This window comes from Macaca mulatta, chromosome 17, assembly GCF_049350105.2.
Source record: "Macaca mulatta isolate MMU2019108-1 chromosome 17, T2T-MMU8v2.0, whole genome shotgun sequence".
Lineage (NCBI taxonomy): Eukaryota > Metazoa > Chordata > Mammalia > Primates > Cercopithecidae > Macaca > Macaca mulatta.
Genome location: NC_133422.1, coordinates 76466113 through 76610291, shown reverse-complemented (window position 1 = coordinate 76610291; position 144179 = coordinate 76466113).

The window sequence follows — 144179 nt, the reverse complement described above, 5'->3', positions numbered from 1 at the left end:
TAAACATGGAATATCCTTCCATTTTTGTGTGTTGTCTTCAGTTTCTTGCATCAATGTTTTATACTTCTTACTGTAGAGATCTTTCACTTCTTTAGTTAATTTCTAGAAATTGTATTGTATTGTAGCTATTGTAAATAGGGTTATTTTCTTGATTTCCTTTTCAGATTGTTTGCTGTTGGCATATAGAAATCCTACTTATTTTTGTACATTGAATGGTATCCTGCAACTTTACTGAATTTATTTATTAGTTTTAATTGTTTGTTTTGGTAGAGTCTTGAGGTTTTTTTCAAGCATAAGATTATATCATCTGCAAACAAAGGTAATCTGACTTCTTCCTTTCCAATTTGGATGCCCTTTATTTCTTTCTTTAGCCTATTTGCTCTAGCTAAGACTTCCAGTCCTATGTTGAATAACAGGGGTGCAAGTGGGCATTCTCGTAATGTTTCTGACCTTAAAGACTTTCACTTTTTCTCCATTCAGAATAATACTAGCTATGAGCCTAATAAAAGCCAGGTGTGGTTTTCATTATGTTAAGATATGTTCCTTCTACTCCCACTTTTTTGAAGGCTTTTATCATGAAAGGATGTTGCATTTTATCAGCTGCTTTGAAGCATCAATTGACATCATATGGTTTTGTCCTTATTTCTGTTGATATGATGTGCCACATTAATTGATTTGCATATGTTGAATAATCCTTGCATCCCTGGGATTAATCACACTTGGCCATAATGAATAATCTTTTCATTGTCTTTTTGAATTTGGTTTGCTAGTGTTTTGCTAACAATTTTTTGCATCAATATTCATCAGGGATATTGGCCTGTAGCTTTATTTTTAAATTATTTTTGAGGTATTCTTTGTTTGGTTCTGGTATCAGAGTAATACTAGTCTTGCAGAATGCATTTGGAAGCATTCCCTCCTCTTCTATATTTTGAAATAGTTTGAGTAGAATTGGTATTAGTTCTTCTTTAAACATTTGGTAGAATTCAGCAATGAAGCCATCAAGTCCTGGGCTTTTCTTTGCTGAGAAACTTGTTATTATAGCTTTGATATAGTTACTTGATATTGGTCTCTTTAGGTTTTGAATGTCTTCATCACTTAATCTCGGTAGGTTCTAAGTGTCAAGGAATTCATCCATTTCCTCTAGAATTCCCCAGTATATTATCTTATAGTTGCTCATATTTGCCACTAAAGAGTCTTTGGATTTCAGTTGCTATTTCCCCTTTTGCATCTCTGAATTTATTATTTGGATCTTCTGTCTTTTTCTCTTAGTCTCACTAAAAGTTTGTTAATTTTCTTTACCTTTTCAAAAAAAACCTTTCTGTTTCATTTATCTTTTGTATTGTTTTCTTCATTTCAAATTCATTTATTTCTGCTCTGATCTTTATTATTTCTTTTCTTCTACTAATTTAGTGTTTGGTTTGCTCTTGCTTTTCTAATTTTTTATGATGCAGTTAGGTTGTTTATTTGATGGTTTTCCTGTTTTTTGATGTAGGCCCTTACAGCTATTAACTTCCTTCCTAGTATTGCTTTTGCTGTATCTCATAGGTTTTCCAAATTTCTGAGATTCTTGTCTAACCCCCGAGCAGGGAAACCCCATCAACTAGCCACAAAATGACTAATATTAAATTTCTCAAGAGAACAAACATTTTCAATTATATTTTATTTAATTATATTTGTCATATTTATTTAATTTTAGTAAGTAAAAAGCAGAAAAAGTATTTTATATCTGAGTTTGTTAGGTAATATTAACGTTAATGTGCCTTGACAATAGGATGCTGGGTTTTTTTGCCTCTCTCATCAGTGTTCCCTGAATTTTGCATTCATGTCTCCACCAATAATTCATAAAGATGTGCTTTGTCATAATCACATGAATAACATATAAATTTGAAGTATGCAATACATCATTAAATTATTTTAGATTTTATTTTTTAAATATGTTTAATTTATGTAATGTATCATAATGTACTCAAACCTTTTTCTGAGTGATCATAAATTTTTTTGTCTTTTCTGGGGAGAAGGCTGGCTTCTTACTCCCTGTTTCTTCCTCATTATTTATTACATCAACCCATGTTGACAAGCAACAATCTCTATTGTAATCTCCATGTTCATGTAAGTATTTGCAAATGTATATGTGCACATATTTATATGCATGCCCAGAGAGTTATTTTTATTAAAATGTAACCATACCTCCACCTTTCTGCATTTGTTTTACATTTTTTCACTCAACAATAGCCTCTGCAAATGTTTCTGGTAAATTTTAAATTTATAATTTTTAACTGAGTCATTTTTATTGATTGGTATGTAAAATCATTTCATAAATTGTATTGACAGCCATTCACTTTGTTTCGCAAGTTTTTGAAACTGTAAATCATACTACAATAAATATTTTGTGCAAGCTAAAATATCTTAGATTTTTTTACATTCCTGTGATTTCATTTCTATTAAAAAAATTCCAACAATGAGATTGTTAGATTAAAAGGGTATCCCTAATGTTACCCTAAAAATATTGTTGAATTATATTTTGTAATTCATATGTATATATTTAGATTTACACTTAAACTGTTCTTATTAGCTTACAAATAACTAATTTAATTATTATAATTGCCACAGCTATAGGTTAGAGTTGCTTGTGAAACAGATCTGTTAATTGCATAATAACTTCAGCATTAAATTGAATATATAGAAGCCCTTTCTTTTTTTTTTTTTTTTTTTTTTTGAGTCAGAGTCTCGCTCTGTCGCCCAGGCTGGAGTGCAGTGGCTGGATCTCAGCTCACTGCAAGCTCCGCCTCCTGGGTCTACGCCATTCTCCTGCCTCAGCCTCCCGAGTAGCTGGGACTACAGGCGCCCGCCACCTCGCCCGGCTAGCTTTTTGTATTTTTTTTGGTAGAGACGGGGTTTCACCGTGTTAGCCAGGCTGGTCTCGATCTCCTGACCTCGTGATCCGCCCGTCTCGGCCTCCCAAAGTGCTGGGATTACAGGCTTGAGCCACCGCGCCCGGCCTAGAAGCCCTTTCTAAACTATCAATTTTTGATTTCCCTTAACGTTTTTATTTTTAAAGGTAGCATTATGTATTACCTGTCCAAAATCGGTATTATGTTAAATATTCAAAGAAAAAAAGACTTTTAGAGACTCATTTTATTAGTGACTATTCTAAACGCTGAAATGGTTTCATTCAGTGAAATGTAAACCTTTCTTGCCATAATTAAATACAGCTTCCTTGGCTCTTGCTTCAAAAAAGGATTCATTTTTAAAAATATAATGACCATTCTCATACAGAATACAAGTTATTAAGTCTCCTGCCAGCAATCTTCTCTCAAGCTACCTAGTCATCTTCCCTTTAAGCTTTTCATATCTTCTAATTCCAAGATTTGGATCATTAATTTTTCTCCCTTATGCATACATTGCATATTTTTGTACATCTTTTGGCCTTTAGACTTTCTACAAAAGTTAGATGATCTAGCCAAGTATTGCACAAGGCATTTTTACGTTTCCAAATGTTCTGATTCCAGTACTCAAAATAAAAATTTCTCTATCAACTGGAAGTAAGCTAATCATTTTTAAGAAGTGCATAATATATTTTCATGAATCGTTACTATATTCAATGAAATAAATAGAAAAAAGATCTCTTCCAACAAACCAAAGCTACTGAGTCTAGAAACTTCTGTGTAAATACTTGAAGAAGCACACATTAAAAATGGAATAGCAACTCCCTTCTTTCCCTTCTTTCCCTCTTTCAGTATTGCGGTTCTCCAAAAGGTAGCTCATGGCTGTCCTCTCTCTGAACACTGTCCCTGGGTGTGCTTATTTTTCATTGATGTGATTACTATGGTTATGCTCATGACTTCTTGATGGTTATCTTTTCATGCTTTAGAAAAGTCTTAACTATAATGAATATTTGAAAAAGTGTATGAAAAATTGTAGAGTCCAAGAATCATGTGATCTTTTCTCAAGGAATTTTAACTAAATCACCAAACAGATAATTAGATTAGGGGCAATGTACCTCAATTTTCCCTCGTAGGCTTCCCAAAGCAGGAGATTTCAGTGATGAGCCACTTCACCCAGCAGCCTCAATCCAACAGCATTTATCTGATCTGTTTCCTGTTTTTTTTTTTCTGAACTCTATGCATTAGGCCATCAGAGATTCAATTTAGAGTATGAAATGTTTACTTTCTTAAGAGCCTCTGAATTACAATTTTTTGTCTCCTCAGAACCACTAGCATTTGGTATTTTCAGTTTTTAAAAATATTTTATATTGATAGATCACTGTTGTTTCAATTTGAAGTTCTGTGAAAACATAATAATGAGCAAATTTATGGTACAAATATGCTTATTGTCTATGTGTATACCTTTTTGGTGACATGTTTTTCTGATCATTTGTATATTGTTAATTGGTGTGTTTTCTTATTTTTGAGTTTTAATACTTATCTTTATATTTTTAATTACCGTAATAGGATCGTTGGCAGATTTAAAGTTTTAATTTTAATCAAATCCAACTAATCAATTTTTTCATGGATCATGCTTTTGGTATTTTATCTACAAACTCATTGTCAAACTCACAATCTCTTGTCTTCTAAGTTTTGTATTTCTATCATTCACATTTAAAGTAATTATTGATATAGTTGATTTTATATCTACCATATTTATAATAGTTTTCTATTTGTTGACCTTATTCTTTTTTTTAAAAAAAAAAATGTAATCTTATCTATTTTTGACCTTTTATTTTTTGCCTTCTCTGGTTTTAATTGAGAATTTTATATGATTCAATTTTCTCTACTCTCTTAGCTTATCAATTTTACTTCTTTGTGTAGCTTTTAATTGATTGCTCTAGACTTGAATTTAAACTAACCGAATCCCACTGTTAAATAACACTATTAACCCTTCACAAGTACTGCAATTAGCTTATAATATACTATTTCCAGTTCTTTCCTTCCATCCCTTATAATATTGCTGTAATTCACTTCACTTAAGTATATACTATCATCACCCAATTCATTGTTACTATTATTAACAATGTATTGTTACTTGTTTATTATATGCAATGACTGTTATTATCTGTAAAGTTATACTATACAAATTACTATTTGTATGATCAAATCAAATTATCTTGGTTAAACTGTGTTCTCTGGATGTGAACTTAAGTTTTCTTGCTTTTCCTCCCTGAGGTGAGAAAGGAAGTCTACTCAGAGCCAAAGCTGTCTAACTTATCTTCCTTTGCTGACCATACATTTGTCGCTGAACACTTTGGGAGTATTTCACAATGGCTGCTCTTCCCCTCACCCTGCCAGAAGTGGGAGGGTTTTTCTTACATCTTTACCGTCAAAGCCTCAGGGGTAATAGGAGGTAAATTCCATAAAAGTATAGGGCTTTGTAAGACTGTGGCCCCAAGAAATTCTTATTCTTACAAGATTATACACCATCAGATCCACTAACTTATGCTCGTTGTAAGCTGATTTTGGCTATGGTTCTCTGTATTCTAGATTTTCAGCTGGCGGTTTTCCCTGTGACTTCAATTTTTTGAGTCCATAAAAAATCTTTGATACTTAGTGTTCTCCTTTCTTCCTGTTATAAGAACAGCAGTGATGACTTCCAGGCTCCTTTCATGTCAGAACTGCCTGCAGAAATTTTCCAGACTTACTTTTCTCATTTCAGTATGAGGCACTAATATTTGTCCACAAATATATAGCACACTTTTTAAAAAATGAAATAGAACAAAGTATACAACTTTTTGTAAAAAATTGCCATTTGGAACCTCTGGGTCCAAATTTTCTACATTATTATAGTGATGTTGTGAAAAAAAACAGAGGAAATTAGCTAGTAGACATGCAGGCAAACAGAGTACAAGTAGAAAGTAATAAAAAGTTCTGTGACGCTGAAGTTAGGTATTGGATTAAAAACAAAACAAAACAAAAGCAAACAAAAAAACCCCTGAAAATATTAGTGTGCTACAATAAAATGAGAAAAATAATATAGATAAAAATATTGGATTAAAAAATAATCAAAAAAGTAAATGAGTGTTTTTATTTGGTAGTTTTTGGAATTAAAATACATACATGATAAAAACACAAAATAAATTTAGAACTTCTGTCAAATGGTTCTTCAAATAGAACCCCAAGGTAACAAAATGTAATGACAAGAGCAATTTAAACAGTATACCTTCTATATTTTTTATTTTTTAAAAATCTATCTCTTTTACATGATGACTCATCATTGATTTAAAAATGAAAAACTAACTAAAAATGCAAACAATTATTTTTCTGTTAAATTCAATACATATTTATTTTAGTTTTTGAATGTATGGTCACCATTATTTGTTAATAATTAAGCAGAAACATTCTAACACACTTTCTCTTACCTGTACTCATAAGTTCTCACTCGATTGAAGACTAACCAGTGATGTTGGTTAAAGCAATTAAAAATATCTCTCTTATCACAGGATTGATATTTATATTTAAACATATATAAGAGTATTTTGGGATCATTAATTTAATCCAGGATTTAACAAGCAGTGCATGAAAAGTAGATAATGGTGAGAAATTAAGTAAGATAAAACACTCTTAAGCTATCAAAAAATGGCTTTTACTACTCAGCTTCAGATAATGGCTACTGTAATTGCTTTTAAATAAATGACAAAAAGTGGATATATTTGGTTTATAAATAAAACAATCTTTTTAACACTATATGGGCAAAGTAAGTTCTCTCTATTGGCTGCATTTGGATCAAAGCTGAACATTTTGAACATCAGAATACTAACTGGTATTAGTATTAATAAAATCATATTTATTAATTTATAAAATTATATAAACATAAATAAATATACCTGTTAAATAGATAATTTGAGATTCACAAGTAATTTCCAACCCAAGACAAAAAACGTCCAGAATTTATGAAGCAATCTTTTCCAACTGTGGTAGGCATTACTGGTATTTATTGACATCTGTCTCTCAATTTTCTTTGAATAGACACAAAATCTAATTTCCCAGATACTTATATTTTTCATAGGAGTAGTCCTTGTAACTAAAACATGGTTGACAGGTATGTGTATTATACATGACTTGAGACTGAGACAGTTCACAGATGAGTCACCGGTCTCTTTCCCTTACCATGGATAATGTAAAATGTCCATGTTTAGATAGTAGAGTAGCAAGATTTAAACAGCTTGGGGGCTGACCCGGGGCACTTACCAAAAACTGCAGAAGACTCTGGGTGAGCAAGAAAATAACACGTGTTCTGAAAAGTTGTTGATATTTTAAGCTTGTTTATTATTGCGGTGTAAGATACCATAGTTGGGAAAATATAGCAACAAATAAAATGATATTTGTAAGACAACTGTTTTGACCAATTCACCCAGTCCACATTTTCTAGCATACCATGTTACAGGAATAAGGAAGTTCTCTTACATAGGAGGAAATATCAGGTTTGTTCATTTGCAAGTAAAACCATTATGTGCATCAATGGAAAGTCAAATGAAAATTAGAAAATGTTTTGAAATGAACAGCAATGAAATTAGAGCATGTCACATTCTATAGCCTTCCACTCAAGCAGTGTCTAAGGTGTCTATAGATAAATTTAAATAAATTGATAAATTCAAGCAGTGTCTAAAGATAAATTGAAATGAGAAAGGCTAACATTCGTAAACTTAAGGTTCTATATTAAAAAGAAATCAGGAAAATATAAAAACGAACTTAGCAAAAGTAGAAGAAAATAAACATAAAACAATCTATTCTATGGATGTAAATCAATTGAACAAGGAGAATCAAAAGGACGAATGCTGCTTTCTAAGACAAAGAATACAATTGGTCTATCCATAGCTAGTCTGATGAAAGAAAGAAGAGGGAGGGAAAGAGGAGAAGAGGAAGAGAAGGAGTGGGAGGGTGTTTCAGAAGGAAAAGAGTGAGAGGTGAGGGAGGAATGGGAGAGGCAAGGAAAAATTACCAGTATTACGAATGAAAGTAAAGAATCTCTACAGATCCTCCAGACCTTAAAAAGATGAAAGGATCTTATGAATAGTAAATTAGAAAACCTGGCTAAAATACAACTTATTAATGTTTAAGAAATAGAGACAGATCTGAATAACTTATACAGATTAAATAAATTGAATTATTTGCTGAAATCCAACCTTCAAGAAATTTAAGTATAGGGGTCTTCACTGGTAAATACATCTTTTTAATTTTTAATTTTTATGGGTAGATAGTAGGTATATATATTTATGGGGAACATGAGATTTTTAATACAGGCATACAATGTGTAATAACGCATCAGGGTAAATAGGAATACATTATCTCACCATTTATCATTTCCTTGTGTTATGAACAATCTAATTATATTCTTTTAGTTCTTTTCAAATGTACTATAAATTATTATTGACTGTAGTCACGCTGTTGTGTCATCATTTACTAAATCTTATTCATTCTATCTAACTGTATTTTTGCATCTATTAACCGTCCCCACTTTAGGTCTCCCATCTCCATTGCCCATCTCAGCCTCCAGTAACCATAATACACTTAACAGAGTACTATTCAGCCATTAAAAAATAATAAGATTCAGTCATTTGCAGAACATGGAACTGAGGGTCATTATGTTAAGTGAAATAAGCCTGGGACAGAAAGAAAAATATCACATAAATTTTTTTTTTTTTTTTTTTTTAGACAGAGTCTCCCTCTGTCTCCCAGGCTGGAGTACAGTGGCGCAATCTCGGCTCAATGCAAGCTCCATCTTCCAGGTTCACACCATTCTCCTGCCTCAGCCTCCCGAGTAGCTGGTACTACAGGCCCCCGCCACCACACCCGGCTAATTTTTTTTTTTTGTATTTTTAGTAGAGACGGGGTTTCACCATGTTAGCCAGGATGGTCTCGATCTCCTGACCTCATGATCCACCCGCCTTGGGCTCCCAAAGTGCTGGGATTACAGGCGTGAGCCACCGCGCTTGGCCATAAATTTTTTTGTAAATTTATTTAAGTTCCTTGTAGATTCTGGATATTAGACCTTTGCCAGATAGGTAGATTGCAAAACTTTTCTCCTATTCTGTAGCTTACCCATTCACTCTTATGCTAGTTTCTTTTGCTCTGCAGAAGCTCTTTAATTTAATTAAATTCCATTTGTCAATTTTGGCTTTTGTTGCAATGGTTTTTGGTGTTTTAGTCATAAAATTCTTGCCCATGCCTATGGCCTGAATGGTATTGCCCTAGGTTTTCTTCTAGGGTTTTTACAGTTTTGGATTTTACATTTAGTCTTTAATCCATTTTGAGTTAATTTTTGTATAAGGTGTAAGGAAGGGGTCCAGTTTCAGGTTTCTGCATATGACTGGCCAGTTTTCCCAGTACCATTTATTAAACAGGGAATCCTTTCCCCATTGCTTGTTTTTGTCAGGTTTGTCAAAGATCAGATGGTTGTAGATGTGCTGTGTTATTTCTGAGGTCACTGTTCTGTTCTATTGGTCTATATATGTGTTTTGGTACCAGTACCATGCTGTTTTCGATAGTGAAACATTCACTCCCATCTCCTCAAGATCAAGAAGAAAATTATGATGCTCAGTATTGACACTTCTATTAAATATTGTGCTGTAGGTACTAGTCAGTGCAATATAGCATGTATCAATAAATGTAAAGTATAAGAATTGGAAAGAAAGAAATTAAACTTCCTTATTTACATACAATATTTACATATGATGTAAGGATTTCAAAAGAACATACATATAACACAATCTAAATTAATAAAGTAATTTCATAAGGCATTCATATAAAAGTAATTATTTGCTTATTCTAAGCCAAGATAACAGAAAATTAAATTTAAATTAATATTCACACTAGCAAGAAAAACATCAAATTTATTATAATAAATCTAATTGAAAAATGATAAAAGTCCTCCATACCAAAAATTATAGAACACTTTTGAGAGAAATAAAACAATACCTAAATAAATGAAGGAATATTCTAGCATCATAAATTAAAAGTCTCAATATTCTAAAGTTGTCAATTGTCCACAGATCCAAGTACATATTGCCCCTCAGGTTTTGTGTGTGTATGTATATATATATTAATATATGCATGTGCATGCATGTATGTAATGAAATTGAAAGCTGATTATAAAATTCCTATGAAAATGAAAATCAATTTTTTTTCTGGGATAAATAAGGTAATCTTGAACAAAAATAATTATAGCTAAATATTAATACCATAAGTTAATAAGACCTATTATGAATTAAGATAATTAAGACAGAAAGGCAATGGTGCAAGAATAGAAAACATGAGCAGTAGAATAGAATAGAAAGCCTAGTGGTAGTCTTTCACATAAAAGGTAACTTGTTTCATGACAAATGGAACACAGAAAGAAAGAAGAGTCTTTTCAATAAATAGTGCCATGTACACTGGAATAATCACTTTATGAGACCTAGCCAATCACATGCACAAAAAATCAACATCAGATGGATGGTTAATTTAATTATGAAAGATACAACAAAAGCTTAAGAAAACATTATCACGAAACATCTGCAAGATTTTGGAATAGACAAAGATTGAAGAAACAAGACGCACAGTACCTAAGTGTGTGTGTGTGTGTGTGTGTGTTCGGCACTGTGTTAAAATTATGAACATCTGGTCATCAAAAGATAATATTAGGAAAGTACATAGGCAACACTAAGACTGGAAAAGGTATGTGAAATATTTTCATATTTAACAAAAGACTTAATTCAGAATTATATAAAATTCTTACAAAAATTATTAGGAAGAAGACATAAAAATTCAACAATTTTGGAATGATTACATTATAAAAAGAGAATATCAAAATTGCCAATAAATGTGGGTAAATACTCAGCATCTTTAGTCATCAAGAGAATGCAAATGAAAATGATGATACAATAACATTACACACTCACCAGAATCGCTAAAATGAAAATGATAAAAAATGCCATGTGTTGAAGAAGATGTTGAACAACTGTTTTTTTAATACCTGGATATTTGTAGAGAGTGCAAATTGTTACAATCACTTTAGAATTCTGTTAGGCAATGGTGCATTTTCAAAGACCCAATAGTATTACTCCTGGGTATATACTCTATAGAAATATATAAATATGTTCATCGAAAAGCATACACTATAATGGTTGTATCAACACTACTCACAACACCTTCCAACTGAAAACTATATAAATGTACACCAGTAGTAGAATGGATAAATAAGGCATCCTATATTCCCAGAATTGAATCCTATTCAGCAATGAGAATGAACAATCCACAACTATATACAGCCATATGGATGAATATCATCAACATAATTTCTAGCAGAAGAAGCCAGACTCAAATGAAAATATACTGGTTGTTCCTAATTTATCTGAGTATAAAAATGTAATTGATGCATTTAGAAATGAAGATATATATACATTTAGAAATAAGGAAACTTTTAGAGTGCAAGTGGTAATTGAAAGGAAGTAGCACAAGGATGGTTTGTCAGGTGCTGGTAATACCCTGTTTCTTACTCTGGATACTCGTTACGTGGTGTTTGGAGACAGCTCTCTATGGGCCTTTGAACTGTGCACATCTTGCAGACCGTTTTAAAATTGCAAGACCTGATCACTATTTCACCTGGGACCTTTTTTTAGGATTGTTTATGCAACTGGCAATTCTGAGAGGTGATATCATATCTCTCTCTACACAACTAACATTGTTGCTTACTACTTACGATGAAAGTGACAGAAATTAAGCTCATATTTCTCTTATTATGAGGCAATTAAGTGCCCATGCAGATTACAACTTTGCTGATATTCTGGTTGTTATTTATTCTATGAGTAATACAGTTTTTTGTCTCTGACACAGACACTTGGGTCTTCTGTCGGCATCTAATGACTGTATCAGACAAATTTATTGACTTATGAATAGGGTAAAGTCAATCCTTTACACTTTTTATGAGACAGATGGGATACTGATAGAGATATGACCTTCTGGAATAGAGCCAATTAATGAGATTTAAGGGAAGTTCTTGAGTTTCAGTGGTAGATATATTGAACAAATTATATAGTCTTTTGTCCAACAAATAGCTCTCCACCATGCAGCTTTTTAATAAAGGGGACAAATAGCAGGTAGTAGGCTCCAGAACACCTTTCCTGTAGGCATGTGGACCTCCTCGCCAATTCAGCTGTCAGCCCCATTGTGACAATTAGCAATGAATTTCTTCTGGGGTTGAAGGAAGGTTCTACCAACTTCAGACAATATGACAATATTTACAGAGACATAAACTTACAGTGAACATGAACTGAGAGAAATTCATGACTTCTATAACCACATAATTACAGCATTGGCTAGTTCACCTGAGTAATGCAGGTTTGAGGCATATAATGCTCAACAATAAGAAATGACAGCAAGTGGAAAGCCCTACTGCTCATTTCCTCACATATATATATATACATTTTTTTTTTTTTTTTTGGCCAACCTTTAATCTATTTTGAGATGACAATAAAGCCTCTCCAAGTTTTCAGCAGTGAGTCCTGGCAGCTATAAGGGAGCTATGGTTCATACAAGGAGAGTTTTATAAGACTGAAAACCTCTTGTGGGAAATAATAGATGAATCATTGACTGGCATTTAGGCTCTTACTGTCCCAGGCTTTTTCTCTAATGCTTCTGAAAATGACCTCTCTGTACGCATGTGTGTATGCGTGTTTCCAGATCCTAGTCTGCTTCTTTACCCTGACTTTATTTACTTTAAAGGAAAATATGGATGTAGTCTCCTTGCCTCCAGTGGGGACAAAGCCATACTTGATATGAGTATTGTGGCAACTTTCCAGGGAAGGGGATGGAAGACACACATTTTCATGACTCTACTGGAATGAAGTGCCCAAATTACTATTTTAGCTGGTTCCATAGAAGAAAGGGGCACCACAAATTTTTTTAATAGGCCTTGGAAGGCATCTATAGTAGGAAAAAATGTTAAATTGACTATTGCTTAAGCCCCCATGTTTGATGTCCTATATGTTTGCACTTTCTTAGTCCATATATGGCAGACAGGATCCTCCCACTCAAGAAGAATTGTGTGCAGAGATAGAGAGACATGTAATTCACTCTACAACCTGCCCTCCTATCCTCTCCCAGGTAGCCCAGGAGAAATGATATATGATCACAGGAGGACGAAGATAGTATTTTAGCTTGAAAATTGGCTGCAGTCATGGTACTAGATAAGCTATTTCCCAGAGCAATGGTTTCACCTGTCTGATGTAAACACCAAGTATGCTTCTTTTGAAAAAGCTGAATTCATGGAGGCCTGTGAGTCTCCAGCTTAATGTACGTATCTTGTGATGGATCACCTTAGACTTAATGAAAAACAAGGTGAAATGGGCCCACCAGCCTTGCTTATCAAGAAAAACAAAAATGGTATTTTTAGGAGTTCAGCTGACATGGCTTTAGCAACATCTCAGATTTATACTAAAAAGTAAAAGCTACCTCTTTGGGGGAAAATTTATCTCTCACTTCACTGCCTTAAGTAAAACTGCTGGCTTAATGAGGCTTTACACTCACAGAGGTTTCCCTAAATGCTTGGACTTGGTTCACTGATTGCTTGCCCATGCTGAAATATAATACTGTGCATTGTACTGCTTTGGAAAACCATCTGTCCAAAATCGGCATAAGCTAGATACAACCAAAGCCAATATGGTCTATCTGTTCAGTTGGCAGAGCTCAAGAAAGTACCCATAACCAAGCCAATACTTCTTTTGATGAACTTAGGGACATTTTTATTATCTCAGGCTGTTGCCTACACTCTAGCTGTCTGTACTGCCACTTTGGAGACTAGATAATGGAAAATTAAAGAAACTTCTCTTTGAAGCTGTAAACTGTCAGGGAATAAAATCTTTATTGCCAACCAGAAAGTCTGATTTACGAATGCAGATGCCCACGGTAAGGATCTGCTCTCTGATGCAACCAATTGGAATCAAGTCACCCTTCCCAACTAAAGAAATTTCTAGTGTGAAAATTCTAAACAGCAGTTGAGACAATTACACGTTTATCCTGAGGGCACCATGTGTGTCAACATGATTAAACTTTTTATGTGGAAGCCTGGCAGAAATGTTTCTGCTACTCAAACTGTAATGCATTGTGCATTGTTGAAGTCAAAAGATAATTTCACATTTTTAAGAAATGCTAATTCTGTTCTATTGGTAGCCCTCAGACAACTGCGGAATCTCTCCAGTAGGAGGTGACCCCAAGTTACTTGATGAAGTTCACTAGAGTGATCACTGCCTTACGATTTATGCACAACCTGTAGGAGTTTATTGCTAGGATAGGGATTGTTCAATTAGAAAATGTAGTAGGATTATTTTCCCTGATGTTAGCTTAAAGTATCAATAACACCACCTTGCGCTTGGAAGATGATCAGGTCAGGTTCAAGTCACTGGACGTAGTGGATCTGGTTGATGGAATTGCCCAATACTTTCCCCTTGCAGATGTAGGCAGTCAGTGAAATAAGTGATGAATCCTGAAATAGTTGGATTATTACTTTGGGGCAAATGGAAATTCAAAATAGAGATTTAAGAAGAAAGCCTCCTAGTTTTCTAAGGTAGACTCAATGATGTATGGGATTTTTTTTTTCCCATCTGAATAGGCATGAAATATTGAAGGTATGGTTAAGAAAAACACTATATCTTAGCTTTATCTTCCTGCTTGGAGTCCCGTTGATAAGAACACTAGCTAAATCTTGTATGAAACAAATTGAAAGGATTCGGTTCCAGCCTCTATGTGTCACATTATTTAGAGTAGTTGACAGAATAGCATACTAATATGAAAATGTTCCAGAGGTCAATAAATTGTATGGCCTAAGATGGATTGTTGAGAGGAAGTCCACCATGAAGTTATTGTGCTCATATAGATCTTGCTGTGTAATTGGGATTATTAGACCCTGAATGTTGATCATTTTTTTTCTGCCCTGTTTATGCATTATGGGATTTGGAGAGGAAAAGAAATGCCTCTCTCTGCAAAGAGAGTGGGCTTGTTTCCTGCCTGTGATTACATCAATGTCTTTCTCAGGCTCAGAGTTCCTCTCCTGTGGAATAATCCACCACACAAGCCAGCATCAGTTGGCCCTAGGCAATGCCCTGTGGGATTTAGAGTTGAAGAAACCAGAACAACTATGCTGATATGATTTCTTTGTTTCTGATCCAGGAATCTAGCATTTTCTGTCAACATCCATATAAATGTAGCTGACTCACATATTAGCATTTAAAAAGAGCAAAGTCAATTCCCTGGCACGTAAATGTTTTTTCAGTGCAGTGTTTTAAATATGTTTTAAGGGTTTCAGCCTCCCAGAAATGTAGCAGAGGAAAGCAGTAGATTTGAGATCTTATGACTGATTCTATCTCAGGAATTCACCTTCTATCTGTATTAAATTCTGTACAAATAAAATATATATATATATTTTTTACAAAGTGAAGCCTGAATTTCCCATTAAGCTGGTTGCTTTTATCAAATTTATTAATTTTTCAAGAGAGAAAAAATGTGAAACAAAATGTGGTTTGTAATAATATTTTATTGCCCATGAAATATTTCTTGTCAAAAAAACAAGGGTATATAAACAAATTCTGTATGTACATGTGAACAAGGACTCACAAATTGCACATCAGCTAATTTCACTTAACAATCTTGAAAGTATTTTCTTTTCAACAGATATTTGCTCTACTTTGTTTATTATAACAGCTTCCAGGAAGACGATGTGTATTAATTTGTTACCTCCTAATTTATGGGATTTACTATTACAAAATGAATAAAAATATTTTGGAAAATTATTATTTTAGGCTTCATATTTCACATAAAATCTTTTCTTGAAAATTGAGTAAGTAGTTAAGTTTAAACTAGTATTACAAATCTTGGGAGGGGAATATAATATATTCGTGCTCTAAAATCAGTTTTGAAGGTCTCGCCTTCAAAGTAGAGATAAATTATTTTAATCTATTCAAAATTCTTACCATACCTTAATATGAAGTTTTATAGCACTGAGTTTTGTTTCTACTGGAACAGATTCTCTTTTAAATATTTTATATATTATTGATTTATTTTTTGTCTTTTATATCATTTATTTAGAACTATTAATGAAATATTTAGAATGTCAGAACATACCAGATTACATCTGACTCAGACATTTGTTAATTAGTTTTAATATAACTCACTATAGTACTTATCAAGGTTCAAAATGGAGTTGAAAAAATATGTAGGACAGCAGTGAACAAATGGAAAATGACATTAATAAAAAAATTTCATTTGCAATAGATTAAAAATATTTAGGAATAAATTTAACAAAAGCAGCAAAATTTATATTCTGAAAAGTACAAAAATGTCACGAAATAAATAAAAGATCTAAATAAATAGAAGGCATCCATGCTAATGTAACTTAAGACTTAATATTGTTAATATGGTAGTATTCCCCAAATTAATCTACAAATGCAATGGAATTCTTATCAAAATCTCAGCAGGCTTGTGTGCACAGACTGGCAGTTCTACATTTAATTTAGGAACTCAAAGGACTCAAAATAACCTAAAAAATCATGAAAAAGAACAAAGATGGAGGAACTACTCTTTCTACTTTCAAAAATTGTGACAAAGCAACAGTAAGCCAGGCAGTGTGGCAGCAGCATATGATAGACTTGCAAATCAATAGAATAGAGTTGAGAGTCCAGAGAAAACAAACAAACATGGTTAATTGATTTTGACAAGAGTGCGAAGGCATTCAACAGGGAAAGAACAGTATTTTCAATCAATGGTGCTGAGTCCATTGGATATTCACATGCACAGAAGCAAGATGTACTCATAACTCACATCGCATACAAAAATTAACTCAAAATAGATCAGATACAGAAATGTAAGAAGAAAAAGTATAAATATGTAATGAGAAAACATTGGCACAAATATTTCTAACCACCAACCTGGCAGTGGTTCCTTAGATATGACATCAAAATACAGGTAATAAATGAAAAAATACATACGTTGGACTTAGTCCAAAATACAACTTCTGTTCCTGAAGGGACAATCTCAAGAAACTGAAAAGAAAACCCACAAGATGGGAGAAAATATTTGCAAATCATAAATCTGATGAGACTCACAGCAAGAATATTTAAGAACTCTTACGTGTCATAAAGAGACAACACAAACACACATGTGCACACTCAAATGATAAGAAGGAAAAAACGGACACTGGAGCCTCGTTGAGGGTGGAGGGTTGGCGGAGGGTGAGGATGGAAAAACTACCTATTGAGTACTATGCTTATTACCTGGGTGATGAAATAACTTGTACACCATACCCCTGCAACATGCACTTTACCTATATAGCAATATATAGGTATATATACCTATATACCTGTACCCTTGAACCTAAAAAAAAATTTTGAAGAAAAAAGAAAACGTTGGTATAATTAGAAACTAATTTAACATGAACTCTGTATTTATATGATACCATTGTGCCGAAGTTTAACTTCTTGAATTTGATCACTGTATCAGGACTACATAAAAGAACATCTGTTTTTAGCACATGCATGCTAATGTTTAGAAGAGAGGTCCAGGATGTTTGCAACCTACTCTCAAATTGTTGAGTAAAAGTAAAACGCTACCATTATGTAGAGAGTGGTGAAGTGAATGTGGCAAAATGTTAACAACTGGTGAATCCAGATAAAGGGTATGTGGAAGTTCACTGAGTAATTCCTGCAAGTATTATTTAAGTTTAATTTTTTTTCAAAATACAAATGTAAAAAGAGAGAGCTCTAATCCAAAAGAAGGGAGCCACAGTATGTACAGACACAGAAAGCTACTGTGGGACTCCTGAATTTGCAAAGTCTTAGCTAAGCCTGATTAGTTAATTGCTAGATGGTCTTTCTTTGTCCATAATATGGCACAAGGGTTTGTTTGAATTTTGGGCCCTTAATACACCTCTGACTTTAGGAATGACAGTATACCTTATGTAAACTCAAAAAACAAATCAACTCTTCTCCATATTAACTTTGCTGGTCAAGTATATTCTCAAGTGTCCAACTTCCTCACCTTTCCACTAACAAAGCTAACCAACAAATATTTTTGTAAATGACATGTATTATGGTCAGTTCAGACAATGACAAATGTGCCTTGATATGAAGATTATTGAGAAACAAAATATTAAGCTATATGCTTAGTTGTCTGTATTTTATAAACTTTAAAGAAAGTATCTGATTATCATTTATTTCATCAACAAATAGCAATATCTAAAATACACTTTTATAATTCCAGTGTTTATTTGGTAATGTTCTCCTTGCTTGAATTTTATGTTAAAAACCATGAAAACTTCAATTAGAATTAACAAATGTTCAGAGGGTTAATTTTCACTTTAGAAATATGAAAGCAAGGCCTTTTTGATATAATTACTAATTAAATGGCCAGAGAGCATTTGAAAAACAAACCAAAAAAAGCCTCTTTAATCCTACCATGAAAATATATAACCTCTGTAAGAATTTTGGTGTGTAACCTTCTGGACTTTTTCCTATGCTATGAGAGCTGTTTAGTAAACTACTTTTTAAACTTAAAAAGAAATAAAAAATAAAACACTGGCAACTCCAAATTGCTAGTAAGGATGTGGAGTAACAGGAATTCTCATTCATTGCTGGTGGGAATGAAAATAGTTGCAACCACTGTATAAGACACTTTGGTAGTTTTTAAAAGCTAAACATAGTGTATTTGTATAATCCATCAATTGCAGTTGAAATCATATGTCCTCAATGAAAAAAAAAAAACCTATGAACAAATGTTTACAAGATACTCATAGTTTCCAAAAAATGAAAACAATCAAGATTCTCCTCAATCGGTGAAAGGATAAACAAACTGTGGTAATCCATAAAATGAAATTGGATGGTTTATAAAGACATGAGAAGATGTGGAATAATCTTAAATGCCTATTGCTAAGTGAAAGGAATCAGCCTGAAAAGGCTAAATTCTGTATTATTCTGTCTATCTGACATTCTGGAAAGGAAAAACATACAGAGACAGTAAAAAGGTCAGTGGTGGCCAGGGGATCAGAGGGAGAAAGGGCAGGATGCAATAACAGATCACAGCAAATTTTTAGGGCAATGAAACTATCCTGTATGATACTATAATGCTGGATGTGCGAAGTTATGCATCCTTCAAAATGCATAAAACTGTAAAATACAGGGAGTGAACCCTAATGTAAACCATGCAGTGCATGAATATCGGTTTCTCATGCTTATGCATTGTTGGTGAGAGTGTAAACTAGTTCAGACATTGTGGAAAGCAGTTTGGCAATTTCTTAAAGAACTTAAAACAGAATTGCCATCTGACCCAGCAATCTCACGGTTGGATATATATCAAAGGAATATAAATTGTTGTACCATAAAGACACAGGCACGTGTATGTTCATCACAGCACCACTCACAGTAGCAAAGACATGGAATCAACCTAAATGCCCATCACTGGCAGACTGGATAAGGAAAAGGTTGTACCTACACACCATGGAATATTATGGAGCCACAAAAATGAGTGAGATAATTTCCTTTGCAGCAACATGAATGGAGCTAGAGGCCATTATCTTAAGCAAACTAATGCAGGAACAGAAAACCAAATACTACGCGTTCTCACATGTAAGTGGAAGTTAAACACAGAATACATATGGACACAAAGAAGGGAACAACAGACATCTGGACCTACCTGAGACAAAAGGGTGGAAGGAGTGTGAGGACTGAAACTGCCTATTGGGCACTATGCTTATTACCTGGGTAATAAAGTAATTTGTACACCAAACCCCCGTGACATACAATTTATATATATATAGGAAGCCTGCACATGTACCCATGAATTTAGATTAAAAGTAAAAAAACAAAAATACTGGTTCCTCAATTGTAAGAAATGGATGACATTGATGCAAGATATCAATGGCGAAACCATGTGCAGGAGTGGAGCAAACATATATGAGCTCTCTGTACTTCCCCTCAACTTTTCTGTACACCTACAACTGTTCTTAAAAAAATAGTGTATTATTTTCTAAATGGTAAAAGTTCTTGTTTTGTAATGATTTATTTTAAAATATTTAATTGACAAAGACTAAATATATTCAATGTGTACAACATGACGAGTAGGTATAAATACACATTGTATAATAATTATAATTAAATTAACACATCCATCACCACCTCTGCTATGCATGGGATCCCTAGAACTTTTCGTTGTCTCACTGAAAGTGTGTGCCGTTTGAGCAACATTCTCCTCATTTTCTTTTGCCTCCAGACCCTTGAAACTACCATTCTACTCTCTACTTCTATGAGTTGGACTTTTTTTAGAGTCCACATATAAATGAGGTCAGACAGTATTTGTCTTTCTATGTCTTGCTTATTTCACATAGCATAATATCCTCTATAGGCAAAAGTTCTGATTAGAAGATATATAGATGGCTAATAAGCATGCATAAAGATATTCAACATCATCAGTCAGGAGGAAAAGGCAAATCAAATTTGCAATCATACTATTAGATAACCCACTAGAATGACTAGAATTAAAAAGCCAGGGTGGCTCATGCCTGTAATCCCAGCACTTTGGGAGGCCAAGATGGAGGATTGCCTGAGCCCAGGAGTTCAAGACCAGCCTGGGCTACATGGTGAGGCCCCGTCTCTACAGAAATTTTTAAAAAAATTAGTTGGGTGTGGTGGCACGCACCTTCAGTCCTAGCTATAAGAGAAACTGAGGCAGGAGGGTTTCTGGAGCCCGGGAGGAGGCTGCAGTGAGCCATGTCTGCACCAGGGCACTTCAGTCTGGGTAACAAAGCAAGACTCTGACTCAAACAAGAAAAAAAAAAAAGTAAGACAGTAACTGTTAGAGAGGTGTAGAGTCAGAGAGTGAGAACCCTCATATGCTGCTGACAGAGAAGTAAAATGTTACAACTGCTTTCTAAAACATTCTGGTAGTTCCTTAAACAATCACACATAAAGTTACCATATGTCTCAGCAATTCCACTTCTAGATATATTCCCTAGTAAAATGAAGACATATCTTTATACAAAAAGTTGCACACAAATATGTATAGCAGCATCAGACAAAAAAGCCATATGATGGAAATAAACCAAATGTCCATCAACTGACAAATGGATAAACAAAATGTGTTATATCCACATTTTGAAGTATTATTTGGCCACAAAAAGGATTGAAGGACTGATACATAGTACAATATGATTTAACTATGAAAATATTAGGCTATCTGAAAGACAGTTCCAAAGACCACATATTATATGAGTACATTAAAAGAAAAATTCGTAGAGACAGAAAGTATTTAGTTGTGATTTCTTAGGAGGTATTGAGGAGACAATAACTAAAGGGAAAGAGGGTATTTATTTTTGGAGGGTGATGGAAATTTCAAAGTTGATTGTGTTTGTGGCTGCATAATGCATTGAGTGGTACATTTTAAATGGGTGAATTGTGCTGCATATCGATTATAGCTTAAAGCTGTTACAAAAATATGGAGGATAACAATATGTTACATAAGTTAATTTAGTATAATAACCCAATGTAGTAACATAGCCTTTGTCAATAGCACAGACTAGACTATGGTCTGTGATAATAACTCAGTCTAGCTGCTCACTAACTCTAATCTTTCTCTGTTTCTTATTTGAAAAGTAGATATGATATTAATTATTTTCTCAAGGGGAGTGTGTGTGTGTGTGTTTGTGTGTGTGTATATATATATGTGTGTGTCAGAGAGAGAAAAAGACAAAAGTAATCCATGCAAGGACTTAAGAAAATGTCTGTAATAAATTACAAAAATATTTGCTTTGGTGTTATCATTATTTATTCAATAGAGGAGTTCTGAGTTTCAGAAACTAAGCAACATGTTATGGGACTTCTTTTGAGGGAGAAGGAGGTAATATTAGTAAATATCAAGCAAATTTTTACATTACAAAAGAATAACAAATTATGTTGAGCCGGGGAATTGAAAAATACTGAAGTTTGGATTAAACTTAAAAAAAAATTTACTGTCTCTGTATTCCATCTTTGTTGTAAAGATGTCCAAAAAAGAAAAGTATTCCTCCTGAGTTCTGCTAATTATTTCTGAGAACTAATAATCTTTCTAATGTAGCTTACTAGCTTGAATCTGTTTGAACTTGTCATATGAGAAACTTTGCTTTTTAGGATATCTCTCCTTTAAATCTGCTCTCCTTTGTCAGGAGATACAGAAATATATATAAATAGATACAGCTATAGATATAGATGGATATCATATTGATACAAAAAAAAGAGTGTAAACGTTAATAATAGTAAACCTACTAAAGAAACTGAAAGATATGCAAGTTGATCTCCTGTGTCTGCATCTAATGATATATTAGTAATTATCTCCTTAATTTACCATGCTGTCACCAGATAACAATGAAATCTCAACCTCTTTTTATATCGTATTCAACTTGATAACTCTGAATGTATTTTATTGCTTAGAAAAAAATACATCATATGTAGTAATGCTTTTGAATTGCCAAATTATGATTAAGCCATAAAAGCTACATTCAGACAGTTATAAAGGTCAGACACAAACCTCAAAAGCAGGGTTACTATGAGTGAAGCAAAGATTTTATTCCTCAGTTATTCTTTTATGCCTCTCTGTTGCATCCCATGATATAAACAACAAATCAATATTTGAAGGTCTCTGCCTACAGACAAACCAAAAAACCCTCCATTAAAATTATGCTGGTTAACTCTTCCTACTCACAAAAGACTGATATGATTTAATATATACATATACACACACACATATACATATTTCAGAAAAAGAGTAAGTATTTGGTTTTGGTTTGTCTTTCTTACAAATATGTAAATAATTAGAAATTATTTTATCAATTACAAAAGTGCAATAGTTAAAATGGTAATTCATTTAAAAATATATTTTACATCTCAATAACAAAAATTCGAGGAGAAGCATACAGATTTCTAAAACACTAGTCCTTATTTGATATTGGAAATTGGTAGAAGGGAATTGTAAAAACCTATGACAACCTGATTGAAACTGTGGATTTGTTTATTTAAGAAAATGGTCACATGCATGGACCTCAAACTGTGACATGGAGCAACATCTGCCACCCCAGCAGACGCTGTAGAAATATCAAGTCTATTTCTACTTCTTTGTGTACTGTCTCACACTTCCATGTGTTTCCCTAGTAAAGCTGCCTTCTTGTTTAGTAAACAAAGCACTGAAGACAGAGAAATGGACTTTCTCAAAGAGAGAACGCCTATTCTTTCGTGGAAAGTTTTTAAGCAGAAGCCCTACATATTTCAATAAAAAGTACTGTATTAACTGTGGTTACTTGTAGTAGGTTAAATTGCTACTATCTTATCAAGTATTAAAGTGCTTTAATTTTTAAATCTCATAATATGCATTAGTATTTTTGTGAGTTTGTGTTTTAAAAAATCTGTGTATGAAAAATATGATATGTTCAAAATGTTTGCAACACATAAATAGCTTAAGATAGTATTTTTAAGAGGTAGTACTTTATGAAGAAAACAGATAGGTATGTAAAATCCGAACTTGTTTGAATCATTCTGATCATTCATTACCTAAATAAATGAAGAGCTTCATCTCTAAGATGACACTCCTTTTCTCTAGAATAAATGCCATTTGCCTTTTGTTTTTCCTGTTTGTGAAGGATAGAGATAGAACAATTGCAGATATTGAATCACAAATTTCTAAATCCTGCTTTGTTGCCAAGATTTAACCCTCCTTTTACAAAGACTGCAAGGTAGACATAAGCATAGAGAGGACTTTCTTATTATTTAATTTTCATTATTTTTCCCTCTTTTCTTTAGTTTCTTTTAAACAGACTATTCCAATGGTAAAAAAAAAAAAAAAAATCTTATTCTAGGAAATTTATTCTAGGTCATAGGCCTCTGGGTAGGGCAATTCCTAGGTGAAGATAACTCCAGGCTCTTCTCTTGCAAGCAGCAGGACAAGAAAGAAAGAAAGAAATTCCTCAAAGACACCAAACTCTAATGAGGAATAAAAAGAAGCTGTGCATATATTATGGCCTAAGAAATAACCTTACTATTTGGCTACCTTATTTGTCTATATATTTTTATATGAAATCAATAGAAATGAGTAATTGAGGTCAACCTAGAATTGTCCCTAAAGGCCAAGTAAATTTGTTTTCTCTCATTAATAATTATAAGCTGTTAATAATTAATAGGAGTTAACTGTTCTCTCTGAGGGTTATTGTACTCCTCAGAAAGAAAGAACTACAGAGTTTCAGAAACATCTATCCTGGCCTTTGAATCAATTTGAGAATTATGTTACCAACACTTTAGCCCACTAAAATTTATATGACTCTATTTTCTCTGAAGAATCTTAAATGGGACACAACAGAATATTAATCAACCTCACCTCAAGACTTCACATTCCAGTAGAAAAGTCAGTTGAGTTATTCCTGATCTGAATCTTACATTGCTATAATGTCCAAACAAACTCAAAAGAAAGTTATATAATACCACCATTTAGATTCCGTGGAATTTAATAATATGAAACCTCACTATTAGGTCAACTATTTTATATGGTAAAAATAATACTCCAGAAAATAAACTTCTCAATGTAATTTGCATCCATTTCCTCAATTCTTTCGCTATCCAGCAGCAATGGCAAAAACAAGTGTCATGTGTCTCATTGACATGGCTGAATCACAATTTGTCAATCTCATTTTCAAACAGTAAGCTACTGAGAGAACATCTATCTGCCGCGCTGGATTTTAAAGGAAAATGTATCAGTAGGGCACTTGATGTGAAAGAAAGGAGTGATTGTAAGGAAACCAGTGATGGTGGTATTAGTGGTTGATTTCAAAATCACTCTGTATTTTCTTAGTAAGTGTAAATTGTGCACAATATTTTTTTCCACGATAGAGTTAAGCATAAATAAGAGTTTTAATTAATCTTTTTATCAAATTCACAGACTCTTAAAATTCTAAGTTCACTCCCCAGTTCCCCCTCAACAGTAGAAAAAATCATAAAAAATAACTAAATAAAAATTCCAACAAGCCTTAGGGCCAAGTTATTGTTACTGTTGGTTTGTGTTTGTCATTGTTATTCCCTGTTGATACAATGTATTCCTAAGGAAGATCTGGCTATGAAGCAATTGTCCATCCCTGACCATATTATTCATATCATAACCACTATGCAAGTGGGTGCTGGGGAGCAGGTGGAGGGAAACAGAAAAAAAAAAAAATTAGAAACCACACACCAAGAAAGAGAAATGCTTCCAGCACCAGGGCCCAATAAACTCCTGTCTGACTGAGCTGCACAAACCTTTGTTATTTATGAATAGGACATGAATAGTGGCATGGAACTATGGAGCTTGCAGTTCAATAAGTTAACTAGTCTTCTGTGGAGACCTAGTGTGTTGTTATCAAGTGGGCCTCTGGTTGTCTAATTCTCAGGACTTATGATGATTTTTGAAATCTTCTGCCTTTTACTGCAAAATTCTGTTCATTAACTGTTGAAATTATAACTCTGTACTTCCAAACTAGTTTCAGGCAGGGCCTTATTCTACCTGTGGACATTATTCATGCCGTCTTCTTGGAACGATCACAGCTTCATATATGTCCAACAAGGGATCGTTAGATAAAATGACAAAGTGACAAAATAATTGTGGATAATACTGGGATAAAATGTATTTTGATAAAATATACAACCCCTACCAAACTATACTTGATGTTGTGCAGTAATGACTTCTGTGTCTCTCATAGATACAATTTTAACCTCCAATACGCAACACCTCAAATTCAAACACCTAAGCTAGGTCACTAAAACAAATGGAAAATGTGGAAATTTGGAATATTTATCAATAAAAGGAATAGAACTAATGAAACAAATATAACTCCAAAATCATTCCTCTTGCATTTATCTTGTGTAAAACAATGGATGGCTTGATGATTCTAACTGACATAAAGGCATTTACTTTTCAAATACTTATTATGAATATAAAACACTCTCAAAATCAGTGGGAAAGAGAAAATTGATAGAGTTGCCATCTAGACTGGGATAAAAATTGAAAACAAATTTTGAAAGGAGCATCTATTTCTAACTTGATAGTGTAGTAGTCTAAGTCTCTAAGTCAGTCACCCTACAATGCAAACTCACAGATAACTTGTTTTAACATTATTGAAACAAGAGTAATAAATTCAATGAAAATTCCACTTCAACTTGACATTATACATTAAGAAGTACAAATAATGCATCTCCCTTTTTAACTTCCAAACAACTCTCGCAATATTGGTGCTAAAACAACAAAGAAAAAAAAATTATAGGCCAGTTTTTTGTTTATAAAACCGTAAGGATTAATTCTATAATAGAATGTAGGAAAGTATATTTTTTATATGTTTAAATGCAAATATATGCATAATTTTACATGAATATAAAAGGATCTTAGCCTCCACACTTTGCTGTTTTCCATTACTATTACATCATAGAATAAAATATGCACAAAATCAGAAGAGAATATGCCAAACTGCTTTATTCTTTTTGCAAATAAGAAACAAACTGAAACTCAGTGAAGATTAATAAGTTGTATGATTACTCTAAAGGTGAATTAGACACTAGATTGATGAATAGACTAAAGAACTCTAAAATATGTATTAAAGAAAAAATTGTGTATAAACAAAACTGCAAATGTATGAAATGTATGAAAGATTTAGGCATAGGAAATGTTTTATCACTGAGCTGCAGGAGCAAGATGAGTCAAGAAAAATGATAGGGGCCAGAACTTTTAGAAAGTCAAAGAACCTTAAATAGAAGTAATGGATAGTCACTGGCGTATTGTAAGAGGGAGTAACTTGTTCTGGTGTCAGTTTTAAGAAGACCTCTCCACTGCTGTGTGAATGATAGAACCAAAAAGAGAGAGGCAGATTCACCAGTGTGGGGCTGCCTCAGTTATTCAGACACTTGGTCACCAAAACTGGTTGTTTAACCATTCAATTAGATAAAAAATGACTTCAGCATACACGCTGGAAAATATTTATTTTTGAGTGATATACACGACTACTAGCTTGATCAACATGCATATTCTAAATCAGGTACAACAATGTAAGAAGAATGTAAAATGAATGTATATAACTATAAATATATAGTTATATATCATATATCACATATAATAATTATTAAACTATTCTTAAACCAATCATGAATTGAAAACATCCTAAGTCAAAAATATCTTTAATACATCTAACCTACTGAACATCATGGCCTAGCATGGCATACTTGATTGACTGATTGACTGACTGATTGATGGAGACAGAGTAATGCCATGCCACCGAGGCTGGAGTACAGTGGCGTCATCTCGGCTCACTGAAACCTCTACTTGCTGTGTTCAAGTGATTCTTGTCCCTCAGCCTCCCCAGTAGCTGAAATTACAGGCCAGTGCCACCACACCCAGCTAATTTTTATATTTTTAGTATAGAAGAGGTTTCGCCATCTGGCTAGACTGGTCTCAAACTCCTGGCCTCAAGTGATGTGCACATCTCGGCCTCCTAAAATGCCGGGATTACAGGTGTGAACCACCATGCCCAGCTGTGTAGTCTACTTTAAATGTGCTCAGTACACATATTTTAGTTTACACTTGGGTAGAAATCATCTGGCAACATAGTACATTGTAAGGTATTGGTTGTTTACCCATGTGATCACATGGTTGACTGGGAACTGAGGCTCACTACCACTGCCCAGGATAGCAAAAGATTATCATAAAGTAAATCATATCATTAGTCTTTGAAAAGATCAAAATTCAAAATTCGACATATGGTTTCTACTAAATGCAATTTGGTTTGGCACCATGATACATTTGAAAAATTGTGTTAATAATTGAAACATCATAAGTCAGAGACCATCTGTATGTATAATTATAAACATATTTGTATTTTTGCTTGTTGAATTGTTTAAGTTTCTTATAGGTTCTGGATATTAGACCTTTGTCTGACACAGTTTGCAAATATTTTCTCCCATTCTGTCAGTTGTCTATTTACTCTGTTGATCTTTTCTTTTGCTGTGCAGAAGCTCTTTAATTAAGTCTCACTTGTCAAATTTTGTTTCTGTTGCAATTGTTTTTGAGGGCTTACTCATAAATTATTTGCCAGGGCCAATGTACAGAATGTTTTCCCCTAGGTTTTCTTCTAGTATTCTTATAGTTTGAGGTCTTATATTTAAATCTTTGGTTCATCTTCAGTTAATTTCCACATATGGTGAGACAGGGACCCAGTTTCTTTCTTTTGCATATGGCTAGCCAACTACCCCAGACTGTTTATTGAATAAGGACTTTTTTCCCCAATACTTATTTTTGTAAATTTTGTCAAAGATCAGGTGGCTGGAGCTATGTGGCTTTATTTCTGGGTTCTATATTCTGGTCCATTTGTCTATGTGTCTATTTTGGTGCCAGTACCATGCTGTTTTGGTTACTGTTGCTTTAGAGTATAGTTTGAAGTCAGGTAATAAGATGCCTCCAGTTTTGTTCTCTTTGTTTAGGGTTGCTTTGGCTCTTTATTGATTTATATGTATTTTAGAATCATTTTTGTCTAATTATGTGAAAAATGATGTTTGGATTTTGATTGTAATATAATTGAATCTGTAGATTGCTTTGGGCATTATGGCCATTTTAGTGATATTAATTCTTCCAAACCATGAGAATAGAATGTTCTTTCCATTTGTTTGTGTTATCTATGATTTATTTCAGTGATGTTTTGTAGTTCTCTTCATAAAGATCTTTCACCTCCTGGGTTAGATGTATTCCTAGGTATTACATTTTTTGTGTCTATGGTAAATGGTATTGTGTTATTGATTTAACCCTCATCTTGAATGTTACTGTTGTACAGTAATGCTACTAATTTTTGCACATTGATTTTGTGTACTGAAACTTTACTAAAGTCATCTATCAGTTCTGGGAGACTTTTGGTGGAGTCATCAGTGTTTGGTAGGTATAGAATTTTATCTTTAGTGAAGAGAGATCATTTGACTTTTTCTTTTCCTGTTTGGATGCCTTTTATTTCTTTCTATTGCCTGATTGTTCTGGCTAGGATTGCCAGTACTATGTTGAATAGAAGTTGTGAGAGTGCCCCATTAAAAAGTGAGCAAAATACATGAACAGATACTTCTCTAGAGAAGACAAATAAGTGGCCAAGAAACATATGAAAAAATGCTCAACACCATTAATCATCAGAAAAATGCTAATCAAAACCACAGTTAGATACTATCTCATAATCAGTCTATTATCAAAAAGTCAAAAAAACAACAGTTGCTGGCAAAGGTGCAGAGAAAAGGGAAGGTTTATACACCACTGGTAGGAAGGTAAATTAGTTCAGCCACTGTGGAAAGCAGTTTGGAAGTTTCCCAAAGAATCTACAATAGAACTACCATTCAACCTAGCAATCCCACTACTAGACATATAGCTCAAGGAAAGTAAATTGTTCTACAAAAAAGACATGTGCACTTCTACATTCATTGTTATACTATTCACAATAGCAAAGACATGGAATCAACTTAGGTGCCCATCAGTGCTGGATTGGGTAAAGAAAATGTTGTACATATACATCATGGAATGCTGCAGTCATAAAAAAGGATGAAAGTATGTCCTTCACAGCTACATGGATGCAGCTGGAAGTCATTATCCTACGTGAATTTATGCAGGAACAGAAGGTAACCAAACACTGCAGGTTCTCACTTATAAGTGGGAGCTAAGCAGTGAGTATACGTGGACAAAAGCATGGCAAAAATAGACACTGGGAATTGTTGCAGGTGGGAGAAGAGGAGGAGAGCAAAGGCTGAAAAAGTCCCTACTGTGTACTATGTTCACTACCTGGGTGATGGGATCATTTGTACCCCAAATCTCAGTATCTACAATACACCTATGTAAACAAACCTATACATGTACCCCCTGAATCTAAAATGAAAGTTGAAGATATAAAATAAAAACAATATAAATATATACAATATATTATTACGTCATAATTATTGTGTTATTTTTGAGGATAGTGCTTGTCTTCTCTTTTTAACCTAATGTATATTATGATTTCCTAGAATTAAGACCACGAGATATGTCCTCTCCCTGATGTTTGCTGGTGATTGCATCATTATTTTATTATTTCTTCATAGGAAAGTTTTAAAGTCACATATGCATTTGATGTAGTTGATTTAGTTAAGTTTAATATTTTATAAATCAAACCCAGACATACAGTAATATGACACTTTATACTGAGCCAAAAGATTAAGTGAAGGTTTTAGTGTCTGCTGTACTTTCACCCTTACCTTGCTTCCCTCTGTTCACCTCTTGTATCATCAGTGACATATGCATAGAGGAAAAGTATCAATATCAATTAGAATATTAAATACCAATAAAGACCTGTAGACTGCCTACTATTATTAGACCTTTCAATAATATAGTACATTTCCTTGGGATTGTAGAAATTAATATGATAAGAAGCTAAGTTTACTTGCTGAAGACTTGGGTGGGTGAAGTAAGGAAAAAGAAAAATTCAAGAATAACCTCATTAAGGAAATATCCAATATAATCTAAGGTAATCCTGAAAATAAAGGATATTTGCTGATATTTATCTACTGACTAAAGTTTACAAGAAAATTTTGTAGATATTAGAACTAGAATTTAGTTATCCTACACATTTTAGTTGAATATAGGAGGAATGTAATATTAGCTTTGAATTTTCTGAATCTCTTTGGAATTGTTTGAGATTCACTGAAGCTTTCTTGGCTCTTTTACTGAACTATGATTGTATGGGCTTAAAAAGTCCCTGGTGAGAATCTATCCAGTCTATGATTGGATAGACTAAATTGTGCACCCCCCATCAAATTTATATGTTGAAGTTCTAACCCCCAGTGTGACTGTTTTTCGAGACAGGGCCATTAATGAGGAAATTATGGTTAAATTATTTTCTTTTTTAACCTCTTGTGCCTTATGATTTCCTAGAACTAAGAACAAGAGAAGTGTCATCTCCCTGATGTTTGTGGGTTCCTTCATCATCATTTTAAAAAACCATTTATTCATAGTAATGTTTTAAAGCCACATACCCACGTTATTAGAGTTTACTTAGTTTAAGATTTTTGTAAATTAAGCTCAGATATACAGTAGTGTGACACTATAACTGGTGAAGACCTAATTCAATAGGACTGATGTCATTAAGAGGAGGAGACACTAACGAAAACACCATGTCAGGCACAGCAAGAAGCCACCATCTGTAATCCCAAGAGAGAGGCTTCACCAAAAACCAAATCTGATGACACCTTGATCTTGGACTTCAAGCCTCTAGAAGTATGAAATAAATTCTATTATTATAACCCAGTTTGTGACATTTTTGTTACAGCAACCAGAGTAGATTAATACAATAATATTTAAGTAATAAACACATCTAATTGGTATTCCAGCCACAGCCATATTGGTTTGTGCATTTTAAGGAGCAAATTCAGACATATTCTTATGTATCTGAGTATAATCTATTCCTTAAATCCATTGATGAACCTAGATTACTTGAAGACAATTTTTATTGTTTTTGAGATGTTCTTAAAATCTATAACATCATAATATGATGCAAAACAATGTGCGTCTTATGCATACATGCTTGCTAGTAGTTTGACTTAAACTGTAGTCATTTATGTTATGACACAGTCTTGGAATTTATTTCCATAACCATAAATTTTAAGTAAAATATGGACATTTGATTTAATCTTATCAAGATTAATAGACATGCCTCACTTAACCTTAACAGTTAAAGAATTTGAGAAACTTTTAAAAAACTGTCTCAGCAATAGAATAAAATATTAATATCCAAATGAATATATTATAAATATAGATTTTAGAGAAAATGAGAAAGGAAGATGGCACTTGACATGGTTTCCCTTTGATTCTTAAAAAAAAAAAAATCAATCAACACACAAAAATCCATTAACCTTTAGAAGATCCTGTAAGGCTACTTGGGTCACCAAGTGTAATATGTAATTCCCAGAAGTACTTTACAACATATTTTCTGAGGATTCGATGGAATAAATGAGAAGAAACAACTAACAATATTCTGATAAGCTGTCAATAGGAAAACAAATCCATCTGAAACATTACTGTTAAATGTCAAATTTTAAACGAAAAATAATTATCATGAACAAGATCCACAAAAGTAACATTCATTAAAATAATGTAGATTTTTTTCTTGTGTCATATAAGCTTTAGAGAAAAATATAAATAATAGACTTTTGTTATTTTCAAAATCGTTAACATGTAAGAGACTTGGAGTTCAGAACCTGCATAAGCATTTGCTTATTGGGGAGTGGTGATTGTTTCTTTTCAAAGGTAGATGTTGTAGAATGAGTAGGGGACTTAAGCGACAAAAAAGGATTTAAATATTATTTGAAGTTTCAGTTACACCATAATATGGACCAGGAAATTGTCTAGGATTCAAATAAATATTCTGAATCACAGACTACCATAGGCCAACACATGACATCAGTTACCTAGAAGATGGCCAGGTAGGAACAACAGCTTCACAGTACAGCATTGTCAGTCATGTCTTTCAGCAAGAACCCTGGTGGCAGCAGTTCCTAAAGTAGTCTCGAGGACAGTTTGGGAGCTAGTCTCTCCTCAGCGAACAGTCCAGGTGTGAATAGAGGAGATGCATATTAGGCAGGTGTGGGAGCTGCCCTCACATAACATCCTCTGGATTAAAACCTTTATTTCCCATAGCAGTAAATATCACCTTTAACATTCCTTTGTACAGCACTATTTAGCCTTCCCACTACAAGAGTTATGTCTTGAGAGATACCCAATTCCATAGTGTCCACACTGGGTATTTAAGGTTCATTCATAGTTCCCAGTAGCCTGGATGACATTCTTCTATTAGGAATCATTTCTTTGTTATAAATAAATAGGCTGCCTAAACAATAATTGAATTCCAGTCATCAGATTACCATAGTGACAGAGGTGAACACTTTATCTCCAAACTTCACATTCCCATGCAACAGAGAAAATTATTTTTTAATCTATGTATTTGTATACACCACGTTCCTCATTGAGGACAACAAAAATTGCAAAATACAAATTCTTGAATTATTTTTCTATTTAATATAACACAATTATTTTAATTTTTATCCACAGAAGCAAAAGTATAAAGGTATTTTTCAAAGGAATACTAAAAGGAATGATTTTCCATTCTAGGTCAGAAATGTAAATCTATAAAGTATAAAACTTTTGTAGTATGATACAAAATTTAGAGAACTAAAATAATGCAACAATAAACACTAAAAGGTACGCATATTTAGGACATATGTACGTAAGCTTATATTTTGTGTACATATATGCATGTATACATGTAAATACATATTATACATGTATGTGTCACATACATATATAATAAAATATGTAACTATGTAATATAATACAAATATAATATATATGTTTACATAGTTGTAACAAATCAAAGATGAAGAGCATTATCAATCAATAAATTGAGTGACATTGAAAAATATGTTAAATCACAGATCAATGGCATGTACAGAAGTGAATACACTATGTATTAATTCATTAAATATAAAAATTATGAGCCATTCAAAAGTATTAAAAAAGGACATTTAAATGCTTATTAAACCTCTAGTACAATGGTTTATTGAAAATAATTTTCAAAGAAAATGTGTGGGCTCTTAGTGTTAAATTCCATTTCAACAAATAATAAGTTTCTATCATGTCCCCGAGATTATCTTATATTTTTAAATAAACTTTTAACTTTTGAATGTCAAAAAAAAGCAAAGATGTTTCTGGTTTTTACCTTTATTTTTCCTTAGCTTTTGCTGTTAGACACTTCCGAAGAAAATTTGTGATCTGTCCCTAGATAGTATTTTATATTTCGAGGTATATATTTTCTCTGTGGATCCTATCCTCATTTAATCATTTTTTTATTGTCCATCATGTCAGAGGAAGCAGTTCTTATGTGCCTAGGCTCTGAGTTATTACACATCAGTCTGAAACATTTCTCTGTAATTACCTGTTGTTACAATGGATTTATTACTTAACATCTTTAAGCCTACATTTTCTTCTCATTTAGATAATTCCTAATCCATGAAGTAGTTGTAAACATGAGTGTAAACACTCAGTAAAGGTTAGTTGCCATTATAAACATTTTTCAATGTCTCTTCTTTTATAAAATTATATTACTACAGGTCAGGTGCAGTGGCTCACGCCTGTAATCCCAGCACTTTGGGAGGCTGAGGCAGGCAGATCACGAGGTCAGGAGATTGAGACCATCCTGGCTGACATGGTGAAACTCCATCTCTACTAAAAATACAAAAAATTAGCTGGGTGTGGTGGCAAGCACCTGTAGTCCCAGCTACTCTGGAAGCTGAGACAGGAGAATCACTTGAACCTGGGAGGCGGAGGTTGCATTGAGCCGAGATTGTACCACTGCACTCCAGCCTGGGTGACATAGTGAGACTCTGTCTCAAAAAAAAGATACATACATATATATATAATATACATATTATATATCTTTTATATATACTATATATGCATATTATATATATAATATATATATAAAAAAACTGCATAGTATACTATTTTCCCCTACCTTGAGTTACCTAGAAAATTTTAAGGGTCTTATATGTTTTTCCCTTTTACTTGGGATTCTTTTGTCAGAATTAAAAGATTTATTTTGTATCTGATTGTAAATTTGAATGTTTACAATGATATGAGATAGTAATGTGTAATTTTACATGATGCTCCTTGATCTAAAAAGATGTAAAAAAATGTTTCTGATAATAATACTGGGAAACATTATGCACCAACATCACTCCTAAATTATCCTGAGGTGATATTTTTATAAAAGAGACTTAGTTAAACATGAAAGATATTTGCATTTTCTACGGAAAGTGTTTTTTTTTTTTTTAGACAAAGTCTCACTCTGCCACCCAGGCTAGAGTATAGTAGCATGATCTCGGCTCACTGCAACTTCCTCTTCCCCGGTTCAAACACTTCTTCTGCCTTAAACTCCTGAGTAGCTGGGACCACAGGCACGCAGCACCACGCCCGGTTAATTTTTGTATTTTTAGTAGAGACGGTGTGTCACCACATTAGCCTGGTTCGTCTTGAACACCTGACCTTAGGTGATCCGCCCACCCTCGCCTCCCAAAGTGTTGGGTTTACAGTCTTGAACCACCACACCCAACCCAGAAAGTATTTCTTAATGAAAGTGAAAGTATCACTAGGCTGCCACTTTCACATGTGACTATTGTTTGCCAGTGACCAAGTGCTCACAATTATCCATAACTTACCCACCCATTTGGCTTGTCAAGACTTCTGTCAGACTCCTCTCCACCCCGCAATTTCCTCAACTCTATTTTGTCCCCATATATAAGCAAGTACTAAGATGCAGAGCATTAGTTTTCAGCAATTCACACTAAGAATTGTCAGACCACCTAAATATATGCTGTTAAGCCTCTATGATCCTGCTGTCTGCTCACCTTCAGTGCTCATAAAGTTCATGCTACACATATTTAATGTTTAACCCTTTCTTCGAAAGAAAAGTATTTTTATCTTTGATTTTTGAGATGCCTAGAAATTCAGAGGTCAAAGTGTGTATTAGTTTGTTTTGTGTTGCTAAAACAGAATACCACAGAATAGGTATATACGTGTGTGTGTGTGTGTGTGTGTGTGTGTGTGTATATATATATATTCTCTACAGGCTGAAAAGGCCAAGAACAAGAGACTCACATTTGATGGGGGGGTCTTCTTGCTGAGTCTCCCCATGAAAGAAGACAGAAGAGCGAGAAAGCCTGAGAGAGAGAGCTATAGAGCAAGGGAAGGTTGAACTTATTTTTATAATAAGCTGACTCTTGGCAATAACTAACCAATTTCCATAATGATTACACTCATCCATTCAAGAGGGTAGAGCCCTCATGATGTAATCACTTCTTATCAGGCCCACCTTTAAACACTTTTGAACTGGGGATTACATTTCTAACACATGAACTTTGAGGGATACAAATAAATAGTAAAATGACCTCCCTATTGCAGTAGTCTTTTCAAATAAAGTCTTTCCTTACATAAATCCAGATTTGTTTATATTTGCCATGGACATCATTTCTGGATTATCTGTTAGATTTTGGTGTAGTTATCTAAAGTTTGAAAATTTATAAAATATTGTTTGACAGATGATATGGTTTGGCTGCGCTTCCACCCAAATCTCACCTTGAATTGTAATAATCCCCACATGTCAAGGGCAGGGCCAGGTGGAGATAATTGAATCATGGTAGCAGTTTCCCCCATACCGTTCTCATGGTACTGAATAAGTCTCATGAGATCTGTTGGTTTTATAAATGAGAGTACCCCTACAGAAGCTCTCTTGCCTGCTGTCATGTAAGAGGTAACCTTGCTTCTCATTCTCCTTCTGCCACGATTGTGAGGCCTCCCCAGCCATGTGGAAAAGTGAGTCTACTAAAACTCTTTCCTTTATAAATTACTTAGTCTTGGGTATGTCTTTATTAGCAGTGTGAGAACAGACTAATACAGTAAATTGGTACCAGTCGAGTGGAGTGCTGCTCTAAAGATACCTGAAAATATGAAAGTGACATTGGAACTGGGTAACAGGCAGAGGTTGGAACGGTTTGTGGGGTTCAGAGGAAGACAAGAAAATGTGGGAATGTTTGGATCTTCCTAGACACTTGTTGAATGGCTTTGACCAAAATACTGATAGTGATATGTACAGTAAAGTCCAGGCTGAAGTGGTCTCAGGTGGAGATGAGGAACTTCTTGGGAACTGGGGCAAAGGAGACTCTTGCTCTATTTTAGCAAAGAGACTGGAAGCATTTTGTCCCTGCCCTAGAGATGTGTGGAACTTTGAACTTGCAAGAGATGATTTAGGGCAAGTGGTAGAAGAAATGTCTAAGCTGCAAAGTGTTCAATAGATGACTTTGGTGCTGTCAAAAGCATTCAGTTTTATGTATCTACAAAGATATGATTTGGAATTGGAACTTATGTTTAAAAGGGGAGCAGAACATAAAAGTTTGGAAAGTTTGCAGTCTGATGGTGCAATAGGAAAGAAAAGCCCATTTCCAGAGGAGAAATTCAAATCTGCTGGCTAAATTTGCATAGGTAATGAGGAGCCGAATGTTAATCACCAAAACGATGAAGAAAATGTCTCCAGAGCATGTCAGATGTCTTCAAGACAGCTCCTCCCATCAAAGACCTGGAGGCCAAGAAGGAAAAACAGGCTTCAAGGGTCAGGCCCAGGGCCTTGCTGCTTCGTACAGCCTCAGGAGTTGGTGCCCTGCATCTCAGCCATGGCTAAAGGGGTCAAATTAAAGCTCAAGCACTCACTTCAGAGGATCCAACCCCCAAGTTTTAGCAGCTTTCATGTGGTGTTGAGCCTGCAGGTGTACTGATGTCAAGAATTGAGGTTTCAGAACCTCTTCCTGGATTTCAGAGGATGTATGGAAACACCTGGATGTCCAGGCACAAGTCTGATGCTGGAATGGAGCCCTCCAGAAGAACCTGTATAGGGCAGTGTGGAAGGGAAATATGAGTCTCCACTGTGTCACTACCTAGTGGAGCTGTGAGAAGAGGGCCACCATCTTACAGACCCCAGAATGGTAGATTCAACAGCTTTCACAGTGCACCTGGAAAGGCTCCAGACACTCAAGGCCAGACAGTGAAAGCCGCCAGGAGGGAGCTATACCTTTCAAAGCCACAGGGGCAGAACTGTTCAAGCATCAGTGTGACCAGCCACCTCTAGCATCAGTATGACCTGGATGTGAGACATGGAGTCAAATGAGATCATTTTGGAGCTGTAATATTTGACTGCCTGCTGGAGTTTGAACTTTCATGGAGCCTGTAGCTGCTTCATTTTGGCCAATTTCTTCCATTTGGTACAGGTGTATTTACCTAATGCCTGTACGCCCATTGTATCCAGGAAGTAACTAACTTGCTTTTGATTTTACAGGCTCATAGACAGAAAGGACTTGCCTCATCTCAAATGAGACTTTGGACTGTGGACTTTTCATTTAATGCTGAAATCAGTTAAGACTTTGGGGAATTGTTGGGAAGGCATGATTGGTTTTGAAATGTGAGGACATAAGATTTGGGAGGGGCCAGGGGTGGAATGATATGATTTGGCTGTGTCTCCGTCCAAATCTCACTTTGAACTGTAATAATCCCCACATATCCAGGGCAGGCCCAAATGGAGCTAATTGAATCATGGATGTGGTTTCCGCCATACTATTCTCTCCCATAGTGAATAAGTCTCACCAGGTCTGATACTTTTATAAATGGGAAGTTCCCCTGCACAAGCTCTCTCGTCTGCTGCCATGTAAGACTTTGCTTCTCATTTCCCTTCCACCATGATTGTGAGGCCTACCCAGCTATATGGAACTGTGAGTCAACTAAACCTCTTTCCTTTATAAATTACCCCGTCTTGGGCATGTCTTTATTAGCAGTATCCAAACAGACTAATACAACAGGCTTTTTTTCCCTTTATTTTATATTTTCCTGAAAGATAAATATTGAATTTCAAAGATTTTTAAAAAATTCTTTTTAAGGTTTCTTTTAAATTTTAAAAAGATTTCCTTTTTAGCTTTTTTGTTTTAAAGACTCATTTAAAATGACTTTATAATATCACCGCAGGGACAATAATGCTAAAATAACAGAGCTAGACTCTTCTTCCACTTTGTGAATAATGGAGGGATCAAAGTCATTCATACCCAGATTTCCATTCGTAAGCTATACAACATTACAAACAAATTAACACTGAGATTACTTGTCTTATTTTACTTAAGTAAAAGCTTGTTATTCATTGTGACTAGAATTGTGACAATTAGACTTATTCTCTGAATGTATTAAAATAAATAATTTCTACAATTAAAACAAGTACACTATTTCTATAGCAAATGTGGAAAGTATTCCTCTATCTTCATTTAAATTCATAATAATTTTAGTAACCCCTATTTAAATACATCCAGGTTAACAAATCAAAATACCATTTACTGGGTAGCTTGTAAACAACATAAATTCATTTGTTACAGTTCTAGACACTGAGAAGTTCAAGATCAAAATATTGGCAGATTCAGTGTCTGGCAAGGACTCAGTTTCTTATAGACAGCCCCTTCTCACTGAGTTCTCACATGGTGGAAGAGGCAAAGCAGATCCCTGGGGACACTCTGGGCAACTAATCCCCTTCATGAGGGGTTTACCCAAAAACCTTACTTCTGATCACCTTTCAAAGACTTCACTTTCCCATTACAATGATGCTGGGGATTGGGATTCCTCATATAAATTTAGGGGGGGATATAAACTTTCAAATTATATCAACCCTATCCTTGCTTTTTTACTACCTCAGAAAGCAGTAATATTAAGGCACATTTTCTATAGGTGCAGAATCTCCATTATATCATTTTAACAATCATAACTTGATCATATTATATATATATATACACACACACACACATTTATTTATTCACACTTACTTTTGTCAAAGTTCTTTCAATCATCCATTAATTATCCGCTAAGTATCAGGGTTACTCAACTCTCTAACAAAACTACATACATAAAAAGTCTATACATGATGTACGTAGAGTTGTTAGAGACTCTGAAAACCTCTATTGTACATTTAAATCTCTTTCTTTTTGCTCTGGGACCACAGAAAATTACATGCATTTGCTCTGTAGACTTGATTAATTTCTTCATATTGCTCTAGAACAGCCTGGCTCTTCTCTTTTCATTGGCCTTCTCAATAGAGCTTGGCTTATCTCATGACCCATATGCTTCATTGAGCCTTTTCTCAAGACTTTCATTTGCACTTAAAATCATCTGCATAAAATAGCTTTAGCATCTTTACCTTATATTTCTACTTAACTGCCTCATGTGTGTATTTTTTACTCCTCATCTACGTTGTAATTCCTTTTTGAAAAGATACTTAATTCTCCTTTTAATTTCCCAGCATGTCCTCATGCTGGACATCATAGTGATGGAGTCTGTGAAGGATTTCTTCTTACATATCTGTAAAATACTGTGACCTTCATTTTAAGTTATGCTGAAAAATGTTATTCATCCCTTAAAACTTCCTTATACAACTTCTATTTATACAATACAGTAGGAATTTATCTGTTCTCTTCTTGTAAAATTTTTAAACAGAAAATATATAAAACAATTTTAAAAGTTTTTTGATAAGTAATGGACTACCTGAGATTTTTAGGATACATTGTCACATGGATGTTAATTTTGAGGAACTATAATTAATAGTTATATTAATAGTGAAAAGAAATAGAATACATAATTTTGCTAACAAATTCATAAAATTATAAACGTATGTTTTTGACATAGAAAGCAAATCCTATGAACTAAAAATTATTAATGATGCTAATGCATTCTATTACTATTTTGAAAATTGATTTTGATGTTGACATGTAAGCTTTCAGTTTATATTTAAAAAACAAAGCAATTAAAATACGAATAAAATAATTTACATATTTTACAAATATAAAATTATAAAAAACATTTAAAATTATTTGAATACTCATTGAAACTAATTTTTCATAAAGTTATAATTATAAGCAGCTCTAAGAATTATCTTCTTATTAAACATCTGTAGATACATATTTCACTATAGTAAAGGTAACGAGCTAGCCACAAAATGTGTGATACAACTTAAAATGCAACATTTTTTTAGGAGAATCATACCTAGCAGACATTATTTCCCATTTTCCTGTTTTGTTTTGGCCACAAATTGTTTTACCATAGAAAGTACATTGGTCATTAGTATATTTAGTATTTTGCCTTTGTATTAGTCCATTCTTGTACTGCTATGAAGAAATATCCAAGACTTAGTGCATTACAAAGAAAAACAGCTTTAACGGACTCAGAGTTTCACATGGTTGGGGAGGCCTCACAATCATGGCGGAAGGTGAAGAAGCAGCAAAGGTGTGTCTTACATGGTGGCAGGTAAGAGAGCATGTGCCGAGAACTGCCCTTTCATAAAACCTTCAGTTCTCATGAGACTAATTCACTATCAGGGGAACAGCATGGGAAATACCTGCCACCATGATTCAATTACCTCTCACTGGGTCTCTTCCTTGAAACATGGGGATTATGGGAGGTACAATTCAAGGTAAGATTTGGGTGGGGACACAAGTAAACTGTATCTTTCCACCCTGGTTTCTCCCAGATTTCAGGTCCTCACATTTCAAAACCAATCATGCCTTGCCAATAGTCCCCCAAAATCTTAACTCATTTCAGCATGAGTTAGACTAAAAAGTCCAACTCCAAAGACTCATTTGAGACAAGACAAATGCCTTCCATTGATAAGCCTAGAAAATCAAAGCAAATTAGTTAAGTTCTTAGATACAATGGGGGTACAGACATTGGATAAATACACTCATTCCAAACGGGAGAAATTGGCTAAAATGAAGGGGCTGAGGGCCTATGCAAGTCTGAAATCCAGCAGGGCAGTCAAATCTTAAAGCTTTGAAATGATCTCTTTTGGCTCCATATTTAACACCCAGGTCATGCCGAGGTGGGTTCCTACAGCCTTAGGCAGCTCCCTCCCTGTGACACCTCCTTCTTGCTACTTTTATAGGCTTACCTTGAGTGTCTGTGGCTTTTCCACGTGCATGGTGCAGATGTTCCAAAGTTTCCCACATTTTTGTGTCTTCCTCTGAGCTCTCTGAACTGTTCCAACCTCTGCTTGTTACCCAGATCCAAAGGTGCTTCCACATTTTCGGGTCCTTACATCAGTACCCCACTCTACTGGTACCAATTTACTGTATTAGTGTATTTTCATGCAGCTCTGAAGAAATACCTGAGACTGAATAATTTATAAAGAAAAAGAGCTTTAAAGGACTCACAGTTCTACATGGTTGGGGAGCCCTCACAATAATGGCAGAAGGCAAAGGAAAAGCAAAGGCATGTCTTACATGGTGGCAGGTAAGAGAGCCTGTGCAGGGGAACTACCCTTTTATAAAACCATCAGTTCTGGTGAGACATATTCACTACCATGAGAGAAGCATAGGAAATACGTGGCCCTATGATTCAATTACCTCCCACTGGGTCCCTCTCCTGACACATGAGAATTATGGGAGCTACAATTCAAGATGAGATTTGGGTAGAGACAAAGCCAAACCATATCATGGGGTAAGGAGATGTTAAAATTAGCAAAGAAGAATTTTAAAATAGCTATCATTATTTTTCTCAATAATGTAAAAAAATGCTTTCAATGATAGAGATGATATAAAAGGTCTGCATAAAAATAGAAACCATAAAAAAATGAAAATTTCAGAGCTTAAAATGTAATACATTGGGTAAAAAACAATGACTAAATAGATGTATTTAGAAAAGATATTACAGAACAGATGTAGTTAACTTTAAGATGAATGAACTAAAATCATCTAATTGGAAGAAGAAAAAAAACATTTAAATGAAAAGGAGCAGAGCCTAAGAGATCTTTGAGACATCATCTAAAGAAGGCACATATGCATAATTAAAGTTCTTAACAAGAGGAGAGAAAGAGACAGGAAAGAAATTGAAGAACAGTGGCCAAAAAAATCCAAAATTTCATGAAGAAAATAAATTTTTATAATTGAAAAGCTCAGCAAACCTAAGACAATATGAATACAAAGTAAACTATGGCTTTGCCTAAAAATTAGAGCAAGTTTAAATTAAAACAAATATAAATAGAATATTGTAGAAATAGAGAAAATGCCATAATACACATAAAGGAAGAAAAATTTAGATTGCCAGTAAATATTCATCAAAAACTGCTAAGGCCAGAAGATAGTGGACCAGCCTCTTTAATGCACTGAGAGAAAAATAACCTGCAAACTCAGAAGTCTATATTCAGCAAAAATATCACTGAAACAGTAGATGAAATAAACAGATTCTTAGACAAGCCGAAGCTTAGAGAATTTATTGACAGCAAAGTTTCACCTCAAGATATACTAATGGACATTCTACATTGTAAGAAAATAACATCAGATCTTCATGAAGATCTAAGGTCTAGAGAAATAAATAAAGATAACCAAAAATGAGAAATACCTAGATACACATAAAAATATAATTTTTCTCTTCATTTATTTAAAAGCAGAAAGAATATTTTTAAAAATGTCACAGTTTGTGTGTGTATGGGAGGGGTGGGTTTCTCATATATGTAGACAGGTTCCATACGATAACTATAGCATGAATTACAGATTGGGACTTAGTTAATGGACCCTAGGATTTCAAGGTTGCTGTATTATATGTGATATGATAAAATATTAATGCTAAGTAGATTGTGAAAACTTAAGAATGATTAATATAATCTCTAGATCAATTATACATGCAAAATACCCTTCCAAATAGCTATAACAATACAACCAATCAATAAAATGGAATTTTAAACTTATACAGACCCTTTGGAAAATTATATGGTAATACATCTCAGCTTATTTTAGGATTCTTATTTATTAACCACCTAATGATTGGCACTTAAACACATATAGAGCAAAACTGTGTTTTTACAGAAAATGCTGGATGAAAATACTAACAATGGTTATGAAGTATATAGTTTCATATTTACTCAATTTTGGAATTTTAAAGTTGTATGTATACTATCGTGGGTATTATTACTATTAATACATTATAACTTCCATTGAGGTTGTAAAGACTGTCTTTCAGTTATTCAGTCCTTATCTTTTTTTCTTTCTCTCACAAACATATACAAATACAGAATTCAGGCTTTTGATTTTCTGTCACTGCTTTCTGCAATGTTACTGTATTTCTCTCTCAAATTTCGCTTGATTGCATTAGTCCATTCTCACATCACAATACATAAATACCTGAGACTGGGTCATTTTTAAAGAGATTTAACTGGCTCACAGTTCCACCGGCTATATAGGACATATGACGCTGGCTTCTGTTTGGCTTCTGGGGGAGGCATCAGGAAATTTACAATCATGGCAGAAGGCAAAGGGGGATCCCCCACTTTACGTGGCCAGAGCAGGAACAAAGAGAGACAATGAAGGAAGGGAGGTGCCACACAATTTTAAACCATAAAATCTCATGAGAACTCACTCACTATCATTAGAACAGCAACAAAGGGAAGGTACTAAACCATTCATAAGAAAGCCAGCCCCATGATCCTGTGTCCTCCCACCAATGCTGAGCATTGCATTTCAACATGAGATTTAGGGAAACAAACATTCACACCATATCATCAGTACTACACTCTGTGCTCAAAAGATTGGCTTGAAAAACAGATGATAGCACCGTTAAAGTACTGTTTTATATAATCTGACCTAGGTCATAGAAAAGATAAATTACGGTACTGAGAACAGAATCTTGCTAATGTAAGAGCTTGTTTAAAATCTACTCATTAATGTTACTTTCTAAATTAAGGATTTTGCCTTAAAAAGCGGAGGGATATTGGATACCTAAAGGAGTAACTTGAATTAAAATTTTCATCAGTTCAATTTCGTTTTCTCATATGTTTATAACATTTTTTTTTTCATTTATGAAATAAAATTGATGCTGTGCCATGTTAAGGAATCAGCATTTATCCAGGTGGATGACTGAGAAACAACTGAGGAGTAAAGTAGGTAAAGGCCTTCAACTGTAAGAATACAGAACCTTTGAAAATGTGGTCAAGAAACAATACTCGAAATTCTTTAGCTCTAAAGAGACAATTAAGACAAACTGGTATATTATTCCTTAGAATCTTATTTATTCATCCATTCACTCATTGTCTGTAGCACAATACATTTTAAATCAGGAATCTGGTCCCGAAATGAGACAAAATGAAGAAGGAATTGTTCAAATCATGGAGAATGAGGATAGGTTGTGTTGTAGTCGTTATAACAAATATTCATCATATTCTTTCTCTAAGATGTGGTATCTAGAATGCATCATTCACATTAATCCAGAATAAAGGACAGTCATCTCCAGAGTCTGCCCCAGGGATTTGAGAAGAATGATATATAGCCAAGAAATTTTCAAAAACTTTATATTTAAACATACTAGAATATAATTATCAGTAGGAAACTAATTTCTGGACATTTCTAACATTTTCTAAATACATATATATATATTTTTTTTTTTTCTCTAATACACTGTAATTAGTCTGTGTTGTCTCAAGTATGTGTTTCATGCTTCCTATCACAGAAACCAAGATCTGTAATAACCTTTTTTTTTTTTGAGACAAAATCTTGTTCTGTTGCCCAGGCTGGTGTGCAATGGGGCACAATCTTCGCTCACTGCCACCTCTGCCTCCAGGGCTCAAGCGATTATTTTGCCTCAGCCTCTTGAATAGCTGGGATTACAGGCACCCGCCACCACACACCTGGCTAATTTCTGTATTTTTAGCAGAGAAGGCATTTCACCATGTTAGCGAGGCTGATCTCGATCTCCCGACCTTAAGTAATAGCTTGCCTCAGCCTCTCAAAGTTCTGGAATTACAGACGTGAGCCATTGCGCCCAGCCAAGATCTGTAATTTTTTGCTGTCTGCTTTGTCCAGAGGATAGAAACGTGACCTAGTCAGGGCCAGATAATGTTCCTTCAGAGTTAAGTGAGGCAAGAGGTGCAGGTTTACATTTGTGCAAGCAGTGTTAATTACATCCTGAAGTTAGGGTGATGTTATATTGGCCAGGTTGTTTGTGCTTCATGCTTTTTTATCCCACCATGTTTCCATGGTTTCTGCCCGTTTCACAAGCCTGATAATCTAACTTATTCTGAGTTCCAATAAAGTCTATTTCTGCTTAAGATAGCTATAGAAAACTTTTATGTTTTACAATCAAAAACTTTGACAATACAAAAAGAAACCTCTATTTTACACATAAATATTGAGTTTTGGCTTTTCCACAAAATTTTTGAATTGTGAGTTGGTGCATATGACATTTACTTTTTGAAACACTATTACTGTTTATAAGTCATCTGGACTCAACTTTTTCCAGTGAGTTACTTTTCAATTCCTGTTTTGTGAAACAGAGAAACACATATGTTAGTTCTAAGATCAAAATATATGTAGCCGAGGCCTTTTACCTCAAGACTTGATGTAGCACAGATATAGATGTGGACATTTGTTAATGCCCTTAGTTCCAACTGATACTTTCTGCCAAGACCAAAAGGGTTGAATAGTGAAGACTATATAGAAAGAGAAAACTCTGCAACCATTTCTATACTTCAGAATTTTTTCCAATTTCAATTCAATTCGAACCCTCACATAGCAAGTTGTACTACTACATCTACTTCATGTAGATTACTACATGGGGTTTATTCCTAGAGATTACTTCCTAACCTTATTTCATAATCTGTCTCTTAAAACAATGTCATATTGAACTGTATACTTTAGCTCCAAATTTATCATTTGATTTTCTATCTAGCATCAATAAATCAGACACAGGTCATTCTAAAAAAGAAGAGTATATGAACAATTAAATGATAGTTTGATTAAAATCACTAGAAAATGATGCATGAATATAGGCTATAATACCTATAATCTAATTGCAGGAAGGAGCATGAGAGTATAGCTAAACAAAATACACTGCATCAGTCTATAGTCACAGAATGAAAGAGCTGAGAAGGCAACTCAATTGAATTTGAGACTAGATTCAACACTCATTAGGTTGAAGGCAGTCAACATTTTTACTGCGGATGAAAAAAATCAATGAAATTTTACAAAGAAATTCCTCAAGTAATGCTATACCAGTCAAAGATATGCCTATCTTTGTATTTCCTTATCCAGATTTGTTTACTAGAGAGGAAGCTAAAAGTTGAAGTATGGTGGTTAATACTGAGTGTAAACTTGATTGGATTGAAGGATGTTAAGTATTATTTCTGTGTGTCTGTGAGGGTGTTGCCAAAGGAGATTAACATTTGAGTCAGTGGACAGGGAGAGGCAACCCACCCTCAATCTGAGTGGACATCATCTAATCAATTGCCAGCACAGCTAGAATAAAGCAGGCAGAAGAAGATGGAAGAGCAGACTTGCTGAGTCTTCCAGTCTTCATCTTTCTCCTGTACTGGATGCTTCCTGCCCTTGAACATTAGACTCCAAGTTCTTCAGCTTTTGAACTCTTGGACTTAACCTGTGATTTGCCAGGGGTTCTTGGGCCTTCACCTACAGACTGAAGGCTGCTCTGTTGGCTTCCCTACTTTTGGGAGTTGGACTGGCTTCCTTGCTCCTCAGCTTACAGACGGTCTATTGCAGTAGTTCACCCTGAGATGGCGTGAGTCAATACTCCTTAACAAAATCTCTTTCATATATACATCTATCCTATTAGTTCTGACCCTGTAGAGAATCCTGACATATACACCTAGTGTTACTCTTTGTTAATTGTTTTTCTCTTGAGAATCTCTAATATTTTTCTTTTTTCTGTTGAGCAATTTCTGATCTTGCCCAGGATATTGTGAATATTATATTGTGATTACTCTGAATTCAGCACTATACTTTGAAAATTATAGTTTTTATTATTAAACCAGAAATAAACAGGGATAAAACTGAAAACCCTGTCTCTTGAGTGGCAGCTTAGACCTTTTTACAGACTTTTTATGTTTAGTTGGGTTGACTGAAGAATGTGTGATTCAATGTTCCATCAGGGATTTGCTTGTGATAATCCCTGAAATCTATGCATGGCTTTGAAACCAGGGTGAGGTGAGAACCAGGACAATGAAGTAGATACATAGTCTTGGCAGATGTAGATGACTAAAATATTAGTAATGTTGTGAGTGCTAGGAAAGAGGAATAGAAACCTCAATGGAGACATATAATATATGGGACCTAAAGTGGGAAAGTAATTATACCTTACCTACTGTACATATAAACTTACGATCTATTAAATTGGTACATTGGAAAATATTTATAAATATGTACATTTTTGTCATCCTTTATTATTATGTGTTCTTAATATTTTTATAGAATTGGCATTTATTTAACAATAGTTTGTTTAAATCAAAATTCTCATTTATAAATTTAACATCTTAAGAGGTAGTGCTTCAAGCATTACAAACTTATAATACTCCCAATTGGGGGGTTATGATGACAAATTTTCCATTTCCATTTTCATATTCAGGGATTATTACTTTTTTAAAAAAGGCTAATTCATGATTGATAAAAAAGATAAGACCCCTGTAAATTAGCTACAAACTGTTAAGTGCAGTATATAAATGGGTAAAGTAAGATCGTCCCAAAGCTAAGTTCCAGGACTCAGAAAGCTTTGGTTGAGATCATAGAGACGAAATCTTACAGATTTCACACTGGTAACAGTTAATGGCATATCTTTTCTTGATTGCCTCCCCTACAAATACTAACTATTAAAGTTGGAAAAACCAAAATAGTTTTTCCATAGTACATGAGATAACCCAGAGATCTTTCTGACTTAAAAAAATTCAAAAAATTAAACAACAAATAAAAAGCCCTCAGTGCTGAAACAAGCAAACTGATCACAAAACAGAAAACAACAACAACAACAAAAACCCATACCCTCTATTTTGTGGTGTCTCATAAGTACCCTCTAAGATTTGGTCAGGACTGACCACCAAACCTCTACCACAGCATGGACCTCCTCATCAAATATACCTAACCTGCCCTAGAGTAAGTGTGTCAGGTCCTTCCTGTAAATCTATGACTTTGAAATTGGTTGTTTCTTCCCTTTAAACTGCCTCCAGTGGCTTCTTATTTTAATTATTTTACTTAAATCAATTTATTCATAGTGAAAATAATGAACAGACATTTGCCTGTGACATACCAATAACAGGTCAATATTGTTTACATATTAACACAGTAAAATTTATGTTTTTAATGAAAAATATAAAAATAATCCAAAACCAAAATGTGATTCTATCTCCACAGTTTACCTGTGGCATTTCCTATATGTTGCTGTCAATCATGAAATCCACCTCAAAAACCCCAAATCCTTCATTCTTACTGAAGGAATATGACCTCTCTACAAAGGAAACTATTCTCAGTGTTGTGGTAAGTAGAATTCTAGCAGTTTCCCCATGGTCTTTGTAGAATGTATTGTGCAAAAAATTATTTTCAAATATTGTGGTTCTTGATGGAAAATGGTGAACACAAAGTAGCCTTATTTCCACCAGGCCCTGTGAACCACCTAGCATGAGAAATAGCTTGCCCTTTCACTCTGAAGCTAGAGAAGGAACACAATAAGTACCTGAAATTGTTAAGGCTAACCTACAAAAATGTCATGGCCAGAGTACATTTCAAACAAATAGTCTATAGTTTCTAAAGATTAAAAAAGAAAGCAGTGCTTGCTTTTCCTCCAACTGTGCCAGTGAGTGATATTTTCATTCTAGTTTCCATAACCAAATTTGTAAATAACTTAAATTTCACTGCTTAAAACTCTTTTCTTTGTATATTCAAGACTTTTAAATATAAATATTGTTAGACTATTCGAGCAAAAGTAGTTTTGGGTAGAGTAATTTTCACTTTTCTGATTGCTGACATTCTCTTCTTCCCTAGTTTCATTTCTCCAAATTAATGGAATTTCTTCTAGTTCCAAAAGATTTCCTCCACATGGAAGTGAGCCTTTACTTCTGTAGAGAATTAATGTGGAGCAAATGTTTCATCCTAGTGTTTAATCATTTAGCCCTGCAGCCATAGCCTTTAAATTCAACAATTGTTACTAAAAGTTGTGAACTCAGAAAATCTGAGACAGGTCTCAGTTAATTTAGAAAGTTATTTTGCCAAGATTAAGGATGAGCACCTGTGAGACAGCCTCAGGAGGTTTTCACAACATATGCCCATGGTGGTCAGAGCACAGTTTGGTTTTAAATATTTTAGGGAGACATGAGACATCAATGTATGTGAGATGAACATTGGTTCTTTCTGGAAAGACAGGACAACTCAAAGCAAAGACAGGAAGACTCAAAGTGGGGAGGGGGCTTCCAGGTCATTGGTAGATAAGAGACAAATGGTTGCATTCTTTTGGGTTTCTGATGAGCCCCTCTAAAGGAGGAACTCAGATATGTATGTATCTCAGTGAACAGAGGGGTGACTTTGAATAGAACGGGAGAAAGGTTGGGCCTAAGCAGTTCCCAGGTTGACTTTTCCCTTTAGCTTAGTGATTTGGGGGCCTGAAGATTGATTTTTCTTTCACAAAGGTAAGAATTGCAATTGTCTCTGTGACCCCTCATTGACTCTGATCCTCAACCCTACAGTTTATTTGATGCTTCGAGGTTTGTCAGAATTTCCTTCTAATTCCTGCAATTTCTCACAATGTTCTTGCCATCTGTAAGGTAGACATTAATACTTACTGGTTTCCTTCATTACAAATCCTCTGTCATTTACCTACAGAAATTATTTGAATTTTGAATAATTGCTTTATCTTAATTCACTTGTTTTCACATTGATTAACTACCCCATCCCCCACCCCCATTTTATTGTCATGCTTATTTTACTTTGAATATTTCTGTCAGATCTTGGAGAGGAAATGAGAGAGTTAAAGCTTGCTCTTTCCTATGTTACTATTTTTATGATAACAAATTCATATGTTTAACTATAAATGCTTAAATAAGTGATATGCATCATTGTCAACTCTAGACTATTGAAAATTTACATCTTGAGACTTATTCTTTGAATGATAAAACTTAAGATAGGTTTTGTTTGTTTGTTTGTTTTTAAGAAGATATGAAGCCAACCTTGGGAGAGGATTAGGGGAAAATCATGTTAGTGAGTTGCTGAAGTAAACTTTATTTTTATGAGTAACTAGGATGTATTGCTGTTGTTCATTTGCTTAAATAAATAACATGATTATTATGTTTGCTGGCCATGCCTACCCAGTGTTTGTGTAACCCAGCTGGAGTGGTTTCCAGGAACTCTGCTTCCATCCCTGGGAAGTAGGAGACAGGGTTTTGCTGTAGGAGCCCAGGAAGTTGCAGACCCATTATATAATGAATGTAAAGATTCTCTAGGTAGAATTTTCAGTATGTAGCTGGAAAAAGGGAAACTGACACATTCGTCTGCCTTTTAGCAGGGGTCGCCATATTGCTTGTCTCTCAGAAGGTATTCCTGGCCCAAGAGTGTGGGGACTAGCCCAGCTCAACACTTCTGTGGGACACCAGGGAAGGCCTGGGAGCTGTGTGGTGGGGTTAGTGGGGTTGTTGGAGGCACAGGTCAGTATCTTTGGAGAGAGAGAAAGAGAGAAGGTGTTGAGGCTTGGGTGTGGGGTGGAGAGAAGAGGATTGCTCATGCCCTTCCCTCCCACCCCCCAACCAGGAAAAGATTGAGTCCCAAGATTGATTTCCAAGCACTAGGGGAGGTCAGCAGACAGGGAGATAAATGAGCTGCCCAAGGAGCCGCATCGGGGAGAGAGCACCTCCCCAGGTGGCTGGATCGCAGACCCAGCACAATATGGGTGCTGATCCCCACAGGGGTCTGGATGGGGGAACTGGACTCTTACTCTGGGATGTTATAGGGGAAGGGAGCACAAAGGAAAGATGCCTCCGAAGGTGGGAACTGCAAAGGCATGGGGGTGAAAACAGCCAGGACCTGAGCCACTGTCATGAGAAGTCAGGGGAAAAAAAACAGCAGGAGAAGATGAGGCCAAAGTGGGCAGGAAAGGCCAGCTATGGCACAGGTAAGAGTTTGGTGTTTTGAATCTTCTGGGTTGTGAGCTAGAGAAGAATGGATGCAGTTAGACTAGGACTTGAGGATATGTTTGCGCAAGCCTAGAGAGTTCAGGTGGAAAACTGAGATCAGCAAAGGGCAGAATGGTAGTTTGAGAAGAAAAGGAGCTCTGCTGGTCAGTTCCCAGGAGCTCCAGGCAAAGTAAAAATACATAGGGTAGAGTTAGTAGTGAACCACATAGTCACAGATCAGAGAGAGGGAGTGCAGAATAACTCCAAAACACAGGCTTAAGGATCCCAAAGGCAGCATCCTTCAGGGTACCCAAAAGGCTAAACATTTTTTATGTGTTCCTCTCAGTTTAATAACACTATGATGTGTTGAATATTGTTGAAATTTTATATTTTATACAACACCTTTAACCATGATTGAGTATTGATACTTCAATTTTATTATATTTTATATTTATTTGGCATCCCAGCAATCTTGTTGCTATTTTATAACATAACCTTCTTATCTTTGCAGGCTCTGACATATATGAAATTCAGTTACTGCAGTGTATTTATATAACACCACTTCCTAATAGCAAGGTTGAAATGAAATTTACTTGGGTATATCAACTATGAGTAATTGTATAAACACTGCTGCTAGCTCTTTAGTTCAGACATCACTACAAAAATATCAGATGTATCTCATGATCAGTGACTAAATCACACCACTTCTCTCAGAGACTGTCAGGGATTGGTCACTGTGCATCTGTGATTCAGTTCACATACAAACAGAAAACATGTATTTGTGTTGCTACCTTGTCTCCCAGTGTTAAGCCCAAGTGACATTTTACAAAAATGAGTAATCGAAAGAAGTCATAGGTCAAAGATGAAGGTGTAGCAAAAACAGAAAAGTGGTAACACTGGAAATGAAATTGAATGTGATTAGAAGATAGTGGACATGGAAATGTTGATGCTGCTTTCTTTAGAGACACCAGACATGCAGCCAGAGGAACTTAATGAGGGCCAAGTCACCAGCATAAATGACAAAAGTGGCTGTGATGAGATGTGCAGGAGTAAGTCACTCTTGAAAACAACTATCACGTTAGAGGAACTACTGAAGGATTCTCACATTAGAAGCAAAAGAGATAAAATATTGAAAGCTGACTCAAACCTAGAAGGAAGGACGGCAATTCACTAAGGCATGGAAAAGACCCTTGTTCCATATAAAAGAAGAAGGTAATCAATGTTTGAACTACTCTTCATACTTCCTGCTTTTAAACAATGAAATTGTTTGTCAATGTTTCAAGTATTTTCATTTAGTGTACACTAAATAAATATTGCTTTTACTGTCTCTTCATTCCCCCTGGATGTCTGTTACTGACAATAAAATAATTTCTAATAGTTTGGCAAGTTTTTTTAAAAGATCACAGAACTATCAATTTTTCACTTTGAATTAATAGCAGCTTGGCATTAGCTCATACTCTCAATTTTACAGTCCACAGTGAAGACTGTCCATTGTTATATAACACTGGATAAACTACTTCTCTGCTCAATTAAATTAAATAATTCAGAAATGCAGCAATACAAGAAATATAGAAACAATCAACATCTTACTTGTGTTTACTATTATTTATCATAGTGTTCATTCTTTTGTACAGTCTATCTCCATATTACTTCCCTTTTTCTTTATTAAAAGAGCAGACCCTGACCAGCCTGCCCAACATGGCAAAACCCCGTCTCTACTGAAAATACAAAAAGTGAGTCAGTCTTGGTGGCCAGCACCTGTAATCCCAGATACTCTAGAGGCTGAGGCAGGAGAATCGCTTGAACCTGAGGGGCGGAGATTGCAATGAGCCAAGATCGCACCACTACACTCCAGCCTGGGCAACAAGAGTGAATCTCCGTCTCAAAAAAAAAAAAAACACACACACACACACACACACAAAAATGCGGACCCACTTCTTCCAATTTCTATTCATAATATAGTATATAAAATTATCAAGCAGGCTAAGGAAATACCATATATATTTTTTGTTTGTTTGTTCAATGTCTAGAATATTTTCTTCATCTCCCCAGAATAGCCATAATAACATCACTTTCTCTCTGAGCTTTCTAGACTGGCTTTTCCTCATAATCAAATTATTTGCTACCCAGTTCTGTTTCTATGGCAATGATTTCTTATCTCTATCATAGGATGCTACAGGAAGTCATATGTTAGTCATATTCTGAGCTCCTTAAGCACCTGTTCCTCTTCTCATTCATCTGTGTTCCCCCAGTATGCAGCACAGTGGTAATTTCTAAAAGTAACTCTGTATATTGTTTTTCCTTAATTAGAAAGGTAATTTTCTTTAATTAAAAAGGTAATTTTTGGCTATTTTTATACTCTGCTAAAATTCACACTTTACTTTTGGGGAGCACAATTGAGTCATATGTTTTTTGAAGTGCAACTTCCTGTTGCTGCTGCTTTTATTGGTCATTTATCTTATGAGTGACAGAAAAAGAAGTGGCTTACAAATGTATCTATGCTTTTTGCATTTATAAATGCACTTATAAATGCATTTATGCATTTATCTTATTATGAGTGACAGAAAAAGGAGTGGCTTATAAATGCATCTATGCTTTTAAGGCAAATACCAAGAAAACTGGAATAGAGACTATTGATTAATTTAGAAGAAACATACACTTTAGTAAATTAGTAATTTCATACCTATGTAAAACCTATGAAATCATATAGCTTTAGACTACTTACGGGTATGTTGGTCACCCCATGGCCTATGATTCAAACTTACCCTGTTTTATTGAATACATAGCTTGCACATTTGCATATGAAAAATTAGAAATTATCATTGGGATCATTAGCCACCCTTTACTCATTGAACATTTTTCCCAGAAATGCACTTAATATTTTATAATTTATAGGCTCAAGTAACTTATAGCAAAAATGAAAATGTGCATGGTAGGTATTATATATCATCATGGATTTCTGGAATTTCTGTGAAACAATAACTATATTTAGAAGTTAAACAGAAGTAATTGTTTTTAAAAATCAGTTAAGAGGAAAGCAAGCACTTTACTGACTAAACAACATTCTGCAGTGAACATCTGTTAAAATGTGGAGGATTTAGTTTTGAAAAAAAATATAACAAGCATTGAGCTTAAAATAGAAAAATAATGATTCGATTTTCTAAAGTGACTCTACTCAAGGAAATCTTATTCTATTTTTCTCTGCGAATTTAAGTATGTTCCAGATGTCCCTCATGATGTGCAGACCTGTATTACATATAGACATTTATTGAGAAGACTTATAGAGCATGACACAATACAATACGTCAAAGTAGTTAAGATAATGATTGAATTTTCCCAATCACATATTCAGATTAGTTTCCTATGACTTCCACAATAATTTACTACAACATTAGTGACTTAAATCAACCGAAATTTATTCCCTCACAAAACTCAGGAAGCCAGAGTCTAAAATCAGTCTCACAGGGCCAAAGTCAAGGTGTTATCAGCATGACTGCCCTACTTCGGGAGGCTCTAGAGAATGTTTCTCACCTTCCTCAGTTTCTGATGGCTTCTGGCATTCCTTGGCTAGTGATAGCATCACCACAATCACTGCCTTCATGGTACCATTGCCTTGTCTTCTTCTGTCATCTCCCTCTACCTTTCTCTTATAAGGACACTGTGATTGCATTTCGAGGCCACCAGGATGATAATCCAAGATGAGAGCCCCATTTCGAAATCCTTACTTTGACACACATGAAAAGCTCTTTATTTTTTTAAGTATAAAGTGATATTCAGAGGTTCTAGGGATTAGAACAGACTCTCTTTTAAGGGCCCTTTAATCAGCCTATCACAACACTAAATACTAATTATTACACTAGTCAGTGAATTGCTCCCCTGCTTCACATTAAAACAATGTGAATCAATATTTTTAAAAAATTGCTGTTAACCTGTGAACCAGCAGATGAATCAGACCACTTTTTAAAAATTATAATTGATTATTCATTAATGTCTAGAGATAACCTATGACTTTTGGCATTTTTCATTTTGATTAGAAAACCATCCAAAAATCTTTATCAAACCCTATTATCTCTGTAACCTTCATTGCCATTGAATAAAATGAATTGGCTTTATCATCATTACACAATTCATTACATCTAAAATATAAGTGAGTGTGGAAAGGCAAAGCAGTTATTTTCAAATGTGTGCAGTCACATTTTGAGGAGCATGAACAAATGTACACATTAATTTGATGGTTTTTAAACAGTATTACATTTTTTTCACATACAGAATGAAGTTATGTTTATTCCATTTTTCTTTGCAACAGTGCCAAATACTTTGCATATCAATTTATTTACTAGTCCTTCTTTTGTTATTTTGAGATTGCCATCTACAGTAAAATGTTCAAGTTTTCCACTTTGGAAATTGACACACTGATCCCCAAAACATTGCTTTCATATACACTGTTATCCTCACCATTATTATATTTTTATTCATATCTGGGCTGAGGGTGTTTGTCAAGTTCTACTAAGAGGCAAGAGAGAAGCAGCCCAGATGCCCCGGGGGTTAGACAGTCACAGAATCCCATGGTTTAGCTCCCTGCTGCCTCAACAGTGCCATCTCTATGTGCCTCTGTTGTCTCCAAATCTGAAACATCTCAGGTAAATTTCTTCTGAGAATAACTTTTAATCTCTTACGGAAGTACTGACTTGGCTCTGCTGGATGAAGAAAGAAACCTGGAGACATAAATGCTTTGTGCAACTTTCAATTGGTTTCCTGGAGTTTTGTCCTAAACCTCTTAAAGAATCAAGAGGTCCAAGGGAGAGGTCAATTTTTTCCATCACCATCTTCTAATGTAGTCTATATTTTCTTTCTACTAAACAAGTTACCTTCCACTCCATTTATGCTTTTTCTCTTGAAAAGTTTCTTCAATTCTGTGGGAAAATATGAACTGTTTTCCTATTTTCTTTGTCTTGATTAATTAGACTAGTTCTATTTCATTTCAATTTTGTTAATATCAATAAACTAGTCTTTCTCAGGGAAATGAACATTTCACCACATTTAATCATAAATTTAACTAGTATTTTTGTTTTTCTTATGACAAACATTTAATTTGTCTCCTAACTATATCTCCATATCTTCTTCAGGTATTTGGAGGAAAAAAGTGATTACTGTCAACTCAGGTAAATCAAAGAGGAATTTAGTGTACAGGTCAGATAAATTTCAAGGAATTTATACATTTTAAGTACAGCTGACCTTCAAAGGAACTTTAAGACATTATTTTAATTCAATAGCTTGGAGAGGCTTCAAGCAGACAGGAGAATCACGGATTTTTGGTTTCACTCTTAAGTTTATTCAGTTATGTGAAATAGCTTTATCTGTGTGAGACAGATTGTGTGTTTCGAAGGAAAAAAGGGCTTTCAGACACACCAGAATTTAAACAAGTTGCTTTTTTCATTTTAAAGAAAAACAAAGGACAATATACTACGAATTTCTGAGTACATTTGCCCTCATGAAGTTGCCCTTAATGTATTTGGTCTCAGACTGCTAATGACAAGCAGAATATGTGTCAATTTTAACTTTTTTAATGAATACTTCCTTCATTCACATTGTTTTACAACCGCTTTGTCACTGAAAAAAGCTTCCTTGAAATATTTTTTTAAAAATCAAATATTTAATCAGTCTGATATTTTCTAACATCATCTTACAGCATATTTTAAATATTTCTATTAATAAGAATTTGTAGGACTCCCAAGCAAGATGATAGAATAGGAACAGCTCTGGTCTGCACTCCCAGTGAGACCAATGCAGAAGGCAGGTGATTTCTGCATTTCCAACTGAGATATCTGGCTCATCTCACTGGAACTGGTTAGACAGTGTGTGCAGCCCACAGAGGGCAAGCAGAAGCAGGATGGGGTGCTGCCTCACCCAGGAAGAGCAGTCAAGGAACTCCCTCCTCTAGCCAAGGAAAGCCATGAGGGACCGTGCCATGAGGAATGGTGCACTCCGGCCCAGGTACTACACTTTTCCCACGGTCTTTGCAACCCACAGATCAGGAGGTTCCCTAGGGTGCCTACACCACAAGGGCCCTGAGTTTCAAGCACCAAACTGGGGGGCCGTTTGGGCAGACACTGAGCTAGAAGATTTTTTTTTTTTTTTTTTTGTAACCTAGTGGCACCTGGACCACCAGCAAAACAGAACCATTCACTACCCTGGAAAGGGGGCTGAAGTCAGAGCCAAGTGGTCTAGCTCAGTGGATCACATGCCCATGGAGCCCAGCAAGCTAAGATCTACTGGTTTGAAATTCTTGCTGCCAGCACAGCAGTCTGAAGTCGACCTGGGACACTTGAGCTTGGTGGGAGAAGGGGCATCCACCATTATTGAGGCTTGAGTAGGTGGTTTTCCCCTCACAGTGTAAATAAAGCCACCAGAAAGTTTGGATTGGGTGGAGCCCACCACAGCAGCACAAAGATGCTGTAGCAAGACTGCCTCTCTAGATTCCTCCTCTCTGGGCAGGGCATCTCTGAAGAAAGGCAGCAGCCTCAGTCAAGGGCTTATAGATAAAACTCCCATCTCCCTGGGACAGAGCACCAGGGGGAAGGGGCAGCTGTGGGCACAGCTTCAGCAGACTTAAACGTTCCTGCCTGCCAGCTCTGAAGAGAGCAATGGATCTCCCAGCACAGTGCTGGAGCTCTGCTAAGGGGCAGACTGCCTCCTCAAGTGGGTCCCTGATACCCATGCCTCCTGACAAGGAGACACCTCCCAGCAGGGGTCAACAGACACCTCATACAGGAGAGCTCTGACTGGAATCTGGCAGGTATCCCTCTGGGACGAAGCTTTCAGAGGAAGGAGCAGGCAGCATTCTTTGCTGTTCTGCAGCATCCACTGCAGATACTCATGCAAACAGAGTCTGGAGTGGACCTCCAGCAAACTCCAGCAGATCTTCAGCAGAAGGGCCTGACTGTTAGAAGAAAAACTAATAACAGAAAGGATTAGCATGAAAATCAACAAAAAAGAAGACCACACAAAAACTCCATTTGAAGGTCACCAACAGCAAAGACCAAAAGTAGATAAATCCACAAAGATGAGGAAAAACCAGCACCAAAAGGCTGAAAATTCCAAAAACCAGAATGCCTCTTCTACTCCAAAGAGTCACAACTCCTCACCAGCAAGGGAACAAAAATGGATGGAAAATGAGTTTGATGAACTGACAGAAGTAGGTTTCAGAAGGTGGGTAATAACAAATTCCTCCAAGCTAAAGGAGTATATTCTAATCTAATTCAAGGAAACTAAGAACCTTGAAAAAAGGTTAGAGGAATTGCAAACTAGAATAACCAGTTTAGAGAAGAGCATAAGTGACCTGATGGAGGTGAAATACACAGCACGAGAACTTCGTGAAGCATACACAAGTATCAATAGCTGAATCAATCAAGTGGAAGAAAGGACATCAGAGATTGAAGATCAGCTTAATGAAAAAAAGTGTGAAGACAAGATTAGAGAAAAAAGAATTAAAAGGAATGAGCAAAGCCTCCAAGATATATGGGACTATATGAAAAGACCAAATCTATGTTTGATTGCTATACCTGAAACTGACAGAGAGAATAGAACCATGTTGGAAAACACTCTTCAGAATATTATCCAGAATAACTTCCCCAACATAGCAAGACTGGCCAACATTCAAATTCAGGAAATACAGAATATACCACAAAGATACTCCTGGAGAAGAGCAACCCCAAGACACATAATCGTCAGATTCATCAACGTTGAAATGAAGGAAAAAATGTTAAGGGCAGCCAGAGAGAAAGGTTGGGTTACCTACAAAGGAAAGCCCATCAGGCTAACAGCAAATCTCTCTGCAGAAACCCTACAAGCCAGAAGAGAGTGGGGGCCAATATTCAACATTCTTAAAGTTCTTAAAGGAAATAATTTTCAACCCAGAATTTCATATCCAGCCAAACTAAGCTGCATCAGTGAAGGAGAAATAAACTCCTTAACAGACAAGCAAATGCTGAGGAATTTTGTCACCGCCAGGCCAGCCTTACAAGAGTTCCTGAAGTAAGCACTAAATATGGAAAGGAAAAACTTGTACCAGCCACTACAAAAACAACCCAAAATATAAAGACCATAGACACTATGAAGAAACTGCATCACTAATGAGCAAAATAACCAGCCAGCATCATAACGACGGGATGAAATTCACACATAACAATATTAACCTTAAATGTAAGTGGGTTAAATGGCCCAAATATAAGACACAGACTGGTAAATTGGATAAAGAGTCAAGACCCATAGTTGTGCTGTATTCAGGAGACCCACTTAACGTGCAAAGACACATATAGGCTCAAAATAAAGGAATGGAGGTGGATTTACCAAGCAAATGGAAAGAAAAAAAAAAAAAAAAAAAAAGCAGGGGTTGCAATCCTAGTCTCTGATAAAACAGACTTTAAATCAACAAAAATTAAAAAAGACAAAGAACGGCATTATATAATGCCCTTCAATTACATAAGGGATCAGTGCAACAAGAAGAGCTAACTATCCTAAATATATATGCACCTAATACAGAAGCACCTAGATCCATAAAGCAAGTTCCTAGAGGCTTACAAAGAGACTTAGACACCCACACAATAAAAGTGGGAGATATTAACACCCCATTGTCAATATTAGACAGATCAACGAGACAGAAAATTAACAAGGATATTCAGCTGTTGAACTCAGCTCTGGACTAAGCAAACCTACTAGACATCTACAGAACTCTCCACCACAAATCAAAAGAATATATATTCTTCTCAGCACCACATAGCACTTATTCTAAAATCAACCATATAATTGGAAGTAAAACACTCTTCAGCAAATGTAAAGAATGGAAATCATAACAGTCTCTCACACCACAGTGAAATCAAATTAGAACTCAGGATTAAGAAACTCACTCAAAACTGCACAACTAAATGGAAACTGGACAACCTGCTCTGGAATGACTACTCAGTAAATTACAAAATTAAGGCAGAAATAAGTAAGTTCTCTGAAACCAATGAGGACAAAGACAAAACATACCAAAATCTCTGGGACACAGCTAAAGCAGTGTTTGGAGGAAAATTTATAGCACTAAATGCCCACAGGAGAAAGCGAGAAATATATAAAATTGACATCCTAAAATCACAATGAAAAGAACTAGAGAACCAAGAGCAAATAAATTTAAAAGCTAGCAAAAGACAGGATCCTAAGATCAGAGCAGAACTGAAGGAGATAGAGACACAAAAAAACTCTTCAAAAATCAGTGAATCCAGGAACTGGTTTTTTGGAAAAATTAACAAAATAGATAGACCACTTGCAAGACTAATAAAGAAGAAAAGAGAGAAGAATCAAATAGACACAGTAAAAAAAATGATAAAGGGGAAATCACCCCTGATCCCACAGAAATGCAAACTACCATCAGAGAATACTATAAACATCTCTACTCAAATAAAGCTGAAAATCTAGAAGAAATGGACAAATTCCTGGACACATACACCCTCCCAATAATAAACCAAGAAGAAGTAGAATCCTGAACAGACCAATAACAAATTCTGAAATTGAGGCAATAGTTAATAGCCTATCAAGCAAACAAAGCCCAGGCCCAGATAGATGTACAGCAAAATTCTACCAGAGGTACAAAGAGGAGCTGGTACCATGTCTTCTGAAACTATTCCAAACAACAGAAAAAGAGGGAATGCTCCATAACTCATTTTATGAGGCCAGTACCATCCTGATGACAAAACCTGGTGGAGACACAATAACAATAACAAAAAAAATTCAGGCCAATATCCCTTATGCACATCAATGCAAAAATCTTCAATAAAATACTGGCAAATTGAATCCAACAGCACATTAAAAAGTATTCCACCACGATCATGTAGGCTTCATCCCTGGGATGCAAGCCTGGTTCAACACACAGAAATCAATAAATATAATCTATCACATAAACAGAACCAATGACAAAAACCATGTGATTATCTCAATAGATGCAGAAAAGGCCTTTGATAAAATTCAACACCCCTTCATGCTAAAAACACTCAATAAACTAGGTATTGATGGAACACATCTCAAAATAATGAGTTATTTATGACAAACTCACAGCTAATATCATACTGAATGGGCAAAAGCTGGAAGCATTCCCTTTGAAAACTGGGACAAGACAAAGATGCCCTCTCTCACCACTCCTATTCAACAGAGTATTGGAAATTTGGACCAGGGCAATCAGGCAAGAGAAAGAAATAAATGGTATTCCAATAGGAAGAGAGGAAGTCAAATTATCTCTATTTGCAGATGACATGATTATATATTTAGAAAACTCCATTGTCTCAGCCCCAGATCTCCTTAAGTTGCTAAACAACTTCAACAAAGTCTCAGGATACAAAATCAATGTTCATAAATCACAAGCATTTCTATGCACCAATAAGAGACAAACAGCCAAATTACAAGCGAACTCCCATTCACAATTGCTAAAAGAGAATAAAATACCTAGGAATACAACTTACAAGGGATGTAAAGGACCTCTTCAAGGAGAACTAAAAACCGTTACTCAAGGAAATAAGAAAACACACAAACAAATGGAAAAACATTCCGTGTTCATGGATAGGAAGAATCAGTATCATGAAAATGGCCATGCTGCCCAAAGTAATTTATAGATTCAATGCTATTCCCATCAAGCTACCACTGGCTTTCTTCACAGAATTAGAAAAGAAACTACATTAAATTTCATATGGAACCAAAAAAGAGCCTATACAGCCAAGACAATCCTAAGCAAAAAGAACAAAGCTGGAGTCATCATGCTACCTACCTTCAAGCTATACTACAAGGCTACAGTAACCAAAACAGCATGATACTGGTACCAAAACAGATATTTAGACCAATAGAACAGAACAGAGGCCTCAGAAACAACACCACACATCTACAACCATCTGATCTTTGACAAACCTGACAAAAACAAGCAATGGAGAAAGGATCCCTATTTAATAAATGGTTGGGAAAACTGGCTAACCATACGCAGAAAACTGAAACTGGAATCTCTTCCATACACCTTATACAAGAATTCACTCAAGATGGAGTAAGGATTTAAATGTAATACCTAAAAGCATAAAAACCCTAGAAGAAAACCTAGGCAATGTCATTCAAGACATAGGCATGGGTAAAGACTTCATGAGTAAAACCCCAAAAGCAATGGCAACAAAATCCAAAATAGACAAATGGGATCTAATTAAACTAAAGAGCTTCTGTACAGCAAAAGAAACTACAATCAGAGTAAACAGGCGACCTACATAATGGGAGAAAATTTTTGCAATGTATCCATCTGACAAAGAGCTAATATCCAGAATGTACAAAGAACTTAAACAAATGTACAAGCAAAAAACAAACAATCTTATCAGAAAGTAGGTAAAGAAATGAACATATACTTCACAGAAGAAGACATTTATGCAGCCAACAAACATGAAAAAAGCTCATCATCACTGATCATTAGAGAAATGCAAATCAAAACCACAATGAGATACCATCTCACACCAGTTAAAATAGTGATCATTAAAAAGTCAGGAAACAGCCGATGCTGGAGAGGATGTGGAGACACAGGAATGCTTTTACACTATTGGTGGCAGTGTAAATTAGTTCAACCACAGTGGAAGACAGTGTGGCAATTCTTCAAGGATCTAGAAGTAGAAATACAATTTGACCCAGCAATCTCATTATTGGGTATATAACCAAAGATTATAAATTATTCTACTATAAAGACACATGCACATGTATGTTTATTGCAGCACTATTTACAATAGCATAGAGTTGGAAACAACCCAAATTCCCATCAATATTAGACTGGATAAAGAAAATGTGGCACATATACACCATGTAATACTATGCAGCCATAAAAAAAAGGATGCATTCATTTCCTTTGCAGGAACATGGATGAAGCTGGACACCATTTTCAGTAAACTAACACAGGAACAGAAACCAAACACTGCATGTTCTCATTCATAAGTGGGAGTTGAACAATGAGAACACATGGACACAGGGAGGCCCACCCACCATGGCCTGTTGGGGAATGGTGGGCAAGGGGAGGGATAGCATTAGGAGAAATTCCTAATGTAGATGACGGGTGCAGCAAACCACCATGGCATGTGTAAACCAATGTAACAAACCTGTGCATTCTACACATGTATCTCAAAACTTAAAATATATATATAAAAAATATAACTTGTGTAATCTATATATTAAACACTATTTCTATAATCAATTTTGGACAATGCCTTTTTGATAGATATCAGAATATTTACTGATTTTTAATTATTATCTTTTTTGTTATTTTAATTCATTACTACAAGTGAGTGTGGAGTGTAGAGTATATCACACTTTTTAAAACTTAAGCATATTTCCTCAATTTGTGTTTCAAGGAACACTTCTCTGAGTGGTAATAATTTTAATGAAAAAATTTATAAAAAAATGATTGCATACTCTATCTTTCTTTTGATATCCCAAAACATGTTGAATGCTTTACACTCTGGCAACTTCTGCAAGAAACTTTTGAGAATCCATTCAGTCTTCTGTTTGATTTTTTAGTCCAAGATTATAAAATCACCTTAATTACTTATCTTCTTGTTCTCCTCTCCCTCTCCTCCTCCTCTCTTTTCTCACTGTATTCTTCAACATACATTACCATTGGAAACCCAAGATTTGTAAAGTATCACTGTAACAGACAAATAGATATGAGCTCCTCTTTTTATCAGCGTGTGTTTTGTCTTACAAAACAGCAATTTTGTGCTATTAAAAGATGCCTTTATAAATTTTGTTTTTAACACATTTAGTGTGTTATAGTTTTTTATAGCCTTATCAGTCAAAATGTAGCTGTTTTTTAAAATATGTAATTTAAATCCATATTTATTATAAACAAGTTGAAATAAAATAAGAAACAAACAGAATAATTGGCTTTAAGGGAAAAACATAATCAAAAACAGTAATTGTTTTTTCTTAGGAAATCACTGGGATTTTTGCTGGTTCAGAAAACAAAACCACTCCTACAATGTACTAGAAATGTATTTATCTCCAGGCCCTCAGTGTTAACAAAATGAATCTATTTCTCTTTGTTTTGTGACAGGAAAAATGTAGTCAACATACATGGGCACAAGTTTTGGGGAAAAAAAAACTGATTTGTGGGCTCCTTCAGATTAATAATGAATATGATGTTTTATTCAATTACATCTGAAGTTTATTTGGAAAACAATACAAAAACATCTTCGTGATTGGAATGCAAAGTTGTGTGGTGCTATTTTGATTTATTATAGTCTAGCAATTTGTTTTACAGATACACAGAATACCTAAATGTCATGTTTATGAATTACTACATTGGGAATGGTTTACACAGTAATTTGATTAAGTTGGTGAATCAATAAAACATGTTAACATGAAGTTGCTGTTTCGGATGATTCATTTTAGCCTTAATTATTTCGATTTTACCTATCAGCATAATGCATATTTCCCATCTTCCAAATGATTCAAGAATCACAAATTCAGTGTTTATCAACACATTGCATGTAAATCGTTTTAATTACTTGTTAATGAAGGTATCACTAGAGAAAAGCTGTAGAATGTGGACTAGTGACATTGTCATTAAAGAAACCTGGTTCCTTATATAATACATTTACATTAGAAAGAACTAGTATTTCCAAGGTATATAAAGTCATGTTTATACTATGTGATTACCTGATTATATTTGCTAGTATTTTATATTTAAAATGAACTCTAACTAAAAATAATGCAGTCATATCTCAGTGTTCAAGCTATGAATGATTCTACAATTGCTTATTAATAGCTATATTGTGTGTGAGTATATGTGAAAGAGAAAAGGAGGCAAAGGAGGAGGGGATGGAGAGAGAAAGAGTGAGAGAAGGAAGAAAAGAGAGAGAATAAGATTTTATTACCACTGGATATCACTATGAATGTTTTGATTTTATTGTATGTTAAATCCTGAAAAGCCACACAAACTTCATGAGAGCTGAGGTGCTGAAATCTTTATAAGCTGCCAAGGAACTCTTCAAACTATCAGTATGCCATCTTTCTTCACTTGGTTCATAACAAAGAATCCGCAAAAAAAGGGACATTGTGCAAGAAAGAGTGAAATGCAGTCTAAGATATGTACTCCTATAATTGAAGTGATTATCTATAGTTGCATTTAAGTCATTATTTGTCAGTTTGCAGATGAAGCTGAAATTTGTAGAGAGTACTACTGAAAAAAGAGCTATTCTGAAAATACTGTAGATGAATATTTCAGTTTTTATGAAATAGTAGAAAACATTCAGAGAAATTGGCAATGGGGGTAAAAATAGGTTCTTGTGAGTGGGGGACTTCCTGTGTAATACTGACACCAAATTCTTTCAGTGCCACTTTGCCAGCTGGAAATCTCCACAGCCAGTGGTGCCTCTGCCCGAGATTCATCCAACTCTGGGCTCACTGCTGTGTTCACTTGGCCCCCTCGGTACAGCGGGCTGCACTCAGCTCAAGCTACAAGCCCAGATCCCAAGAGTGCACAGGAACTCTGCCCTGGCTCACTGCTGTGCTCTCCCAATCCACTTGGTATGGCGGGCTGCACTCAGCTCACACTACCAGGCCAGATCCCGAGAATGCACAGGGACTCCTCACTCAGCCCATGGCTGAGCTGGGCATTCCATGACGTGCTTCCACGTGGGTGTCAGTGTCTGGACAAGGGGAAATGCTGCGGTTCCCAGAAACTCAAGAGATGCCAGCAACTGTGGAGCTGACTCTCACCGGGGTAGTCCCTAGGTCTGAGCCTCAAGGACTGTTACAACTCTCTCTCTCTTCCTGCCACCCACAGTACAGCAAATGAGAGGTGGGGCGTGTTACAGCTCATTCATATTACAGCTCATGTTTGTTCCTGTGGTCTGTAATGCAGCAAACGAGGGGCATGTTACAGTCCTTTTGTGTTATACTTTGTTCGTGTTACAGCTCATTCCCACAGCCCGCAGCACAATAAATGGGGGCATGTTGTACCCAGCAGCATTTCTCCCTCATTGCTCGGTGAGCGGGAGGGAGGGTTACAGTTTTACAGCTCCTTTTGTACCCACTGTTCAGCAGGTTCCAGGTTCTTGTCCCACTTCCAAGAGGAATGAGGTATGTGGACACCAGAGAGTGAGCAAAGCAGAGAATGTTATTGAGCTACAGAAGGAAAGCTGTCAGCACAGAGGGTACCCAAGAGTGGGTGTGACAGCAGGCCTCTGTGTGACAGCAGGCCTGAATGCAGATTGTCCAATGTGTGGCTGAGTCCTGTTTTTTTTTTTTTTTTTTTTTTTTAGGCAGAGTCTTGCTCTATTGCCCAGGCTGGAGTGTAGGGGCACAATCATGGCTCACTGCAAGCTCCGCCTCGCAGGTTCAAGCCATTCTCCTGTCTCAGCCTCCCGAGTAGCTGGGACTACAGGCGCCTGCCACCACGCCTGGCTAATTTCTTGTATTTTTAGTGGAGATGGGGTTTTGCCGTGTTAGCCAGGATGGTCTTGATCTCCTGACCTCATGATCCATCTGCCTTGGCCTCCCAAAGTGCTGGGATTACAGGCCTGAGCCACCACCCCCGGCCTGGAAAGCGTACAATTTGACTGACTAAAAGGCATTGAGGAAGTTCTCACTCCAGTCATGAACTCTACCCAGAACTGGCAGCTCAGTTTTCAGGCTTTAAATTGTCTTTGGTTTCTTGGTTGATATTTCACAGGGGATCCATACCTGTCTGCCTAGGAATTTGTCTGTCTCCCTCTGCCATTAATATCATTGTAAATAATTATCACCCAAAAAAGCAAATGTAAGAGTAACACTGAATTGTTTTTCCTTTTAGCCATTGATTTGTCATAAGAAATATAAATTATTAAATTAATTTTAGAAAAATAGAATCAAAGGGAAATGCAAAAGTTTCTGGCCCTTTTGGATTTACTCACAGTGGACTTACTCTAACCGGTAAACAACTACAGACTTGGACATAACATTTGAGCAAATATTTTTAGGCCTAGGAAAACAGGTAGTGCAAAACTTTGACACTTGATAGAAATAAAGTGAGCCTGACCTTCAGTCTGGTTTTCAACATTAATGCACTTTTTAAACTATACTCAGAAGATGTATTTCAGAGAAAGAGAGTATTTTTTCTGAGATGGGGATACGAAGGTTGGAGTTCAGTTTGTAGAAGAAGCTGAAATTTGTACAGAATATTACTAGAAACTAGAAAACTGTCCCAAGTTTGGCCCCAAAAGTTTTCATGAGGGCTTCCTCTTAGTCGTTGAACAAGCATTGGTCTGGTCACGTGAATGATAAGTTTAAAGTCTTGAGGAGTGTAACCACTGTGGAGCTTAAAGCAAATCGGAGATACCAGCGGTTATTCATTCCTTGGACTTCTGTCTAACCAGAATGGAAACGCATCACTGAGGACTTCAAGCATCCAGTTGTGACCCCAGAAATCTTTTGTTTTAACAGTAATAGTCATGTCCTAAAGTAAGAAAATGTCCTAATACTAAGAGAAACCGATCTAAATAGACCAATATATTCTGCTAGGGCCATGAAAAAAGAGAGTAATTTTTCTCATCTTGGTAAGCATACCAATCAACATTATTCAGTTCTATACAGATTATACCTTCTCAATATAAACCATCATGAAAATATTTTGAAAAGAAGACATAGTGCAATCAACAAACACTAAAAATGTGGATACTAACCCATAACCTGTATTTCAACTGAGGACACATTTCTTCTTCCCCTTTTCCAAATATGTGGTGACCCCCCTGGACCCAGCTTTCACTATCTTGTGTGTGTCTATTATTTCTCAACCTGTCGATCAGCCTGGGAACAAAGAGAGAGCCCCATTGCATTGTGGGCTGCTGGCCAGATCCCACAATATCTGGCGCCCAATGTGACCTTCTTTGTTCCTCACCTCAGTGCACTCCGAGTGTGCGTTCGTGAGGACTAGTCTTCAGTCTCGAGGGTAAGGTCTCCAGGTACGCTTTTTCTGACTCTCCTCTCTTTTTGGGTTTGTCGACCAGTTATATTCCAGGGTTATTATGGACAATTGCAGTCTAAACACCAGGCTTATTAACTGTCTTTTATTAAACTGCTTCTTAAACAGGGTGGAATCAAGGCTGATTCCAATAACCTTATTCTCTTATTTCAGACTACTGAAAAATATTGTCCTTGGTTCCCTGACAAAAGTTCTATGGACCTGTCAGACTGGGATAGAGTTGGCCCCACTCTCCACCAACTCATGAGAGACGGTGTTTTACTTCCTATTTCTGTTTGGACTGACTGGGCTCTTATTCATGTTGCTTTACTTCCTTTTCAGTCTGGTGATCCTCTTCAACTGCCAGAAGTTAACGCAGATGGTGAACCGCTCCCTTTACCTCGGGTGGCTGATCCCCCTACTGGCCCTCCTCCTGATGATGAGGGAGAATTCGATCTCTCCTTGTTTTCTCCCCAAGAAGAGGAACCTGTTGATGATCCCCTCCCTCCGCCTCCTATCTTGGAACCTGTATATGTTAACTCTTCTTCTACTAAGTCTTCCCCTCTGCCAGAGGAAGACGTGTGGCATTCATCTGAATGGCCTGTTTCTCATTCTGCTTGTCCTTTTGGACCTCTCCCCTCTTCTAATTCTACTGTTTCTTTCCACGCTCTGGGACCCCTTCTTTCAGAGGCTTGGAATCCTACTTCCCCCTAGTCTGCGTCCCGGTGCCCTCTCTCTCCTTCTCTTCCTCTGCCCCTGCACAATAGATGTGTGAGTCACCTGTTTGGGTACAGTAGTGGCTGCTTTCCAAACACAAGTTGGACCCTTAATTGAAATTGTTAATGATTTACTACAAGCAAACACTATTGAGCCTCCTTGTCTCCATGGAACTTGCCTGTGTTTGTTGTACAAAAAAAAGTCAGGAAAATGGAGGATGGTAACAGACTTAAGAGCTGTTAATGCAGTTATTAAACCTATGGGGGCATTACAACCCAGTATTCCCTCCCCCTCCATGATTCCTAAGGAATGGCCTTTAATTATCATTGACCTTAAAGACTGCTTTTTTCATATTCCTTTAGACAAGTCAGACTGTGAAAAATTTGCTTTCACTATACCTTCCATTAACAATTCAGCTCCTGCAGCTAGATATCAATGGAAAGTTTTACCTCAAGGAATGATTAACAGTCCTACTATTTGTCAGTTGTTTGTCAGTACTGTGTTACAAGCTACCTGACAGACTTTTAAAAATAATTACATTCTTCATTATATGGATGATATACTGATTGCTGCCCCCACTAAAGTTGAATTAATTTAATGTTTTACCTCTTTAAAATTAGCTGTTGCTAATGCAGGACTCCACATTGCTCCTGATAAAATCCAACAAGCCACTCCTTTTCTGTACTTAGGAATGCAGCAAGAAGCTCACTCCATTAAGCCCCAAAAAGTCCAACTTTGTATTGACAATTTAAACACCTTAAATGATTTTCAAAAATTACTAGGTGACATCAATTATCTCAGACCAACCCTAGACATTCCTACTTATGCATTATCTCACCTGTTTGCCACTTTATCAGGAGATACAGATTTAAACAGTCCTCGCTCTCTATCTGAACCAGCAAAACAAGAGTCGTCTTTTGTAGAACGAGTGAGAGAGGCACAAGTCTCTCATATTGACCCAAATTTACCTTTACAATTTTCAGTTTTTCCTTCCATCCACTCTCCTATGGGACTAGAGCACAAAGTGATTCTCTAGTTCAATGGGTATTTCTTCCTAATTCAACCTCTAATACTCTTTCAATATATCTTGATCAAATAGACACTTTGATTGGGTTAGGACGTCAACATATCACTAAAATTTCCGGCTTTGATCCAAACATTATTGTGGTCCCTTTTTAAAAAAATGAAGTTAAAAATGCCTTTTCTACATCTTTGTGCTGGCAGACTAATCTGGTTGACTTCATTGGTACTATTGATAATCCTTTGCCTAAATCAAAATTCTTTCAATTTCTACGAAATACTTCCTGGATTCTACCAAAACTTACTCGTTCATCACCACTAGAGACAGTCGTTACCATTTTTACTGATGGATCCAGTAATGGAACGGCAAGGTATGTAGGACCAAAAGATAAAGTCATTTCTACTCCATACACTTCTGCTCAAATAGCTGAGTTGTTTGCTGTTATCTGTGCATTACAGGATTTTGATCAGCCTCTTAATGTTGTCTCTGACTCAGCTTATGTAGTCCGTGCCACTAACGCAATAGAAACAGCTACCATCAAAAATATTGCTGACACCAATATGTTTTCCTTGTTCTCTTTGGTACAAAAAACTGTCAGAAACCAAAACCATTCTTTTTTCATCACTCACATTCATTCTCATACTAACTTGCCTGGACCTTTATCTAGTGGTAATCATGAAGTTGATACTCTACTTTTTCTAGCCATTACAGATGCAGAACAATTTCATCAACTCACTCATACTAATGCCTCAGGTCTTAAACATAAATATTCTCTCAGTTGGAAATGAGCTAAACAAAGTGTACAATACTGTTCTCAATGTCAGGTTCTTGTCTTACCCACACAATCTCCCGGAGTTAATCCCCGAGGCCTTTCTCCTAATGTCATCTGGTAAATGGATGTTACTCATGTTCCTTCTTTTAGAAAATTAGCTTATGTGCATGTCACAGTTGACATCTTTTCCAATTTCATCTGGGCTACCTGTCAAACCAGAGAAGTCACTTCTCATGTTAAAAAACATATGTTTTCATGTTTTGCAGTTATGGGAATTCCTAGTGAGCTCAAAACAGACAATGGTCCAGCCTATTGCAGTAAAGCTTTTAAAAATTTTCTTGATCAGTGGCATATTAAACGTATTACTGGTATTCCTTATAATCCACAAGGCCAAGCTATTGTAGAAATAAGTAACAAAACTTTAAAATTACAATTACTCAAACAAAAAGAGGGAGATAAGGAGTTGTCTACCCCCACATACAACTAAACTTGGCATTGCTCATGTTAAATTTTCTTAATATTCCTAAATCCAGTTGTTACTGCTGCCGAAAAACATTTCTCTGGTAACCGTCCTACGGTAAACCAAGGAAGGGAAGTGTGGTGGAAAGGTTCAATCTAATATATGGTCAAAATGTTCTATTTTAACATGGGGAAGAGGTTATGCTTGTGTTTCCCCAGGTAAACATCAATATCCTGCTTAGATTCCTGCTAGACACCTGAAATTGTGTCCTAAAGATGCATGCAACAACGACACAGAGAAATTTGCTGAAAAAGTGCCACAGCAGGAAACAACTAACACATCCAATAGTCAAAACACTAACTCCTTTACGTTAGACAATCCAGTCAGCCATCCTGAACAACTTGTCTCCAGCAATCCAGGTCTGCTCAGCCTCTGCCTCCTCCTGATGACACTGATCCTTCTACCCTCTGTCACTCCACAGACTTAAAAACTATACATATTGGGCCTATATTCCTTTTCCTCCTCTTATTCGAGCCATGACATGGATGGATGCTCCTATCGAGGTCTATGTTAATCATAGCATTTGGATGCCTGGTTCTGTAGACGATCGTTGTCCTGCCCAATCTTAAGAAGAAGGAACCCCTCTCAATATCACTTTAGGTTGTAGGTATCCGCCTTTGTGCCTGGGATCCACTAATGGATATTTCTCATTAGATATTCAAACTTGGGCAGTCACTCTACCATCTAGTCACTCTGTCCCTCCTTTAGGACACTTGGTATCAGGGCTCTCATTAAAACCTCTAAGGCAGATCAAAACAGGAATCACTGATGATATTCACACATCCCAATATAAGCCTTTAGGATCTGCGTGTCCTCTCAACTTCTCTTCAAATGCTGACAAATTAATATGGAAGGATTGTGTTAGTTCAGAAGGAATGGTGTTATTTTATTCTTCTCACTACACCATTGTTGATTGGGCTCCCAAAGGTCACATTACTAATGATTGCTCTCAAGGTCACAGAGATTGTCAACATTTTCTCTATGATATTACTTATCAAAAAAAATAGTGACAGCCCTCCCCTATTATATTGTAGATTTAATTCCTTTTTCCTTTTAAGTGGAAAGGGTCAGGAGTTGCCCCTCCAAAGCCAAGGCTCATTGTTCCCCACTTAGGACGTGAACATTCAGAATTATGGAGATTAACCATAGCTATGACTGGCATAAGAGTTTGGGCTGGAGAAAGTGTTATAAGTAAATCCACCTTGTCACCTCGAAAACTAAGAAAACAGATTGTCTTACTTTTGTCTATTTACACTACTATTTCCACACAGCCAAAAATATCACTATGGCAATTGTCAAAAGGTCAATTCAAAGATGGGACAGTAAAGATTATGAGGACTTTTACCCCCCTGTTGCTAATGCCCCCCCCCACCATTTCTCATACAACCTATTCCCCTGACCCCACATTCACAAAAAAGTGTACCATCCCAAAATATATATAATATCTATATGGAGTCCAACAAAACTGTACCACTTAAAAGTTGTGTTAAACCACCATATATGTTATTAGTAGGAAAGATGCATATTAGCTCAAAAACCAACTTAATCACCTGTGTTAATTGTTACTTGTATACTTGTATTGACTCATCCTTTAATCAATATCATAGTATTTTAATAGAGCCAGAGAAGGTGTTTGGCTCCTTGTAGCCTTACATAGGCCTTGGGAATCTTCCCCTTCTATCCATGTTATTAACAATATTTTACAAAAAAATTCTTAAAAGGATTTATTTTTACTTTAATTGCAGTAATAATGGGCTTAATTGCTGTTACTGCGACTGCTGCTACTCCTGGAGTTGCATTACATCAATCTATTCAAACCGTTCATTTTGTGGATAAATGGCAAAAAAATCCTACTCGGATGTGGAATTCTCAGTCAGATATTGATCAAAAATTGGCCAATCAAATTAATGATCTAAAACAAACTGTTATATGGATGGGAGATAAAATTATGAATTTAGAACATAGATTACAAATGCAATGTGATTGGAATACTTCTGATTTTTGTATAACTCCATTTCAATATAATGAGTCTGTTCACAGTTGGGAATCAGTAAAATGCCATTTACAAGGAAGTGAAGATAATCTAAGTTTAGACACAAGCAAACTAAAAGAACAGATTTTTGAGGCCTCTCAAGCACACTTAACTGCTTTACCCAGTGCTGAAGTTTTAGACGATATCTCTAAGGGGTTATCTAATCTCAACCCCATTTGATGGGTAAAATCTTTGGGAGGATCCACTATCGTTAATTTTGTTCTGTGTTTAATTTGTGCTATTGGTTTATTGTTCATGTGTAAAATTGGAAAAAATACTCTTCAATCTAATCATAATCATCACCAAGGTATGATTGCTATGGTTCATTTAATCAGAGAAAAGGGGAAGATGTAGGGAGACACCCTGAAACTATTGCTACAGAATAAAAAATGAAACGCCCCTGATTATTGTAAATACAAAATTGCATGCAGGATTGTGTAAAGACAATGCCAGATTGTACTGCCAAAATGAGCCAATAGCACGTGATGTGCTTCCCCCTGCAGAGAGCCTATGAACGGACGTGCAGTCAGAAAGGTTTCACATCACCAAGATTCGCATCCCAGAAAAGCAGATGTTCATAGCTCTGGGAATGGAATGCGACCCTCGTGGAGAGCCTATAAATGAACGCATGGGGGAGCGCCTGTCCATATGGATAAGATAGGACTATAAACGCCCTCATCTTGCTGTGGCTCTTCTAGGCCTCTTTAGGGTTAAGGCATACTCCCTTCTGAGAAATTCTGGTCTCATTGTCTAACTTCATGTCCTGTTTCTATGAATTGTTTGTAACCAGCTTTTGCTGCAACTGTTACTGCTGATTAATATCTTGCTAATCATAGGTTATGGAAAGACTGTGTTCCTGTTTTAAGATTTTGTTAGAAATTACTGACGCACACACTATATTGTAAATTCTTATCTCTGTATACTGTACTTCTGCATACAGATGTTATGTTAAAGAATTACTTCATCCCCATGTGACCATCTCACCTCATAATCAAATGACCCTAAATCCCTCACTAACCTACCCCCATCCTCACTAAACTTAATAATAAATGCTGGCATATCCAGTGCACTGTTGGCACTGCGGGACCAGAAGGCGGTGACCCCCCTGGACCCAGCTTTCACTGTCTTATGTGTGTCTATTATTTCTCGACCTGCCAATCCACCTGGGAACAAAGAGAGAGCCCCGTTGCATTGTGGGTTGCTGGCCAGATCCCACAATACCTAATAAGATAAAAATTTGGAACATTAAAATTGTTCAAAAATGCATGGAATTTGGCCTAGTTTAAGCCATAAAGCAGTTCAGTTTTATAGACTTGTATATAACAATAGGCTGCTATTATAATTGGAGTATATATATATACTTATAATATAAGTATAATTATACTTAACAATATAATTGGACCTGTTGAATATACTTTGATTTCTGCCTCTCTTCATAATATGGCAATGCTATTCAGGGTTATTTATTTAATCAGTCATGTATTATTCTGAATTATGGATGAGTTTTAGAACATTAAATTAAAATAAGAAATCTAACCCTGTAAGCAGCACTTGGAAATTAGTATGATCAAGGTCTTTTGGAGTGAGAAATATTAAAAACCTAGATATATAATCAGGGATTACACATTAGCCACTAGATATTGGAAACTGAAGTAGTTAAAATTCTACTGCTAGGTGCAGACTTAAATTAGAATTCACTACTCTCCAAGATTACATTTTCTATAGAAAAGATATCAAAAATGAAACCTCCACAACATAAAAGTGACTATTAATTAAAGGAAACCAGAAAATTAAAATAATTTATTTCAATTAATAATGTAAAAATACTAACTGTAACATTTTAATGAGTAACATTTCAAAATTAAAGGTGTTCCTTAATCTTTTTAAAATTGTGCATTTTTACTCATGTGTTTTAGAGTAAACAATTCAAAATCATAAAAAAATTAAGAGAAATATTAATCTAAAATAGCAAAACTTAAGAAAAAAATGAAAAACTTATACAGAAGAATAACTTTTTATTTGTCATATATTCCACTATTGGTATAATCACTATGTTGCTAGATCAAAAGTAAATGATATATTTAAAATAACACGCCCACACACACATTCTTTCTTTCTCCCCAGAGTCCCCTTCATCTTCTACTAGTTTAAATATTATTCACTTATCTTATTTTTGTTTAGAAACCTGTCTAATAATTGTCCAACTTTATTGTCACAAAAACATTTTTTAAAAATCTCACTTTTTTATCTACCTCATTTATAATGATATGATTATGATCTTTGTTGACTTGAGTCTTTCAAGCTGCTGAAATTTTTCAGGCTCTGCTTGGTAGCTTCATGATGGTGAATCTGATGCAGCTGGTCTCAGAGAGAACTCAGACATGCCCTTGATACCTATGTGTCAACATTTATGAAGATTCCAGTGTTTATTATATGGGCATAATTGTGTCCCAGTAAATACTTATGGAAAGTCAATTGTGAATTTGATATAATTTTCATACTGCACAATTTTTTCAAACCATTTAAAAATGTGAAAAACATTCTTAGCTCAGAGGTTGTACAAAAACAGGCAGCAGGCTGGACTTGGCAGCAGGCTGGTCCATAGTTTGCCAATCTCTAGTATAAAAAGGCTCCAATCCTATATTTGCAGAATTAGGGAATACTTTCCAATTTAAGAAGTGCTAAACTGAAACTTGAAGGATGAAAGAGAATTACAGTTTCTAGCACAGACGGAGATTTAAAAATATAACTGTTGGCTAAAGGAGAAATTAGTCAAGTGAAAGGGATAAGGAGAGAAGAAAATGATAGTTCTACAATAAAGTATCAGCTGTTTAAAATCTACAACAAAATTGACCATGACATTTTTGAGAGATCAAAATATACCTAGTGCGATTGACTTGAAGACAGTGAAATGTGGAACAGGAAGCTACATGTTATTGGGAGAGCCACATCCACATTCCAAACTGCACCTCTTCTTTTGCAAAATGGGAAACAATATCTTCTAGCATTGCAGAGATGGCTAAATAAGGTAATTGATATGTAATTGCTAAATGGGTAGAAAGTTTAATATTTATTCTTCATATATTACCTTTTTGTTCAGAACTGTGCCTATTTTATTTTGACTTTATAAAATTTATTTTGCTAAGCAATGTTTTAAAATTAATGTGGTTAAATTGAACATTCTCCAAATGTACTGCTTTATCAAAGTTGTCAGTTAAATTTCATTATCAAGTTTATTTTATAATGTTTGCAAATATGTGAAAGTTACAAATAATGTTGTAGTAGCCCAGATAGGCTGAATTGAAACCTTGTATTATTTTGTTTTGTTCTATTCTGGTTTTGGTCTGAGAGGGCATGCAGAGATTAAATAGTGCTTTTCTATTGCACTAGTTTTTACAAGTTAATTTGTAATTTTATTTCATTTTTTCATTCATTTACTCTATAAATATGTACAGAGGGTGCAATCATATGCAGCAATTATTTCTATATTACAGTTTCAAAAGATAGGAGCCCATTTTCCCTTGAGAATAAATCCAAAGTATAATTAACCACCTCAGCAAGAAAGACACAATACTTCACTGCCCTTCAAATAACCCTGAGTAAATTATTTATTCCCCCATAAAATAGATGGTCAATTGAACACATATCACCTCCCTCCTACCCCTTCCTGCTGTGTATATTTAGTGCTGAGCACAGAGTCTTCTGAGTTATCAGCTATTCTTATAGTGCTATTTTCTTCTTTAATGTTACTTTTGACCTCCATATTGGTAATACTACTCAGGGTGCTCTCATTAAGGTCAATTTGTCTTATAGACAGTGGACTTCAAATGGAAAACATGTCCAGTCAATACAAGGAGATATGTAAGAAGTACTTTAACAAAAGTTTTACTTTCTAAACGAAATTTACTTCATTAAATTTGAGGCAGTGTTGCTAATGGATTGAGCGAGGAGATATTTCACTATGCATTGCGACTGGACTTCAAAAATGTCTAACATTCCCTCTGGCTCCATTCCACTGACTTATGTGTGGGATTTGGAATGTCATAGAAGGAAGCTTCAGGTTATTCATTTATGAAATGGCAGCATAATGATCTATAGATCCCACAGAAATTTGACATCAATAATTACAATTTTTTGTAAAATGTTAAGTAATATAATTTAGCCCTGAGATTAGTGTTTCAGACCTTCCAGGAATATACAAATTATCTTTGTGATCTTAAAGCATTATTGGACACCAGTGACAGAGTTTATGACGCAGAGAACTTGATTTTAATTTTTTTCTTTGGTTTATTTTTCCTTACATAGCAAGAATGAGAAATATTAAATAAAAATCATTAGAAAACAAATAAAAGTGTATGAAGTAAAAATTAACCAACATTATAAGCAATTTAACAAATATAGACTGCCTACTAATTATAAAACTCTCTGTTAGTTCAGAAAAGAAAACAGGATATTTTTCATTCTAAAGTAAGTGATCCTAGCACTTCGGGAGGTCAAGGTAGGTGGACAGTTTGAGGAGTTCAAGACCAGAGTGGGCAACATAATGATACCCTGTCTCTTAAAAAGAAAACTTAATTTTATAAAAAATAGTAAAGCAAGTGATCTATAATTGTCAGCATTTTTATTGGTATTACAAATAGCCCAGTTGAACAGTTGTATGATTGAAATAAATACAAATGAAATATACGAAATGAATACAATGGTGATATGTATTTTAGTTTATATCTTTGCTATCAATCTTGACAGATATTTACTATTATCATTATTATTTTCTAAGATGAATTCTTGCTATGTTGCCCAGGCTGTTCTCAAACTCCTGGGCTCAGGCAATCCTCTTACCTCAGCCTTCCAAGTAGCTGGAATTGCAAGCATGTAACCCTATTGCCGGTTTCACAGAGATTTTTAAAAACTTATGTGTGTGTGTGTGTGCATATTCTTTATATATATGTTATATATATACATATATAAATCTTTTGGAAGACATGAGTGACAATGAAGAGTAAAACAAGAGAGAATACATTGACTGTTCAAATCTGCCAAATGCTGATATATATTATCCATTTAATACTTATCTCTACTGAATGTAATTTTAGCAATAAGAAAATTGATCCCATAGTCCTTAAGAATTAAAACCAAAATGATTCAGCTGACAATGAGAAGGAAAAGATCTCAACACAGACTATATAATTCAAAGCCTATATATATATTGTTTTCGATATACCACATTACCCTCTCTAAGTAAGAAGTGGAAACATTTTTTCTTCCTTTATGTCTTTTCTGTGTAGTGAATGATTTTACTACTATTTATTTACTAGAACTTTTAATGTCATTTTCATAATCTAAGAGAATTTCAATGAAAGTCTTGGGATGTAGTTGAGTTTTGCTTTCAGCTCTCAAGTGAATATAGAAGCTCTGACAGAGAAGATTTAACAAAGGAGTCACTCAGAAGAATTCTGCATGGAAAAATGGATTATAATAAGATTCATCAAAGAAAACTAAATATACAGGAGAATGTTAAATTTCCATAGCTTAAAATGGCAAAAGGAAGATGGAGAACACATGTGAAACACAATACAAATACAATTTTTAGCTTTGGAAGTATGGGCAAAGCCGACAGCTCAGGTAAGTAACCATAGTAAACTGACTTACGTAAGCACCTCACTTTGAATGGTAGACAATCTAATCACTGGGTAGTCATAAGTAAAATATCGCTTCCCTATAAAAATGCAATGGTGATTATATTGACAGCACGTTGAGAGTATAAGAAAGAGATGTCAAATATATCCATGTCTTTCTATCACCACCTATTTGTAAGCAGTGCTAAGGGGAAAAAATGGAAGAATTACAGTTTGGAAATATTTATGCTGTACAAAAATTACTTCTGTAACTGAACCTCAGAAACTTCCTGGGGAAAAAAAAAGCAGAGTTTCATTGTCAACTCAGTGGGAAGAAAAATTGAGCTAAAAGCCAGTTCTACACTTCTAGAGGAATTCCACTGAACTCTTTTGTGAAAGTATTAGAGAATAATAACTCCCTTGATTTAGGACAGGAGGCATTTATAAATGGCTTGGGGTCTCTAACTAGTCTTTCTACCACCAGTCTTGAACCTTTCAGATCTTTAACATGGCTGGTAAGGAAACAGCTACTCACCTTATGAAGATCTTTTAATACCTTCTTATTTGTCTCAAAATAAAATACAAAATTCTTGTAATAGCATAAAATGAAGCCCCCCAAATTATCATGTGGAGTCAGCTTACCTGGTTAAGTGTATCGTTCTCTTATCTATCTTTTTACCTTAACTTTTGATATCCACAAAACTATATGAACTTTTTCAATGGTCTATACCCATAGACTCTCTTCTCTGTTCCAGTATTCTAAACTCACTTTACGTACTTGGATATACTTGAATTGGTTTGCAATCTTTCTTATATTGTTTTTCATTCTTTTGCCATCATCTTTCAAAGTCCATATATTTTTCAGGTTAAATATTAGAAGCCTCTTTCATAGCAAAAAATTTACTGGCTATTATTTGTAAGTTAAATTTTAAATTATATCAATGCAATTTAATTGATAACTTATACTATGAGTTTATACCCTGCTCTAGCTTCCAAGGATATGTAGTTGAAAGCCATAATTCTTACTCCAATATGCCTAAAATTTAATTGGGGGAAACTTAATTAAGTAAACAATCACAGTTCTTTATATCATATATTGCAATTTTACTATTCCTAGTTAGCATGATACTATTTAGGAGGGATACTCAATGTCTTAGTAATTTGAGGTAACATCTAAGTTGATGTTTAAAGAAGGAGGATTAGCCAAGCAGTGTAAAAAATGTGTAGAAGGTATTGGCAGGATGAGGGAGCACAGAGAAAACACATAAAAGATATATGGTGAGATATGAGATTGGTAGGAGAAAGGGCAGAACTACATGGACTCATCTACCTTGTTAAGGAGTTTCTACTCAAATCTGAGGAAAATGTGGAACTCACAAGGTGATGTTAAACAGAAACAACATACATGATCAAATTTGTCTCTTTGAATTATCACTAGAGTAAATGAACTGTTCAGAGGGACACATGAATGGACAGAGACCAATTTTAAAGAGTCTTGTAGTAATCCAGGGGTAGAAGATAATGGCTGGTACTACATTGCAGGATGAAGATAAAAGACAGTAAACAGGTTTGGGTGGTAAAATTAATTACCCATAATGATTAATTATATGTGAAAAATGAAAAAGAGAAATAGGAAAATACAACGGGGCTTGTGGCTTGGACAAACAATTAGAAACTTGAAGAAAAGAAGGGATTTTATGTGGTGAAGGAATAAATTTAAAACTATGATATATACACTAGCTTCCCATAAAATACAATGTGATTATTGTATTCATATATAGATGTTCCTCAACTTCTCAACTTATGCTAGGTTTATCTGGACATAACTGTTTTGTGAGTCAAGGAGCATATTACATGACTATCACATTTGCACCATCATAAAATCAAACCTCATATGTCAGGGACCATCTGGATAGTTCCTTCTTAACAAAAAATAGATTAAAAACATGACCAGGAGAATTTAAAAATTATTCCCTGTCCTGATAAAGTTAACTTTTTGCTTGTTTATGCCAAATATATTTTATTTATTATCACCCTGATCACTCTGTCTACCATGACTTAAAGGTAAAACTCTGAATATAGAACCTTAAGAAATTAGTTTATATATTTAATATTATTTATATTTTTGAAATGAGGAAGGTGCTTTTTTGTAAAATATTTAGTAGAATGTTTGTAAAACAAATGGTGAATTGATACTTGCATAGCTGTGCCATATCTTTGTACAAACATATCTGAGCTCTTACATATATAGTAAAGCATATATATAGTATATATATGTATATATACATATACACACATATATAGTAAAGTGTATATATATATACACAAAAGCAAAAATTTTTAATGTCAGGAACGTTTATTTTCCAAAGCATTGGAAATTTTCAAATGAGAAGTTAAATATTAGCTTTTAACCTTGTGTGGAAAATAAATCACTTTTGCCATTGCTAAAAGATAAAAGGTCTTTCTTTATTACAGATGGTACAAGTGGTTTTACAAAAATGAATGATCCAACACACCTATCACAGTTTAAATAATTAGGTTTAATAATGTAATAATTTGATGATTTAATTTTAATAAATTTAATAATTTGATTTTCATAGTCTTCCATAATTGCTTTGCATTAAAGTTGAGCAGAATAATCAAACAGTAATAATCACAATGATACTACTAACAACAGTATAAGGAGGAGGGAGAGGAGGAATGAAGGAGGAAAAGGAGGAAACATAAGCTTATTTTTAGCAAGCCAAGATGATTTTCTCCAAAGTTATCTTTATATCATACATGTACGCTTAAAAAAATAAAATAATATTATAATGTATATTATGTTTTCTTAACTCATTGGGGTGGGAGGGAAGCATGTATCTAAGGAGTCTGAGAATGTTGGTTACAGACGTTAAAATTCAGAATGTTTTAAAAATAATTCTACACCTAACTCCCCAGTTTCTTCCAGTTTTCCTCTGAGATATTTTATGAAGCAATTAATCAGGACATATTAACCCTCACCTATTTCTTATACTCTTTTATTGTTTTAACAGCCATGCAATTCTCCTTGATTCACAACTTCAAACGCTGTTACATTTTGTGGCTTGGGCCAGAATTCTAAATTTAATTTTTAATTTCGGTGTGGCTGAGGTTCTCACCTTTGCTCTGATCCCAAGTTTTTCTCTGTCTAAATCAGCAGAGGCAGGGCTAACGCAAAGGGAATTGAGATGATAAATGAATCACTGTTGTGCCTCTTCATAATTCATTCCCCTTTTTCATTCTGTTGCAATCACAGCAGTGAGTTAACAGAGAGAAAGAACAGGGAGCATAGGGTTGAGTTAATGTGGCATATTCTAACACCTCAGCTCCCCTGGATTCTATGTTAGGTATGAGTCAAATATTCAGAAAGGAATAAGGAAATCTTTTGATAATTTCGAGGATCCACATACAAGATTAAAAAAGAAACATGCATTTTAAAATCTCTATAAAGATAACAGTGTAATGATCAAGACACTGTATAGAAAGATATTTTGCATGTAATTTCATCATATTTGGGCATTAAAACCATAAGTTCTTTTATTTATATGTCAGCTTTAAAGCTGTAAAAGCCCCAAAATGATAATGGAAGGTATACTAAGGGAATCTATTTATTTAATTAAAAAAATAATAAAATACAAAGAACGACTTACTTCCAACGTCAAAGTATTTGTACTCTTAGGCTTAGACACTAACATAGGTGAGTCTGAAGGAATTATCTGTCTTCTTCCTGCACACTAAAATTTAGTTAACTCATAATCTGACTTTAGACTTCTGTATAGTCATACAGTTATTATATTTTGGGGACAACTTTTCCAGACCTCCCTGGCTCAGTCATTTCCCCCATAGTACACGTTTATGGTATCAGGGACTTCTCCTAAGTAGTAGTTGCAATTTAGTATCACTGTGTCCTTATTTGTTCCTCCTGAAGAAAGGGTCCATGTCTTGTTTGCACTGCATTTTAACTCAAATAGCAAACATAGTACACGCTATATAGTAGATAATGAAAAAAAATATCTTGAGATGAATGAGCAAACAAATTTTGACATAAAGTCTTTAAAATCTTTACAAAGTAATCTCAAATGTCTAGGCAACTCACAGTATTAAAGTAGTTTGAATAAGCCTCATTCCTCCCAATTGATTGCAAACAACTTAAAGTTATATTAGGGTGTTTTGCACTCTTTGAATCAATAACTGTTCATTGAAATAAAGTGTTTCGGTTTTAGTTTGGGTAAGGTCAACATTTCTGTAGCTTTCTAGATATATGAAAACTATTCAAATTGCTTTCAAACTTATACCAAGAGAACAACTTTTAAAATAATATTGTTGCCCTTTGAAAAAATTACATGATTACATATAAAAACAGAGTCCTTTATTCACTTCTCTTTTTTATGCAAATACAGTTGGTTATAATAAGAATGAAAATGATAATATTGAAATTTAAAAACCATAAGATGTTTTAAAATGAACATATTATATAATGATCACATTTCAAAATATATGAGCCATGAAGAACAAAATATTTCTATATTTTCTTTCTGAAATAACCACTGATTCTGACATAGTAACAGATTGTGCCATGTGTATGTGTGTATATGTATATGTAGGAATATATCATTCTAAATCTCTATAAATCATATGAGCCAAAGCAAAACATGTTACAATTATATACATATATAACTTACATTCTGTGTTAGGCAAAATTATGCTAGAGATAGAAAACTCAATTCCAAAGTTATTTGGTACCATCATACTAGAGCATAACTTACATGTAATATAATTCTCAGGAATTAATGTTGAAAACTAGGCCAAATGGAAGTGAATTCCTTCTAAATGCCCTCATCTTTAGGTAGCTGTTTCTAAAGCTGCCTCCAGGGCTCACAGGAGAGCTTGTTTCAACCGCATAATAATACGTGCCTTATATATCTGCTTTTTAATAGTAATCTGTTCTTTTCTCTGTTGAGCTAACCTGATATGCTTATCTGAGTTATTAGGAGCAGATGATATATGTTATTTATCCATATTTTTTCATGGAATAATCTCGCTTTTGAAATTTTTCACATAGAATGCGTCATATACACAAAATATTGCAGTTAACATATATTTATAATATAAAAAGCTACATTTACGCTTGGCACAGTGGCTCATGCCTTAATCCCAGCACTTTGGAAGGCCAGACTGGTGGATGGCTTGATTCAGGCGTTTGAGACACACCTGGGCAACATGGTTGAAACCCCATCTCTACAAAACATACAAAAATTAGCCGGGCATGGTGGCCACACCTGTAGTCCCAGCTACTTGCGGGCTGAGGCAGCAGAATCGTTTGAGCCTAGGGGCTTGAGGCTGAAGTGAGCCATGTTTTTTGCCACTGCTTACCAGCCTGGGTGACAAACTGAGACCCTGTCTCAAAAAAAAAAGAAAAGTTATATTAAAATGACCACCTGTTGGATCTGGGCAAGAGGACAGACTAGATGCAGCCATGAAGTGCCACTCCCACAGAGAGAGATCATGATTTCCACTATACCAACATAGCTTGAACAGATCTTCAAAGAGAAAATGCCAAATGTGCATGGCGAGAAGAGGCAAACATTGAGCCTCAAGAGGGAGGAAGCTGGAAACCACGTGGGGTGCCCCAAGGCGGCGGTTGATTCCCAGCCTTGAAAGGCACCTCCCGAAAGGGTGTGTAAAAGTTTTGGGGGACTGCCCACTCTCACCTTGGGATTCCAGCTGCAAGGAACTCCACACCCCCATCAGTGTGTGAGTTGCCAGGGGATCCCCCTAGAGATCAGAGGCAGAGCTGCAGCAAGCACAAACTGGGGATGTTTGAGTGTTTGAGTGAAGGCTGACTCTTCCGAAGCCCAGCCATAAGTGCCCATCCCCAGGGCTGTCTTTCTCTGAGAGGTTCTGGGCCCAGCTAATCACCAGGGAGAATGCAGTACCTGCTTCTCCACAGGACTAGGATTGCTACCACTACCACTACGCTACCACATCTGTCCTGAAGTCCTGCCTACCTACCAGCCCCTCCCAGGGACCTTTCTTACCCCCAGCCCCCAATAACCATCCCTAGAGCATGTACACAGTGCAGCCTCCCACCTGAGTGGTTTATTTTACCTGAGAGCATTCTGGCAGCCTAAAAGCACTTGGGTTCCCATGCTGTACCTACAGCCCAATGCCAGGCATCTGGAGGATAGAGCTATGAGTAGCTCTTGGGCCCAGGGCTGTGGCCTGCAGTTCAAAAGTGCCCAGCTGAGATCTGTGCTTAGCACCCGAATGGGGGAGGAGCCCACATTCTCAGAAAATGGAGAGGGAAGAGTGGCACAAGTTCAAGGGTTGGTTTGGGACCTAGGTGTGCCTCCTTCCACAGGGATGGTCTGATGGGGGGGCGCCTATTTCCCTATGGGACTTCTCCCCACAGGAGCCTTGCAGCTTGAAAGACTACATCATCAAAAGACAAACAACAATAAAAGACAACAGAAAGACAAACAGCAGCAAAATAGCAGGCACGGTGCCAATGATCAGAGGTGGCTCCCCCAAGGCCCATGAGCAGATCTGGTGATAGGGTCACTTCTCTCACCCTCACTCCACAGAACACAGCTGCAAATGCAAGGAATACACAAAGGAACTCTATGGCTATGTAAAAGCCTATCCACCGTCCATTGCTCTCAAGCACCATCTACTGGATTTCAGTCCAAAATATTATACAACACCAAAAAACACTACTAATACTACTCTCAGCAAAAACAAAGCCAAGAACACAACAACAAAGACCCTGTACAGAGACTGTGCCTCTGAAAACTTCCAGAAAGGAAGCCAACTGACTATATTCAACCTATACCACAGTTAAAAGAGTATCACACCTCACAGAAGAGACAGAATCAGCACAAGAACTCTGACAATTCAAAAAGGCAGTGTCTGCTTACTTCCAAACAAGTCCATTAGCTTTACAGCAGTGGTTCTTAACCAATCTGAAATGCCTGAAATGACAGACATGAAATTCAGAGTCTGGATGGCAGGAAGCTCAGTGAGACCCAAGAGAAAGTTGAAACAATCCAAGGAAGCCAAGCAATCCAGAGAAAGGATTCAAGAGCTGAAAGACAAAATAGCTATTTTAAGAATAACTATTCTAATGAGCTGAAAAATTCACTACAAGAGTATTATACTACATTCAGAAGTATTAACAGCAGAATAGACTAACCTGAGGAAAGAATCTCAGAGCTCAAAGATGGGTTCTTGGAATCAACTAGGTCAGAAAAAAAAAAGCATTAAGAAAAATGAAAACAAAACCTTCAATAAATGTGGAATTTTTTTAAAAATTTATTTATTATTATTATACTTTAAGTTGTAGGGTACATGTGCATAACGTGCAGGTTTGTTACATATGTATACTTGTGCCATGTTGCTGTGCTGCACCCATCAACTCGTCATTTACATCAGGTATAACTCCCAATGCAATCCCTCCCCCCTCCCCCCTCCCCATGATAGGCCCCGGTGTGTGATGTTCCCCTTCCTGAGTCCGAGTGATCTCATTGTTCAGTTCCCACCTATGAGTGAGAACATGCGGTGTTTGGTTTTCTGTTCTTGTGATAGTTTGCTAAGAATGATGGATTCCAGCTGCATCCAAGTCCCTACAAAGGACTCAAATTCATCCTTTTTTATGGCTGCATAGTATTCCATGGTGTATATGTGCCACATTTTCTTAATCCAATCTGTCACTGATGGACATTTGGGTTGATTCCAAGTCTTTGCTATTGTGAATAGTGCCGCAATAAACATACGTGTGCATGTGTCTTTATAGCAGCATAATTTATAATCCTTTGGGTATATACCCAGTAATGGGATGGCTGGGTCATATGGTACATCTAGTTCTAGATCCTTGAGGAATCGCCATACTGTTTTCCATAATGGTTGAACTAGTTTACAATCCCACCAACAGTGTAAAAGTGTTCCTATTTCTCCACATCCTCTCCAGCACCTGTTGTTTCCTGACTTTTTAATGATCGCCATTCTAACTGGTGTGAGATGGTATCTCATTGTGGTTTTGATTTGCATTTCTCTGATGGCCAGTGATGATGAGCATTTTTTCATGTGTCTGTTGGCTGTATGAATGTCTTCTTTTGAGAAATGTCTGTTCATATCCTTTGCCCACTTTTTGATGAGGTTGTTTGTTTTTTTCTTGTAAATTTGTTTGAGTTCTTTGGAAGAATCAAATCGACGCAATTAAAAATGATAAAGGGGATATCACCACCGATCCCACAGAAATACAAACTACCATCAGAGAATACTATAAACACCTCTACACAAATAAACTGGAAAATCTAGAAGAAATGGATAATTTCCTGGACACTTACACTCTTCCAAGACTAAACCAGGAAGAAGTTGAATCCCTGAATAGACCAATAGCAGGCTCTGAAATTGAGGCAACAATTAATAGCCTACCAACGAAAAAAAGTCCAGGACCAGATGGATTCACAGCTGAATTCTACCAGAGGTACAAGGAGGAGTTGGTACCATTCCTTCTGAAACTATTCCAATCAATAGAAAAAGAGGGAATCCTCCCTAACTCATTTTATGAGGCCAACATCATCCTGATACCAAAGCCTGGCAGAGACACAACAAAAAAAGAGAATTTTAGACCAATATCCCTGATGAACATCGATGCAAAAATCCTCAATAAAATACTGGCAAACCGCATTCAGCAACACATCAAAAAGCTTATCCACCATGATCAAGTGGGCTTCATCCCTGGGATGCAAGGCTGGTTCAACATTCGCAAATCAATAAACCTAATCCAGCATATAAACAGAACCAAAGACAAGTACCACATGATTATCTCAATTGATGCAGAAAAGGCTTTTGACAAAATTCAACAGCCCTTCATGCTAAAAACGCTCAATAAATTCGGTATTGATGGAACGTACCTCAAAATAAATGTGGAATTTTATAAGAGAACAAATCTATAACTCATTGACATTCTCGAAAAAGGAAGAGAGAGACAAAGCAACTTGGAAAATATACTTGAGGTTATAGTCCACAAAAACTTCCCTAATTTCACTAAAGAAGTCAACATGTAAATCCAAGAAACACAGAGAACTCCAGCCAGATATTATAGATGGGACCATCCAAAAGGAACATAGTCATCAGATTCACTAAGAGCAATGCAAAAGAAATAATCTTAAAGACAATTAGAGAGAATGGGCCAGTCACCTATAGAGGGTACCCCATTAAGCTAGCAGCAGACCTCTCAGCAGAAGAGACTGGAGACCTTTGTTCAGCATCCCTAAAGAAAAGAAACTCCAACCAAAAATTCTGTAGCTACCAATCTAAGTTTCATAGGTGAAAGAGAAATAAAAATCTTTCTCAGACAAACAAATGCTGATGGAATTATTCCATCCTTACAAGAGGTCCTTAAGAAGTGCTAACTGTACATTTGAAAGAAGACAACTGCTACCACAAAAGCACACTTAAGCACATAGCCCACAGCCACTATAAAGCAACTGTGATCAAATCTACATAATGACCAGCTAACAGCCTGATAACAGGGTCCAAAATACAAGTATCCATAATAACTTTGAATGTAAATGGGCTAAACACTTCACTTAAAAGACACAATGACAGTCTGGATAAAAAGTCAAGAGCTAATCATTTGTTGTCTTCAAGAGATGCATCTCAGATGTAATGGCACCCACAGGCTCAAAGTAAAAGGATAGAGTAAGATTTACCATTCAAATAGAAAACAAAAAAGAGCAGGAATTGTTACTCTTATATCAGACAAAACAGATTTCAAACCAATAAAAATTAAGAAGGACAATAGAGGGCATAACACAATGATAAAAGGTACAATTCAACAAAAAACCTTAGCTTTTATATATATATATATTAGTATATATATACACTAGTATATATATTAGTATATATACTAATATACTATATACTAATATATATTATTAGCATATCTATACTAGTATATATACTAATATACTATATACTAATATATATTATTAGTATATCTATACTAGTATATATATTAGTATGTATACACACACACACACACACACATATAGTGGGAGACTTCAACACCTCACTGACAGCATTAGTCATATCATCAAGGCTAAAAATTAACAAATAAACTCTGGACTTCACACTTGGCCAATTGGACCTAATAGACGTCTACAGAACACACCACCCAAAAATCACAGAATATACATTCTTTTATCTGCCCACAAAACATCTTCTAAGATCAACCACATGCTCAGTCATAAAGCAAGCCTTAATAAATTCAAAAAAATTGAAATCATACTAAATACATTATCAGAGCACAGTGCAATAAAAACAGAAATCAATACCAAGAAAATCTCACAGAACTACACCAATATATGGAAATTAAACAATTTGCTCCTGAATAACTCCTGGGTGAACATCCAAATTAAGGCAGAAATCAATAAATTCTTTGAAGTTAATACAAATAGGGACACAACTTACCAAAATTACTAGGTTGGAGCCAAAAGAGTGTTAAGCCCTAAATGCCTCCATTATTAAGTTAGAAAGATCTCAAATTAACAATCTAACTTTTCACCTAAAAGAATTTTTTTAAAAAAGGAACAACACGACCCTAAAGTTAGCAAAAGAAATGACTAAAATTACAGAAAAACTGATTAAATTGAGATGCAAAAATCCATACAAAAGATCAATAAAAACCAAGAGTTTGTTCTTTTTAAAAAAAAAAAAAAAAAAAAAAAGATTTATAAAGTACTAGCTAGATTAATAAAGAAAAGGAAAGGCGAAATACAAATAGGCACAATCAGAAATGACAAAGGTGATATTACCATTGATCCCACGGAAATTTACAGAAGACCCTCAAAGGCTACTACGAATAACTCTATGCACATAAATTGGAAAATGTAAAGGAAATTGATACATTCTTCAAAGCACAAAACCTCCCAAGATTGAATCAGGAAGAGACTGAAACCCTGAATAGACCAAAATCAACTTCTGAAATTGAGTCAGTAATAAAGAACTTACCAACCAAATAAAAAAAAAAAAAAAAAGCACTGGACCAAATGCATTCACAGCTGAATTCTACTGGACATACAAAGAATTGATACTAATCCTATCCAAATTATTCCTAAAAAATCAAGGAGGAGGAGTTCCTTCCTAATTCATTCTATGAATCCAGTGTTAGTCTGATACCAAAATCTTGCAGAGACACAATGAAAAACAAAAACTTCAGGCCAGTATCACTCCTGAGCATAGATGCAAAAATTCTCAACAAAAATATTAGCAAACTGAACCCAGCAGCACAATAAATGAGTTAATATACCATGATCAAGTAGGCTTTCTTTCTGGGATTTAAGGCTGGCTAAATATATGCAAATCAATAAACTCACCTAACAAACAGAATTGAAAACAAAAATCATATAATCATCTCAAGAAACACAGAAAAAGCTTCAGATAAAATCCAGCATCACTTCACAATAAAAACCCTCAACAGACTAGGCATTGAATGAACATATATCAAAATAATAAGAGCCATCTATGACAAACCCACAGCCAACATCATACTGAATGGGCAAAACCTAGACCCATTTCCCTTCAGAACTGGGCAAAAGCTGGACCCATTTCACTTCAGAACTGGAACGAAACAAGGATACTCAATATCACCACTCCTATTCAACATAGTACTGGTAGTCCTAACCAGAGCAATCAGGCAAGAGAAAGAAATAAAAGACATCCAAGTAGGAAAACAAGTCAAACTATTTCTCATCACTGATCATATGATTCTACACCTAGAAAACCCTAAAGACCCTGACAAAAAAAAAAAAAAAAAAAAACTTCTATAACTGATAAATGACTTTAGTAAAGTTTCAAGATATAAAATCGATATACAAAGAAATTAGTATTTATCTTCACCAACAATATTCAGGCTAGAGTGAAATCAACAATCCTACTACAATAGCCACAAGAAGATGAAATACCTAGAAATACAGTGTATTAGTCCATTTTCACACTGCTATAAAAAACTGCCAGAGACTGTAATTTATAAACAAAAGAGGTTTAATTAATTTACAGTTCCACATGACTGAGGAGGCCTCAGGAAACTTCCAATTATGGCAGAAGGGGAAAGAGAAGCAAGGCATGTCTTACATGGTGGCAGGAGAGAGAGAGAAGGGGAAATAACCACTTTTAAACCATCAGATCTCATGAGAACTCACTGTCATGAGACTAGCATGGGGTAAACTGCCCCCATGATCGAATCACCTCCTACCAGGTCCCTCCCTTGACGTGTGAGGATTATAATTTGAGATAAGATTTGAGTGGGGACACAGAGCCAAACCATATGATACAGCTAATCAGGGAGTGAAATATCTGTACAAGGAGATCTACAAAACACTACTGAAAGAAATCAGAGATGACACAATAAATGGGAAAACATTCCAATTTGTGGATTGGAAGAATCAATATTACAAAAATGGTCATACTGTCCAAAGCAATTTGCAGTGTCAATGCTATCCTATCAAACTACCAACATAGTTCTTCACAGAATTAAAAAAATTTATCGTGAAATTCATATAAGAAAATGGAAAATCCAAATAGCCAAAATAATCCTAAGCAAATAGAAGAAAGCCAGAGGCATCACACTGCCTGATATCAAACTATACATTAATCAAAACATCATGTAAAGGGTGAAAAACAAACACATAGGCCAATGGAACAGAACAGAGAATTCAGAAATAAAGTTGTATACCTACAAAAACCTCATCTTCAACAAGGCAGCAAAAAACAAGCAATGGGGAAAGGACTTCCTATTTAATAAATGGCACTGGGATAACTGCCTGGCCAGATGCAGAAGATTGAAGCTGGACACCTAGTTTTTCACATATATAACAATTAACTTAAGACTTGGTATGGTATCTCATGCCTGTGATTCCAACATGTTGGGAGGCACAGGCAGGAGGATTGCTTAGACCCAGGAGTTCAAAACCAGTCTGGGCAACATAGCAGGACCTGTCTCTACAAAAAATTTTAAAAATTAGCCGGGCATGATGGTGCATGCTTATAGTCCCAGCTACTCTGGAGGCTGAGATGGGAGAATCACTTCAGCCCAGGAAGTGCTGCAGCGAGCCATGATGGGTGCCACTGAACTCCGGCCTGGTTGACAAAGCAAGAGCCTATCTTAAAAACAAATGAACAGTCCAGGCGCAGTGGTTCATGCCTGTAATCCCAGCACTCTGGGAGGCCCAGGTGGGTGGATCACTTGAGGACAGGAATTCAAGATCAGCCTGGCCAACTTTGTGAAACCCTGTCTCTACTACAAATACAAAAATTACCCAGGTGTGGTGGTGCACAGCTGTAATCCCTGGTACTTGGGAGACTGAGAGAGGAGAATCACTTGAACCTGGGAGGTGGAGGTTGCAGTGAGCCGAGATCATGTCACTGTACTCCAGCCTGGGTGACAGAGCAAGACTCCATCTCAAAAAACTCACAAACAACAAACAAACAGAAACTTAACTCAAAATGGATGAAAAATATACACGTAAGATTTCAAGGTATAAAAATCCTGGAAAACAATCTTGGAAATACTCTTCCCAACATTGGTCTTAGCAAATAAATTTTGTCTAACTTTCCAAAAGTGACTGCAAGAAAACCAAAAATAGACAAACGGGACCTAATTAAACTAAGGTGTTTCTGCACAGCAAGAGAAACTATCAACACAGCAAAAAGAAAACCCATAAAAATAGGAGAAAATATCAAAAAGTATGCATCCAACAAAGGCTTATTATCCAGAATTCTATAAGAAACTTAAACAAAGGGAATAAGGGAGGAGACCACCCCTCATATTGTCTTATGCTCAATTTCTGCCTCCAAAGAAAGAAGAAGTAAAAACTAAACGGCAGAAATGAAATCCACAAGCAGACAGCCCGGCGCCACATCCTGGGCCTGGTAGTTAAAGATCAACCGCTGATCTAATCAGTTTTGTTATCTATAGATTCCAGACATTGTATAGAAAAGCACTGTGAAAATCCCTGTCCTGTTTTGCTCTGATCTAATTACTGGTGCATGCAGCCCCCAGTCACATACCCTCTGCTTGCTCAATCAATCACGACCCTCTCACGCACACCCCCTTGGAGTTGTGAGCCCTTAAAAGGGACAGGAATTGCTCACTTGGGGAGCTCAGCTTTTGAGACAAGAGTCTTGTCAATGCTCCCGGCCAAATAAACCACTTTCTTCTTTAACTCGGTGTCTGAGGGGCTTTGTCTGCGGCTTGTCCTGATACATTTCTTGGTTCCCTGACCAGGAAGTGAGGTGATTAACATATGGTAGAGGGATCCCCATAGGTAGTGTAGGCCTGCCCTGTGGAGCATCCCTGCGGGGGACTCTGGCCAGCTTGAGTGACGTGGATCCTAAGAGTGCTCCTGGGTAGGCAATTGCCCCAGTGGAGTGCCTCGCCAGAAAAGCGCATGGCAGGCCCCCATGGAGGACCAACGCAGTGGCTGAACACCGGAAAGGAACTGGCACTTGGAGTCCAGACATCTGAAACTTGGTAAGACTAGTCTTTGGAACTTGCCCACTCCATTTGAGTGGAAGCGTGGCCTAATCACCCACAGCGTGCCTGTACTGGCACTTTGGTTTTTGTTTTTGACTTGACTTGGATTGTTTAATACTTTGGTTTTGGTTTTGACCTGGCTTGGATTTTTTGATACTCTGATTTTGGTTTTGATTCTGGTTTGGTGTAAGCTGTAAAAGTGTGTGTGTCCTTTTTACCTGTTCTTTGTTTTGTGGTGTGCGTGTGTTGTGAGTGTGGTGTTTTGTCTCGAAGAAACATGGGTCAGGCACACAGTAAGCCTGCCTCACTAGAAACTATGTTGAAAAATTTCAGAAAGAGATTTAAGGGAGACTATGGAGTCACTATGACACCAGGAAAACTTAGAACTTTGTGTGAGACCGACTGGCCAGCATTAGAGATGGGTTGGCCGTCAGAAGGAAGCCTGGGCGGGTCCCTTGTCTCAAAGGTATGGCACAGGGTAACCTGTAAGCCAGGGTACCCAGATCAGTTCCCATATATAGATTCTTGGTTACAGCTACTTTTGGACCCCCCCCAACAGTGTTTAAGAGGACCCGCAGCAGCAGTACTAGTAGCAAAGGGGCAGTTAGTTAAGAAAGGTTCTCACTCCACCTGCCAAGGGAAGTTGGCACCAAAAGTCCTGTCTGACCAAACACCAGAAAAATCATGGCAGGTATTGGTACCAGCGGTACACCCTCCTTATCAAGAGGAAGGGCTCCCCACCCTGAGCCCACAGCACCTACACCTCCACCAGATAACCATACCCCTAGACCACCCAGAGCAGACAAAAGAGGAAGTGAAGTCACAAGAGAAACTCCTTCCTTGGCAGCTCACTTACAGCCCAAGACTGGAATCCAAATGGCCCTGAGAGAGCAGTAATATACTGGGGTAGAGAGGATGCACACATGGTGGAAAGGCATGCCTTTGTGTATCAACCTTTCACATCTGCTGACCTCCTCAACTGGAAAAATAATACTCCATCTTACACTGAAAAGCCTCAAGCTTTAATTGACTTGCTCCAAACTATTATACAGACTCATAATCCTACTTGGGCTGATTGCCCCCAGCTGCTCGTGTTCCTCTTTAATACAGATGAAAGGTGAAGGGTGCTCCAGGTGGCAACTAAGTGGCTAGAGGAGCACGTCCCAGCCGATTACCAAAACACCCAAGAACATATAAGAATTCAGCTGCCAGGAACAGACCCCCAGTGGGACCTGAACAAGGGACCAGACATGGAGAGGCTAAGATGGTACCATGAGGCATTAATAGAAGGTCTAAAGAAAGGGGCTCAAAAGGCTACAAATGTAAGTAAGGTCTCTGAGGTCATCCAAGGAAAAGAGGAGAGTCCAGTGCAATTCTATGAAAGACTGTGTGAGGCTTACTGTATGTACACTCCTTTAGTTCAGATAGCCCTGAAAATCAGCGCATGATTAACATGGCCTTAGTTAGTCAAAGCGCGGAAGATATCAGGAGAAAACTGCAGAAACAGGCTGGGTTTGTGGGTATGAATACCTCACAGTTTTTGGAAATAGCCAATCAAGTGTTTGTGAATAGATGCAACAAGCCACAGAGAAAGCCGTAAGGAAGGTGAATGCCAGGCTTGGTGAAACGCCGACTTACTGGCCGCAGCCATTAGGGGAACTGCCCCAAAAGGAGAGGGAAAGGGGGGTTCCGGGAAGAAGAGAAAGAAAAGAATTCACTCAACCTGTAGGACGACTTAGTTGTCTGGGACAGAAACTGTATAATGGTACCACAAAAACAGTCACTTGGTGGAGTTCAAATCACACAGAGAAGAATCCATTTAGCAAATTCCCAAAGTTGCAAACTGTGTGGGCCCACCCAGAGTCCCACCAGGACTGAACAGTCCCCGCTGGATTATACTACATATGTGGGCATAGAGCTTATGCCAAATTACCTGACCAGTGGGCAGGTAGTTGTGTTATTGGCACTATTAAGCCATCTTTATTTCTACTACCCATAAAAACAGGCAAACTCCTGGGCTTCACTGTCTATGCTTCCCATGAAAAGAGAAGCATAGCTGTAGGAAATTGGAAAGATGATGAATGGCCCCCTGAGAGAATCATACAATATTATGGGCCTGCTACTTGGGCACAAGACAGCTTGTGGAGATACTGGATCCCCATTTATATGATCAACCGAATCATACGGTAACAAGTTGTCTTAGAAATAATCACTAAAAAAACTGGCAGAGCCTTGACTATTCTGGCCTGGCAAGAAACTCAGATGAGAAATGCTATCTGTCAAAATAGATTGGCTCTTGACTACTTGCTAGCAGCTGAAGGAGGGGTCTGTGGGAAATTTAACCTTATTAATTGCTGTCTATACATAGATGATCTAGGGCAAGTAGTTGAAGACATAGTTAGAGATATGACAAAACTGGCACATGTGCCTATGAAAGTGTGGCATGGATTTGATACCGGGACCATGTTTGGAAAATGGTTCCCAGCGCTAGGAGGATTTAAAACTCTTATAATAGAAGTTATAATAGTAATAGGAACCTGCTTACTGCTCCTTTGTTTGCTACCTGTACTTCAAATGATAAAAAGCTTCATCGCTACCTTAGTTCACCAAAATGCTTCAGCACAAGTGTACTATGTGAATCACTATCTATCTGTCTTGCAAGAAGACATAGGTAGTGAGAATGAAAGTGAGAACTCCCTCTCTTGAGTGAGATTCTCAAAGGTGGGGGAATAAGGGAGGAGACTAACCCTCATGTTGTCTTATGCCCAACTTCTGCCTTCAAAGAAAGAAGAAGTAAAAACTAAAAGGCAGAAATGAAATCCACAGGCAGACAGCCCAGTGCCACACCCTGGGCCAGGTAGTTAAAGATCAACCCCTGACCTAATTGGTTCTGTTATCTATAGATTACAGATATTGTATAGAAAAGCACTGTGAAAATTCATGTCCTGTTTTGTTCCAATCTAATTACCGGTACATGCAGCCCCCAGTCATGTACTCCCTGCATGCTCAATCAATCACGACCCTCTCATGGCACCCCCTTAGAGTTGTGGGCCCTTAAAAGGGACAGGAATTGCTCACTCGGAGAGCTCAGCTCTTGAGACAGGAATCTTGCCGATGCTCCCGGCCGAATAAACTGCTTCCTTCTTTAACTCGGTGTCTGAGGGGTTTTGTCTGCGGCATGTCCTGCTATACTACAAGCAAAATCAAATAACCCCATGAAAAATGGTCAAAGGACATGAATAGACATTTTTCAAAGGAAGTCATACAAATGGCCTATAAACACTAAAAAAATTCTCACATCAGATAAATGCAAATCAAAAGCACAATGAGATACCATTCAAAATGACTATTATTGAAAAGTAAAAAATAAAAAAATACAGCAGATGCTGGCAAGGCTGACAAGAAAAAGGAATGCTTATACACTGCTGGTGGGAATGTAAATTAGTTCAGCCACTGTGGAAAAACACTTGAAAATTTCTCAAAGAACTTAAAACCAAGCTACCAGTCAACCCAGCAATCCCATTACTGAGTAAAAACCCAAAGAAAAACAAATCATTCTACCAATAAACTCACATGCACTCATGTGTTCATCACTGCACCATTCACCAAGCAAAAACACAGAATCATCCCAAGTATCTATCAATGGTAGATTGGATAAGAAAACATGGTACATATAAGCTATGGAATACTACACAGTCATAACAAAGAATGAAATCATGGCCTTTGCAGTGACATGGATGGAGCTGGAGGCCATAATCTTAACAAATTAACACAGGAAGAGAAAATCAAATACTGCATGTTCTCACTTACAAGTGGTAGCTAAACACTGAACACACATGGACATAAACTTGGGAACAATAGACACTGTGGACTACTAGCGATTGGAGGCAGGGAGGAGGAGTGGGTTAAAAAACTACCTATCAGGTACTATGCTCTCTACCTGGGTGAGGGGATCTGTACTCCAAACCTCAGCATCATGCAATATTCTCTTGTAACAAACCTTCACATGTACCATCTGTACGTAAAATAAAAGTTAATATTAAAAATCAATGAACACCCCTGGACACACCACTCAACTAGACAATCTAAACATAAACAGTGTTCTGGAAATCCTCTAACCACGGTCCTGATTTTTATGTGAATTATCCCTCTTACTCCTTTATAAACACACACAGACACACCCTCCCCACACATACACACACAATTTCTACTTAGTTTGAACTTCATAATTCATATAAAACTGTGTTTTCTCTTCAGTATATATCATATATATGGTCAAACATTACATAAGTATGATATATCCAAATTGATGTATGTAATCATGGTACTGTTTTAGTAATTTACTTAATCATTTTGTAAAGATATGCATATATGTGTATGTATGTACATATATATGTGTGTATGTACATATATTTGTGTGTATATATATGCATATGTGTGTACATATATATACACACACATATATATTACTATTGATGGGCAGTTACTGGGAAGACATTCAACATATTTGACAATCAGTGGCACAAAGAAACTGAGCAGTCAAAGTGCCACAATTACTCCAAATGAATGTCAGCTGTAAAAAAAAAGCAGTTATACCAGTGCATATTACCTGAACCCAGTTAACTTAGAAGGTTTCCACTTTTTTCCTACCAAAAATAAGGCTGATATGAATATACCTGAACATGTACCTTGTTTCAAATATACCAACCTTTTTTCTTAATCATACACCTAAGAGTAGAATGGCTGAATGACTGAATATGTTGAATATGAATATGCCTGTTTTCATTATATAATGCCAAATTGTTCAAGATGTGCCAATTTACAGAGTCAGCAATGTGGGTGAGTTCCCATTAACCCACTAACACTGGTTGTTATATGTTGTTTGAATTTTCATGTCTGGGAGAAGTAAGATAAAGAAATAAACATCTACCACATCAAGCCTCTGGAGTAAAATGTGTGCTCCTCAAAATCTTTGGATTAAGCTGGATCTAAGACTAGGAAATAATTTGTAGGATGGTAGGCTTTGTTCTTCATGGAGAAGAGGAGAGCACAAAAATAAATGAAAAGCTATTGAAGCCAAATTTAACAGAAACTACAAATTTTTCCTCACATTCCATTCATGTCCTATTCATAGATGCCAAATTTTACATGCACACATTAAAATCCAGATAAGGATAAATATTGTCAATTCTCTAATGGTTTAATGAAGCCAAATGACAACATTAAAATTAGGGTTAGGGTTAGGGGTAATAAAATGTAAATGGCACTTATCACATACCACAGTGATGTGGCTTATTTCTGGGTCTTCTTACAGATGAAGCCACTTGCTCTTGACTTTATATTTTCTTATCATACTGTCTAAGAAATGGTGATAATTAGAGAAAACTTGGAAGCTTGGTTTTGAGGATGGCAATGCCAACATCATTCCCTCAGTGCTAAATCTCTCATTCCAGGCTTTTACTTCAGAGAAAAATTAGCCCATATTTAGGCCACTGTATTTGGTGATTCAACTGTAATGGCAAATTGACCGGTAGCCCACTTAGTGCACTTTAAAAATTAAATATTTTCTACTATGTATACCTGATTTGTAAAATTAAGTAAAAATAATAATGAAACAGACATCCATTCATATATCTTTCTAATTATTTAAAAACATAGAAAAGAAGATGTGATATGTATGTTTCATAAACCCATCAAACAATACAAAGGAAATAAGAATTAACATTCATATGACAAGTCCTTTTCAGATATGCTCTCCAGCTGGAAAAATAAACAAATACAAGAATCAAGACTGTATATAATGTTTTCCCTTTTGTTTGGATTTCAGTAAGATATTTTAGAATTATACCTCTAGACATATAACTTGTGTTTGGCTCATTTTCTAACTAATTTTTACTGATAGATGGCATATTTTATATTGATAATTTATTTAAATAAAAAACTGCGTAGCTTACAAAACATTGGTTAAATGATTAATTAGTAAGCATTTCATATTGAAATAGTGTTTATCTTATAGCTCATTCTTTGCCACAGTGAAATAACACATCGTGAGTTTTCACTAAATTGGCAAGAAATATTAGTTGTCATGAATAAGATAATTTATTAAAATTTATTATACTGCAAATGGAGCTCTCTTAATATTCACAATGTAAAGTTTTATTTTGTAAGATTCTTATTAGAAATTTTCATGGTCAAGAAAAAAATCAGTAAAATTTAATGAGATTTTAATATTTAAGTGATCAACACTTTGTAAGATCTAAGTCTCAAAGATTTGTGAAGTATCTCTTCTTAGCAACATGTAAACCTGCAAGTTTCTACTTCCGTAAGATAAAGGAAAATATGGTTGCATTGCTGAAGTTAGATGTAGAAGAAACACTGGATTTCAACCCTCAATTTGTAGGTGTGTAAATGGAATTCTTTGGAGGTTGTAAAGGTATCATCTCTTTACACATAATGGTCTTAGCAGAAGCAGGGCTTGAAGCTGTGTATTTGTGTTTCAACTAATGATACGATTTTTAAATTAAATCCCTATTTTATCTAAATTCATGTATACTCTTCACAACATGCATTTTGCAGTTAGCATTTTCTATTTTTTACTATGATTTTAACTATAAGTGCTAATGATGCCAACTTGTAAAATGTGATATTGAAGCTTTTTGTCATTCTCATAGCATGTGAAAGAGCTTCCAGATCTTGAAGATTAAACCAGGAAATGTTTTTAAATAATAAGAAAAATAATTGTTTCTGCTTTCTAGTATGCATTCAAAGGGAAACAATTTTAGTTATAAGTTTATGCATTTCAATAACAACATCATGATTTTTCAATGCTTTACTTTGATTTTTAGATAGTCACTAAAAAAAAAAACCCTAATACTTTATGAGTGTTTACAATTTATATATTGCCATGAAACATTAAAAATAGGATTTCAGTCACTATGCATGAGATAGACTCAGAAAGAAAAAAACACTCTAAACTTATTCTGGTCTTTTGACTAAAATTTGTATTCACAAGGAATAACCCAACAACTTTGAACATGCAGGTCAGGTCTAATGCAGAGCTTCTATTAACTGTGGTCTCCTGGGATTTATACACATCATATGTGAAGTGAATGGACCAGCTATTACCTCAACCACAAAGAAATAAAAACTGGTGAATTTTTTTCTTATTTTTTTCTTTTTACCTTTATAAGTGTCTTTCATTTCATTTTCATAGCTTAGTGGTTTATGTCACTAATAGAAAAGAAATTCAAAAATAAATCTAAAGTATAACAATTTAAAAAATCAGAATTTAATTATTCTGGTATTTCAGTGAATTAATACTAGAATCAGAAAACAAAATGCTTTATTCACACTTACAAGGACAATATTGATATTTTGTTTACATAGATTTTTCAATTGGCATCTTTTGTTTCTCCTAAATATTATCAGGAAATGAAGTTTATGGCAAATGGAGCCAAAGAAACATCCTTAATTTGAAAGAGACAAAAAACAAAAACAAAAAAACCAATAAAAAGTTCAGTGGTGTGTGCCAAAAGTGGAAAAAGAGGAAAAGGGAGAATAGCTTTAACGCTGGTTGATGAGGGAGTGACAAGAACAATTACCTCAACTTTTAAGAAAGGTAGGCTAGTTATGTGAACATTTACTCCTGGACATACTCTTTATAACCTCTGTATATTTGTAACTAATAATTGTGTGTGTGTGTGTATATATATGTATGTATGTATATATATGTATGTGTGTGTATATAAATGAATGTGTATATATATATAAACATATAACAAAGACCAAGTGGCATAAATCTGAAATAATATTTTTACACAATAATTAGAAAACAGGTAACACATTTTCTTATGATTTTAATTTTTAAGAAAGGAAAACATGCATACTTGTAATATTGTCCTAAATCTCACTAAAGTAAATATGCTTTAAAGAATTGGTTTTCATAGTAAGGATGTTTTTATTCATATTAATAATGGAAGCTCTACTTGCTTCTCAGAAGAGCTGAAAGCATTCTTGAGCATAAAGTCATACACCTTTTTGGGAAAAGGTGGTGTCTAAAGTAACCTGACAAGAAACTTCCTATGTGGAGCTGGCCTTATGTCTGATCATATTGATGCAGTTCACTAAATATTACTAGAATTAAATATAGCTGCATGGAACAGTCATTTTTAAAATTAATAAACTGTATTTAAGAGCAGTTTTATATTAACAGCAAAATTGAGTGGGAACTACACAATTCCCATGTAACTCCCATTCCCACTTAAATGCAGACTCCTCCACTCTTCACATCCTGCACTAAGGTTATGCATTTGTTACAACCTATGAATCTACATTGACACATAATTATCACCCAAAGTCTATAGTTTATATCAGGGTTCAATCTTGCTGTTGAACATTCTATGTGTATGGACAAATGAATAAGGACACATATTCACCATGATGGTATCATACAGAACAGTTTTACTGCCTCCAAATCCTCTGTGCTCTGCCTATTCATCTCTTCCACCTCCCTAAACCCTGGAAACCACTAACTCTTTTATTGTCTTCACAGTTTTGCCTTTCTAGGATGACATATATTTGGAAGTACACAGTCTGCAGCCCTTTCATATTGGCTTATTTTACTTAATAACATGCATTTCAGTTTCCTCCGTGTCTTTTAATGGGTGTATACTTCATTTCTCTTTGCCATTTAATGTTAAAATATGAGGCAGATGTCAAAGAAATATCCAGAATATGGGCATTGAATGAAGAGTAATTTTCAAGTAATAAAACTTCATCCAAATTTATTTTTAGAAAAAAACCAACTAATTTATTTTTAAGCTGAATTATCATGCACACTGAAAAAATCTATATACCTGTACTTCTTGAAATTGTACAAAATTAATGCTAGTGGAAATCATAATTCATTTCACTAACTGAAATCTCAGGTTTCTTATGTGTATATTCAGCAGTAAGTTTTATAAATTCTTGAGTCTATATTTTAAAAATAAAATATAGAATGCATAATGTAGGTAAAATAAAAGGCATTCAGTTCCTATAAAAAAACTGCACAGCTCAAATGTAATTACCTTATTGACATCATGATAAATTTAGTTTAGAGAGTTCAAATAAACATCTGTTACCTCCACTCACAAATGTGTTCAAGCATTCATGCTGCAAATGCTTATCATATTTTTGAGAATAATTTATACTCCATTTACAGTCTATCTTTCAGCATGCTTGAATGTGACTCAGAGAAAGGTTTATTAATAAACTGCAGTTTATGGGAAAATCACTTAAACTTGATAAAAGACAATTATAATAACAAAGACTTTTAGTTTAATTGTAGTGATCTACTTTCACCTAAATTAGTCCACAAACCTATAATGAGATAAACTTAAGGTGATGTTTTACATGAATATATCCACAACCAAGATAATATAAATTTTCCAAAAGTGCATCCATCTTTTTGCGAGGTGGTGGGAGAAAGAGAGAAGTTGGGAAAATGATAACTGCTGAATGAAGGTAGGAGAAAGCTGCAAAATAGTACATTCATGAAGAAAGAAAAAGGAGTCGTTCTTTCAGCATTTTGGAGAGGCTCGTATCACTGAGTTTGTAGATGGGCAGAGGGTAAGCAATAGACGTCAGATTGAAAGTCAGATTGAAAGACAGTCATGACTTAAAATATATCTAGACAGGATTTAGCTATATTCCCAACCCCTTTCTCCATATAGAAATCTCTGCATATAGGAACATAGGAATGAAACTTTGATTCACTAAGGAAATGATCATGATCAAATGTTCCAACAGGCTTGTATTTAGGTATTTTCCACAGTAAAGGCACAGAGCACTGAGGCACTATTTTGTTCCTATTGTTTTGATAACTCTTACATCAATTTAAAACCAACAGTATCTGAATTCATGATATAATAGATATTACAATAAAGTAACATAAATATTGATTCTAAAGGAAAGCAATAAAATCCTAGGAATATGCTTAAAAGTGCAGAGACAATTATGTGTATTTGTGCATATAACAAAACTCTACTGATGTTCGAAAGAGATTTAAAAAAGAGTACACCCATGAAAAAAGTCTCTACTTGATATGACAAAGTAACATATAGAAATAACTGCAACGAAGATAGCATTTAATTAATAAGCCTGATATAAGAGAGAGAACATGTGTAAATAGCAAAGGCAAATGAAATTATAAAGTTAAAAAGTAAAAAGAAATGTAAAATGGTGGGGATAGAAAACATAGGAGAAAGAAATGTCTATATATTAAGGGCACGTGTTTACATATTGATAGAGCTCACTATACTCAAAATTGAAACACAAAAGACTCAGCCCTAGAAAAATTATCCTGAGAGTTCAGAGCACTAGGGATAAAGAAAAAATTTTAAAGTTTTCTAAAGATAACGAAAAGGTAAAAGAGGAAGGAATATCATGTTCTCAAATGGCTCTTGAGCAATACAAGATAATGTAGTAAGTTCATTTCAAATTTATAAGACAAAAATAATTTCATTTAATATTGTATCCTACATTCAGGCCATCAACACTTAATCAAGTTTGTTGCCATATTATTTTCAAATATGTCCACATTCAACATCTGAGGATATTCTACGAGGATCGTGTGTGTGTTGGGAGAGAGGGGTGTACAGAAAAAATCCACAAAGGAAAAAAAGAAAAATATAGGAATACATACAATTCAGGAGAGTAGATTCCAGACAGGAGAATAATAAATGAATTTCCACAGTAACTTGCACAATATCCTTGAACAGTTAGTAGAGATTGTTCCACATTCATCTTAATATAATTTTTTTGATTATTTAAATTAGTCTTTTGAGAGATATATCAAAATAAATGGATGGTACAAGAGTTTGTATATGGAGTCATTAGAAATGATATATACTTATATAGATGTCTTCATATCTTATACAAGAGACAAGTAACAAATTCTAAATATAATTATTCAATTGTCTTAACTTCATTGTTATTTTATAATTTTATAATTTTTAAGTCTCTTAAAAATAAAAACTAACTCATTTAAACATTTTTTATATTCATTTCCTCTTCCGTCAAATTGAAGTTGCTTCTTTTTATGTCTTCTTTTTTTTTTTTTTTTTTTTGAGACAGGGTCTCCCTCTGTCACCAGGCTGGAGTGCAGTAGCACAATCAGCTCACTGCAGCCTTGACCTCCCAGGTTCAAGCTATCCTCTCACCTCAGTTTCCTGAGCAGCATACATCATGGCTAACTTTTAAATTTTCTGTAGAGATGAAATCTCCCTGTGTTGCCAAAGCTGGTCTGGAATTCCTGGGCTCAAGTGACCTTGCCACTCAGACTCCCAAAGTTCTTGGAATATAGGCTTAGCTACTATAACTGACCTGAAGTTACATTTAATAACGTCCATATACTTTTATTGGGCAGTTTGGTGCCCCCCTAGATATGTAAAACTAAATAGCACATTACTCCTGAACCCCAAACTGTAAAAAACCAACCATACTTACAACCAACTAAACAAACAAAAACAACCAAAGAAAATTTGGCAGATTGTGGAAATTAGGCAAAGCTAGCAGAGGTGACCTACAGGGTGGCAAATGTCTTGGATTTTTTTTTTTAATTTTGTTGTATTTTGAGACTTTTCTGACATAACACAATGTTACTCCTTAAAGAACTGGAAGAAATAGTAAAGAAAATAGAAAGAGTGAAATCAGCAAGATATAAAAACAAAACAAAACAAAAACCAGACAGATAATATTGAGCAGTAATAAAACCAAAAGCTGATTCATGACACGATCAACAACATAGGCAGATTTTCTATAGCTAGACTGATTCTGGGGGAAAAGGAGAGAGAGAGAGAACACAAAACATCGTATCAAGAATTGAATAACACAGACCCTATTGCCATTTGTAGGATAATAAGATAATATGACAAATAGTATTCTGCCATAATAGTCTTAATAACCAGAACAAAAAATTGATAAGAAAGGGAAAAATGTGAAAGCTTTATGTCTATAATCAAATAGAATGTGTTAAAAAAGCATTTCATGAAGTAACTTTCAAGCAAACACGAATTTAATAAGGAATTCTATCAAACATTAAAAAAGTTATACTATCAAAGTTATACAAACTTTTTCAGATATTGGAATAATAGAAATCATATCCACTTAAACTATTCTATGAGATCAATAGTGACAGGAGAGAGACAAATTCCTAGACAGATAGGGGTGGGTCCCTGGTGAAATTTGACCTTCAAGCCAAAGACAATGTAAAGCCTGAAAAACGAGCTACCAGTTCTGGATAGAATCCACAGAATGGAGTGAGAATTTCCATTCCCATTTTGCCCACTCTCTCTCTCTATTGTTCTTTCTGAATGATGCCTTATAACTAATGGAATGGTGCCTTATAACTAATGGAATGGTGCCTTATCCAAGACTATTTTGCATATGCCTACTTTCTCCCAATTGGTTTTTGTCACAAGCCAATCGAAGTGTTCCTTTTCCAAGCCTACCCATAGACCAATCAGCACGCATTTCCCCATTCTAAGCACATAAAAACCCCGGACTCAGCCTCACAGCTGGTTACCCACTTTTGGGTCCCCTCTTGCTGTCAAAAGCTTTTCTTTTGCTCAATAAATTCTACACCACTTTATCCCTTCTCTGGTGTCCATGTATCTTATTCCTATTGGTCATGAGATAAGGACCCAGAACCTGCTGAACTGTGAGAGTAAAAGAGCTGTGACACTCCTGCTGCCAAACTGTGGGAGTGAAAAAGCTGCAACAAGATCATCATAAAACTACTAGTACACAACAATAATAAAAAAGATAAATATTAATACTCCTCAATAATATAAACTTTTTTTATTTTTTCATTTTTTGATTACTTTTTACGGGTACATAGTAAGATAGGAGGTCTACTTATTTATGGGATACATGAGCTACTTTTATATAGGCATACCATGTGTAATAACTACATCAGGATGTATGGGGTATCCATAACCTCAAGCATTTATCCTTTCTTTGTGTTACAAACATTCAAATTATTTGCTTTTATTTTTAAATATACAATAAATTACCATTAACTGTAGTCACCCTGTTGTGTTATCAAATACTAGGTCTTATTCATTTTAGCTAACTATGTTTTTGTACCCATTAACCATCCCCACTTTTCCCTACTTACCAACTCCACCACCCTTCCCAGTAACCATCATTCTACTCTCTATCTCCATAAGTTCATTTGTTTTAATATTTTAGCTTCCACAAATGAGTGAGAACATGTGAAGTTTATCTTTCTATGCCTGGCTTATTTCATTTAACATAATGCCCACCAGCTTCATCTATGTTGTTGCAAATGATAGGATCTCATTCTTTTTATGGTCAAATATTACTCCATTGTGTATATGTACCACATTTAAAAAATTTGTTCACTTGGTGCACACTTAAGTTGCTTCCACATCTTGGCTATTGTTAATAGTGCTTCAATAAACATGGGAGTGGAGATATCTGTGTTATACTGATTTCCTTTATTTTGGGTATATAGCTTGCAGTAGGATTGCTGGATCATGTGGTAACTCTACTTTTAGTTTGTGAAGAATTTCCATACTGTTATCCATAATGGCTGTACTAATTTACATTCCAAGTAACAGTGTAGGAGGGTTCCCTTTTCTCCACATTCCTGCCAGCATTTGTTATTGCTGTCTTTTGGATAAAAGCCATTTTAACTTGGGTGAGATGCTGTCTAATAGTTTTGATTTGCATTTCCTTGACGATCAATGATTTTGAGTACCTTTTAATATAATTGTTTGCTATTCATATGTCCTGTTTTGAGAAATGTCTATTCAGATCTTTAGCCCATTTTAAATCAGATAATTAGATTTTCTTTTCCTAAAGAGTTGTTTGAGCTCCTTATACATTCTGGATATTTATCCCTTATCAGACAGGTATTTTGCAAATATTTGTTCCCATTCTGTGGGTTGTTCCTTCACTTTGCTGATTGTTTCCTTTTGCTGTGCAGAAGCTTTTTAACTTGATGTAATTCCGCTTGTCCATTTTTGCTGTGGTTACCTGTGCTTTTAGGGTACTCAATAAATTTTTGCCAAGACCAAAGTCCTGGAGACTTTTCCCAAAGTTTTATTTTAGCATTTTCATTATTAGAAGTCTTAAATTTAGTCTTAATCCATTTTAAGCAATATTCTTTATAAGACATTATCAAATTAATTCTGACAATACATAAAATGAAAAGTATATTATGACCAAATATAGTTTACCCTAAGAATGCAGTGTTTGGTATTTAAAAATATATATATATTTCACCATATAAAATAAATATAATAGGAATATCATCTGACCATTTTAATATAAACAAAAAATTAATTCCAAAAATTTAAAAGCCTTTCATATTTTTAAGAAAAAGGTCTGCAAATAGGAATAATAGAAATCTTCCTCAAATTTATAAAAGATGTCTATAAAAAATCTACAGTCACTATCTTATTTAACAGTGAAAGATTGAATGGTTTTGTGAGGACCATCTCAGAGTTCTAGTGTTGATATGCAGATTATTTTAAGCTGAAGATATTTGAGATTCTGCAAATTTAGTGAGGCCTTCTCTGAGCTTCCTTTATCTGATTAATAGCAGGAACTTCTGGGAAATGAGACTACCATAAACCCCTTCACCAGAGGAGTTTCATGGCCATAAAGCTGACCTAAAGCCCTTGAGTACCTGCATAAGCAAATGTTATCAGGAGCTTTCTTACCTCCTATTTGTCCTCCTTAAAAACAAACAAACAAACAAACAAAAAACAAGAAGTTTTCTCCATAAAGAAACCTATTTGTTCTTCACTTAATAGCCCTTTTTATCTACCTGTCTTTTCCCTTCTAGGGTAGGTATACAAGCCTCTAACTTAACCATTTAATGAACTCTGCCTACTTCTTTTGTTAGCTTTTTTTCTTTTTGTTCCTACAAATAAATCTATTTTTTAAATCTCTCTCGCCTGTTAATTTGCCTTTTTTTCAGTTTAATTCACAGGACCCCAGGGAAAGAAATTAAGGTTAGGGAAAAGTCATCCCCTCAAAACACTTTCCTACTGAGATTTTAAATAAGGCAAACATGCTAATCTTTACCATTTCTTTGTATTGATGTACTAGAGGTGCTGGCTATTACAGTAAGACAACAACTACAAAAAAATAGTAAAAGCCATAAACATGGGAAAGAAACTAGTGAAACTGTCCATATTTGTACCTTGCATAAGTTTTTATTTAGAATATCCAAAAGATTCAATGATAACAAGAAATAATAAAGGAATTTAGTGAGAAAGCAGAAAAAAGGTTATCAAATAATATATATACTTTAGAAAAATTTTGAAAATATACAGTAATTATAAATAATTACAAGTACAGTGATGTGAAAGAACTTTAAATATCTATGAACAGCAGAAGATGTCCACAATTCCACAGGAAAAACTATAGCACATTGTTGATAGTAAAGTTCTAAATAAATGCAGCAAGATGCCATGTTAATAAACCAGGAAACTCAATATTCTTAAGATGGTAATCTTTCTCACACTGATCTACAGATAAAAAGAATTCTAATACAAATGTTGAGAGGCTGATTTGTATATCTTACAAGAAAATTCTAAATTTAAAGGGAAATACAAAGAAGCTAGAAAATGACAGATACAATAAACGAACAAATTTAGATAATTTATCTTATATGAGTTTACTATTTCCTATGGAGCTACATTAATCAATACAGTTTATTAACAATGAAAGGTGGACACACAGAAATACTGGATAAAATAAATTATCCAGAAGTAAATCCATGTACAGTGAATTAATTTTCAACAAAGCTATAAAACCACTTCAACAGAGAAAGAAAAGTCTGTGTAACAAATGGTGTTAGCAGAATCTCCATAGAGGAATAAAAGAACATCAAATTTGATGATATACCATGCTCAAAATGTAACCTAAAATTAACCATAGACATAACTATCAAATCTATACATAGAAACTTCTAAAAGAAGATATGAATGAGATATAATATTTCTCAACTTCAGGTAAGTACTCCTTAGATTAGCAACGCAAAAACACAAGTTATAGAATAAAATTATCACAAAGCATACTATATTAAAGTAAAAACTTTCGCTCTTCAAATGTTTCCAGAAAACACAAAAAGATACTCGCCATCAACATACACAGACTCAGATAAAATATTTGTCACATGTGTAATAGACAAAGGAATTATACTGAGAATATATACATGCCTCTTAAAACGCTACAGCAAAAAAAGAAATAGCCCAATTATAATATGGACAAACATTTCTTTCACAAGGAAAGCTACAAGAATGTCCAATTCACATATAAAATAAATGCTAATCATTAGCCATCAGAAAGATCCAAATTAAAACTACAATGTCATGCCACTAAATATCCACAAGATTGATTTAAAATTTAGGAGTGACAATGTCAAGCAATGTGATGAAATATGGGGGAACTAGAATTCTCATAGATTTTCTATATGACTGATATTCTAAGTGGATTTCTTTCTTAAAATGTAAAAACATATACCTGTGTGACTCAGTCATTCTGCTTCTAGGGATTTATCAAAACAAAAGTAAACTTATAGCTACATTAAGATTTTTATTCCAATATTCATAGCATCTTCATTTTTGTAATAGCTGATGAGATAGTGGGAAAATATCCATCAACCTATGAATTATAAATCAATAAAGGTATTCTCATACAAGGGAATACTCATCAGCTATAAAAAGAAACAAGCTATACATGTTTGCAAAAATCCAAAATCACTTCAAAAATAAAAAAAATCAGCCTCCCTCCCCACCAAAATATATACTAAATTATCTCACACTGAAAAATACATACTGTAATATTGTCATTCTAGAAGAGCAAGTTAATCTGTTTAGTGAAAGAAACAAAATCAATGGTTGCCTAGAACCAAGTAAGGGAGTAATAAATTGAAAAGAGGAATGAGGGAAATTTGGAAGGGACGGAAGTGTTCATTATAGTGATTGTGGGGAGAGTTTTATGCATATATACTTGTGTCAAAAGTGATCAAATTGTACTGTTTCAATAAATGGAGTTTATTTGCCTTCCATTATATTTTAATGAAGATACATAAAAATGCATGTATGTCCTGAACTTATTTTTTTAAGAAATATATGATAATTATCTTTAATCATCTGAGAAAATGCTTTCCTAAAGTTAATAATAGATAACTTTGGATTGTGAAGTTTTGTGTTGTATTTTGCTGTTACAATTTTTGTTTCATATATTGTTTTACTTTCGTAATGGTTGTGCTTCATTTGTATTGCTGAACTATTAAAATTCAATTAACGTATTAACAAGGTCTCCATAATCAGAGATAAGAGAGATGGTGGAAATTATTCCCTGAGCAAATCAAGGACCTCATATAATACAAAAACAAAGGTATCCTTGATTTACTTAGAAGGTCTTCACTTTGTGTTTCCAGCACCAAGCATAGTGCACATGTATTATAGGTATTCACATACAAAACATATATAGTCTATTTTAGAGTATATTAATGCTATTTACTCATAAGCTATTAAAATATCAGATAAATTAATTAACTAACATTGTCTACTTATTTTATATACTCGGTATTGCACTTGGTGCTATTTGATTTAATCCCCAGAACAAACATTTGTTTGTACTTTGGGGATGATTCCCGGACAGCTAACGAAGAACAAAATGCAGCAAATTCAAATGCTCATGGCATTTATTTTTTATAGTAAAATTGGCAAGATAGTTCTCATTACACCCATTTTACCCATCAGGAAACTGTATTATACAATTGGTTTGGACACGTCAGTAACCCACATATCAGCAGAGGTATATTTCCTTTTGAGCTTCAAATAAAATTTCCTGTAACCTTACGCCATGTTCAATAAGCAAGAGGCGGGTATAGGGTTTGCAAATGTAAATCTCGCTCTGAGCTGCTGTTCATGATGCATTAGTTAGTGAACTGCTCACATTATCATCTTTTGATTTCTCTACAGATTCCAGATAATAATGAACTCAAATAACACAGATATGGTTGTCAGCTCTTTTTTTTAATTCCCATAAAAGAACAAATATAAAAACAGTTATAGTGAAGAACAACCACTACCACAGAAAACAGCCAAAGAAATGAAAGCAGCATGAATTAAATAATAAAACATTAATGTTAAGTAAAATTTGGTTATTTCTGACAGTGCAAGCTCTCTTGTCTACTTTCATTCTTCTTCTGTTTGCTCCAGACTTCATGCTCATGGACATGTTCAATGCATGATTGTTAAATATGTATTTGTTGTATCCTGCTAAGCTCTTCTAGGGCCTTAACTTGCATCTAGAGTAGTGATGTTCATAAACAGCTTTTTATACAAATCGTAAGTTGACAAGCAAACATATGTTTGCATAAAATCAATATCAGGTAAGTGGTAAATGAAGCCGGTATTCACCTATCTCCAAAGAGCAAAGACTTTTCACTGTACCTGCTGCCTCATATCTGTTAATAATAGAAAAAAAAAATTATAGAGTAAAACATATGAAGATTACCTCTTTAGAGCATACCACATGGCAGGAGCAAGGTAGCATGTAAGCATCCTGCTTGTGAAAATAGCTAAATGTATTTATTGATCACTATGGACCAAGAAATATGAACAGAGTGTATACCTGTTTCCTGATCCCTTTACAATAGCCATAAAAAGATATACATATTCTTATCATTAGGTACCACTGGTGTAGAATAAATCCACAGTGACAGATCTAGTAAGTTATGGTGGCATTATCTCAAGCAAGTCTGTCTTATTCCAGAGCTTATTGTGTTAACTACTATTCTACACTACTGGCATGTTATTCAAAAATTATATGAGCATTGCAGATTCGGCAGAGGCAGATAATGGGGTGCTTAGAAATCAAATAACTTTTTCTTGAGTGACAAAACTGGTAATGATGGAATTTCTAAACCTAACCTTTTTCTGTGGCTCCAAACTCATGCTCATTTCACATCACCATGCTACTGCTCTAATCAATGCCATTCCTGCTTTCAGAAGCCAAGATTCATCACATCTACAAATTCTAATTAAATCTAGGCAGCCTATTTTTTCTGGATGGGGCTATTGTAGTGTGAAGCCAAAAATTTCAGTGATCTGTAAATGACATTAACTAAGGCTCACATTGTAGTCCCAGTGTGATCTTTAAAATTTGTCTTCTTAATACATGTGGCCTTTCAACAAGCTTATTCTTTTAAGACAACATATGTAATGTTTCAGAATTTAATACCATTAGTAATAGGTTTCTGTTTTCAAGTTGATTCATTATCATACAATAAAGTACTGTTAGTTGTCTTAAATGTTACACTATTTATTATTGAATTAGTATTGAGTTGATTTAAAATAGGTGCCAGACAGAATGCTTTAAGTATGAATTGGCTTATCAAAAAAATTATATATTACATATAAACACACACATTATGTAGAACTCAAAATTTATTTTTAATTGTCAAACATTAATTTGTTGAATAATTTATCTTCTGTAATAGATGATTATTAAAATAAGCTGTTATAAATCTTACACAAATAACTTTATAAAGCTTCAAAATCCATAACAATATGAAGAATTTTTTCTACCAAAGCATAATTAACAAAACATCATCCAAACTGAAAACCATATAGGACATAAGCCATTTCCATAATTTTATATTATTTTGAACTAAACAATGGTTTACAGTACATATTAGCTATCAATATGTATTTGTAAATCTATCCTCAAAGATATAATCAATTAGTGTAATTTTTGTGAAAGCCATATATTTAAAAACATACTTTATTAAATATGAGATCTCTTATCCCAAGAGAAGAATAAGTATTTCAGTTATCTCTGAAAGAAAAACAATATTAGAGTATTTTTAAAGTTGTAAAAACTCAATATGTTCTTCTGTTATTTAATTGAATAATGAGAAAGTTTAAAATAGATAATATAACCATTCATAAGCCTTAAACCTACAACACTACTTTTTCCCACAATTTTACTTTTTATAATTATTTTTATTTGACACATAATCATTGTACATATTTATAGGGTATAGTGTGATGTTTCAGTACATGTGTACATTGCATATTGATCAAATAATGATAATTAGTGTGTTTACCATCTCATTTATAATGTATTTGCAGTTGGAATGAAATATATCTTAAAATGGTTGTCTACTATTAATGTGACATCTTTTCATTTTCTCCAGAAGCCTTTATTGAAGCATTTTCCCCCAAATTAATGAGTAATAATATAAAGATAGAATATAATCTACTTATTTCATTAATTTGAGAATCAAGTATGAAAGATAGAAAATTTGGGAAGTTACATATGAGATCCTCATTATTGTGTATTTGTTTTAAAAGAATAAAACAAACTAAATACAAGCATCTTCTCCAGTTACTTTAAATATTATGGTAGTCTTATAGGAAAGATGATACACTTATTTTCCTGAAACAAATTTTTTTTTTAATACTGAAAATAGGAGAGGGTTACTAGTCCATTTTTCACAAAAATACAAGATACTTTAAGATAAACTATTCTTTTTTGAGAATAAGCATAAACAAAATGAAACAAAAAATATGATTCAAAATGTATTTTTTCTTCTAATTTTGACAAACTTAAAATATATGTGTATTAAAAGACAGGAAGGTTTGGCATATGCTAATTTATAGGGTCAGAGGCTGGCAGAACTGGAATAATGGCAAAGCTCATATTCAAACTCAAGATCTCCCTGAACAGGGCAATCATCAGGAGGCCGCCGGGTTACAAAAATGCACTTGTGATGACCTGGTCTCTGGAAGGGGTTTGGCTGGAAAATGGCATGAGAAAACTCCCTAAGGTGGAGAACATACAGTCAATCCTCACTTACCCTTGTCAATAAGTCCTTGAAAACCACTACTTTACATGAAATTGTGCAGAACAAAATTTGTATAGGCTAATTAATACAAACAAGAGTTAAGTTCCTGTGCTATATTTCTGGTGAGAAAACATCACCAAACTTCTAAATAAAAACTCAAAACATGTTTAATATCAAATATTGAAGTAAATGTGAAGTCTACATATATTTATATTTACAAAATATTAATAAATCAAGTAAGATTATTATTCATCCAGTAATTTCAGTTTGGGTAAAGCCTTTCCCAGCAGTTCAGAGCACAGGTAAGGAAGAAATCCCTAGACAAAACACTGTTTCATGGCAAGGCATACTCACTCACGCACACACACACACTCAGACTGGGACAATGTAGACACATCAGTGAACTCAATGTGCACAGCTTTGGGATGTTGGAGGAAATTGAAGTGCCCTGAGAAAACCCATGCAGACATCAGGAAAACATCCAAACTCCACACAGAGAGTGGCACTGCTGGGAGTCATTTTTTTTTTTTTTTCTCATCAACATTATACTGAAATACAGTTGAATGAAATAATGTTATTCAAGAACCTGCTCTAGAAGGTATCTGTTTTGACTGGTGATGCCATATATGAATAGAATTATTAAAAATCAATGAAAACCAATAATTTATAGTACATTTAAAAATAACTAAAAGAGTATAATTGTGCCGTTCATAACACACACACAAAAACTGTGTGAGGTAATGGATACCCCATTTACTCTGATGTGATTATTACATATAGTATGCCTTTATCAAAATATCTCATGTACCTCATAAATATATACACAGACTATGTACCCATAAAAATCAAAATTAAAAAACAATTCAATGAACTGAGGATTTTAAAAAGACAAAAGCAGTGATTTTTAAATAACATACATTGCAGGAAGCATAAAATATAATTTTGTTATTGCAAGCAAGAAAAACTGGCTCTAGCTTCCTTAAAAGACTTAAAAGAAAAGGCATTAGAAAAAAATTTGAGGAAGCTCTAGCCGAGCAATTAGGCAAGAGAAAGAAATAAAGGGCATCCAAGTTGGAAAAGAGGAAGTCAAACTATCTGTTTGCTGATTATAGAATTGTATACCTAGGAAACCTTAAAGACTCCTCTCAAAACTCCAAGATTTGATAAATGAATTCAGTAGTCTCAAGTTATAAAATCTATGTCAAAAATTAGTAGCACTGCTATACACCATTACTTTTTCAAACTTACTAAAATGTATATGGCAAATATTTAGTTTTTAATTACACTGGGTAGAATTTACAACTTTCATAAATTATGCTACAGTTGAATATTTTGCATAGTAGTGGTCTGAAAGACCAATAAATCTAGTAACTGTCATGAAGTTTGCTAATTTTAAAATATGGAAATATGTGAAAACTTTGAAAATCTAAACTATGATGTGTAGGCCAGTTTTTCATAGATTTAGATTTTACCATTTTTTTAAAAATATATAAATCATCAATATAATACAATTCAAAAATTATCTGGTTCTACATGTTAGCTCATGCTACATTTAAAGCATTACATTAAAATCTTGATAAAATAACATTTTGCTTGATTGTAATTTTTTACTTGATAGATTTTTAGTGGCTTTAATTCTTATTCCATGATTTATTTTTATTTTAAATTAATATAATGATTATCAATTTTATAAATTGCTTCTGACAGTGAAAATAATCATGTGACTTTCAGAATGAGGTCAACTCCTCTCAGTAACACTGCAATATATCACAATGATTCAAGTTTCTCTATTATAGGCAAATGTAAAGGACAAGATGACTTTGTAACCCCAATTGTCTGGGAACACTGCCAAAAACCAGATTTTGTGCTACACTAATGTAATGGAGAGAGATTCACTTTTGAATTGCATGATGTTCTATTGGATTTAAAAAAAAAAAAAGTCACAAAACATTTACCATAATGATGACTGGTCATTAGGTAGAAAATCCTGATTATAATGTAAGGGCAAAATTAAAATGGCATATATATCACATATTGTAATAGAGTTATTAAAATGAACAGATATTATAATAGCTATATTAGGGATATACAAACTATAATAAATGCATTATTAATAATCCACACTACACCGCATTTATATTGTTTTTACTGTATACTATGCGCTCTTCTGGGCACTAGAGCTAGAAAATCAACAGAACCAACAACAGCAGATGTCACTTTCTCAGGAATTTATCACTTGTTTGGGGGAAGGCATACAACAAATCCTTAATAAAAAATAACAGATAATGATCAGTGCTATGATGAAAACTAGATACCACATTATGAGAACGAGTAGGATGTTTTACTTAAAACACACCCGGAGAAGGTGATATTATAGATTGAACTGTACTTTCCAAAAAGGTGTATGGAAGCGCCAAACCTTGTACTTGTGAATGTAACCTTATTTCAAAAGAAGGTCCTTGGAGATATAAGCCAATTAAGAGGAGGTCACTAGAATGAGCCCTAATCTAATGTGATTGTTGTTTTTTAAAAAAGAGAAAAATGTAGGCACAGAGACAGAAGGGAGAGCTCTGTGTGAATAAAGAGTCAGAGATTAAAATGCTGTATCAACAGACCAAGGCCTGCCAAAGCTTTCCAAATCCAAGGCTAGGAGCGGGACATGGGGTAGATTGTTTTTCAGAGCGCTCAACAGGAATGAACACTGCCAGTACCTTGATTTTGAACTTCTAGTCTCCAGAACTGTGAGGCATAAATTGTTATTTTAATCCACCTAGTTTGCAGTACTTTGTTAGGAAACTGATATGGATGATATTTAATTTCAGAACTAATTTATAATAAAAGTCAACTCTGTGAAGAATTGGGGGAGATCATTCTGAATAGAAAAGTCAGATGCTGCAGAGACTTAAGGCAGCGGCAATATATCTTAGGCACAAGACATAGAAAGAAGGTGGCTGTGTGTGTAGTGTGCAGAAAATTCGGTAGGGAGACAGTTGTAATAAGTGTGAAAAAAATAACAAATGTTGAGACCCCCAAATCACTAAGCCAAGGGAAAAGTCAAGCTGGCAACAACTTCAGGGAAACCTGCCTCCCATTTTATTCCTAAATAAGATGGCTACAAAGATAAAAAAAGCTAAAAACCTCCCTCGCAATTTGCCCACAAATGACTTGAGGGCCTCAAGATCTTTTTTTTTTTTTTTTTAATTTATTTATTATTATTATACTTTAAGTTGTAGGGTACATGTGCATAACGTGCAGGTTTGTTACATATGTAAACTTGTGCCATGTTGGTGTGCTGCACCCATCAACTCATCATTTACATCAGGTATAACTCCCAATGCAATCCCTCCCCCCTCCCCCCTCCCCCCTCCCCATGATAGGCCCCGGTGTGTGATGTTCCCCTTCCCGAGTCCAAGTGATCTCATTGTTCAGTTCCCACCTATGAGTGAGAACATGCGGTGTTTGGTTTTCTGTTCTTGTGATAGTTTGCTAAGAATGATGGTTTCCAGCTGCATCCATGTCCCTACAAAGGACACAAACTCATCCTTTTTTATGGCTGCATAGTATTCCATGGTGTATATGTGCCATATTTTCTTAATCCAGTCTGTCACTGATGGACATTTGGGTTGATTCCAAGTCTTTGCTATTGTGAATAGTGCCGCAATAAACATATGTGTGCATGTGTCTTTATAGCAGCATGATTTATAATCCTTTGGGTATATACCCAGTAATGGGATGGCTGGGTCATATGGTACATCTAGTTCTAGATCCTTGAGGAATCGCCATACTGTTTTCCATATTGGTTGAACTAGTTTACAATCCCACCAACAGTGTAAAAGTGTTCCTATTTCTCCACATCCTCTCCAGCACCTGTTGTTTCCTGACTTTTTAATGATCGCCAATCTAACTGGTGTGAGATGGTATCTCATTGTGGTTTTGATTTGCATTTCTCTGATGGCCAGTGATGATGAGCATTTTTTCATGTGTCTGTTGGCTGTATGAATGTCTTCTTTTGAGAAATGTCTGTTCATATCCTTTGCCCACTTTTTGATGGGGTTGTTTGTTTTTTTCTTGTAAATTTGTTTGAGTTCTTTGTAGGTTCTGGATATTAGCTCTTTGTCAGATGAGTAGATCGCAAAAATGTTCTCCCATTCTGTAGGTTGCCTGTTCACTCTGATGGTAGTTTCTTTTGCTGTGCAGAAGCTCTTTAGTTTAATGAGATCCCATTTGTCAATTTTGGCTTTTACTGCCGTTGCTTTTGGTGTTTTAGACATGAAGTCTTTGCCCATGCCTATGTCCTGAATGGTACTACCTAGGTTTTCCTCTAGGATTTTTATGGTATTAGGTCTAACATTTAAGTCTCTAATCCATCTTGAATTAATTTTCGTATAAGGAGTAAGGAAAGGATCCAGTTTCAGCTTTCTACTTATGGCTAGCCAATTTTCCCAGCACCATTTATTAAATAGGGAATCCTTTCCCCATTTCTTGTTTCTCTCAGGTTTGTCAAAGATCAGATGGCTGTAGATGTGTGGTATTATTTCTGAGGACTCTGTTCTGTTCCATTGGTCTAGATCTCTGTTTTGGTACCAGTACCATGCTGTTTTGGTTACTGTAGCCTTGTAGTATAGTTTGAAGTCAGGTAGCGTGATGCCTCCAGCTTTGTTCTTTTGACTTAGGATTGTCTTGGAGATGCGGGCTCTTTTTTGGTTCCATATGAACTTTAAAGCAGTTTTTTCCAATTCTGTGAAGAAACTCATTGGTAGCTTGATGGGGATGGCATTGAATCTATAAATTACCTTGGGCAGTATGGCCATTTTCACGATATTGATTCTTCCTATCCATGAGCATGGTATGTTCTTCCATTTGTTTGTGTCCTCTTTTATTTCACTGAGCAGTGGTTTGTAGTTCTCCTTGAAGAGGTCCTTTACATCCCTTGTAAGTTGGATTCCTAGGTATTTTATTCTCTTTGGAGCAATTGTGAATGGAAGTTCATTCCTGATTTGGCTCTCTGTTTGTCTGTTACTGGTGTATAAGAATGCTTGTGATTTTTGCACATTAATTTTGTATCCTGAGACTTTGCTGAAGTTGCTTATCAGCTTAAGGAGATTTTGGGCTGAGACAATGGGGTTTTCTAAATATACAATCATGTCATCTGCAAACAGGGACAATTTGACTTCTTCTTTTCCTAACTGAATACCCTTGATTTCTTTCTCTTGCCTAATTGCCCTAGCCAGAACTTCCAACACTATGTTGAATAGGAGTGGTGAGAGAGGGCATCCCTGTCTTGTGACAGTTTTCAAAGGGAATGTTTCCAGTTTTTGCCCATTCAGTATGATATTGGCTGTGGGTTTGTCATAAATAGCTCTTATTATTTTGAGGTACGTTCCATCAATACCGAATTTATTGAGCGTTTTTAGCATGAAGGGCTGTTGAATTTTGTCAAAAGCCTTTTCTGCATCTATTGAGATAATCATGTGGTTCTTGTCTTTGGTTCTGTTTATATGCTGGATTATGTTTATTGATTTGCGAATGTTGAACCAGCCTTGCATCCCAGGGATGAAGCCCACTTGATCATGGTGGATAAGCTTTTTGATGTGTTGCTGAATCCGGTTTGCCAGTATTTTATTGAGGATTTTTGCATCGATGTTCATCAGGGATATTGGTCTAAAATTCTCTTTTTTTGTTGTGTCTCTGCCAGGCTTTGGTATCAGGATGATGTTGGCCTCATAAAATGAGTTAGGGAGGATTCCCTCTTTTTCTATTGATTGGAATAGTTTCAGAAGGAATGGTACCAACTCCTCCTTGTACCTCTGGTAGAATTCAGCTGTGAATCCATCTGGTCCTGGACTTTTTTGGGTTGGTAGGCTATTAATTATTGCCTCAATTTCAGAGCCTGCTATTGGTCTATTCAGGGATTCAACTTCTTCCTGGTTTAGTCTTGGAAGAGTGTAAGTGTCCAGGAAATTATCCATTTCTTCTAGATTTTCTGGTTTATTTGCATAGAGGTGTTTACAGTATTCTCTGATGGTAGTATGTATTTCTGTGGGGTCGGTGGTGATATCCCCTTTATCATTTTTAATTGCGTCGATTTGATTCTTCTCTCTTTTCTTCTTTATTAGTCTTGCTAGTGGTCTGTCAATTTTGTTGATCTTTTCAAAAAACCAGCTCCTGGATTCATTGATTTTTTGGAGGGTTTTTTGTGTCTCTATCTCCTTCAGTTCTGCTCTGATCTTAGTTATTTCTTGCCTTCTGCTAGCTTTCGAATGTGTTTGCTCTTGCTTCTCTAGTTCTTTTAATTGCGATGTTAGAGTGTCAATTTTAGATCTTTCCTGCTTTCTCTTGTGGGCATTTAGTGCTATAAATTTCCCTCTACACACTGCTTTAAATGTGTCCCAGAGATTCTGGTATGTTGTATCTTTGTTCTCATTGGTTTCAAAGAACACCTTTATTTCTGCCTTCATTTCGTTATGTACCCAGTAGTCATTCAGGAGCAGGTTGTTCAGTTTCCATGTAGTTGAGCGGTTTTGATTGAGTTTCTTAGTCCTGAGTTCTAGTTTGATTGCACTGTGGTCTGAGAGACAGTTTGTTATAATTTCTGTTCTTGTACATTTGCTGAGGAGTGCTTTACTTCCAATTACATGGTCGATTTTGGAGTAAGTACGATGTGGTGCTGAGAAGAATGTATATTCTGTTGATTTGGGGTGGAGAGTTCTATAGATGTCTATTAGGTCTGCTTGCTGCAGAGATGAGTTCAATTCCTGGATATCCTTGTTAACTTTCTGTCTCGTTGATCTGCTTATGTTGACAGTGGAGTGTTGAAGTCTCCCATTATTATTGTATGGGAGTCCAAGTCTCTTTGTGAGTCTCTAAGGACTTGCTTTATGAATCTGGGTGCTCCTGTATTGGGCGCATATATATTTAGGATAGTTAGCTCTTCCTGTTGAATTGATCCCTTTACCATTATGTAATGGCCTTCTTTGTCTCTTTTGATCTTTGATGGTTTAAAGTCTGTTTTATCAGAGACTAGTATTGCAACCCCCGCTTTTTTTTGTTCTCCATTTGCTTGGTAAATCTTCCTCCATCCCTTTATTTTGAGCCTAGGTATGTCTCTGCGTGTGAGATGGGTCTCCTGAATACAGCAGACTGATGGGTCTTGACTCTTTATCCAGTTTGCCAGTCTGTGTCTTTTAATTGGAGCATTTAGTCCATTTACATTTAAGGTTAAGATTGTTATGTGTGAACTTGATCCTGCCATTATGATATTAACTGGTTATTTTGCTCGTTAGTTGATGCAGTTTCTTCCTAGCCTCGATGGTCTTTACATTTTGGCATGTTTTTGCAATGGCTGGTACCGGTTGTTCCTTTCCATGTTTAGTGCTTCCATCAGGGTCTCTTGTAAGGCAGGCCTGGTGGTGACAAAATCTCTAAGCATTTGCTTATCTGTAAAGGATTTTATTTCTCCTTCACTTATGAAACTTAGTTTGGCTGGATATGAAATTCTGGGTTTAAAATTCTTTTCTTTAAGAATGTTGAATATCGGCCCCCACTGTCTTCTGGCTTGTAGAGTTTCTGCCGAGAGATCTGCTGTTAGTCTGATGGGCTTCCCTTTGTGGGTAACCCGACCTTTCTCTCTGGCTGCCCTTAAGATTTTTTCCGTCATTTCAACTTTGGAGAATCTGGCAATTATGTGTCTTGGAGTTGCTCTTCTCGAGGAGTATCTTTGTGGTGTTCTCTGTATTTCCGGAATTTGAATGTTGGCCTGCCCTACTAGGTTGGGAAGTTCTCCTGGATGATATCCTGAAGAGTGTTTTCCAACTTGGTTCCATTTTCCCCCTCACTTTCAGGCACCCCAATCAGACGTAGATTTGGTCTTTTTACATAATCCCATACTTCTTACAGGCTTTGTTCATTTCTTTTTCTTCTTTTTTCTTTTGGTTTCTCTTCTCGCTTCATTTCATTCATTTGATCCTCAATTGCAGATACTCTTTCTTCCAGTTGATCGAGTCGGTTACTGAAGCTTGTGCATTTGTCACGTATTTCTCGTGTCATGGTTTTCATCTCTTTCATTTCGTTTAGGACCTTCTCTGCATTAATTACTCTAGCCATCAATTCTTCCACTTTTTTTTTCAAGATTTTTAGTTTCTTTGCGCTGGGTATGTAATTCCTCCTTTAGCTCTGAGAAATTTGATGGACTGAAGCCTTCTTCTCTCATCTCGTCAAAGTCATTCTCCATCCAGCTTTGATCCGTTGCTGGCGATGAGCTGCACTCCTTTGCCGGGGGAGATGCGCTCTTATTTTTTGAATTTCCAGCTTTTCTGCCCTGCTTTTTCCCCATCTTTGTGGTTTTATCTGCCTCTGGTCTTTGATGATGGTGATGTACTGATGGGGTTTTGGTGTAGGTGTCCTTCCTGTTTGATAGTTTTCCTTCTAACAGTCAGGACCCTCAGCTGTAGGCCTGTTGGAGATTGCTTGAGGTCCACTCCAGACCCTGTTTGCCTGGGTATCAGCAGCAGAGGCTGCAGAAGATAGAATATTTCTGAACAGCGAGTGTACCTGTCTGATTCTTGCTTTGGAAGCTTCCTCTCAGGGGTGTACTCCACCCTGTGAGGTGTGGGGTGTCAGACTGCCCCTAGTGGGGGATGTCTCCCAGTTAGGCTACTCAGGGGTCAGGGACCCATTTGAGCAGGGAGTCTGTCCCTTCTCAGATCTCAACCTCCGTGTTGGGAGATCCACTGCTCTCTTCAAAGCTGTCAGACAGAGTCATTTGCGTCTGCAGAGGTTTCGGCTGCGTTTGTTATTGCCCTGTCCCCAGAGGTGGAGTCCTCAGAGACAGGCAGGTTTCCTTGAGCTGCTGTGAGCTCCACCCAGTTCAAGCTTCCCAGCGGCTTTGTTTACCTACTTAAGCCTCAGCAATGGCGGGCGCCCCTCCCCCAGCCTCACTGCTGCCTTGCCGGTAGATCACAGACTGCTGTGCTAGCAATGAGGGAGGCTCCGTGGGTGTGGGACCCTCCCGGCCAGGTGTGGGATATGATCTCCTGGTGTGCCTGTTTGCTTAAAGTGCAGTATTGGGGTGGGAGTTACCCGATTTTCCAGGTGTTGTGTGTCTCAGTTCCCCTGGCTAGGAAAAGGGATTCCCTTCCCCCTTGCGCTTCCCAGGTGAGGCAATGCCTCGCCCTGCTTCAGCTCTCGCTGGTCGGGCTGCAGCAGCTGACCAGCACCGATCGTCCTGCACTCCCCAGTGAGATGAACCCAGTACCTCAGTTGAAAATGCAGAAATCACCGGTCTTCTGTGTTGCTCGCGCTGGGAGTTGGAGACTGGAGCTGTTCCTATTCGGCCATCTTGCTCCGCCCACCGGGCCTCAAGATCTTTACCCTAAACCAGCTCAGTTAAATTTCATTGGCAATATAAACTGATGGCTTATCTTCACAGGTCCTGGATAGAAAGTCATCCCTCTGCTCACCTGAGACAAACGCATATGATATTGCTTCCTCTGCCCTGCTGTTTATGGGAAAATGCAGTTTTACTGAGCCAGGTTAAACTGTGTATTCAGTGAAAGGCTGATCAAGGACCGAAAAGAATGCAGCCTTTTATCTCTTGTCTACGTATGATCTGGAAGCCCTTGCTTCAAGTTGTGCCACCTTTCCAGACCAAACCAATGTACATCTTACAATATATTGATTGATGTCTCATGCCTTCCTAAAATGTATACAAGCAAGCTGTACCCTGACCACCCCAGGCTCATGTTGTCCGGACCTCATGTAGCTGTGTCCCCGGAATGCCCTGAACCTTGGCAAAATAAACTTTCAACATTGATTGAGGACTGTCTCAGATAGTTCGAATTCACAAAAGTGACACTGAATAGGCAAGGGAGACAATAAACCCTGTCGTTCAATTAAGGAGTTCAGATACTATCATAAGTAAATTGGAAAACTTATTTGAAGACTTTAATAATAACAGAATGTTGTTAAAAGAAAGAATTCTATTTCAAAATGAACACTCTGGAGAACGGATAGTGGAAAGAGGAGGTGGACAAGAGTGGAGCCCGCAGAGCAGTTCAGTATGTACTGCAGTGACTGGTATCCTGAACCATAAATGCCTGCAATTTTTATGCAGTTGATCAGTATTGGAGATGGTGAAGAGTTAAAGATTTGTGATATATTGACCAGAATTACTGGCAGGAGTATGTGTGTAGTGAAAATAGAGAAATCGAAAATAACTTAGGTGTTTTGGGCTTGAAGTGCTGGGTAGTTTGTTGAGATCATGTCCTGACATCAGAAACATTTTGGTCAGGGGCCACAAGTTCACTTTGGACATTCCAGGAAAGAAAAGTCTATTAGCTATGAAATTATAATGTTAAATTTACAGGTTTGAAATATTACAAATTTAGAATTCGGGGTGTCCTTGTGTGTGAAGGAATATATCTTGAATAAATCAAAATAAAGTTGATATTTAAAGCTCCAGACCTAGATATATAAGATGCCCATCATTAGAGGAATATATGTGCTTATGAATTACTCTGTAAGGTCTACAATATTCAAAACTGGTTAGCTGTGGAGCACACAAAGTATATTGATCAACAATGACCTTGAAATAGATGAAAATTCCAGATTTGATTCAGAAATCAAAAGCAGAAAACCAAATCAGCAGTCAGGAACAGATTCCTGCAGACACACAGGTCTAGTACACAAAGAATGGGTTATATTACCATTCTTTGAGAAAGGAATGATTTACGTACTGAAATGAATCAAAGGCGATTCCAAGCAGAAGAAAGAACATGTCCAAATTTCTGAGGGCAAAGGGGCAAGCGATACATTAAAATAAATAGAAAAGAAATCCTTTCAGTATGATTAAAGGTAAGTAATAAAAAATGAGACCAGGGATGTAATCAAACAACAGGCCAACTGTTCTTAGTAAAACCCGTATCAAGCATGTTGGACTTTACCCTTACTGGCATGGGATGTCTTTGAATAATTTAGACCAGGAGAATGTCTGTATTACATTAAACTATCATTCCACCTGTGGTGTGAAGAATAGATTTGAGAGCAGTATTAGGAAGTCCCTACTACGCTGTATTCATGTTTCTTTAATAACTGCCCCTTCATGTTTCCTTAATAACATTATGTCACTGCAACATGAAACTTCATGAATACTTCAAGAAACTTCCAGAATAAACATGTTTCATGACTGTTCTTATCAACCTAAAATAAGACCTACAGTGAAGATCATAACATTGTTCAGTTACCTGGAGCAGTCTTGGTTTACTCCTGTGTTTTTGGCATAATTAAGTGCATCCTTTCATCCTTAAAATGTTCCAAGTCAGTGGTGTTCTAGCGAATGTTCAACAACTGCTGGAGAGTGGCAGGTCCTAATTTGTAGCATTAGCTGATTTCCATGGTGAAAAAAATACCACTATGGTGACCACTTCAAGTGAATCATTTTTAAAACCTGGCTTACAAAACTTTTTTTAACAATCAGCTCATCCAAGCTAGTAAAATTCAGTTTCAGTCCAGAACCGGTTTGATTTTCTATAACAACAAATTACCTATTATTAGTACTCTTCTACATTCAAATGGAACTCCGTTTTGATTAAAAATTAAATGGTCACCTTACCTAAAAATGAAAGGTGCTACTGAGGATAAATCGTATAAACATACTAAGTAAATGTTAGCTTGTACCATGTTTTGTAAATGGAGTCAGTCTATATTTCACAAGGAAATGAAATGTAGGGTAACAATATCAATGCAAATACTTTTCCTAAAACAAAAATATTAATTTATCAGATCAATAATTTTATAGCTCATATATTATACTTTATTAAATACTGGCCTATATAGAGTCCACAATTATAAATGTTATTTTTGAAGGAATTTTCTTTTTATATAAAAATATTTATGCACAATATTACAAGTATCTTCTAAAGCTTACTTTGGAGTATTTTAAAACAAATCCTTAACTTTTGATTGTAGATTTTTCTCCACAAATTGAATATTTATATCATTATTTATTTGATATCATTATTAGCAAATTGCATAATAAGTGTTGAAACAGTTGAAATGCCTTCTATATTATTTTAATATAATAGATTGATTTTAATTAAAACTAATTAGGGCCCAGAAATCATTTTAATTACTAAATAACAAAATGAAAAAAAATGATGAAATATCTTCAAATCAGAATTAGTAATAAGCCAGATAAGTCAATGTGTATAAAATAGGCTGCAACAACATTACATGTAACATCAAATAAGAGAAATGGTTTTGCATAACATAATTTCTTATGTAAAAAGTACTCATTTGGCTTAATAGACATTTTGAAAAGTTATTAGTATAAATCATCAATGTTAAAAAATGTGAAATGCCAGTAGTACCAGCTAACCAGGTGCAATTCATAAAATCTGCTTTAATCAAGATATTTGTCAAATTAAAATGTAAATTAGGACTAATTTACAAAAACATGATAATGGTTTTTAAAATCGTAAAGGAATTCATATAGAGATGTAATATCAAATTATGTTAAGACTGTTTATTTGAGAATCTTTTCCGCCAAATTAAAAAAAAAGCCTAAGACTTCTGTTGTGCATGTAGCAACCATCTTTTTCTGCAATTCATCCAGGATCTGAGTTATAAATGGTTCTTGCAAATGTCAGCCAGAATTCTCCATATTAAGGAGAATGTTCAAGGGTATCCTGTGGGGAAAGGAGAATTTAGTTTTAATGAGTCAATCTTTCTTTCTGTTTGGTGTGCTTTAGCTTTTCTGTTCTGAGTCTTAATGGTTATTGCTGGAATGGTCTCACTTGGCACATTGCACTGAGATGGATTGCTATTTGCTCATAGGAAAAGTTTTGTAACAGACTAATTATGTAACTCATTGCAATATTTTCCTCATCTCAACAACTACAGTCTGGATACAGATTGTGTGTGTATGTGTGTATGTGTGTGTGTGGTTTCTCCTATATAATTTTATCTTTCTTAAGTAAATGTAAGATGCAACATAATTGCCACTCTGAAAAAAAAAGGTCATTTACACATTAAAGAGATATCCATACACTATCAAAAAGTATCTTAGAAGATATCAGTTAAAAGAAGCACATTACTTCACTAATATTACTTTAGTAATTAACACATTGTACTCGACTGTTAAAAACTTATTTACTATAAAAATATAAATTGGATATTCTTAATGTATAATGTATCTTGATTTGTTTTTTAAAAAGAAAGCAATGCAGCACAATCATAATCAAGGAAGTTATAACTTTATAGGGGATGAGACTTTGAAAAAGAATATTGAAAGACAGCTTAGACATAATGTCTTCAACATACAGTAGTTGAGAAGAATTGCCACAAAAAAAGGAAAATAAAAGTAGATTACGTGTCTATATAATAGCCCAGGTTACATCTTTCCAACTACAGTAAAATGTATACTTTGGTTAAGAGAATTATGTACGTTATTTCAATTCCCTATTCCCTACCTGCTGGGTAAACAGAGGTACACTGGCAATGTTATATTGGGAAATGCTGTTAGGAAAAATAAGAAAAAGACATTTGTCAGGCCAGGCCCCGCAGCCTGCTACCTAACCATGCTTTCACCGATTTCCTGCCTTCACTGAAACAAATTTGCAGCTAGATATAGTTGCCTGCTAGTTAAATACGTCGTCCTTTTGATTATCTGAAAGTATTGTCCCTCAGATGTCAGTTAAATTGAGCCACTGGTATCATTAAAAATCCTAACATCATAGCATGTGTTAGCCTTCCTAGACACCCAATTGCTGTGATAACTGTAGTCCTATACATTTTAAGAATCAGGTTTCCCTCTATTTACCTTTCCATCTTTTATCTGGAGTGCTCTGAAATCCATAAGCATGAGCTTGCTTATTAACTGAAGCAGAAAAAACTATCATACTAAATGCTCCTTCTATTGACAGAGACAAATGGACCACTGGGATATTGGCATATTCAATTTAATAATTATATTCAAAAAGGGATGTTTTAATATTTACCACAACTTTATCATGTATAATATATGATATAGAAATATTAAAATATTATCATATATAATTTTATGGAAAACAGGTACAAATGTTGATATAATACATTGAGGTTATAACCTCAATATATTTCTCCTTAATATTATGTATAAGCTTATCCTGATAAATATTTGACCCAGGTAAATTTGTGTCTGGTTAGCTTTTTCAACCTACCATATTGGCATTATGTTTTAAATCATGTTTCACTGTTGAAGATTCTACAAATAACACTACTGACTTTATTCAGTCAACCAAAATGCAATACCTGATCATAACCTAATATGAAAAGAGAAATCTTTCTCGTCAACAACAAAGACACAGAAAATGGAAATAAGAAATATAAGTAGCTCTGATATCATCAGACAAGTTTTATCTTGCCAGTTATTCAAGTAAGTTGCTGTGTTTATGTTTGTGTAATGAATAAAACCTGCTAAATGGTCTGCTCTTTCTTTTTCAGCCTGAAGAAATCTCTTGTCAGTAAAGTAGAAGAATTTTAGTCCATAGATTCTTAACGTCTATTACATATATACAATGACATTTTTTACAATTTTTATTTGCCAATCATTAGCTGTTCCAGCTGTGTTTTGAGTTGCCAAGTAAATGATCTCCAGACTACTGAAATATTATATATTGCTTCTATCCACACAAGATTGAAGACATAGTTGTTTTGTTTGTTTTGTTTTCTCTTGTTCCCAAAGGGCTATTTTTAAACACGTGTGCTGTTTGCTTCAAAAAAATAAAAATATGTTTTGCATATTCTCAAAGGAAAACACTCCCTGAAATTTATTAATCAGCAGTTTGATGCATTCAGTGTTTAGTAAAAGCTATGGATGAGAAACAAAGAAAAACAGAGAGACTAAGAAAAATACAGAAAGCGGGAGTGAGAAGAAGGGAGCCAAGAAAAGAAGAAGGGAGGTGGGGTTGGAGAGATGAAAGGAGAAACAGGTCTCCAGAATCAGAAAGAATTTTTACTGCAAAAATTTTTAGTTTTTTTTTTTTTTTTACATTAGTCTAATAACATAATCCTTTGCAGTTCTGATTTATTTTTTCTTTTTCTTTCTTTTCTTTTTTTTTTTTTTTTTTTTAAGACGGAGTCTCTTTCTGTCGCTCAGGCTGGAAGTACAGTGGCGCCATCTCAGCTCACTGCAAGCTCCGCCTCCCAGGTTCACACCATTCTCCAGCTTCAGCCTCCCGAGTAGCTGGGACTACAGGCACCGCCACCACGCCCGGCTAATTTTTGTATTTTTTAGTAGAGATGGTCTTGATCTCCTGACCTCGTGATCCGCCTACGTCAGCCTCCCAAAGCGATGGGATTACAGGCATGAGCCACTGTGCCCCGCCTGATTTTCTTTTAAAAATTGATATGATACATTTTCTCACTTCACAGACTTTTTTTAATGGTAATGAACTTGGTTAATCCATGTGAAGCACTAACCAAAGTGTCTGTCATGGAGCATGCAGTTGATAAATGTTAGCTGTTATTATTACATACGATTGTGGAATACAAAATGGATGTGGTGATGATGTATTTCTAATATATAAGACTGTTGTTACTCTTTAAATAAAAAGAAACAATAGTAAAATATTTGTAGATGGAGAGTAATCTATACTTTCTAGCTTTATGCCATATATCCTTATGGAGTGTCTAATGTGTTTTAGCCATTTTGATAGGCAGGTAGACACTGGGGTACCAAGAAGGATTACATTCAATTTGAAAGACGGAAAATTACAATTAAAAATGCTAAAATATTATGATCAAGGTATGAAAAAAACCCCTACAGAAGCACATAGGAAGAAAATGAGAAACATTAACTTTAGGTATTCATTTCTCTGAGACGATTCCTGAAGACTGAAAGAGTTGTTTGTACACACTTCTGTAGATTACAGCAGAGAGAAGCTAAGGGATCCCAAATTATGTGATCACATTCACTAAGACCTAGATGTGAATAAGAACATAGCATTATGATCACAACAAGATGTGAATAAGAATGTATCATCATGATAAGCACTAGATTCAGGGTATAACAAAAAAGTTAGAAAAGAGATAAGTTAAAGTATTTTACTTCCAATAAAATGTTTCTGGTAAATTATCTATATATTTCAGTGTAAGGTATTTTTCATAGCATAAAATGCCTAGATACTCCCCATAATTTTCAATGACCCATTATTTTAGGACACTCTATTATAGCAAAAATCTAGATTTTTTTATGAATCTAATGAAGTTCATTATTCAATAAATAGCTTATTACTTCTCAACTGTCTTGCCTATGGGTATTTATTATGCAATTGAAATTATATTGGAGACCTCAACATAGCAATCTTTAAACAGGATGAAGCTTATTAAAGTATAACATAAATAATAAGCTTACTGCTACCATGTATATTATTTGCAAGGTTTTGATTAAAATCATGTCATAAAAACATATCTTTTCTTGGATAACTTATTTTACTCAGAGTTCAAATAAGGCTTATTTATGTAAATATAATTAATTTGATACCAAATTGCAGACAGAGTCTGATGGAAAAAGCTGCCCTATTTCCTAGTTTCTACATCACATGCAGCTGCCTCTGTAACAGTGATAGTGTTGCTGTCTCCCATTTTTATTTAAATGCACAAATTATTGGGGGAAAATGACTTGAATGTTTTATGGTATCATATTATAGATAAGTCATTCTTAATGTGCAGCCTTTCTAAATTGTAGTAAGCACACATTGATCAATATATTTTAAAACTGAATATGTACTCCATGACAAAATCGATACTGCTTTTGTTACCAGTGGAAGGTCTTGACTACAAGTCGTCCAGGTTCTTGGTATTTTGAACAAAGAACTGAATAAAAAGCATGAAGAAAGCAACAAAAGAATGAAGCAAGGAAAGCACAGACATATTGAAATGAAAGTACACTCCACAGAGTGATAGCAGGCTTGAGCGGGGGGTTGAAGAGCACTGGTTACAAAATTTTCTGGGGTTTAAATACCCTCTAGGGGTTTCCCATTGGTTACTTGGTTACACACTGTGTAAATGAAGAAGTGGCCCACAACCAATCTGGGCATAAGAAAATGAGAGGCTGAAGTGAAGTTACAAAGTTACACCCTATGCACATGAAGACTCCTTGCAGGAGGGGACCAATCAAAGGTACCTGCCATTTTTCCTTTGCCGCAGCAGTGGAAAGGGGGGTGTTACAAAGGGAGTTGCCTCCGATCCTTTTGTTACTTGGGTATGGAGAGGTAGAGTTTTCCTTTTAATTCAGTTCTAGAAAGTCAGCGGGAATCCACCTTAGGTTCCCTACCTCCAGACCCTATTCTCCTGCCTCACTTTCATAAAGAAAAATAAGGCAACTTTTAAAAAAGAATCATTTGATTGGTGTCTAATAAAGCGTTATTTTCATGTTTTTTTTCCCAATTATATTTCTGCAATGAAATTTCTTCAGGAGTCACAAATTCTTCTCTGGTTAATGAATGTTTCTCTGTCTGTGAGCAGAATATTATGAGACAATGGCTAACGTTATAAAAAAAAAAGTTCATTATGCATCACTGAAAGGAAGAACTACTAAGCAACTGAAGTCATCCTGATCTGAAGAAAATTTAATAGAAGGAAATTCAATATTTCATTTGATTCATAGCAAAGATTGGGTCCTGTGCTACAAAGTAGGGAAAATACTCATATCAAAGGTATTGCAAACCAGATAAACAACTATGCAATATCTTTTCTAAGTGAAATTTCAATTTTTTCTTTCACAATGGAACTGTAAATGAACAGAAAGATTACATCAACTTTAAGCACAGCTTTAAAATATAAATAGGACCAGTAATAAATTGATGGTGCATGTCTGAGCTTTTTTAAATTTCAATTTTCTGAACTTATGATTTCCTCATTTATTTTGTTATGTGCTTGTTTTACTGTACCTTTCAAGATACTTGCAATATTTTTATTTTCTACTTGGTAAAATTAAAATGCTAAAGTATAGTATTCTGTATGTTTGAGACTTTATTAGATGTATCAATTCAGTAAATATTTAGAATTTAAAATAATTTCCTTTTGCAAAGATCTAGACATACTAGACAAACATTTAAATTTATTATTTTACTTAGTTTTTAAAATAGAATGCAACCTTAATGTATGTGTTGTATATAAAAATATATAGAAAATTAATAACTCAATATCTGTGTTAAAATTACTTCTTTGTCCATATTAGTTTCCATAGTTATTCCTAATTCTGTTGGGTTTTCTTTATTACTTATTTTAAAAAAATGAAGGATATGCAGGAAGTAAAGTTAAAATGTGAGTTTAAGAATGTAAAATTTAAATTCAAAGGAAGGAAGGAAAACAAACAACGAAAATAAGTTTAGAAGACACAGTTTACAAATACATTACATCATGATCACCAAAGCTACATTTTTAACTGAAAAGTTGCTGTTCCTAATGATATGGGAGGGGGACAGGGAAGTGCTGAGTAAAGAAGGGTGGGGTACCTGGCAAGGTCTCCACCCTTGGGCCTGTGCCCAAGGATCTAAGTAAGGACAGACACTCTGTTTTCCTGCCCAAATGTTGCATTTTCCAAGAAGACTCTGGCCCACCACGCCCCCACTCCCCATCCTGTGCCCATGAAAACCCCAAGACCTTAGCGGGCACACACACAAGTGGCTGGACATCGAGAGGAACACACTGGCAGAAGAACACTCCAGCAGATGCCGGCGGGCCATTGATAGCAAAACACGCGAACACTCATGGGAATTCAGTCAGTGGAGAATCCGGCTGCTGGGCAGCCCGACTCCAGGGGAAGACCACTTTCCCCTTCCATCCCCCTTCGGGCCTCCCCATCCACCTTGCTGAGAGCTACCTCCAGTAAATAAAACCTTGCACTCATTCTACTAGCCCACGTGTGGTCTGATTTTTCCAATACACTAAGGCAAGAACCCCGGATACAGAAAGCCTTCTGTCCTTGTGATAAGGTAGAGGGTCTAATTGAGCTGATGAACACAGGCCGCCTGCAGATGGCAAAACTGAACGAGCATAATGTAACACAGCCCACTAGGACTTCAGGAGCTACAAACACTCAAACCCTAGACACTGCTGTGGGGTTGGAGCCCCATGACCTGCCCCTCTGCATGCTCCTCCGAGGTATTTGAGCAGGCGGCGCACTGAAGAAGCAAGCCACACAACCATCGCACGCCTTAGGAGGGGGACAAAGGAACTTTTCCCGTTTCAATAATATTAATTATAATGACAATATAATTGCCTAAATCAAATAAATAGAGAATAATTATAGCTTGAGAAAATAGAAAATTCGTGTGATACGATTTTACTTAAGTGTAAAGGTACACTTAGAAACTTTGTTCCTGAACTTGAAATCTTATCTTTAATCTGAGAGGATATTCAGAGATATCTTAGAGGAAAAGGATATTCTGGAAGTGCAAGAAAAAAAGAAAAAAAAGTATAAGAAAAGCATATGAGGTAGGCCCCACACTTACCCCATCTTTCTTCCTAGAAAGAGTCTCTCAAATTTGACTCAGGTAGATGAAACCGAAGGACAATATGGTAGTCCAGCTGAGTAGACAAAGGTCAGAATTCAGGGGTAGTGATGCAGTTGGAACTTTTCAAGGAAACTGTGTGGGACTGGGGTTCACCAAAAATCCTTATCCAAGGTCTGCTTTCATTGTGCTCATGATGACACTTTAAAGGCCAAACAGAAAGCAGCTGCGACAGACCGAAAGGTTCACATGGGGCTGGGAGACTTTGGCATTCTGACCCATCTTAGTGGAGAGACTTCAATAATTTGAGACATCTGCTGAGACAAGAGAAAGGGCATATTTTAAGAACAAGGACCACATCGTGTTGTAAGAACTTCTCTAAATCCTTTAAGACAAAGCCTAAAGTGAAGCCTCAGAATGTTCAAGCGAAACTACCATACATTAACTGTTAGTTAGAACAAAACTAAACACTCTGTAAAGGAAGACAACATACCTCAAACCTACCTCAAAAATAGCAGTCAAGGAGTTTAAAGAAACTATTATAATTGGAACTTACAAGAACAGATGATCTTAAGAAGTAAAGACAAATCATAAGACAAACATTTAAATGATAGTCAACTGCACAAATCTGCAAGTGAAGAATACAATATTTGAAATGAAATACATTTATTGGATGGGTTTATTAGGAGATTAGACCCTGCAGAAGAACAGATTAGTGAACATTAAGAATTTACTAATATAAACTATTCAAACAGAAACTCAGAGAAAAAAATTAAAAATAAAAATGGTAGAGTTTCAGTGAGTTATGGCAAAGTACCAGTGAACTATGAGGAAGTTCCTAGTAATGTAGTACATATGTATTTGGAATCTCAAAAAAAAAAAAAAAAAAAGGAAAAGAAAAGAAAAAGAAAGAGCTTAAAAGATCAAAATAGTGATTGAAAATTTCCCAAATTTGTTAAGAAACATTGACTTCAAGACCCATGCAGCTCAGTGAATGGGAAGCACGATGAATACCAAAAAAACCCCCCACACATTGCACGTTATAGTCAAACTGCTGAAAATCAAAGGAAAAACTCTTTAAAGCAAGAAGAAAATCATATAATACCCACAGAAAACAATGATACAAACAACAGCTAAATTATTATCAGAAAATAAAGGTATAAAAAGAATTGTATATTTAATATGCTAAGAAAGTAAACTGCCAACCAATAATTTTGTATCCCATAAAAATATTATTAAATAGATGTATGTGAAATACATATTCAGAAAAATGAAAACTGAGCACATGGTTCACCATATATATGCAGTACAAGAAATGCTAAAGAAAACTCTTCAGTCTGAAAATAAATTATACTATACGAAAATTCAGGTTTGTAGTTAGGAATAATTAGCATGGTAAATGACAAATTATAAACATGTTAGTAAATATGTGAATGATTTATTTCCAACAAAAAACTGTTTAAAGGTAATAAACTTTATCATTAGGTAGGACTTGTACTATGCATGGAAGTAAAACATGTATTAGAAACAACACAAAGGATAATTGGTTAATGAAAAAAATGTTATCAAGTTGAGAGTTTCTTATATTTGTGTAATGGAAATTATGAAGTGTAAAGTAATACAATATTAATTCTAAATAAATTATGAAAATGTAAGGAGGCCTATTTCTATCTTAGCTACAAACACGAAAAGTTATAAAGAGAAGTATAGCAAAATGTAGAGAAAATAGATCAAATATTAAAATATACTGGTGAACTCCAGAAAAGACTGAAAAGAGAAAATTGTTTTTAAAAAGCACATAAAACAAATTGAAAGCAAATAGAAAAATGGTGGATGTCAACACAAACATACCAACAATTACATTAAATAAAAATAGAGAACTTTTTTTTCTGATAAAATGAATCAATTATTACATTGAATTAAAAAAAAAAATGACAGCATACTGTCTATAAGGAACCCCAGTTAAGATAGATGGAAAGTCACAGGTAGGTTGAAAGTAAAAGGACAGAAAAATAAACAGTGAAATCTACAGTCAAAACTACTGTATATACAGCTTTTTCAAAAAATTGAACATGGAGTATTTATCAAGATAATTCATGACTTTCTATAAAATATATCGCAATGCAAATAAAACAAAATCCAAATAAAAACAGAAAATGGTATATCAAAATAGTCATGCTGATAAAGCAGTGCTTGGTGGGGGGGAGGGGAAACAACACACAAATGTGCTTCTCAGGAGGCTGAGGCAGGGGGATCATTTGGGTCCAAGTTCTTGAGGGTGTAGTGAGCTATGATTGAGCCACTGCACTCCAGCTTTGGCAACAGAGTGAAATACTGTCCTTTCTCCCCCCCTGAAAAAAAAAATCAATTCAAGGTTTGGGACATAGCAAATTGTGCTTCATCAAGCTCTCTACTTAAATGGGATACACACTGAAGTTTGAAAACTCTTGGTTTTAAGCCATTTCAGTTACTTCTCGTCAGAGAGATACATGCCCAATGCTGCTCATTGCTGTCACGGACAGTGAGAGCAATATTGCTGCACTACCACTGCCTGAACAATACTTTTAAAAGTAGACAAATTAAAAGGCAGATTTCAATTCAATCAACTGTAAACTAGAATAGTTGCTGTTGAAGCAGTCCATCACATTTCAGACCTTTACCAGGGGCTTGGTAGTGTTCAGTAACTGAAGTGCAACAGACATTAGCTTCTTAAGGAACTCCTCCAATTAAAATAGGTAGGACATTAAAAATGCACCTTGAAAAGTACTTCAAGTCTGTGTCTTCATGGAGATGCTTTAATATATATTTTTAATTCAAAACACAAATCATTTGGTTAAAATATTAATTTATCAAACAGTGCCTTGCTGTTTTGAACATTTGACTCAACTGACTGGTTAATTCATTCTGTATTTTCAAAACAGTTGTACAGAAATATTTTGGGAAAATGTAGAAGTTATAATATGAAGAATGCCAACATTTCCTAATGACCTCATTAAAATTCTAAGCTCATTGAATTAATATTTTTTAGTTTTGGTCTCATGGATTTATGAAGTTTAATTCAAGCTATGAATTTCTAAAGTACAAATATCCATACTAATTAAAATTCAGTCACAACAGACAAGCTTAATTGGGACAAAAAAACTCCTGAGAAAATTACAGTAGATTATTTCAAGTCTGAGCATTTCAAGGATTTCTTTGTTATGCCAAGATCCAGTTATTAAGATTTCTCTTGTCCTTTCATGATCTCTTCACAATAAATTTTACTTTCTAGGCAGTTTCATAAATGAGTAACTGGCATACTACTTCCAGTTTTCAGAAGGACTTTGTAATGATGAGCAAAATTGCTGTGATTTACATTCTGTCCTATAGATGATAAAACAGAAATAAAAGAAAGTATGGGATAATTATAAACACAGTGATAGAATCATCTTTTTATAAGAATATTAGAAGCAAAAGATCTTGGACAGATTTACTCTGCCAGTACAGATGCTCATTTAAATATTTCACAAAATTCAATATTAAATAAATTGACAGTAATATCTTTATTTCAAGTGTAATTTAGAAATCAGGAAATACTAAAGTCAAAATTATAGATTTTAAATTGTGTTTGCAAATTTCTAATCTTGCTTTATATTAAGTCTGAAAATCCAAAATATGCTGCATATTTAAATGTCAGTGTCTTGGTCGGATGTCCAGGCTATAATAATAAATACACCAAAATGTCAAGTGGCTCAAACACAATAAAAGATTACTCCTCAGTCACATAATACTCCAATGTAGCTTCATGATCAATAGGCAGTTCTCCTTCATATAGTGTGTCAGAAATCCAAGCCCTTTAAGTCATTTGGTTCTCTCATCCCCTAGGCCTGAGACCTTGTTATTATAGGACTCCAGCTAGAATACAGAGGCAGTTTGAGAAGAAAAACTCATGCCAAGCTTAGTCTCAAAATAGCACCCATTACTTCTTTCATGTACTACTCTTTAGAAAACAGTCATATGGTTATATCTAAAGCAAGGGAAGTTAGGAAGTGTAAAATAGTTGTGTGCTGAAGAGAAAATGCATTTTTGATTAACTGATAGCATTCTCTGCAGCAGTCAGTTTAACTTAATACTAATTCAATACTTCCCAAAAAGTTCACTTTATAGAGACAAGCTGAAGTGGAACTGTCATAGTTTAAATTGTATTCACAGCATAAGTATTGAGACATTCCAATAAAGAGATAAGACACAAAGAGCAATTTCACAAAAGCACACCCAAATCATAAACTTACAACACAGGGTTGTGTGTCTGTGTTTGTGTGCACTCTTATGTGATGTCTATGGAAGTTAGCTATGGTAGAATAAAGAAAAATGTTGGTTTTGTATGTGCATTTGAACATAATTCTCATTAAGATGTGGCTTTATCTGTTCCCACTGCTTCAATTATCACTCTTGAACAGGTATGAGACACGGGGTATTCAAAATAAGGTAAGTTACAGATTCAAACATTCTAAGTATGTGATCTTGGTAAAGCTGCTTACTAATTTTGAGCTTACTAATAACGTGAGTTTGGGGAAGTTTTTAAATCTCTTTGATCTAGCTTCTGATTTTTAAAAAGACAATTTTTCTACTTTGAACATTTTGAGGATCACATGAGATAATACATAACAACACTCTGACTCACAAAAAACAAACTGTAAATACTACCTATTTTTATGACTCCCGTATCTCCAGTTCTGATCTCTTTCCTGAACTCGTGGCCCATTTTTTTCAACTTCTTATTTTTTTATTTTATTTTGCAATTAGTTAAAAGCACTGCTTCCTACTTTTACTAAGATAAGTAGATTCCACTATTTAAAAAAAAAAATCTGGGCCGGGCGCAGTGGCTCACGCCTGTAATCCCAGCACTTTGGGAGGCCGAGACGGGTGGATCACGAGGTCAGGAGATTGAGACCATCCTGGCCAACACAGTGAAACCCCGTCCCTACTAAAAAATACAAAAAAATTAGCCGGGCGAGGTGGCGGGCGCCTGTAGTCCCAGCTTCTCCGGAGGCTGAGGCAGGAGAATGGCGTGAACCCGAGAGGCGGAGCTTGCAGTGAGCTGAGATCTCGCCACCGCACTTTGGCCTGGGCGACTGAGCAAGACTCTGTCTCAAAACAAAACAAAAAATCTGTAGAATTACCTCCATCTCCATCATAAAGCCTCCACTACAGCCTGATTATATCTCGTGCATAATAAGCTAATTGCATAGTAGACAGTATGTATGTCCTCATTAGGCTGTTTCCACGTTTTTCTAAAAAGATTATTTTCTAAGTCTTCAAAGGCATCTTGAGGAATTCTCAAATCTTACTATGATTTTCAAGGCTCGTCACAAATTCACCTTATCAAAACTTTTGCAACATCATTTCCTGTCATTCTCTTTCCCTGATCCATAAATACTATCTTAAAGGCTAACTAAAGGTTCGCACACAGAAAAGCTATTATAATCATTAGTTTATACATCTGTCCATCCTGGAAACCAGTGGTTAATCTGAGACAATAAATTCATGATTTTTTAGTTAAGTTTGAGTTGTGTTGTTGTACCTTGTACTTTAAGAAATCTTACCAAAATTGTATTATCCTATTTAATCCTCATAACAAATCTGTAAGTTAAGCAGACTGATTTTACACAGGAAGAATTTGAGATGTCATGGTTATATGAATTCCTTAAGGTAATTCATATAGTAGAGAGTAAAGGGTAAAACACAGATCTGAAACCAAGTGTGTCTCATTCCAGTAACTGCTTGGTTTACTGCTCATCATTCTCCATTTGTCCATTAAACAACTGCTACCAACTTATTTAATCTGTCAAATAACCATAAAAGATCATATATTGTGTTTGTTTTCAAGAAATAAAGAAGAGAGGAAGGAAGAAGGATAGAAGGAGGGAAAGAATACATGTCTAGATACATATATAGATACCTTCATATGTATATACACTGACAACTTTTTATACTATGGAAATTTAAAATATTGGTGATAAAATAATAATATTACACTTCAACTCTGCAAATAAAGCTAGTTCAGGGTAATATTAAATGATTCTATGTTTGTCTGCCAGGCACTGAATATTAGGATTTGGCATGTGGTATTTCATATCAAAAGTATGGGATACTGGACAAATTATAGCTCTTACACCCAGTTTGGTTGTTTTTCTTTTCTCTTTTCACTGGATACAGGTGAACATTTTAGTCAATTAATGCCTTCTTCTCTAATAGCTTTTGCTATCCCTTTTGGAAGATTTAGCCCTCATTTTCAATTACATTTAGAGAAATTTTATTTAGATCATCTCTAAAAACTCAAAGTCCATAAGTCAAAACCAAACTCACTGCACAAGCTGGTTTCTTCTCATGAGTTCTGGGATAATGTATAATTTTTTTTCCAATAATTGGTATTCAATATTTCACATTAAAATTTAAGTGCTCAGATCACATTATTTTACACATTCAATCAGTGTTCAACACCTGAAAATTCAGTTCCCTACATTCAAGCATGCCCGTATATTTCTCCACTCTGATTTGCATGTCAGTCACCAAACTATGAAGTACACAGATAAACACATTTAGCAGATTTTTCCGAAATTATACAGAAAAATTGAATATTACTGCTTTACAAATATTTATTATAATAATATTTTTAAATACATAAATGATAAGAAGAAAACCAAAAACAACTCTTTAAACTTAAGATAGATGTTATTTTCCTATAGACTGCTGACCCTCCAAACATACATTTTTAACCATTCTTTTCCAATGATTCTCACAGCTCAGACATCAAATATTCTTCTCCAAACAACTACATGGACATTTTACAAGCACCTCAAACAAAGCATATTCATAACTAAACTCATTATCTTTACTCACCTTTGTATTTTCCTCACTATTCCTAATCTCAGTTAATGACATTGTCATTTATCACCTCTTCATTCCTAAGACATATAAGGCTATATACACATTGTAAATATTCCTGACATGTACTAAATAAACACAGAAATATAATATTAGTCTACATAGCTAGAGTTTTCCCCACTGATATAAAAATTGAAGTAACTATAAATGTTATTGGAAAGAAAAATATTCACATTTGGAAACAGGAATTTATCCATGCAACAAGGCATAAAACCTTTGGAAACACAATTGTTATAAATGTGTAATAGCCTATTTGAATAATCTACTTATTTAGATCTTCATATTCTTATGTAATTGAATAGACACATGTGTGTGTGTGTCTGTGTGTCTGACAAATTTTACCAAAACATTTTGAAATTTCTAAAATGCCGATTTCAACCATTATTATGCTGCCTTCATAAAGCATGAAAAAAATACATCCTCAGAAGTTCTCAACATATAATCATATATTACATTGGCCATCATGCCAATGACTATCTCTCATACCCTCTTATGTAATTTCAACATTTACTAGTGAATAATAAATATTTACATTATACCATATTTTAGAAAAAAAACTTTATAAGTTGAAAGTATTAGAGAAAACCCAGGAGTTACAGAAGAATTCCACTTTAATTAAGATAAAAATGCAATAACAAGATGTAGTAAATTCTTGTAATTTTATGTTGCCTCAACATCCATTTTGAATACAAGTTAACTTTCTCATACCAGAAGCAGGGCTCAGTCACCCTTGACAGTTTCCTGTTCTACCTCATACCCAAATGGCTCAAGCCAAGCCTGTGGCTAGAGGAAGTACTTAGAGGTCTCTCTTCTGCCTCGCGTACTGCGCTCCCTAATTTCCCACCAATTTCTTTAAAAAGGCTATTCAGGCATTTGCCCACCAATCTAAAGTGACACACTCTCGATTCCCTTATATATAGATTGTTAGTTACCATACACTTCTCTCTCTCTCTCTCTCTCTCTCTCATACACGCACACACACACACACACACTCTCTCTCTCTCTGATTCTCCATTCCTGCCTCATGTGGCCAGGAGACAGAGGACTGCCCTCCTGACTCAGTAGGCCCTCTTTGCTCAGAACTGTAGGTAAAAATATTTGAATTTGTTTCCTATTGTAGCGTGTTGAATTTGCACTTTCTATCTGAAGAACCAAGGGCTATCTCAGGCCAGGTTTTTCCTGCGATGCCAAGGAGAACACAAGTCCAGGCTCCCAGTGTCAGAGCAATGGTCAGGCAGGCCTAAACTGGACATGGGTCAGACAAGAGCCACAGGGAAATCTGCCAGCATAAACAAGTTTCCCATGTGAGGGACCCCCTGAGGCGGGGTGGTAAAAGAAGTATCCATTAAGGGTACATTGTTAAACACCCATGCCCAGCTCTCCTTTATTTCTTGTTAGGGCAAAATTGCTAGCTACTCTGATACTAGAACCCTGATTTAGGAGGAAACTCCCAAAACACAATATATAGAAATAAAATGCCTGTTTTATTCTCTAGATTAATATCAATTAATATCATTTAATATAATCTTTTATGAAATAGAGCAATGATTAGTAATATTTAGATTTTATATTAAACTTAAAAACCTCATGTAAAATAAAGCATCAGTATTCAGAATGGAAGGTCTGCATGAGTAAGTCACTGTAAAAATATCATTAGTATGTAATGGTCATGCTGATATTCTGTTTTTCTCTCCAAATCTATTATCCTTTTGCCTACAGCACAAGGAAATTGATATTTATAGATTGATTTGCAGGGTGGCCTTTCCTCCTATTTCCCTGTTAGACTTCACCAATAAAAGGCACCACAAAAGACGAGACACTGGACTAGAAAAAAGGTTAAGGGATTTATTTCTTTCCCTCCCTTCTTGCCGGTCCAAGACTGTCAGTGGCTGTATTTCACTGTTAACAGCACAGCTATGGTTAAGTGATTCTCAGCTACAGACACAACTTGCTCTGGATCCTAGCCACTGCTCCACACCGTTGCACCTTTAGCAATGATAAATTTAGAGATGATAAAGTGCTTCACCATCTTTTCTTGATTTCCCTTTATTGTGCTCACACATCTTAAAACAGAATCTTAAATTTTATTAAACTCCCCTTAATTCCCCCCTCTTGGTAAAGCATCTCTTTTATGCATAGAGTTTATTTATTTAGAATTGGTTCTAGGAGTGGCCCCAGAAAATGATCCATTAAAATAGGATTCTGGCAATGGCTTGATGATAGGTTTGAAGAGGGAAACCGACTGTAATCATAAAGCTGATGAGGAAAATTTCTGGGCTCCCCGTATCAAAAACATACTTTATAAAAATGTGTACACGTAACAAAAGAGGATGTAGAGGGAAAGAAGATAGACTATGCTGGGTATTACTCATTTGATCCTCAAAAATATCTGGCAAATTTATAACAGTTATCTATCGTTATATAACAAATCACCCCAAAATTTAGAGGCTTAAGGCAACTTACATTTATTCTTTTTTACAATACTATGGCTCAAGAGCACAGTTTTATTTACCTGAGTTAGGCAAGAATGTTCTTTCCTTGATTTGTCTATGTAATTAGGGTCAAGTGGCAGATTAGCTGTGTTGACTGGTCTAGGATTGGCTGAGTGTGGCTGGTCTAGGATGTCCTTAGCTGAGATTACTCATCTCTTACCTATGTGGTCTCTCATTCTCCAGCATGAGGTTAGTTTGGGTTTGTAATGATGCCGTTGGTAAGATTCTAAGAAAGATAAAGCAGAAGCAGCAAGGTTTTTTGACACTTGAGTTTTAAAGTGGCACAACATAATTTCCACCATATTATATTAGTCAAAGCAAAGTATATACGAACACAGGTTCAAGAACTGGAGTAATAGATGCCACTTCTTGAAGGGAGAAGCTGCAAAGTTACATTGTGATGATAAGGGACACATGGATTGGTGAGGATTTGAGGATATTTTTGGCACTCAATCTACTTCAAAATTTCACCACTCTGTTCTGTCTGAGGAGCTCATTCTTATATATTACATCAAATAATTCTCATCTTTCATCTTCTTATTGGGTTTGACAACTGAGAGACACCAGTAGCACATTAGAGACTATCAAAGCATGTCAGACCACAAGTTATTTATGGCTGAATTTCTCTCTCTAA